Source organism: the organism of the source record quoted next, unplaced genomic scaffold (assembly GCF_019419815.1).
Source record: "Pyrus x bretschneideri cultivar Hongxiangsu unplaced genomic scaffold, Pyrus_bretschneideri_v1 Contig5, whole genome shotgun sequence".
Taxonomy (NCBI): Eukaryota; Viridiplantae; Streptophyta; class Magnoliopsida; order Rosales; family Rosaceae; genus Pyrus; species Pyrus x bretschneideri.
Window position 1 is genome coordinate 5808278 of NW_025999787.1, and position 123313 is coordinate 5931590.

The 123313-nt window shown below is 37.1% G+C and overlaps 9 protein-coding genes and 1 long non-coding RNA gene across 10 annotated transcripts; 6 read left to right on the plus strand and 4 right to left on the minus strand.

Moving 5' to 3' along the window:
- The first annotated feature begins 37627 nt into the window (after window positions 1–37627).
- LOC125470428 lies at window positions 37628–38543 on the plus strand. The gene is made up of 2 exons (XR_007252677.1): window positions 37628–37835; window positions 38133–38543. It is a non-coding gene; the product is annotated as an uncharacterized LOC125470428 (long non-coding RNA).
- Window positions 38544–56496: 17953 nt separating this feature from the next.
- Window positions 56497–59594, plus strand: LOC103948911 (mitogen-activated protein kinase 13). The gene is made up of 6 exons (XM_009359999.3): window positions 56497–56896; window positions 57304–57433; window positions 57542–57679; window positions 58221–58553; window positions 58743–58926; window positions 59019–59594. The coding sequence occupies exons 1-6, from the start codon at window positions 56733–56735 to the stop codon at window positions 59192–59194; spliced, it is 1125 nt and encodes a 374-aa protein (XP_009358274.1). The 5' UTR covers window positions 56497–56732; the 3' UTR covers window positions 59195–59594.
- A 3333-nt stretch (window positions 59595–62927) lies between these two features.
- LOC103948912 (enoyl-[acyl-carrier-protein] reductase, mitochondrial) lies at window positions 62928–66117 on the minus strand. The gene is made up of 10 exons (XM_048568896.1): window positions 65921–66117; window positions 65730–65827; window positions 65154–65285; window positions 64921–65064; window positions 64747–64849; window positions 64511–64610; window positions 64283–64359; window positions 64101–64179; window positions 63263–63381; window positions 62928–63155 (listed from the first exon to the last, which is right to left on the minus strand). The coding sequence occupies exons 1-10, from the start codon at window positions 66100–66102 to the stop codon at window positions 63056–63058; spliced, it is 1134 nt and encodes a 377-aa protein (XP_048424853.1). The 5' UTR covers window positions 66103–66117; the 3' UTR covers window positions 62928–63055.
- A 1516-nt stretch (window positions 66118–67633) lies between these two features.
- On the plus strand, window positions 67634–68784 carry LOC125470356. Its single transcript, XM_048569317.1, has 2 exons — window positions 67634–68435; window positions 68747–68784. The coding sequence occupies exons 1-2, from the start codon at window positions 67634–67636 to the stop codon at window positions 68782–68784; spliced, it is 840 nt and encodes a 279-aa protein (XP_048425274.1).
- An 11629-nt stretch (window positions 68785–80413) lies between these two features.
- On the plus strand, window positions 80414–83852 carry LOC103948913 (probable serine/threonine-protein kinase PBL5). Its single transcript, XM_048569438.1, has 5 exons — window positions 80414–80689; window positions 81496–81779; window positions 82014–82203; window positions 82334–82725; window positions 83268–83852. The coding sequence occupies exons 1-5, from the start codon at window positions 80602–80604 to the stop codon at window positions 83568–83570; spliced, it is 1257 nt and encodes a 418-aa protein (XP_048425395.1). The 5' UTR covers window positions 80414–80601; the 3' UTR covers window positions 83571–83852.
- Window positions 83853–86784: 2932 nt separating this feature from the next.
- LOC103949004 lies at window positions 86785–88990 on the minus strand. The gene is made up of 3 exons (XM_009360098.3): window positions 88058–88990; window positions 87139–87681; window positions 86785–86941 (listed from the first exon to the last, which is right to left on the minus strand). Exons 1-3 carry the CDS (start codon window positions 88988–88990, stop codon window positions 86840–86842), a joined length of 1578 nt encoding a protein of 525 aa, XP_009358373.2. The 3' UTR covers window positions 86785–86839.
- Window positions 88991–90426: 1436 nt separating this feature from the next.
- LOC125470197 (putative pentatricopeptide repeat-containing protein At1g12700, mitochondrial) lies at window positions 90427–92742 on the minus strand. The gene has a single exon (XM_048568870.1). The coding sequence runs from the start codon at window positions 92601–92603 to the stop codon at window positions 90789–90791; it is 1815 nt and encodes a 604-aa protein (XP_048424827.1). The 5' UTR covers window positions 92604–92742; the 3' UTR covers window positions 90427–90788.
- A 6997-nt stretch (window positions 92743–99739) lies between these two features.
- On the plus strand, window positions 99740–103085 carry LOC125470265 (BTB/POZ domain-containing protein At5g60050-like). Its single transcript, XM_048569094.1, has 2 exons — window positions 99740–100846; window positions 101971–103085. The coding sequence occupies exons 1-2, from the start codon at window positions 100217–100219 to the stop codon at window positions 102925–102927; spliced, it is 1587 nt and encodes a 528-aa protein (XP_048425051.1). The 5' UTR covers window positions 99740–100216; the 3' UTR covers window positions 102928–103085.
- A 1016-nt stretch (window positions 103086–104101) lies between these two features.
- Window positions 104102–119039, minus strand: LOC103949005 (DNA-directed RNA polymerase III subunit 1). The gene is given in 28 exon segments (XM_048569318.1): window positions 104102–104308; window positions 104434–104638; window positions 105547–105656; window positions 105760–105876; window positions 105952–106107; window positions 106558–106709; window positions 106817–106964; window positions 107382–107657; window positions 107743–107820; window positions 107822–107950; window positions 108763–108861; window positions 109700–109891; window positions 110181–110415; window positions 111086–111179; window positions 112251–112461; window positions 112597–112785; window positions 113411–113551; window positions 113642–113780; window positions 113883–114031; window positions 114166–114381; window positions 115460–115559; window positions 115712–115821; window positions 115930–116114; window positions 116219–116396; window positions 117861–118013; window positions 118371–118500; window positions 118596–118672; window positions 118868–119039. Coding segments are annotated over 27 exon segments (4173 nt in total). The 5' UTR covers window positions 118670–118672; window positions 118868–119039.
- A 1354-nt stretch (window positions 119040–120393) lies between these two features.
- LOC103948914 (tapetal oleosin GRP-17-like) lies at window positions 120394–121554 on the plus strand. Its single transcript, XM_009360003.3, has one exon. It carries the CDS (start codon window positions 120504–120506, stop codon window positions 121329–121331), a length of 828 nt encoding a protein of 275 aa, XP_009358278.1. The 5' UTR covers window positions 120394–120503; the 3' UTR covers window positions 121332–121554.
- The last annotated feature ends 1759 nt before the right edge of the window (window positions 121555–123313 follow it).

Here is a 123313-nt window from a genome sequence, read left to right on the forward strand (position 1 = left end):
AATGCATTTTTATATAACTATTTTTATTTCTGTGATAGAAAAATAGAGTTAATTAGTTTCAAATTTTATTGGGAGCTTTTAGTCACACCAAACAAATAGGATAATAATTTCATTCACCGTGAGGGAATGCACATGTCGCACCATTGGCGAAATAATTATAATTATTTAATTTCTTAATCTTCATTTGAAAAGTATACGTACAAAAAAACATTTGAATCAAAGTGAGTACTAAATAACATATTCATAATGAACCATTCATTTATTTGATATATTTAGATGACTAAACAATTTTCACTTTGATTTATTTGTACGGATGATCTTGAAATAAGATTAAAAAAATCAAACGGCTTTGATTACAAAATTAAAACAAATAAGTTATCACAAGAGGGAGGACGTGCATCCCCCATGGGGATGCAAGTAAGTATTATCCAACAAATATATCTTCACACTTTACCTCTTGAATGCATCATATTTATTGGATGACTTATTTATTGATATGCCTTTTGAAACTCAAATCTCGTCTCACTTTATTTATCTGTTGAACACTTGAAAGTGAAAAGAAAAAAACAAATAGAGAAGAATACATTTTGTTGTTAGAGTTTGAAGGCCCACTCCTTGTTTGTAATTTCTTGTGCAACCCAACCCAGAAGGCAGCTCCATCCAAGCTGTAGCCTTATGGGCCTACTCATAGTTTAGCCCCACGAAGACTAATTTTCAAGTTTCAAAAGAAAATTGGATTTGTTTACCCAAGAAAAGAAAAGACCAAAAATTGACTTATGATTTCTTGACTCGCTGACATTTACTTTTCGAAAGGTGAACATTTCCGAAATCCTTTTACTTAATATTTTTTATCAAATAATTCGAGTTTTTGAAATTTGATTCGACGGTTAAAAATACGAATTTACTTTAAAAGTTATAATAACTTTAACCGTTTTATCAAATTTTAAGAATCCGATTTGATAATGAGAATTAGGTGAAAATGATTCGAAGATGATACATTTCCTTCTTTTTCCACATTTTTCAAATTTGAAAGCTGAAAAGTTGAAAACCAAAAGAAACAAAAAAAGCAGAAGAGCTTGGTGGCTGTCAGGCGGAGGTGGTGCCAAATAGCCCCTCCATAGCTTTCACTCACCATTTTCAGGCGGTCGGTCACTCGACCTTTTCCCTTTCCATATCTCTCTCTCTCCTGTGTTTGTCGGTGTGAGAACTCCGCAGGGCTTTCTTTTTTCTTGTTTTTATTCCTTTCTATAGGAGAATTAGAAGGAAAGAAAGAAAGAGATGGAGTCTGAGAATATTGAAGCTAATCAAGCAAACAAAGAAGGGATTTCTCTGTACGGATGCAAGTATGTACAGTACAACATTCTGGGTAATCTCTTTGAAGTCTCCGCCAAATATGCCCCTCCTATTCATCCAGTCGGTCGCGGTGCATACGGCATCGTCTGGTACCTATCTGTCTCTCTACACTTTTTTTGGTTTCTGTTTCGACATTGGTTTTTGGCTTAGAACTGGTATCTGTTTGGATTCTGGGAAAAGCAGGGTTGAACTTTTGAGCTTGGATTTGAAAAGTTTGGCTCCAAAATTGAACTGGGTAGGCGTTAGCTTTGTGGGATTTTGCTTTTCTTGGGTCCCAAAAGAATAGATTTTGGATTCAGATTCAATGACCCAGTATTCGATTTTTATCGTTTTGATTTCGGTTGCTTTTGTATTTGAACTGGACCTATTGTTATTTAGTTGTTTGATAAATTCGAGAGATTTTATGGTGAATATATGTTATTGTGTATCTTGATTTTTACCCAATGAGAGCACTCAGCGTAGAGGTGGTTAATGTTTCCCTTATGGCAGCTGTCCAACAAACTCTGAGACAAAAGAAGAGGTTGCAATCAAGAAAATTGGGAATGCATTTGACAATAGGATCGATGCTAAGAGGACGCTTTGAGAGATAAAGCTTCTTTGCCGTATGGATCATGACAATGTAAAACCTCATCTGCTGTTACTTCCTTTTGCAAAGTTGGAAATACCCAAATGTAGCTAAATTAAACATACCCAAATAAGGCATAATTGCATTGTTGTTTTGCAGGTTATCAAAATTAAGGACATCATAAAGCCAGCAGATAGGGAAAAGTTCAATGATGTTTACATTGTATATGAATTGATGGACGCTGACTTGAATCAGATAATACACTCCAGCCAGGCTTTGACAGATGATCACTGTCAGGTAAGTTGAGCATTCTCATATTGTGATAATTGTTTTGAAGGAATGTCGATGGATCAAAATTTCAATGGTAAAACTATTAGGTTTGTGATGTCGATTTAAGTGATCTAAACTTTGATTTCAACATAACTTATTAGGTAATTTACTACACTTTTGAGTATATACCTGTTGCTAATACAACATGACCAATACATAGTCTACATATTACCACGAGAGAGGGAGATGGAGAGATAACCAAACAGAAGCATGAAATTTCAGAATTGCAGCAAAAATACAAAAAACAGATCAAATATTCTTTCTGCATGCCCCTGTGTCCAATGTTTATGTCTGGCTTACCTGGTACCAATTTGCATATCAGACTTTTAGGTCATATTAAAAGGCCTGTGACACAGTGCCGTACATGGCCTCTTACCTTATTGAGCAAACGTACATGTCAAATTGTAAAGATACCAATCATAATTAATAGCGACATTCACTCTATTCAAGAGATTAGTAGCTGTTTTTGAACAACAAAGCATGTAATTTTTCTTGCAGTATTTCCTGTATCAATTACTTCGGGGATTGAAGTATTTACACGCCGCAAATGTTTTGCATCGCGACCTGAAACCAAGTAACCTGCTTCTCAATGCAAATTGTGACCTTAATTTGTGACTTTGGGCTTGCAAGAACTACATCAGAGGCAGATTTCATGACAGAATATGTTGTAACTCGTTGGTATTGAGCCCCAGAGTTACTACTCAACTGTTCAGAATACACTGCAGCAATTGATTGGTTTATATCTATTTGAACTTGGATTAATGGAATTTCCTGATCAATTTTAAACTACTTTTCCTCGTGTCCAATTTTTCCTTCACTGTCCTAATATCTTGGAATATGTGGGCTAATGCTTCAGGTCACGGTTTCAAAAGATGACTATAATTCTTGATGGTGCTGGTGGCAAGAAGGCCATTGACGAAAGATCTGAACAGGTTTGTGTTACTCCCTTGGGATTAGTTTTAGTCCAATTTTGGAACTGTTGACATAAATGGTTTGCATTTTAGTTATGTAACAAAAGATGTAGATAATCCTTTTTGCCTTTTTGAATGGAGTCATCTACAGCTATGGTTCCAGATATGTACTTAACCTTCATTCCCTTCTATTTCGGTGACAGATTAGGTCGGCAATTGAATTAAGCACTTCTGACTATGACAAGGAAAGGTTACAGGAAAGACTCGCAAAGCTTTCTGGTGGTGTTGCCGTTTTGAAGGTATGTGTTTATTAATCTTCATAAACTCGTCTGTATTTCTTCATCCCTCTAGGGTTGTAGCCATCAATTTTTGGGTGTTTCTTATAATTTCTTCCGCATTTTACCCCATTGTAAATTAATTATAATTATTGTAATACTAACAATCATAATAACGATAAAAGTGAATCAACAAACGTCTGTGGCTGAGTTTCCTTGTATTAGTTGTAAGTGTTAGTAAATGATACTGTAGATAAAATCAGTAGTAAATAGTAGTGAGATTTGCTTATATTGCAGATTGGAGGAGCTAGTGAATCGGAAGTTAGTGAGAAGAAGGATAGGGTTACTGATGCCTTAATGCCACTAAGGCAGTCGTTGAAGAGGGTATAGTACCAGGTAATTTATTTTGTCATTTTGGCCACTTTTGTTTGATGTTGCCTATTTGTCTATTCATTTCCTCCTGAATTATCTGGTTGGATCAAAATAAGTCGACAATATTATAACCATCTTCCTTTTATAGGTGGTGGTGTTGCTATTCTTTATGCATCTAAAGAGTTGGAAAAGCTCCGAACTGTTAATTTTGATCAGAAGGTTGGAGTTCAGATTATTCAGAATGCTCTAAAGGTTTGTATTTCTGCTAGTTTTTAAAGTTTGGCCTCAATGATCGCCATCTTATTAAGTAATGGAATTTAGTTTTTGAGTTCTACTTAAAACCCATTGCTGCATTTTGTTCATTGTTTCAAGTCGTCTTGATTATATAGGCACCTGTTCATACAATTGCTTCCAACGCGGGAGTTGAGGGAGCTGTTGTTGTTGGTAAGCTATTGGAGCAAGATCACGCTGATCTTGCTATGATGCAGCCAAAGGTAAGAAATCCTTCGAGAATACTTTTCCGCCAATCAATTGCAGAAACTATTTTATCTTCACTGTTACTCATTTTGGTTGGTTTTGCTTTTCCCATTGCTTAACCAGGTGAATATGTTGATATGATTAAAGCTGGAATAATCGATCCAATGAAAGTAATTAGAACCGCTTTAGTGGATGCTGCAAGGTAAAGCCCTAGTAGACCTGTGTTTAATCTTATTAGCTTAGCTACGAATCCTCATCCATTGATTTTTGTTGCCTTTTGTGTGCAGTGTGTCGTCTTTACTACTGAAGCTGTTGTGAGCATTAAATTGGATTGTATTGCACTTGGTTTGATGTTTTTTTTTGGTTGACAATGCAGGGATAGGAGAAACAAAGAGGATGACACTTATAACTGCCCCTCCCCATCGACCGTCTTCAAATTTGGATCACAAGAAGGGAGCAACATAGGTGTTGTCCTTCTTCATTTATATATGGTTAGTGTAAATAATTGGAAAAAATAGCCAAACAAACCCTTTTCTCTCAAATGGAGGCGATGATGTGGTCAACGGCCACCAGCCCCAACTCAAGAGTTTGGCCTTCATATAATTGGATTAAAGTATAATTTTATTTTGGTTCATTTCTTTTTTCTTTATATAAGTGCAATATGAAAGGGATGGCATATCATGTTGCTGACTTAATTGTTTATGTTTGTCATATTTGCGAGTGGTGTTATGATCAATAAGGTGATTGCAAAAATAGAACTTGAAAACTAACACATGCATATAATTTTTGTGAAGGAACTGCGATCCAGTGGCTGGATAGAAGAAAAGGACAACGCATGCTCTCTCTCTCTCTCTCTTTCTCTCTCTCTCTCTCACAGTGGCTCTATGTTCCTCTCCCCCCAAACCTAATGGCTTTGGCTTTGATCTGATCAAACCCACCTCCAAAACCCTTCCTTGATCACCATCTTCAGCAACCCAATTCGGAGCGTGCTCGGATCGGGACCTCTTGGAGATTCGGAGCTCCAGGTGAGATAATTTTCCCCAAATTGTATTCAATTTATGTTGCTCTGTTTCATTTTCCATTTTAATTTGGAATTGGTTGATATTTTAGGTGAGTATCGTATGTATAACCAGAACAATTTTTTGTGTTGGATTGGGGACAAATTGTCCAGCATTATTAGCTATTTGGTCCCTGTGTATTTGTAATCTGAATAATATGAATTAGGGTTTTTCTATTAGTGTCAGATTAGTGAAGAAAGATAAGCCTCTTTGCCTTTTTTTTCTTTCTGGTTTTCAAGTTTGGGATTTTACTGGGATTTATCATCTGGGTATCCTTTAAATTTGTTGGGTTTTTGAGAAAATTAGTGGGTTTTGTTGATTAAATGGTTTACTTGGTTATAGTTCTAAATTGGTTCGAAGTTTGTTGCTTGCTTGGTTGGTTGTTTGGAAAATGGAGACACTAACTTTTGTTTTATTGCATTTATGGGATACAAGGTTATGTTCATCAAAGGTCATTTGAATTTTATACTTCCCATTTTTTTCTTTTTTTGTTTGCTCTTTTTTAGGCAAGCAGAATGATGTAGATCCATGGCGATTTACAGTGGCTTTGAAGGGGTGGACTTGCTCTTATAAAGTTCTGGAAGACAAACTGTTTTGGAGCCAGCAGCACTCAGCAGCCAGAGCAGCGGCGTCTCTTCCTCATCGCAAAATGGGTGTTTTCAGGGTGAGCCGCAATGCTCTTAATTTCAAGTAATGGGTTTGTGTTACTGTGCAGATCTGCCTAACTTCGCATTTAGTTTCTTGGAATTGTTTTTTTTTTTTGGGCAATTATATATTTTTAATGCTTTTATGTTTGTCGTTCCGTGCTGGGAAATTGGAAAGCTCTGGAAATGATATAGTTCTTGAGCTAATGTGAAGATTTTGTGTTGAATATTTTGATTCCTTTTTTCTATTTGCACTTGGAAAAACAGAGGATTGTGGTTAATTATTGTGCTATGAAGCTTCTTTTTTTTCTTTTTATGCCCAAGATTGAATTTGTTCTCTCTGCTGTTGAAAAGTAGAACTCTCTCTATCTCTAAAAAATATGATCCAGTGTGAAGTTTGGTTGTCTCTCTCTCCAGAAACTTACATTCCATATTGCATCCATCAACTCTGATCATTCCTTGATCCAGGGTAATTTTTACCATATGTTTAACCCTTAGACTTCTTTTCATGCCTGTCCTCCCTCTAAGTCCAGCTCAAGATATAGATAAAACAATCCCAACTCTTAAAAAGGTATAATTTGTTAATCCCCTTTCCTTGGAGTTAATTTTTAGTGATGTGTTTTTAATAGAATTGCAGATTTGAGTGGTGAGTTTTTTCAATGGTGTTATTTTTTTTAACAATTTATAATACTATTTGTAAAATTTAGTCAGAATTTTTTTGAACAACTATAATATTGTTTGATTTCAATTTGTAATTACTTCTTTCGTTAAATTTAAGCTTAATCATGTCCAAATATGTATACAATATAGTATATGATACATATACAGTGGTGTATATTTGTAGTTTTTATAATGTTACTGAGCATTTTCAATTTATGCTATTTTGTGTGTAGGGGGTGAAAGTGCATTCTTCACAAAGGTAAAATAGAGAAGAGATTATACTTCATATGAAAAGAAGAGGTTAGTTTGCTCTGCCTCTTGACAGAACTTGGGTCACAAAACCAAAAGCAAATTACAATGAAATAAAGGGGAAGGGAGAAGGGACTTGATGTGGACAATTGAGCAAGACTTGGATCACCCAGGTGCTTGGGTGGCTGCATCCACTCTGCCCAAACCAATTAGGACAGCAGGGAGAATATGCTTGGGGAATATGCTTTCTACAGTCAACCAGTTCTCACTATACAAATGCATACCTGTAGATGTAGGGTATGGGTCCTATATAATCGGTCCTCTGGGTCCTCAACCTTTCAATACTACAACTACTCATATGTATGCAAGTCCCATTCCCGCCAAATGATAAAGCTAACGCGCCAAACTTTGTGTTAAGAGTGTGGAACATGTCAAATATGCCCAGTGGGCTTTTCCGAGTCCGGATATTTTAGCCCCAATATGTCATAATGCTTTAGGCAAAGTAAGTTTTTCTACGTTGTGGTCTTTAAAATTGCAGACATTCCCTTGATATGCTGTTAACTTATATATCATCGATATTGTTGATATTGCTAATAATATGTTTTGACCAAAAAAAAGTTAATATTGTGACCATACATGTAAAACATGTGGTTGATATGATTGTTGATATTATGTCCGTAAGTTCGAGTTCGATATGGATGATATTTCTATGGAAATATATAAAAAAAATCAGAAAAAGATATGGAAATAGGGGGTGAAGTCTAAATTTCACCTTGATAAACTCTTAAATTTAGGCTAAAATCGACAAATATCATCGCACATTTGTTACATATCGGAGAAATTCTTATATTTGGTTCAAACCAATGTTTGACAATCCCTAGAGTTTCATTTTAAATTTTCATTATTTCCATTGAAAGCAAATATCGGTATCGGTATCGATATTCGATATGTCTGTCGATATTTTCAAAAGGGTTTTTATCACAAATGGTTTTTGAAATTGACTTTCACCATCAAGATGGTCCTTAAAATTGAAAATCAATCAATGTGGTCCGTGAAAATAGGTGTCTTAAATCAAATCAATGTGATACTTTCGTCATGTGAAGGACATAATAAAATTGTGGACTTTATTTGGACATTAAACTAGCTCAAGGAGTCGTTAATTACAAATAAGCATGTACTCATCATTTCATCAAATAAACGAGTACCCGTCTACTCAGATTGATTCTCAAAATATTGGTACCTTAAATTCATCTTTATCTCCAATAGCAAGGCCAACCACAATCATGGTTTTTCTTCTGGTATGCATGAATCAATCCACAGTCGTGTATACATCACATACACTGTCTACATGCACTGAGACAATATGAGTATACGTGATCTGCCATGATTTTCTATGATTTTGATCAGACTTGATTTGGACAAGCAAAGACTTGAGCAAGAATTGTATCACATAGTTGCCATGATGAGTTGTACCTTGTACTAGTGCAAATTGCAGGCCTTCACCAAAGTCAATGGAGCACAAGTGACAAGCTTAACAAAACAAAACCTCAATATTATCGTGCACAAATTGCCTTCCCATGAGCACATGTTTGACAAATTAGGGTTGTGATTAGCTTCCATGAAATTTCCGCGTAATTGCTAGCTACCTTCTTCGTCGATTTCTTGTTCTAAAAGCTTCAAGTTTAGGGAATGAACCAACAATAAACATCAAGTTCGCAAGTTAGATTTTCTTTCACGTGCACCTTGTAACCCTAGAAAAGGGTGGGGAACAAGAATCAAACTCGAACAATTTGTTAAAAAAAAATTATGATACCGTATTAGATCTTCGGTTTTGATGGATGAAGTTTCTAAAAAATATGTCGATAATATATATCAAACTTACAGTTAAATGTAGGTTGTGTCACATTTTGCAGAGACACCTAAATTATTAAGGTTTTTTAGATGTCTTTTTCTTTATTGTCGCTTTTTTATTTAAGAAAATTAAGATACCAATCCATTATATTTATTTTAGGCCGCTTTAAATCCTGATGAGTAGTGTTGTGGAAATTCCATTGGGTTCCAGGTCCTTGGGTGGCTGCATCCACACAGCGCCCAAACCAAGTAGGTCAGCAGGGACTATATGGTCGGGGGATATGCCACTACAGTCAACCAGTTCTCACAACAAAGATACATACCTGTAGATGTAGGGTAGGGGTCCTATATAATTGGTTATCTGGGTCCTCAACCTTTCAATACTACAACAACTACTCAATTGTCGTAACGTGCTTTTGTTATCTGGTGCTCCGACACCAGTTGTATACAATATTGTCTGATGTCGTGCTCACCGGTTGTATTTAAATTTCACTCGTGTTTTAGGTCCCGAGTGCCATTGGGCAAGAACCATGGCTCTTGCTCAATAAGGTAGGGCAGCACCAAAAGGCTTTGTTTCTTTCATTGACATTCTGTCATCTATCTAACTACTGGAACTTCTTTGTCATGTCCTCTATTATCAAACCCTAAATCGTTTTCGTTGACATATCTAATCAAGATTCCACACATGTTTAATTAGTATTATTTTGTGACTCCAAAAGCGATACGTAATTTTTTGGCCTTGCATGCATATTTTCAAACGTCTGGAATTTGTTAAGCCTCCTGCCCTGCCACTTTATGTTGTGGATTGTCAATTGGTGACTTTATCATTTACAAGATTCCAACAAGTTAATTTTCTAATAATTTTTTATTAAAAAATTAGAACTTTGTGTTATTGGATGAGTTTATTTTGATGAATTTTTTTTTTTTTTTAATTTCGGCCGATCTCCCATGATATGATTCATGGCTTCGTCAATGTCTAGCAATCAACGGTACATGGCCAAAACATCCCACTTTTCATAAAAATAAAAAATAAAAATAAAAAGTAAGGCATTTTAGCCAAAATGATCTTTGAAACTGTCGTAACTCCTCACTTCAGTTCTTATGATTTGAAATTGTTAGAAATGATCCTTGAGTTTGTCCACCATCAATCATTTTGATCATTCAGGGAAAAATCTCAATTAAATAAAGATCAAAATGACAAAAATACCCTCAATTTAATAAACAATGGGCCAAAATAATTTGACAAAATTTGTGGGTATTTTTGTCATTTTGGTCTTATTTAACGAATATTTTTCACGGAATGATCAAAATGATTTACAATGAATAAATTTAGGGACCACTTCTATCAATTCTAAATCTCAAGGGCCAAAGTAAAGAGTTTTGTCAATCTCAATAACAATTTTGGCTAAAAAACCAAAAAGTAATATTTTCATGCGTTGAGTATTTTATCCTAATTTTTCTCTTCAAGTAGATACGGAGAAAAGAAATATGTACCCGACGCATGGAAGTTCTACTCTTAGTTTTGATCGTGATGAACTAATTATTCAGAGACAAAAACATGTGAAAAGCAAAATATAATGTTTATAACCACTAATCACATAACAACTACAAATAAAAGCAATAAACGATACAAAGCCAAAGTACCCTCAGAAACAACTCTAAGAAATTGAAATACAAGATAAGACTAAGCAGATTTTGATCCTGCAAAACTGGCCTAAAATATGAGCCATGCAGGAAGATAATGTAACACATGATCAGGTTTGATTTCTACATTTAAACTTGCCGAATTTCTTTTCTTCATGGATAAGTTGGATGGAAAAAGATTCGAGGCACGAACCGGAGAAACAGTGATGAATACAAAGCCCATCTAGCCATCTGATCATTTGCATCAGATGCCAGAATTGGCATCAGAGTTGTAGGCACTTGGTGGTGGTGTTACTGAGGCAGAGTCTCGACCACCTTCTTCTCTGTTTTTTCTCCGAGCTCCCAGTTTTGAGGCCATCTCGACCACCTTCTTCTCTATTTTTTAGCCAAAATAATCCTTGAAATTTGCATCATACATCACTTTGGTCCATGAGATTTGAAATCAATATATAGAAGTGGTTCCTAAGATTGTCCACCATCAATCATTTTAGTCATTCCGTGCAAAATTATGTTAAATAAGGATTACAATAACAAATATACCCTCAATTTAATAAATAATGGGCCAAAATGATTTGACAAAAATTAAGGGTATTTCGGTCATTCTATTCTTATTTAATGGAGATTTTTCAAGGAATGACCAATATAATTGATGGCGGACAATCTCAGGAACCAATTCTACTTATTTCAAATCTCAGGGACCAAAGTAAGGAGTTATGCAAATCTCAGAAACCATTTTGATTAAAAAAAACCTTAAAAATGAAAAATGGGTGTACAAAAAAAATTAATTCAAACAAAGTAAAAGAACGGTATTGGTGGCCACTCAACATTACGGTATGGTGGTATTCCTTTTCACTTGGAAGTGAAAGGTCTTAGGTTCGAATTTTGTGGATAGCGAATTCGATACCAAATTAGGCTGCCCATTGTGTGGCTTAGCCGAACTCCTTCTCCCTTTAATGTAAAAATATTAATGTACTAAAAAAAATATTTGTAAAAGTTTAATAAATTATTTTGAAAATTCAAAAAGTAAATTACATGTCCAGATAAACAAAGATGTCCAAAAATGAAACTTAAAGCATACGTAGAACCACTACTAGAAAAAATGAGATTTTGATTGGTTTGGGGCCTTGGAGATGCCCGTTAGGTCAACTAGTTCTCACTTCGGCGCCCACATACTCGTATAAATTAACAGTGGGGTCATGGGTCTATGGTCGGTGCTCTCGTGGTAGCCTTAGTTTTCAACATTGTTTCATAGTGTCACTTTACCCTAGAGCTATTTTAAAGATCAACTTACATAAAACAGATTTGTCGTCATTATTTTAAAGATCAACGTACATAAAACAGATTTATCGTTATGTGAAGTTTTAGTTTAGGGAGTTTTAACGAAAAACTCACGGTACTGTTCATTTTAACGAAAAACCACATTTTTACACTAAAATGTCAATCTTAGTACTATTCACTTTACCCTTTATTTTATCCTTATCATTAAAATTTAAAATTTTTAAATCATTTTTATTAGTTTTCTTTTTAGTTTAATAATAAATTATCATAATTAAGTCTGTTGACTCATGTCAATGCATTGCATTACCGGATTCGGTAATAATGAACTCATTTCTCATAATTATGGGGCAATGACTTTAATTGGTTTGGTTTAATTTGTAAAGATTGTTTTCAACATGAAGTCTTGTCAATGTACGGAGTGTCCCTACTTCGCTTATGTTATTTTAATATTTTTCTTCGAAATTGACACTTGGAGGAAGTTATTCAGCACTTTTTTTTTATTTGGTCAAAATTCAGCAATTTTTGAAATACAATTTTATATTGTGCTACTCTTTTCTATACAATCGATTAAAGTGGAAGAATTAAATTTAGGAACTAAATGTTATTAATCATTTTAGAAAGAAGTGCAGAGTACCTATTTCTTTTACCTATTTTAAAGTGCAATGCTTTTACCAGTATTTTTTTTGTTTTTTTACGATGTTAAGAAGATCAAATTGTTAAACTAAATTTTCAAATTAAATAATATGTCACTAATAAGAAATAAAGACGTTAATTAACGTTAAGTAATAATCTAATCATCAAAAACATCATACGATTTACAAAATTTAATTTATAAATTTGATCTCTCTAATATTACTCTTTAAATATGAGCATGTAAATAGAGTTGTGCTATTTACACATCTTTTTTTGGCTTTCACACATCATTGCTAAATTTTGTCCATTGATCTTCTTTAATTCATTCGATCTGACAATTGAAAATTAAAAAGTGTATGTGAAAAGTAAAAATGAGTGGTTGGATAGCACGAGTGAGGATCTTCGCTGAATCCTCTTTGTAAGGATTCCGGGGATCCTCAAATCACATCCGTTCATCGTACATCGTGTGGTCAGAAATTATTGTAATTTTTTTATTTAAAATTAAATATAAATAGTACCTGACGAAAACTGACTGTACGATGTACGATGACCGAATGTAATTAGAGGATCTCTGAAATCCTCATAAAGAGAATCCGACGAAGAACCTCTCTCGGATAACACGACCCTATAAATAACCAAAACAATGCACCATGTCAAGATGGTGGCCCTAAAAAGGAAAAACTGAAATCAGCAAATAAGCCCCACTTTGTGTGAGCAATTTCCTGTGCTTGATGTATAATTTGTACCATAAACTAACATTGATAATGAAAAAATTTGTACCATAAACTAACATTGATAATGAAAAAATTAATCATTGGTGGTACTATAAACCAAATTGAAAATCTTTTTTGTTTTTTTGCAATTTTAAACTTTTTTAAACTCTCATTTGTTCTTGTTGACAACACAATTTTAGTAATCGGTATAACAGTTCATTACTAGTTAATATTATTATTGTCTTCAACTTAATTGTGTATGCAATCTAGTTGGTGTGCGGTTTTGAATAAAAAAATATTAATGAAATGAACGGTGAAATCATCGGAGTTAGGCTTCCGCGTAAACATTCTTTTGTTAGTGCTTGAAATTATTGTTGTCTGCCAATCGTCTAACAATCAAAGTTATGCATAATTTACTATCCGGTACTATGGTTTTATGATATTCCTCTTCACTTTAAATGAGAGGTCTTAGTTCAAATCTTGTAGATGACAAATTTGATATCAAATTAGGTTCCTCTTAATGTAAAAATATCAATATACTCAAAAAAAAAGTTATACATGATTTGTTAATGGTTGTACGTATTCAAAGTTTGCTTTTAAATTTTATGTTGATGATAACGAGGGACTTAGATTAAGATAATTAGGTTTTATTTTACTTATTTTTGTTTTTATTTATTTATTTATTTATTTATCATGCATGCATGCATGGTAGATTAGTGGGACGCGCTTTTGCTTGCCCTACAAATTGACACAATTTTGCATCATCACACAATTTCTTGTGCCAAACTCTTTGAAATCGAATATTTTGCGTCATCTCACAATCGTCTCACAACCCCTCCTGCCATTGATGTAGTTTTCTGTCTCAGACCAAATGAAGTGATTTGTCATTGTTTACATCATTTGATTGAATTTTTCAAAAAATGCCAAATGACCCAAACAGTGTTCGCTGACATTTTTCTATCTAGTCCTCCCACACATTCATTAATTTAATTTGGAAATGTTACTAATTCTTTTTATACGTCTCCGATCTTTCCCCTCTCCCATCTTCCACCTCCATGGTTTTCTTCCTTCCTTTTCCTGCCCTTTGAATTTGGCTCTGGTTTTCTTCAACCCCATATATTTTTGGATATGTAACCACAATCTATCAATGCGTTTCGACACGATTCCCTTGGAAAGTGCGTAGAGTTTCGGCTTGGGTGTTCACACCATTACCTCCCATGGATTTTTCTTTGGTGGCTCTGTTGTCTTCGGTGGATTTGATGCTAATGGGTCATTCTCACTAGCTTCCTTTGGTTTGTGGTTGTGGTTCCAATTTGCATGGTGCTTTTTGGAGGATGTTGGAGTGATCCCTTTCATCAATTATGCGAAGTTGGAAGGCTGGACCTATGGAGTCTGTGCGGAGATACGGTTTCCGACGGGATCTCAGAGATACTTCAGCGGCGGCTGTTCTTGCAGGAGTAGGGTTCGTTGTTTGGTTTGTCTGTTTCTGGGCTCAAAACCTTTGTTTGGACTTTGTTTTGGGGGTCCATATCTTATTTCGTATTTCTCTTGTAATTGGCCCTCTTTCTTTGTAACTTTGGTGTGTTGTTGGTAATGTTATTACCTTTCTTCCTAAAAAAAAAAAAAAAAAAAAAAGTGATAGATGAAAGCATGACTTTAGCTTTTGTATGATATGGTGAGGTTAAAAAGTATTTGGAACATGTAGAATATAAGACCCAGCCAAATTATTGGTGTGTCTAAATAGGAATGCATCTACATCTGGATAAAAAGAAATATATAAGTAAAGAACAAATGAAAATTGATCAAAATGATTATTATTATTTCTTTTTAATTTCAATTGTTGAAATGATAGTTTTTTTAGTATGTCGTTGGTAGCTGATCTAGCTTGATTCGATGATGGTTGTGGACTCATGGACATATCTGTTATTGAATCGTCTTTCGCGGCCAAGTATGTAATGGAGACACCTTGATTTGGTTGTGACTGATGCAAATCCGGTTGCAAAGGGGCGAGATTTGTGCACCTTGCTTTGTCGTTGTGGAGATGAACTGACGATGGTTTTCTTCTCAGCTTAGTTGTGTTTTGTGTTTGTGTATGTTTGTGCCACCTAGCGGTTTGTGTGGCCTCACATCTTTGCGATGACTTTGTGTGTTCCTAGGTTTTGGATATGTCACCATTGATTTATCATGTTGTGCATGTTATCGCTATTTTTCTTAAAAGAAAACGTTATAGCCTCCCATAATACTTAAAAATTATTGGTGTTCCTTTTTGTGAACTAAGAAGAAATTAACTAAACCACACTTCTCTTTACACTTTAATGTCTCCTTCATTACTACAATTATAATCCCACATTTCTTTTATGCACCTACGGACCCTTGTTGCTAAATTAAGTTCCTCCCTATTTGTTATTTTGATTAATTAACAAAATCCAAGAACTTTTTTTTTTCTGAATTAATTAGCTCTTAGTTTGTTGGAGGCTTCCCTTAAACCAAACCCTAGCATATACTATATGATGTGGGATTGGGTCAACTTTGGTGGCGGACGTCAGTTTCGATGGTTGCACTTTGAAAGGTGCATCTCTTTCTATCTGAAAAAAGAGGCATTTCATCTCATCAACCTAGCTAATTGGATAACACAAATATATGCAACAAATAACTAATTGGATAACACACAATTATTATTGATAAGATTCGTACTTTTTATATGCAAAACATGTACGTAAGATTCCTACGATATATAAGAAATAATACGAAGTGCTACCAACAATATTACGCGTCATTTGATTTAACGATTTTTTTTATGCCATGTCGATGTAGTGCATAATGATTATGGTATGTATCGATGATAGGACTTAGTTAGCTTGTTTTCTTGTATTTACATAGTTAGTTTATATTTATTATAGTGATTTAAGCTATCTTCATGTGTTTGTAGGTTTAAATGGCAAAAGAGGCAAGAAAGTGCATTTTGGAGCTATTTGGAGCAATTTTAGGCTTGGAATGGATAGCTTGCATATGGAGAAAGGTGGATGAACAAATTTGAAGTCAAAAGAGGCTAGGAACATGCTACAAATCTGGAGAAACAAGTTCAAGACAAAGAAGATAAGGAAAGAGCAAGAAACATGGAACATTATCCAAACAACCTTATCTTAACCAAACCTTATCCAACCTTATCTTATCTTATCATAACCTAATCTTGTTCCACCTTAATTCCAGCTGCAAAGAGGACTTAATTTCATATTAATTCACCTAAATATCAAGTTCTAGAAGCTCTATCCTTCTCCTACATTGGTGTTGCACCCTTAGCCCTTGTTCTTCTAGAAACATGCCATAATACCCTTTCTAGAAGCCCTATTCCTGATCCTAATTGTATGCCGCACCCTCTCCCTATCCCCCTTGGTTTCTACCAAACCCTAACCTTTTTCCCTTAGGATTGAGCAATCCTTTTCCCTTCAGAAATTGTGCAAAACCCTAGCATATAAATACATGTTTCTGCCGCAGAAAATGATCCATCCATTAACTCATTCAAGCATTCATTCATTCAATCATCTCACACCACAATTCACACCACATACACCTAAATCTCTCTAGTGCCGCATCAAGGAAGGAATGAGAAGAAGAGTGTCGTACCTGGCACCATCCAAGGGAGTGTCGTAAGCCTACTTTGGAGTGTTGGAGCGTTTCTGGGTTCTTTCTATCCTTAGTTTTAGTTTGATGTTTATTTTAATTTGGTTTTCAATTATGATGAACATGAGGAACTAATTTCTTTATAGTTGGAGGTGAATTCGAAGCCATGATTATATGTTTTATATGAATTGATTACGTCCAGTTATTGTTTCTTGAGTCTTGAATGTGATTTGCTTATCTGAGTTATCAAAACTTGTTTATGTATGTTGATTGAGGGTCAACACTTAATTTGCATGCATGAATTTGATGCTAGAGTATAAGGAAGTTTCACCTAATCGTTATGAACTTATATTCACAAGTAGTGGAAGTCACTAGTCATGATTGTGTTAAGTAAATTCTTGGCATGAGTATCATGCTTTTCATAGTTACGAATACCTCGTCAATGCTTATGGTTTTCAAAGAACTTAGTGACCTTTGATATGTCTTTCTATCATGCTTTTCATAGTTAGGGAACTTGATAAGGATAATTTGGTTGCGATGTGTATTCCATCCAATTCAATGAGTTAAGGAAAATCTGATGGTTAATTTGTGCTATCACGGTTAACTTGGGGTGTTGTCATTCATAGTCTAAAGGAATAATAACTGGAAATTGGTTTGTATGCATATGTTATGTGTGGAGAAGGACCCTCTAACTAGCCTTTCACCCTTTTCAATTCACCAAATTCGTTTTTATAAAGTGTTTTATGCAAAGTTTCTGTTTTAAGTTTTAAATTCGTCAAAAACAATCCCCCTTCATTGAGTCTTGTTATTTGAGTCAAAATCTGTTTTCTTTTAGTCTCTTGAGTCAAGTTAAGTCTTATTTTCGTAAAAATCACTTGTTAGGTCTAGAATTGAGTCTTTTTTTATTGTTTGTTGTTGTTTTGAGTGTTTTGAGTTAGTTTTGAGTCTATAGAGTCTAATTTAGTGTTTTTAAGTCTTATTTGTGTTGATTAGCATCTCTAGTTAATCCCCAGTCTAGAACGATCCTTACTTACATATATACTACAATTGTTAACATTAGGTTTAATTTGTGTGTCAAGTTAATTTTCACATCAATCGATCTATAACATTTTGCTAGGATTAATAACCTTATTAACTTGAAATATACAAGAATAACTTACACAAGTTTAAATCTATATTCATCTCTTTTCCCAAATCTGATCAGTTGACGAGTTTATAAGAAGGGAGGAGTACAGTAAATCCGAGACATGAAAGTTTTTCTTACGATCAATGGATCAATTTGTTTTCATTTACTACATGTAGCTTGTTTGCAATTTTCTTGATATATCCCTCTCACCTCAACTCTAATTGGTATCATGAATGCTAATTTGTTCTTGGCCTAGACTTGATTTTGTCATCAATGTCAAAACTAGAATACATAGCCATTAATGTTAACTTATTAGGCACTACTTGAGATGTGAGATGTGAGATTTTGTGCCCACAGAATCTAGTATCTCTTGACCTCGTTTACTTTCAAATTCCTCTTTTGAGTGCGTAATGCAGGTTGAAGAGGGAGGGACGCGGTTCTCATATAGGATAATATAATATAAACTAAACGTAGCAAAAAGTTTTTGGCTTTGATCGTTGAGATTTGAAATCGATAGATGTCACGTCATGATCTGCGGATAAGGACCATTCACGAGCTAGGGTGTGAGCCATATCTTAGCTATAGAAATAAATTCTACAACCAAGATATGGTGGAAAATTAAAATAAAATTATTTGGTACTGATTACACAATATATCATATAACAAAATCGTACATAAAATTTATTGAATACGCAGCGGAATAACTATAGTGCACAAATTAATTCATAACAAAAACTACCAACAAAATAATAAGGGTAAATTACATAATACCCCCTCAAGTTTGAGGTCTGTTACAACCCCATACAACATCTTTAAAACATTTCACTTTCATACCTCACCTACTATTTTATTTCAATATAGTACCTCCGTTACATTTTCCATCCATTGATCCGTTAAGAGCTGACGTGATTGCCACATTTGTACCATGTGGCTACCACCTGTGTGCCATATGGCAAAAAAAAATTTAATTTTTTTTTTTTTAAACCTGAATCTTCTCAACCAAAATAAAATAAAAAGAACTCAAAAATGCAGAACTCAGCATCGAACACTCCACCCCGTAAAAATTCCAACATCTTCCTTTTATTCCCCACAACCCTAAATTCCCTCCAAAACCCCTCAACCCAAACCCTAATTCCTCCCCCACATGAAGAAAATCCCAGTCCAATTCAATCCCAATTACCTCAAATCCCACCAGAGAAACCCCAAATTATGGTTCCTCAATCCCTAGATTTCCCACGCCTATGTTGCCTACACCTTATCAATCTTTAGCCTTCTCCCCCATCCCCTCTATGAATGACACTCTCTCTCCTCCGCCATCCCCCGGCGATGGCACCGATACCTACGAGGCATGGTACGACAACATCCAATACCTTTTCAACATCTCCGCCATTGGCTTCTTCTTATGCGTCTTCTTCTTCATCTTCATCAAGCTCCGAATTGACCACCGCCGCATGCCCGCCCTGTACGCCCTCATCACCAAGCTTCTTGCAGTGTAGCACGTTACCTGTCGAGAGATTGTGCGCCACTACGGCGCTGACGCCACCCAATTTCTCTTGATTGAGGGTGGAAGTTGCGGGTTTCTGTTGTCCATGGTGGTTGGGAGGCTTGGCTCGGGAGGGAGAAGAGGGGTTGCAGGGAAGGTGGGGTGGGTTCTGTGTTTTTCTTTTTTTTTTTTTTTTTTTTTTTTTTGTTGAGAAGATTCATGTTTTTTTTTAATTAAAAAATTAATTTTTTTTCCACATGGCACAGAGGTGGCAGCCACGTGGTACAAATGTGGTAGCCACGTCAGCTCTTAACAGATCAATGGATGGAAAATGTAACCAAGATACTATATTGAAATAAAATAGTAGATGAGGTATGAAAATGAAATGTTTTAAAGATGTTGTATGAGGTTGTAATAAACCTCAAACCTGAGAGGGGTATTATGTAATTTACCCAAATAATAATTATATTGTGACAATTCTTTCAAATGCATGAAATATATATATATATATATATATATATATATATATATATATATATATGCTAGTGAGATGCATGGATGTACTCACTCCCTTCTAATCCCATCAACACATACCTAAGGCACCCAAGCCTACACGTCCCATACCATGCTTATACCACTTGGCTCCGAATACCTTATAATATGAGTTAACTCCTATTCATCCCTTAAACCCAATTTTCAGAATTAAATTCTCGATTTCCACTTTATTATACAGGCACTTCCCCCGACGCTTGACATATACAAGGTTCATTATTTTATATTCAAGGCAAACTTCAGCCCTTGAATATCCTCATAACTTAACTCTTTACACAAGTGAGCACTTGACACAACACAACTCTTTTTTTTTCTTGTTTTGCAATGCATATGTGTATGCCATGTAACAAGGATATCATTAATGGTAAATTACATTTTACCCCCTCAGGTTAATATCGATTTCAATTCCTTACAACATCTTTAAAACATTTCAATTTCATACATTTACTTATCATTTTATTTCAATTTCATACATCTGTTAGATTAAGTGATAATGTGGCTGCCAAATTTATGCCACGTGGCAAGAATAATAATTTTTTATGCATTTAAAATATTATAATAATTTATCCTATTAGAAGAAAAAAAAAATCCATGTTTTTCCCCGAGCACACCCCATCCCACCCCACCCCCACCTCCCCCGCAACCCCACACTTCCACCCCACCCAAAACCCACCCTCGGGCACCGGATTATGGACTTCCGAATCCCCGGAAAGGGGATTCGTGACCGACTACTTCTATGATCTCAAGCATGCAGAGAGTGTGACAACACATCCCTAAAATTTCGTTTTTATTTATTTTAATCTAGGAATTGACGAAAATGCCCTAGAGGCAAGGAATTTGACTTCTGTCGACCACCGTCTAGAGGAATGTATGACTTATTCTTTAGGCGTATTTGTGTAATACTCGTTGGTACAAACGCATAAGCGAAAACCGTTCGCTTGTTCGGATTATAACGGTATAGTTACGGACATTTGAAGTTGTTTCACTAAATTATAGATTTAAAGGAAAAAAACTCCCACCATGTGGGAATCATAACCAATCAAAAATCAGGAAGAGAGAAAAAAAATGAAAAGGGGAAGCTCCCCTTGCACCGCACACCCAACCTAACCAATTCTGGCGATTTTTGCCATTTATCCATTAAACCACCACCATCCAAGACCTGCAACCTCTTCCACAACTTCCCATCTACCATCTCCACCTAAATTTGAGGATTTTAAGGTCCAATTTCGTGTAGAACCTCACTGGAGCACCAAAGGTGCTCGATGGTGATTCCTTCAATCCGGTGAGTTTCACTACCCATCACCACCCTTAATCAACTTCCCTTGGGCCCAGAAACAAGACCCAACCAATGGTAGAGAAGTAGGAACACCGAGGGAGGAGAGTCGAAGTTCACCTATTTTAGGGTTCGAGGGAGGAGAATCGAAGTTCACCTATTTTAGGGTTTTAGTGAAATTGGAGCCTTTCTCGACCAAATTGGACTTGGTCAAAGGTATAAAATTTACTCCATTCTTTGAGATCTTCATTTCTGAAAAATTTGAGAATTTTTGGAGATAGTTGAATTTTTCGGCGAATTGGGGCAGCTAACCGCCGTGTGCGGCGGCGCGTGAGCCGAGTCAGCCCCTGACCTTTCTAAGCTAAGTTTGACACCCCAATTCCATAGGTGAAGTCTGATTGATGAAATCTCATCGTTTGAGCATAGTTTTGATAAAGATCGCTACTTGAAAATTATGTGAGTTGACGATCCGACCGTTGGATCGTCACCAAACTTTAATACATTATAGCATGTAATATTTGAGGGTATTCAAAACTTACAGATTGGGAATTTGAAGTACGGATCTTCCCGAATTAGATTTATAAGTGCGTAAAATAAAACGTTGACCGCCACCTGAATTGGCAATTGGCGGATATCCAACCGTTGGATTGTAATGAAACTTTAGTATGATGTTTTAGAAGCAAAATGTGGATCTTTGGAGGTTATGAATAGGAAATCTGAGATGCAGATCTTTCGGATTGAGTTACGTAGGGTTGTGGACCCTACCGTTGATCTTTGATCGACGGTTGACTTTTGGTCAATGAGTCTCAAATCATTCTAGAATGTCATTGGGATGTGTTTTATGTAAGTTATGTGTCCTATTGATAAGAGTTCTGAGACGTGAGTGAATAATTGTTCTAGGTGAGAATCGTTCGTGACGTCTCGATATTCGTGCTAGGAAGTCATAGCGTGGACCTCAGGTGAGTGAACCTTTTCCTTCTATCATATGTATATCATTGATAGTTCCACAAAACGCTTTTCAATTGATTTATGCATTTTATGCCATGTCATATATATTTGTATATTCTAAAATACTATGATATGGTTGAGTTTTAGATTGCATTATGGTATAACCATAAACATATTACCTACATATAATTGTTGTGAATACCTTGAAGTGCTAAGGTGAACGCATGATGTACAGGTAAGTTCAGGTGAGCTTATAGTATTATTTGAAATGATTGAGTTAGGGCATGACTATATTAGTGTTTTGTGCAACTCTGACACTGTCGTATAAGTTGTAATAATAGGCAACTCCGATATTGCCGTACAGGTTGCAATGATAGGCAACTTCGACATTTTCGTACAGGTTGCAATGATAGGCAGCTCCAACCCTGTCGTACAGGTTGCAATGATAGGCAGCTCTGACACTGTCGTACAGGTTGCAATGATAGGCAACTCCGACACTGTCGTACAGGTTGCCTATGAGTCGTACAGGTTGCATTAGGGAACTCCGACTCTGGTGTTATCATGGATTGATTTATGAGTCGTACAAGTTGCATTAGGCAACTCTGACTTAGGTGTTATCATGGATTGACTTATGAGTCATACAGGTTGTTGCGTTCAGCGGCTCTTCGATTTCACTACCACATCGTCGATATATACTTCTATGATCGTACTGATCAAATCATAGAATATCCTATTCATAGCTCGTTGGTATGTGGCACCGGCGTTCTTGAGGCCGAATGGCATGACGACCCATTCGTATGTACCGAGTGCCCCCGGGCAATGGAAAACGGTTTTGTGAACGTCAGCTTTAGCGATAAAGATCTGATTGTAGCCAGGTTGGCCGTCCATGAAGGACAATATTCCATGATTGACTGCAACATCAATTAACAAATCTGAGATCGGCATCGGGTATTCATCCATAGGAGTGGCCATATTCAAATTACGGAAATTGATACAGATGCGTAGAGTGCCATTCTTCTTAAGTACTAAGACGATATTGTCGAAAAGGCTAGCGCTTGTCATAAGGCTGACTTTTAAAAGTCGAACTAGTTCATCTTTCATGTTGAGCTATACTTCAGTCGAGAATCAGCGAGGATGCTGTCGAAAAGGCTTACAACCAGCTTTGATGCATAATTCATGTTCAACGAGGTTCTGATCGAGGTTCGACATCTCATGGTAACTCCAAGCAAAACAATCTTTAAACTCGTGTAACAATTGACAAAGTTCGGTCTTCATGGAGTGAGGTAACAACACACTAATGCATAATGGCCGAGGGTTCTTAGCCATTCCAACAGTTATTTCTTCTAACAGATCCATGACTTAGGGTCGACTATCTTCGAGTTCGGTCGGTACGGCCTGAACTTTATCTAACGATAATACTGCGCCATTGTCTCCCTCAGCCAAAAATTCGATTAAGTTTATGCCCAAGTGTGGATGCTTGGAAATAGCATACCAATAAGCCAGCAGATGTTCCATGGTAGATGAAATCGTGGCCCGACGCCTTTCTTGTTAGGTATCAGTCATTGCTGTTGATAATTAAGTCTACCAAGCCAAGTCTCGCTGAATCCTGGTATACAGTCTCGACACCTACCTTGATAGCTTTCTGAATTGAGATTTGAGTCAGTCGTCCGTCCTCGTTGAAACCCTGTAGGGTAATATAGCCAATGTGATCGTCATAACAGCGGGCCTGAATCATGTTGGTCTCGAACGACTGATTATCGGCTGGGTGAACCACAACCGATTTGCAGTCCTAAAAGATGAGGACCTGGTATAGCGACGAAGGAATGCAACTCGTTTGATGAATCCAGTCACAGCTGGGTGAACCACAACCGATTTCCATGTTTTCAAGAACTGAAAGACCTATTGTGTCCTGATCGTCTTCCTCCGGGTGATCAAGGGCAGTATCATGCTTCTAAGCATTCTTGTCATGGTCGTCTTCTACCTCTTCGGATGCTTGCTCTTAGGGAATGACACCTAAACCTGGTTCATTATGGTTGTCGTCTTCGAGGATGTTCGATGCTGAGGTTTTCCTGCAACGTTTTACGGGCTCATTCTTTATAGGCGACTCAAGCGTTCCTTGTGTCTAGATATGCATCTAAACGCGTCACTTTGAATCTAACCTTCAAATTCTTGCAGCTGATCAAGCTTCCTCTTCATGCTCGTCGAATAATTATTTACAAGCATGTGCAAATCTCTATTCTCGCACTTAAGCTATCTGATCTCTTATCTAAGATTTTCCACCTTGGCCGTCAATGATTCAACTTGACGGGTTCGAGCAAGTAGGCGATGGCCCATGTTGGACACAGAGCCCGCACACTAAACACTGAGAGCTAAGGACTCTTGAACAGCCAACTTATCGGACTGTCTTCAAAGCAGCCTATTATCTTTAGGAGTGAGGAGGTTCTTAGCTACTACCGTAGCCGTTGTTGCATCCCTCATCACGGAGTCTTCACCTGTAAGAGGGCTATTAGAAGATAAGAAAGACGGGCACCATATATTACCCTGATGCGGCGCACCTGTATCACCACTGAGACTCATATCTAAGCAAATGTTAGATGGGTTAGCCATTTTCAAATATGTTAAAAAAAAAGGGTTGGATGGAGTAAAATCTCAAAAAAAAAAAAAAACAAAAAAAATACACCGGAGACGATTTTCACGAACAGGCAATCTTCAAAGTGTGCATGTTGGATGTGATTGATACCTCTATAAAAGGAAAGGCATCACAGCCACCAATTCAAAAAAAATCGAAGAAACACCACTCTTCGAATTTTAAAAGCCGGATTTTCCTACGTAAAGTTCGTCAACACTTTTCAACGCAATCTTAACTTTTCAGATAACGCGTGCAACTTTATCAAAGATCTCTAACAAAGTTGAAAACGCGTGGAGTTCATTATTCCAACTACCACACTTTTGTCAACAAGCGTGGGTGACAAAGCTGCACCCGCACCACTACCTGCTATTAAAATCCTTATATAAATTCAACATTCATGGCAAGGCATACATCCAAAACGCCTGACTCTTCTTCCTTGCCAAGAATGCAGCTGCAACCAAACCTCTCAATATACTCAGTTTTCTTCTTCCCTGAAAACACCTCTTCAACCAAGTCTTCAAAAGTAAACGTATCTCATATCATTAGGGTCGAAAGCAAAAGTATCTCATAGCATGCCTTTTCCATGTCGTTTCCTTTGTTCTTGTTCTTCCCTGCAAGACAAAGAGAAAGAGAGCGATCAGTCGGCACTTGGAATCAAGCTTCCCGTCTGGAACCGACTGCCTAGAACCTTTTCCCTTATTACTTACCCAACATTGCTCTCAAGTACTCATCTTCAACTATTGATGTACCCCCAAAGAAGATACCAGATGCCTAGAGAACGGATGAGGCAGGAGGAAACGGTGGATCGAAGCATGTGGAGACAAGCGCAACAAATATATATGCTGATTCATTCGCTACTTCTTCGAAAGCAAAAGTATCCCATATCATCAGGGGCGAAAGCAAAGGTATCTCATATCATGCTTTTTCCCTGTCTTTTCCCTTGCTCTTGCCTGCAAGACAAGAAGAAAGAAAGCAATCAGTCGGAACCTGAAATCAAACTTCTGATCTGGAACTAATTGCCCATAACCTTTGCCTGGTTGCTTACTTAGCATTGCTCTCGAGTGCTCGTCTTCAATTGTTGGTGAGTCTCGAATTCCCTCAGCGTATACTTCAAGACAGGTGACATGATGTCGACTCTTTACACTGAAACTGCCAAGCATGGATGAATCGCTGAGAAGTGATGCTCTGAAAGACCATTTAAAGGCAAAGGGTTGCACACCACCTTGGCTATGCAAAAAGAAATAAGCAGAGAAGAATGCAATACAAGAAGCTGGAACAAATCACTGTAGCACAACGCCCTCCCCTGCAAAACCGCATAATCCAGATAAAGGAGTTTAAGTCAAATCCAAGTTCGACATCGTTGTTCTAATCAAAGAGCTCGAGAAGCCTCAACAACTTTCCGCTGGCATCGTCGCCAAAGAACAAAGCCTCGTCGCGCAATGCCATCAAATCGCCAGTACTTCTTCAAAAGCAAAAGTATGTCATATCATTAAGGTCAAAAGCAAGAGTATCTCATATCATGTTTTCTCCATGTCCTTTCCTTTGTCATTGTTCTTACCTGCAGGGCAAGGAGAAAGAGAGCAATCAACTGGCACTCGGAATCAGCCTTCCGATCTGGAACCGACTGCCTGGAACCTATTTCCTGATTGCTTACCTAGCGTTGCTCTTGAGTAATCGTCTTCAACGGTTGATACACTTCCAGAGAATATACCACATCTGCCTGGAGAACAGATAAGGCGAGTGACAATGAAACATCAATCTTGTGGATCGTCAGTAAACGCAACAACTGCACGTGCTGATTCATCCCCTAACCCTCTTCAATATGAATTGGAAAGATTGAACAAAGAAACAGGCCATCACCTCCACCTCGTGCTTACCTGTCATGTGTCTGAATCCTGAAACCGTTTATGGTCCTATTTTCATTCAAGATCAAGTCTCGATGGCCCTTGAAGAAATCACAAGTCCGATTCAAAATCAAGTGTTCACCATCCTTGAATCAAATTCAACTCCAGATAAAAGGAGTAAGTTTAGAACTTCGGAGGAGACCAAAAAACCCTCCAACCCAGTTCAAGATTAAGCCTGTGGAAAATCAACGATTGGAGGAAACCAGAAAATCTTCCAGTCGAATTCAAGATCAAGCCCTGACGGGCCTTGAAGAAATTTCCAGCCCAATTCAAGATCAAGCCTCGACAGCCCTTAGATCGACATCTACATTAAGGGACTTCAAAACGCATCTTCTACACATGACAAGCACATGTATACGACGCACCTTGAAGTGGGGGCATTTGTAGACATTGAAATTTCAGTGAAATAAATGTTAACCAATGTATTAAAATTACAACCTTTATTCATTTCACCTACATCACACACTCATTTCACCTACAACTTCCACTTACTTCACCAACCTCACACACTTATTTCACCTACATCACACACTCATTTCACCTACAACTTCCACTTACTTCACCAACCTCACACACTTATTTCACCTACATCACACACTCATTTCACCTACAACTTCCACTTACTTCACCAACCTTACACACTTATTTCACCTACCTCACACACTTATTTCACCTACATCACACACTTACTTCACCTACCAACTCCATTTCTTTCACCTACAACATCCACTCACTTCACCAAAAAAATGGATGGTGGTGATTCACTCTCAAAGCCTATAAATAGGCTTCTCCATCAAGAAAAAAAAAAAAAAAAAAAAAAAAAAAAAAAAAAGGGAATTTACATCACACAAAACCCTTGAAATTTTGAAACTCTAAAGCTCTCAAGCAAATCCCGAAGGATCAATAAAAAACCTCTTTGTTCTTCGTCAAAATCCTCGTTCAAGATCAAGCCCCGATGCCCCTTGAAAAAATTTCCCTTAACCTTCGAGATCAAGCCCTGACGGCCCTTGAAGAAAGTGTTCATCGTTCATCACCTGTTCATCCTAAGATCAAGCCTCGACGGCCCTTGGATCAACAAACAACTGTTCTTCAAGATTAAGCCCCAACGGCCCTTAAAGATCCATTCATCAACTGTTCATCCTTAGATCAAACCCCGACGACCCTTTGGATCAACAACTCATCCACGAACCCACACCTTACGAAGATAGAATCAAAAGACTAAATTACAAAGAGATTGTAACCCCAAAATTATTAATATAAAATATTATTTTTGTACACGTATTCTTGTTTCAGGAATTTTCGTGTTTACAAAACTCACCCTCCTTTTCAGGCCGTATTCATTGTCGCCCGAGAATCCATGTTGCATTAGAACCCCTTATCCTACTAGGACTTCGACCCATCACTCCTTCTTGCAATATGACTCGACCATCTTCACTGAACGACCCAGGATCACCAGGCAGCTCATAGTATATTTGGAAAAGCTTTGGGCCAAACATAAATCTACACTCGGCCCAATAATATTATTTTGGGCCCAAACATATATATATATATATATGTATATTCTAAAATACTATGATATGGTTTTGTTTTAGATTGCATTATGGTATAACCATATGCATATTACACACACATAATTGTTATGAATGTCTTGAAGTGCTAAGGTGAATGCATGACGTACAGGTAAGTTCAGGTGATTTTATAGTATTATTTGAAATGATTGAGTTAGGGCATGACTATATTAGTGTTTTTTGCAACTTCGTCACTATCGTACAGGTTGCAATAATAGGCAACTCCGACACTGCCGTACAGGTTGCAATAATAGGCAACTCCAACATTGTCATACATGTTGCAATGATAGGCAACTCTGACACTATCGTACAGGTTGCAATGATAGGCAGCTCCGACATTATCGTACAGGTTGCAATCATAGGCAGTTCCAACATTGTCGTACAGGTTACAATGATAGGCAACTCCGACCTTGTCGTACAGGTTACAATGATAGGCAACTCTGACACTGTCGTACAGGTTGCCTATGAGTCGTACAGGTTATATTAGGCAACTCCGACTTAAGTGTTATCTTGGATTGATTTATGAGTCGTACAGATTGCATTAGGCAACTCCGACTTAGGTTTTATCATGGATTGACTTATGAGTCGTACAAGTTGCGTTAGGCAACTCTGACTCGTGGGTTACCATAGATTGATGAGCACTTGATTTATATTGTTGTTGCCGATATGTAGTGATTTGGAATATTCTTGGATTTACTATTGATTTACATTTGATTTCATACTTATATGTAGTATGATTTCCTGGAACCTATATAGGTATTATAACGAGGGGTTATATCGTTTAAAAGGTCTCTATTAAAGCTTTATATTCAGGCCTACTTACTCTTGTTTTTATCCCTCCAATTTCTAGTAGCAGAGTTTTCGTATCGACGAGGATTCGTGGCAAGTCTTGGTATTGAACATTACCTTCGACAATATGATTTTCAATCCACTCTACTGTACTTTACTTATGCTCTAATGTCACGTATGAAATGGGGTCATTCCCGCTCACAACGCACTCTCGTGTTTAGGCACTTTTATGTTTAAATTTATTCACATATTCCACATCACCACACTTTATGGCTTCGTCACCTTCCAGGTGTCAGCCATCACATCTCAATTCGGAGTCCTAGTGGACAATCCGGGTCGGATGTGTCAAAGAGGGCGTTGCGCGAGATTCTACAGCAACACATGCAGCAAAAAGACAAGATTTGCAACCATTACGCCGCTTTGTCGTTCACGATGGCCATATCAGCTCCGCCACTTTCTATTTTCCCACTTTCGTTTCTTCTGGGTTGCAAGCTCATCTCCGGATAGGCCGTGTGGGCCTATTCGTCATTCCGGCCTTGAAAGTCGTCCCGGATGGCCACAACCAGGGCAGAATCATCATTTTCAGTTTAGACCTAGTCGTCACCACCTCCTCTCTCAAAGACATATTCCAACCTTTTGGTAACATTCCCACCATTAATTTGTATTTTTTTTTGTCTTTTTTTTTTTTGAGGGGGGAGTGGGGGGGGGATGGGTTGCGGGTCAGGTGGGGTGGGATGTGGTGTGCTCGGGGAAGAAGATGGGTGTTCCTTTTTTTTTTCAAATAGAATAAATTATTATAATATTTTAAATGCATAAAAATTATTATTTTTGCCGCGTGGCACAAATTTGGCAGCCACGTCTTCACCACATCATCACTTAATGGATTTTCTAACGGATGTATGAAATTGAAATGTTTTAAAGATGTTGTAAGGAATTGAAATCGACCTCAAACCTGATGAGGGGAAATATAATTTACCCTATCATTAATCATATGCTCTATAACATATGCAACACTAATCAAATTGTTAGTAGCCAAAATTGTATTATATTACCAATAACAAAGTATTGATAACACACAACAATATAATTGAGAAATATTACTTTACCATTTTACTCCATCTCTCTCTAGGTGAAATTGATGCATAAACCCATTTGAGTTCCATAGAGCAATTCTGTTGGGTAAGCTCTCATGCATTTTCTAGGATTTGTCTCTCTTATTTTACAACATTCTCAAGGAAAGCAAATGGATATTTTTTATGGTTTCGTGGTAGTGCATCTTATGGCAATGATTTCCAAAATATAAATACATAAACAACACAAGATTTAAGTGGTTCGCCAAATCGACTACATCCACTAGGGAGAATGACTTTTTATTGGAATTGTTCTTTCTTCTTTTTTTTCTTCTTCTTCCTCTCTCTTTTCTTCTGGTCTTCCGTTGGTTCTTGCTCCTTCCGTTATAACGATTGCATGACATCTTCTTCCCCAAAGAATCTCCACAAGTGTGCCAATGGAAAGAAAGCAAGTGTTGTGCCAATCATTAAACATAAAATGTGTTCCAATAAAAACACACCAAATGTTAACCTAATAATCACCATGAAATGTGTTCCAATAACAAGGCAACAAATGTTGTCCTAATCCTTAGCAATGAAATGTGGTCCAATAGAAAAACAACAAATGTGAAGTTAATCAATATCATGCAAGGTGCACAAATATTTAAAAGTCACATCCAAAGTCTAAGGGATATGAATCCCACCTCTTCAAATTTTGGAGGGATGAATCGTCACCAAACATTTAACTCTTAGATTCCTAATGAATACAAACTTGCCAACTCAATCTTAAGTAAACTTCCACCTCCACATCTAGAGTGGTGAGTAATCACCAAATCATTAACTCCTAATGTTACAAACTCTCCACCTCATCTTTGAGAGAAAATAACAAGACAAAACTACTCATTTAGTCCAACCTCAAACTCTCGGGCCTTTGTGAGGAAAATCAAACCAAACTCATATAATCACCCTTCTCCACTTCAAACTAAAAATATCTCTAATTACATATGAACATGAAATAGCTAGTTTTTGAAATAGTTTGTAGCAAAAAGGATTTTACATTGAAACTATTTTACATATCGAAAGTAGGTTCTTGTACATAAAAATAATTACCCCACATACATACATATATATATAACCTTTTTTTTTTTTAAATACAGGGTATTAGAATAGAAATGATCTCTGAGTTTATTTACCACCAATCATTTTGGTCATTTAGTGAAAAATTATATTAAATAAGAATAAAATGACAAAAATACCCTCAATTTAATAAACAACAACAACAAAGACTTTTTCCACTAAGTGGGGTCGGCTATATGAATCCTAGAACGTTATTGCGTTCGGTTCTGTGTCATGTCCTCCGTTAGATCCAAGTACTCTAAGTCTTTTCTTAGAGTCTCTTTCAAAGTCTTTCTAGGTCTTCCTCTACCTCTTCGGCCCTAGACCTCTGTCCTGTAGTCGCATCTTCTAACTGGAACGTCAGTAGGCCTTCATTGCACATGTCCAAACCACCGTAACCGATTTTCTCTCATATTTCCTTCAATTTCGGCTACTCTTACTTTACCTCGGATATCCTCATTCCTAATCTTATCTTTTCTCGTGTGCCCACACATCCAACGAAGCATCCTCATCTCCACTGCACCCATTTTATGTACGTGTTGATGCTTCACTGCCCAACATTTCGTGCCATACAGCATCGCCAACCTTATTATTGTCCTATAAAATTTTCCCTTGAGTTTCAATGGCATACAACGGTCACACAACACACCAGATACACTCTTCCACTTCATCCTTCCAGCTTGTATTTTATGGTTAAGGCCTTCATCTAATTCTCCGTTCTTTTGCAAGATAGATCCTAGGTAGCGAAAACGGTCTTTATTTGGTACTTCCTAGTCTCCTATCCTCACCCCTAACTCATTTGAGCCTCCATTTGCAATGAACTTGCACTCCATATATTCTGTCTTTAATCGACGTAGGTGAAGACCTTTAGATTCCAATACTTCTCTCTAAAGGTTAAGCTTTGCATTTACCCCTTCCTGAGTTTCCTCTATCAACACTATATCGTCTGCGAAAAGCATTCACCAAGGAATATCATCCTGAATATGTCCCGTTAATTCATCCATTACCAATGCAAAAAGGTACGGACTTAAAGATGAGCGTTGATGTAACCCTACAGTTATAGGGAAGCTTTCGGTTTGTCCTTCATGAGTTCTTATGGAAGTCTTTGCTCCATCATACATATCCTTTATAGCTTGGATATATGCTACTCGTACTCATTTCTTCTCTAAAATCCTCCAAAGAATGTCTCTTGGGACCCTATCATACGTTTTTTCCAAATCTATAAAGACCATGTGTAAATCCTTTTTCATATCTCTATATCTTTCCATCAATATTCGTAAGAGATAGATTGCCTCCATGGTTGAGTGCCCTAGCATGAACCCGAATTGGTTGGTCGAAACCCGTGTTTCTTGCTCAGTCTATGCTCAATGACTTTCTCCCAGAGCTTCATTGTATGGCTCATTAGCTTAATACCCTTATAGTTCATGCAATTTTGTATGTCACCCTTATTCTTAGATAGGCACCAAAGTGTTCTTTCACCACTCATTTGACATCTTCTTCGTTTTCAAAATCCTATTGCAAAGGTATGTGAGCCATGCTATACTCGTCTCTCCCAAGACTTTCCACACTTCGATCGGTATATCATCTAGGCCCACTGTTTTCTATGCTTCATCTTTTTCAAAGTTACAACCACTTCTTCCTTCCTAATTCGGCGGTAAAATGAGTAGTTTCTACACTCTTCTGAGTTACTCAACTCCCCCAAATAAGTACTCCTTTCATGTCCTTCATTGAAAAGATTATGAAAATAACATCTCCATCTGTCTTTGACCGCGTTCTCTGTAGCAAGAACATTTCCATTCTCATCCTTGATGCACCTCACTTGGTTTAAGTCCCTTGTCTTGTTTTCCCTTACTCTAGCGAGTTTTTAGATATCCAACTCTCCTTCTTTGATTCTAGTCGCTTATACATATCGTCATAAGCCGCTAGCTTAGCTTCTCTCACAACTTTCTTTGCCTCCTGCTTCACCACCTCAATTTAATAAACATTACGCCAAAATGATTTGTCAAAAATTGAGGTTCTTTTTATCGTTTTATCCTTATTTAATAGATAATTTTCATAGAATGACCAAAATGATTGATGGTGGACAAACTCAGGCACCACTTCTATAAATTTCAAATCTCAAAGATTAAAATGAGAAGTTACATAAACCGCATGAGCGATTAAGTTTTTATAAAATCTCCATGATCATCTAATAAATTCATTTTGCCCTTTGTGATTTAGAACCACAAGAGCTGCATGCAAAATTATGATATATAATATATATTATATATATTTGCAACACGCGTTTGATTGTAAATTTTCTTCTTGCCGGCCAATAAATTACTAAAATTGGTTGCCACTGCTTCTCCAAATCTCTAAATTTTCTTGTTACATGGAACAAATTAACATAAAAAATGAAAATAATTAAGAATACAATTGTGACATCCATCCATCTCTTTCTTTCGTAATACATCCCAAATTTCCAATACCGCGTTTTATGACATGCTTTAGAGGCCCACACGTTTAACTTGTTTCCAATGGTTTATTTGTAGATGCTTAATTTTTTTTCATAACTAATAACGAAAGAAAAATGTAAAAAGTTTGGTTTATCTGAGCTGAAAAAAGTGATAGAGAGCTCCTGCTTTTAAAATAGCTAAAGCATTTTTTGTAAAAATATGATTAGAATCAATATTGATAAAAAAATACAAGTTAATTGAGAAAAAATAGTTGAAGTCTACATAACTGGTACTTTTTGTATCAAACACTTTCAAGTGCAATTAGAATTTAAAAAATATTTTCTCTAAAAACGCATTTAGTCATTTTAAAAATACTTCCAAACGAGTTCATAACTAATTTATATGTGATTATATAAAAGTAAACAATGTGTTTATAGAGTTTTATGGTGGAAAATGAACAAAATCAATTTACGTGTTATTACATATATGAATATAAGTATCCATGTGGTGATGTTTCAGTCTAATGTCTCGTTCAAAATGTCATTGCCCCAAAAGATTCATATGGCCATCTTTTGAATCAATAATATTTATGTTAAAAAATAAATTAATAAGAGTGGACCCCGCCCCTTCAATCCTACCATATGATATTTTGGGTCATTATTATCCACGTGGAAAGCTTTTATACTATATGTACCATCTGATTCAAGTGCATTATTATAGTGTAAATAACATTGTTTGTTAAAAAAAAAAAAATCATTTGACAACTAATTGAATCACATTATTATGCGCATGCGAGTGACTTTTTTTATAACTGGCACTACGCACCTCTTAAGTGTTTAAAATTTGAGAAATAATATTTAATAAACAACCGCGTGCAAAAGACATTTTTTGAATCACAACACGCTACGCACGACTTATACATTTTAAATGTATTTATATGCGAGAATTGCTTCAACGTTTTTTTAATTTCTTTATTTTCTTTTTTGTCATTAGCGCTATGTGCCTCTTAAGATGTTTTGAACACAATATTCATGATTTTTCTTATTTTTATTATATTTTTCTTCCCTCATCGGCACCATCAACTTTGTCATTTGTTATTCTTTTCTCTCTTCCCTTTCATTTTTTTTTATTCTTTCCTCTCTTCCCATTTATATTTAAATTATATTTTATGATGACCAAATTACCCTTGCATGATTTGATATATTATTTTGGGTAGGTTTTGAATTTTTTTGGCTAAGGGGTAGTTTCGTCCAATTCTATTATCGAAGCCGGGGACACCAAACTGGCCCTTAGCCAAAAATATTCAAAACCTGCCCAAAATAATATACCAAATCATGCAAGGGTAATTTGGTAATTTGATCATCATAACATATAATATAAATATAAATGGGAAGAGAGAAAAGAATAAAAATAAATAAAAGGGAAGAGAGAAAAGAATAAACAAATGACAAAGTTGATGGTGCCCATGTGATGGGGGAAGAAAAATATAATAAAAATAAGAAAAATTATGAATGTTGTGTTCAAAACATCTTAAGAGGCGCATAGTGTGACATCCCACATCGCCCAGAGAAGTGATCCTTAAATGTATATTCCCATCTCTACATAGCACGAGGCCTTTTGGGAGCTCACTGGCTTCGGGTTCCGTAGGAACTCCGAAGTTAAGCGAGAAGAGGGCTAGAACAATCCCATGATGGGTGACCCACTGGGAAGTTGCTCGTGAGTTCCCAAAAACAAAACCGTGAGGGAATGGTAAGCCCAAAGCGAACAATATCATGCTACGGTGGTGGAGTCGGGCCCGGGAAGTGGTCCGCCCCGGGCCGGGATGTGACAATTTGGTATCAGAGCCTACCCTGGTCGTGGTGTGCCGACGAGAACGTCGAGCCCCTAAGGGGGGTGGATTGTGACATCCCACATCACCCAGAGGAGTGATCCTTAAATATATATTCACATCCCTACCTAGCACAAGGCCTTTTGGGAGCTCACTGGCTTCGGGTTCCGTAGGAACTCCGAAGTTAAGCGAGAAAGGGGTTAGAGCAATCCCATGATGGGTGACCCACTGGGAGATTGCTCGTGAGCTCCCAAAAACAAAACTGTGAGGGAATGGTAAGCCCAAAGCGGACAATATCGTGCTACGGTGGTGGAGCGGGCCCGAGAAGTGATCCGCCCCGGGCCGGGATGTGACAATTTGGTATCAGAGCCTAACCCTGGTCGTGGTGTGCCGACAAGGACGTCGGGCCCCTAAGGGGGGTGGATTGTGACATCCCACATAGCCCAGAGGAGTGATCCTTATATGTATATTTTCATCCTTACCTAGCACGAGGCCTTTTGGGAGCTCACTGGCTTCGGGTTCCGTAGGAACTCCGAAGTTAAGCGAGAAGGAGGCTAGAGCAATCCCATGATGGGTGACCCACTGGGAAGTTGCTCGTGAGTTCCCAAAAACAAAACCGTGAGGGAATGGTAAGCCCAAAGCGGACAATATCATGCTACGGTGGTGGAGTCGGGCCTGGGAAGTGGTCCCGCCCGGGCCGGGATGTGACACATAGCGCCGATGATAAAAAAAGAAAATAACGAAATTAAAAAAACATTGAAGCAATTCACGCATATAAATACATTTAAAATGTATAAGTTACTGGTAGCGCGTTGTGATTCAAAAAATGTCTTTTGCACGTGGGTTAAATATTATTTCTCAATTTTAAACACTTAAGAGGTGCATAGTGTCAGTTATAAAAAAGTCTCTCGCACGCACATAACTATGTGATTTAATTAGTTGTCAAATGATCATTTTTTTTTTTTAACAAACAATGCTATTTACACTAAGAGGAGGGAGTGGGCTTAGCCTCACAATGGGCTAGCAATTAGTTGTTTATTAAATATTATTTTTTCTAATCTTAATGTAAATTCAATAAAATGTAGATGCAAATTGAATGATCGCTTTTATTAACATGGATTCAGCTGCTTTGATTAGTTAAAAGACCACTTTTATTAAATGCATTTATTATTCATTAATATTTTATTATTCATTTCCATCTACATTAATAAATACATTTAAAACATGTAAATCGCGTGTAGAACGCCATGATTTAAAAAATGTCTTCTGCACGCGTGTGAGCTCGTGCATGGAGGCTAATTGTTTCTAATTGAGAAATGATTTCTAAGCTAGAAATGCACCATGACTCCTAAATGCCATAAACTTTCCAAATCCCATCATCTTCAATTTCCTCAACCGAACACACTACAAGATCTTATTATAATTGTGTAACACTACGCTTACAGTTTATTTGTACCATCATTTGTATTATCTATCTAATGAAAATAGGGCCCATTAATACATATAAGTCACATCTATATTAGATATATGATACAAATAAATGGAAAGAATAATATTTTTTATTCTAATTCACTTGACATTTGGGTGACAAAATGATGCTTTGTTAGCGTGGTGCAAAGTTACGACTCCAACGACAAAAGAGAAACGAGGTAATTAGGAAAATTTTCTATTTTTATATTTAAACGCCAACAAATTTAATTACATAAAATATTCATCTTTACAGTTATTTTTTTTTCAAACGATAAAATATTTTATTAAATTCAAAAAGATACGTATCCATCAAATGCCAAAACATTGAACAACCAATCTAGTTCGAAATGACTCCATCTATGAAAGTCATTCTTGCGACCTCATTTGTTTCTTCAAATAGGCTGCCAACATAAAATTTAAAAAGAATATGTTCTTTACGGGCATACGAAAAATAGCATTAATGCGGGAGTTTTGTTTGCGTCCTCCGCAAATGCTTCTGGACGTTCTAGTTCGAGGCACGGCCACTCCAAAGTGCCACGTCATCTTGAAACACGGTAAATCTTAGTGAGGAAGCTAAGTCTTTTGCGCCAAAAATGTGAACCCTAAACAAAATGCAAAACGCCTATAAAACCACCACTCACTCTCTTTCTTTTCCGTCGAAGAAAATTCTCTTTTTTTTCATCCCCTCTCTCTAGACTCTAAAGAGAGAACTCTGTTTTCCTCTGTTCTTCTGCTCTTGTCCTCACCTTCAAATTAATCATGTCGAATTCGAAAAAACTGGAAATCCCAGGTTCCAACTCCGAGCACAACCGAAATCGAAGCCTCCCTCCCAGGAGGGGGCAGATCAAGACCAAGATATTCAAGGAATTGGTCAAGTTCTTGGCTCCCATGGCTGGCGGGGGAGCTCCAAAGCCGAGGGAAGATGGAGGGTTCCTGAGCTCCGGCTCCCAAACCCCAGCTGAAACCCCAAGTGGGTACTGCTCCGATGCTCGGTCTGATGGCCCCTGATCCCTCCTTTTCTGAAAATTGAGGTTCTTGTTAACTGTGTATAGTATAGTATTGTTCATTTTTCAAATTTATTTTGTCTCTGAGTTTTGGGATATGACCGGAGATTCTTGGGTAAGGAATTCTGTTCCGCCTCACCCGTCTACATAAGGGACGAGGATTGTTTGCCCTCTCATTTTTGGTGTTTTCCTATACTCTCTTGTTTTGTGTGATCACAGTTAAATCACATCAACATTTTGTATTATTTATTTATAGAGATAATAAGACAAAAATAAATAGTAATATAAAATGTTGACGTGGCTTAACCGTGATCACATAAACAGGAGGGTACTGAAAATGGGAGGGCAGACAATCCTTGCTCCTACATAAGACACGCTAAGAGGGACCTCATTGCATTCAGGTACCAGTACCACACAGACCCACTTTGGAAGACCTAAATGCATGAATCTTTCTTAATGTGTGTCTTGAGCATACAAGTGACGTGACATGAAATTTATACTTAGAATTTCTCGGACACGAGGGATTGAGGTTCGGGTTAAGAGAGAAATTTGGGGAAATGGGTTTGCTGTGTTGGTGTGTGCCCGTAGGATGCACAAGTGATGTAGGCCTTCAGGCTTTTGTTTAGTATTACAGTGATTTAGAACAAGTGGTTGTTTTTCAGCTTTGTAATTTTATGTGTTTTCAATGTACCATTTTGTTCAAATATAATAATTTACTTTCCAATTTTATTGCCAGATCTGTGTTGCTTGGTGCGTTGGGAGTTGGATTTGAGCATTAATTTTGTGTTTTTTCGTCCCTCTCTTGCCAATCATTTACTTATTCCATCTTATTAATTTCAGTAAAAGAACAGCACGTTTTTGGGTACAAAGTGGTTTTTGGTTACTTTGACTGGTCTCATTAAGACATTTTTCAACGTACACAAAATATAAGACATTACAATATGTGTTATAATAAGTGACGATACGGTACAAAAATATCTTATGTCACCATTTATATTATAATATGTAATCTACCAGCTTGTGTAATGGGTAATTGATGATGCTCTAATTTTCCTTACCCTAAAATTGTTAAAGATATAGTTAATACACCTACCATAATAATTCTGTCTTTTTAGGCTTAAAATAGTGATTATAAATAATTTTTGGTTCATAAATTGAAGGATTATTGTTAAGTGCCCAAACAAATGGGTGGACTAAATATAATATAGGCAAAGTGCCTTCAAGACTCAACTTTTCTCTCATTGCCTGCATTTATTTATTTTCAATGTTAAATTGAATGATCAAGCGTCAAAACTAAACAAGATATGCAGAAAGTGAAAAATGACATGCTGATATCATTTCCTTATAAATGGGGTTCGATTGCGAAAAGTGTTTGCTTTTTGGGGGTTTGATGCTAAAAGCCCCTTGTTTATTTAACTTTCTTAATTTTTCTCTGGGCCAATACTATGAATTTATTAAATTTTAATAAAAACGTTAAAATCTAGACCGAGAAAATTAAAAAGTAACAAAGAAAATTATTGAGTGAGCCACTTCATTACAATTGCACGTAAGGGAACTCGAAACACCCCAATTTTGATGCACATCGTGCAAAGTAACTTCAATACTTACATCCATTTCCAACTCCCACTCAGCACATGGATAAGATTAGAGGAATCTAAGTCTTACGTACTTTGACTAGTTGGTATTTGGTAGTTGCTACTTCTTCTGCTCAATTCAATTTTGATTTGGTCGGAACTTATTTTCCTTTTATTCTATATATACGGGAATTTTAGCGCGTTTTAGGATAAGGTGATTAACAAAACGATTAGTATAATTTGGACACCTTCTAAGTTAATTGAGGAAATCAATGGGATCTTATTGTACACAATTATCCAACTAGTTATGTCTTGGTGGTCGCTTTCTAATCATTTCTTCCAAATTTTTTTGTAGGGAAAGTTGGTTGTAGGCACAAAAAATGTTTGTCAAATTATTAGATACTTGAAAAAGCTCAAAGTTTAACATAGACATGTAAATACTCACCAACACATTAAATTTTGATATTCACGACTTACGTGGCATGCATGCGCCATGTGTCTCACAAATCTTACACATGACATATGACTCATCGAGACCGAACGAGTCATCAAGGGTGTCACCCATCACAGTTTGATGGATTGTAATTAAGGAATTATTTTAGATTATAACATTGTCTTTTTAGGCAACGATTAAGAAGAAATTGTATTCAAGTGGTTGATTAGTCAATGGATTTTCGACTAAAGAACTTGTATTCAATTCGTGATTAGTCAATGGCTTTTGGACTACGCGTCTAATTGTTGTGTGACAAAGATTGAGAAAGTATGAAGACACATTAGGCTGCTAATATAGGCAAAGCTAAAATTTGAAGTCGTTTGGAAATGTTTGCTTCGGTTCAAACTTCACATTAATTGCCCTCCAAATTCCAAGGGGTGCTTAATGATGCTTGGTGATTGATATAAATTAAGGTATATGGATAAAACTCAAGTGTTAACAATTGCTTAGATTGTTTGTTATTTTTTTTCCTAGGCTTATTTACCAAACAAAAAACATACATAAAAACCCTAGACGTCTAAAGCAAAAATCAAAGAAAAATTATCTATCACCGCCTCCTTGTTTTGGCTTTGAAGTTGGTGGAAATCATCTTGACAATTATTTTTGGTATTTTTCCTCTCTCCCTTTCCATTTACTTTGTTTTGGTGTAGAATTGTCATCGTAAACATTATAATCGTCATGATAATCGTTGTCTTCTGGCCCACGCACGTAGTAAACACAAGAGTCTAGATCTAGTTATCACATTCAATATGGGGTTGAAGCTGGAAGCCATGGAAGACTTCGGATTGTGTTGGGATCGAGTTTACCTAGTACGACACTATGGGTTTAGCTGGTACGGTGCTATAGCTCTCAAATGTCCGGAATATGTAGAGCGGCGACATGGTTTTATCCTTTTAATTTGTTTCTATTTAATAATATCCAAGATCTGTCTTGGAGTTTGGTTCGGATTTCTCTCTTTATGGAAGAGTTCGCTAGTTTGATTGCTCTCTATACGAAAATTGCTTCATTTTAATTTTCGTTTTGGTGTACTTTCTAAATCTTTATGCGAATTTCTTAATGAAGAATTTGTCTTATCACCAAGGCTTTAGTTTGTAATACGGTTGAAATTTAATTTAATTTTGAAGGGTCGTCCTCTTAATTAAATAAGCCAATCAAATGATTTATTAGCTAATGCTAACCATCAGATTAGAATAAGCAACTCTCTCTTTAATTATTTGTCACTTTCATTATCCTTCTGGAAGAAAATTAGGGAATGATCGATGCTTATGTGTCGCATATGTCATGCAGTGACCCACTACACTAGTATTGGTTTGTTGCGTTTATCGTTTTTGTGATAAATTTGTATTGGTGCACCTTGCTTGTGGTAGTCGTGTAAAGGTTTTAATTAATCGCTTGTTTGTACAAATTCACTCCAAATCAATGTATTGGTCACTGAAGGAATGTACCCAATTAGCACCCTTGTATTTGTTTATGATGATCAATGAAATAACGCTATTGTTTCTTGTAAAAGAAAAGAAAAAACATCACAGGGAGGAGGCATCACAATATGCTTGCATCACATGAAGTTGAATAGGGATCCCATTCCTCCATATATTAGGAGTTATGGGATCTAGCCATGTTGTTTGGATCTAATCATGTTGTTTTGCTTGTAACGATAATCGATCATGCGCGTATTAGCAACAACTAATTACATTGTGAATGAGCGACAATAATCATGTGACACAATACAAGTCAAAATTACACTGCCAATTGTAATTGTTCCCAAACAAATTAGTCTCCCTCTAAAGGGACTTGTGTACATGGAACGTGCACGTTGCGGTATGTAGGAGTAGAAAATAATGATGTGGGAGGAAGAAATTCAATTAAAGTCCAACGTTATTGTTATCCGAAATTCAATTAAAGCCCAACGTTATATAATAGTGTGAAGGATTGACTAATTAATCCTATGTGTGTATTGACATTTCTTTTATTACAAGTCTCGTATTTTTTTTTCCTTTAAAAATGAAAACAATTGGTGGCAAGTTATGGTTATTCATCATTTTCGGGGGCTAGAAAGACTCACATAGGCATTTCAGCCTCTCCTAACCACAAATTTGGCATCCACACCAGTAACGGGTTTCGAACCCAAGACCTCTAGTTTTTAGTTTTAAGGAAGTCTCGTAATCTGCCATTTACCACTAGTCAGAAATCTCGTACATTGACAAGAGATATTTATCCAACCAAATATGGAACGTCAAAAGAGTTATATAAAAAACAATACTACTCAAAGATGAGTAGGAACTCCTACTCAAAACTCTTAGTGTTTTAATCACAGAGTTTTGTGCTTATGATCAAAATTATTCATGTTTTGAATCAATAATATTTATGTTAAAAATAAATAAATAAATAAATAAGAGTGGGCCCCTTCAATCCTACGATATGATATTTTAATTCGTTTGACATTTAGGTGACAAAATGATGCCTTATTAGTGTGGTGCCTAGTTAAAGACTCCAACAACAAAAGAGAAACTAGGTAATTAGGAAGATTTTCTATCTTCATATTTAAACGCCCAACAAATTCTATTACATAAAATATTCATCTTTTGACTAGCGTCGCAAACTCTATTGATAAAACATGCAACTTTTCCAGTTATTTATTTATTTTTTCAAACGATAGAACTTTTATTAAATTCAAATAAAATGCATACATCATATGTTAAACATTGAACAACCAATCTGGTTCAAAACGGCTCCATCTACAAAAGTCACTCTTGTGACCTCATTTTTTTTCTTCAAATAGGCTGCCAACATAAAATTTAAAAAGAACATGTTCTTTACGGGCATACGAAAAATAACATGATTGCGGAGTTTTATGTACTTGAGCAGTTTTATCTACAGACTCCACATATGCTTCCAGACGTTCTCAGTGAGCAAGCTAAGTCTTTTGCAACAAAATGCAAAATGCCTCTATAAAGTCATCACTCTAATCTCGCATCCGCTCATTATCCTCAGCGCATCCAAAGCACATTCACTTTGTTACAATTCACTCTCTTTCTTTTCCGTCGAAGAAAATTCTCTTTTTGTTCATCCCCTCTCTCTTTTTGTCCTCACCCTTCAAATTCATCATGGCGAATTCGAAAAAACTGGAAATCCCAGCTTCCAAGTCCAAGCACAGTCGAAATCGAAGGCTCCCTCCCAGGAGGGGAGAGATCAAGATCATGATATTTAAGGAATTGGTCAAGTTTTTGGCTCCCATGGCGGGCGGGGGAGCTCGAAAGCCAAGGGAAAATGGAGCAGTACCCACTTGGGGTTTCAGCTGGGGTTGCTGGAGAACAATTTAGAAACAATATAACAGAAATACAGAACTTGAAATTCTTATACTTTATTACTAAAAAAATACTTGCAATACAGAATGAAATTACACAATAAATACAAAAATTATAATGATACTAACTTTAATGAATCAAAGGTAGAGGCTAGCGCAGAAGATATGTCCTTCGAACAGTATTTACATCTCACTCTTATGTTTGTGGTTCTATAACGTCTACTCAACTAAGATATAACTACCTAATTCTACAACTCGCACTGGATTATAGAATTCTAGCGCATTTGCTTTATGTGTTTACTCTCTGGAAAGTTTGTACAGAAGTGAAGGAGGAAGAAAAGATGATTTTCAATGGAATTGAGAACTCCAGTTATATAGGTTCTTTCATACCCCTTCAAATACCTTTTGGAGTTGTGTTTATTAATCAAAACATTTTTAATTAATTTTGATTAATTAATATTAATATTATGATATAATCATCAAGCTTAATCCACACAATTAGTGGTCCAAGCCTCAATCCTCATTCCCAATGATCCAACACCTAATCACTAATGGAGGAGACTAAAGTTCCCTTGAGTTCGCCGATGTGGGACTTAAAGGAGCTCAAAACTCCAACAAGGGTTTCGGTACTGCTCCGATGCTCAGTCTGATCGCTCCTGATCCCTCATTTTCTGAAAATTGAGGTTCTTGTTAACTTTGTATAATATAGTTTTGTTCATTTTTTTAATTTATTTGGTCTTTGAGTTTATTTGGGATGTAACCGGAGACTCTTGGGTAAGGAATACTGTTCCGCATCACCCGTCTACATAGGACATGCGAGAAGGGACATCATTGCATTCAGGTACCAGTGGTCCAATACCACACAGACCCACTTTGGAAGGCCTAAATGCAGGAATCCTTTTTAATGTGTCTTGAGCATACGAGCGACGTGACATAAAATTTATATTCAGAATTTCTCAGACACGAGGGATTGAGGTTGGGGTTAAGAGAGAAGTTTGGGGAAATGGGTTTACTGTGTTGGCGTGTGCCCATAGGCCTTTTTGTTGCAGAAGTGATGTAGGCCTTGAGGGCGTGTTTGTTTGCCCTCGTTAAAGTTCACTGGATTAGACTACTTTACTAAGACTATTAATCCCGTGTTTGGTGCAAGCTGGACTAAACTTAAATGGGATTAAGTCGGACTCGTTCTGACTAAAAGCTTCGCTAAGTCGTCCTAGTGAGACCCCCCCCCCCCAAAAAAAAACCACGAGATTGCTAATTCCGTCTACTACATCGTTTGCACACCTTTGTCGTCTGCAACTCCTACTCCCTTACCCCTGTTGAGATCTAAAACCCACCCTCCCCCCCCCCCAACCCACTACCTAAATCTCAAAATCCAACATCTAAAATTCCCCCAAAACCACATGCAAACGAATCTTCTGAACAAATTCAAAACAAAAACGCAAAATCACCAGAAAATCCTGAGATTTTCTGAGAAAATCAGAGGAGGGGTTGGGTTGTGAGCTCTGATGAATCCTCTGCATAAGGAAAAAAGGGAGAGGTTAGGGAAAGAGTGGACGGTGGAAAAGAGGGGATGGGAGGGAGATGGACGGAGGAAATTATAGAGATGTATACGGAGAGTGGAAGAGAATTCTAGAAAATGGTGAACCAGATGAAAAGAGGGAGAGGGGAGGGACAGAGTAACGGAGGAAAGAGGAATGGGTTAGAGTGACATGCTTGGAAAAAAAAATACTGGCCATTAGATAGATGTCTCTAGAAACAAGTAAAATGATGGATTAATAATAAAATATTAATAAATAGAGATTAAATAATATAGTATCTAAATTTAATAGTTATTTTGCTTCTTAGTCCGACACTGCATCAAACACTTCACTAAGTCAGTCCAGCTTAGTCTCAGAAGCTAGTCTAGTCCGAGATAGTCCGGTGCAACAAACGCACCCTCAGGGTTTTGTTTAGTATTACAGTGATTTAGAACAAGAAGTGGTGGTTTTTCAGCTTGTAATTTGACTGTGTTTTCAATGTACCATTTTGTTCAAATATAATACTTTACCTTCCAATTTTATTGCCAGATCTGTGTTGCTTGGTATGTTGGCAGTTGGATTTGAGCATTTATTTCAGTAAAAGAACAGCCCCTTTTTGGGTACAAAGCAGTTTTTGGTAACTTTGATTGGGACTTTTCAACATATACAAAACACGAGACATTACACTATATATTATAATACAAGTGATGATACAGTGCAAAAATATTTCATATCATTGCTGTATTATAATATGTAATCCATCGGCTTGTGTTTTGGGTGATTGATGTTGCTCTAATTTTCCTTACCCTAAGATTGTTAAGATATAGTTAATACACCTACCATAATAATTTTGTCTTATTAGGCCTAAAAAAGTGATTATAAATAATTTTTTGTTGTTAAATTGAAGGATTATTGTTAAATCCCCAAACAAATGGGGGCGGGGCCCGGGGGGATTGGGGGGCTAAATATATATAATATTAGGGAAAGTGCCTTCAAGACTCGACTTTTCTCTTATTGCCCGTCGTTTTTTATTTTTAGTGTTAAATTGAATGATCAAAGGTCAAAACTAAACAGGATATACATAAAGCCCCTTGTTTATTTAACTTTCTTATTTTTTTTTTTTTTCTCTTTCAAAAGCCCTAACAATCTTATGTATTTTTGTAGGCCAATACTATGAAGGAAAAGGTCGAGGAGGAAACTTTGAACCTCAGGAACTTGGTCTTCTAGGCAGCGAGTCGAGGAGCAAAACCAAGCTTGATAGAACTGAGAGCTAGAGAGGATGAGTTCGAGAGCGACAAAAGAGAGATTTGTGAGAGAGAAGTGAAACGGAAAAAAAAAATCGAGAAGATACAGTTGAAATAGAGGGTCGGTCAATGATCGATCCGTGGAATCGAAAGGGCAAAACCGCGCTTCCACTATACAAAAGCCAAGATAAATCGATCTGAGACAAATATTTGGAGGGCATTTTTGTCACGCTACTGTTAATGAACAGTAACATTTGATTTGGGTTTTAGTATATATAAATATATAACTTACATAAAATAGATTTGTCGTTACATAATGTTTTAATTTAATAATAAATTATCATATTTAAGTTTGTTGTCTTATGTTATTGCTTTGCATTATAAGACCAAAACAATTCGGTAACAGTGAACTCTTTTCGTATAATTGCTCTCACAACTCTGAGGCAAACACTTTTATTGGTTTGGTTTAATTGCCCAATATTGTCTACAAAGTCTTGCCAATGCACGGAGTGTCCTACTTTGCTTATGTTATCTTAATATTTTTCTTGGAAACTGGCAGTTGGAGGAAGTTATTCGGCACTTTTTTTTATTTTATCAAAATTCAGCAATTTTTTAAATACAATTTTTATATTGTGTTGTTCTATTTCAATACAATCGATTAAAGTGAAAGAATTAAATTTAGGACTTCAAGAAGTAAATGTTATTAATCATTTTAGTGGATTACCTATTTCTTTTGGAGTAGGATTCTTTTCATTCATAATCTCTCTTTCCTTTCATCATCTTCTATTTAAACGATTGCAATTACGCCACGTTTACATCTTGTTTTGAATTTTTTATATAAAAAATAAGACAAAATAAGAGTATGAAAAAGAGGATGGAAGGGAATGATAATAGGAGGGGAGAGAATCATACTTCATTTCTTTTACCTATTTTAAAGTGCAATGATATCACCAGCTCCTTTTTGGTTTTTTTACAAAGTGTAATGCTATGAAGATCAAATTGTTAAACTAAATTTTCAAACCAAACAATGTGTCACCAATAAAAAATAAAAACATTAAGTAATAATCTAACCATTAACATCTACATCATTTGGTTTACAAAATTTAGTTTAGAAATTTGATCTTTCTAGCATTACTCTTTCACAAAATAAGACCATGTAAATAGAGTAGTGCTATTTACACATCATTTTTTGGCTCTCACGCACCATTGCTAAATTTTTTCAATTGATCTTCTACAATTCATACGATTTGACAATTAAAAATTAAAAAATGTGTTTAAAAAGTAAAAATAAGTTGTTGGATAACATCATTCTTTAAATAACCAAAACAATGCATCATGTCAAGATGGTGGCCCCGAAAAGGCAAACCTCCCAAAGGAAAAACTGAAATAAGCAAATAAGCCCCACTTTGTTTATGCCAATTCCTGTGCTTGATGTATAATTTGTACCATAAACTAACATTAATAATGGGAAATTAATCATTGGTGGTACTAGAAACCAAAATGAAAATCCCTTTTTTTTTTCTTTTTTTTTTTTTTTGTAATTTTAAAATTTTAAAACTCTCATTTGTTCCTATCAACATCAAAGTTTCAATAATCGGTTCAATAGTTCATTACTAGTTAACATTATTATTGTCTTCAACTTAATTGTGTATGTAATTTAGTAGGTGTGCGGTTTTACGTGAGTAATGATATTCATACCATGTTTTTGTATCACATTTTCATACCATTTTAGGTAGCATTTAATTGTGTATGCAATCTACTAGTTAATTAAATGATGATTGTAGTATACGAGGAGTCTTTCTCCTTCCTTTCCTTGGGTTTTGCAAATTTTTCAAATGATGTGACTGTCTACATCAGATGTCACCTAAGATGGTATAGAAAGTTGGTATAAAAATATGGTATGAATAACATTACTCGGTTTTACATAAAAAGTATTAATGCAATTAATGATGAAATCATCAATCTTTAATTGGGCTAGGTTTCCACGTAAACATTCTTCGACTAGTCCTTGAAATTATTGATGTCTGTCAATCATCTAACCATCAAAGTTATGCATGATTTGCTATTCAGTACTACGGTCTAGTGGTATTCATTTTTACTTGAAAGTGATAAGTCTTAGGCTCTAATTTTATAGATGGCGAATTCGATACCAAATTAAGTTGTTCATTATGTGGTTTAACCCAACTCTCTCTCCTCATAATATAAAAATATGATGTACTCAAAAAAAAAAAAAAAAGTTATGCATGATTTGTTAATGGTTGTATGTATTTAAAGTTTGCTTTTAAATTTTAGGTTGATGATAACGAGGGACTTGGATTAAGATAATTAGTTTTCATTTTACTTATTTTTGCTTTTATTTATTTATTTATTTATCATGCATGCATGCATGCATGGTAGATTAGTGGGACGCGCTTTTGCTTGCCCTACAAATTTACACAATTTTGCATCATCACACAATTTCTTCTGCCAAACTCTTTGAAATCGAATATTTCGCATCATCTCACAATCGTCACAACCCCTCCTTGCATTGATGTAGTTCTCTCTATGTCTATCCAACTTTCCCACGCATTTGCTTTTTTTCTTTCGGCTACTAGCATTTGCACGGCCATCCAACTTTCCCCATTTACTGCCGGCGACTTCTCTTTGATAAGGAGAGAACTACTGGAGAACGCAATCATGATTCATTTTTTTTGTCATACAACGAAACACTAAATACAAAACCAAAAAGGCCCTGCAATTAAAAGACACCAACTATCAACTTTTCCAATAGTAATCAGTTGTAATTTGCTTGTCATGATTCGAAGAATTACAGGAAGATTGTTGTAGCTAATTCACTTTTTCACATTACCAACTTTTTCACCGTAAATTCTAAACTTAAAACATGATAGAAAAATAAACTAAAGAAAAGGAAATTCCAAAATATCTATCAAAACATTTTTAATCATCTTCAAGAGCCACATCTCAATAGATTAGCTTGTTTTTCCTCTATAGCTATTAGGGTTTTAGCCGGAATGAACGTGAAATAAACAAAGGGTGATGCTAGAATTTAATTATAGTGTGTGGGTTTATTGATAAATTTGAGTTTTATTATTAATTTCATTTTGTACTTAATAGTAATTATGCAATATAGTAAAATAAACAATTACCATTTAAAATTTAAGTTAGGTGAAAGTTACACGGGTTTAAACAAAATTTCTTTTTTTGTTTTTATATTTAAACTCCCAACAAATTTAATTACATGAAATATTTATCTTTTGACCGCTATCGCAACCTCTATTGGTAAAACATGTATATTTTACGGTTATTATTTTTATTTTTTCAAACGATAGAATATTTTATTAAATTCAAATAGAGACGCATACATCAAATCCCAAAACATTGACAACCAATCTAGTTCGAAACGATTCCATCTACAAAAGTCACTCTTGCGACTTTATTTGTTTCTTTAAATAGGCTACCAACGTAACATTAAAAAAGAATATGTTCTTTACCGGCATACGCCAAATAGCAAGAAAGTTCAAGCCAACTACAAAGTGCCACGTCTTGAAATACGGCCACTCCAAATAGCATGAAAGTTCCACCAAAAATCTAAACCCAACAAAATGCGAAATGCCTTTAAAACCATCACACTCTCTTTCTTTTCAGTCGAAGAAATTCTCCTTTTTCATCGCCTTCAACTAAAAACTCTGTTTTCCTCTGTTCTTCTGCTCTTGTCCTCACCCTTCAAATTCATCATGTCGAATCTGAAAAAACTGGAAATCCCAGGTTCCAAGTCCAAGCACAGCCGAAATCGAAGGCTCCCTCCCAGGAGGGGACAGATCAAGATCAAGATATTTAAGGAATTGGTCAAGTTCTTGGCTCCCATGGCGGGCGGGGGAGCTCGAAAGCCGAGGGAAAATGGAGGGTTCCTGAGCTCCAGCTCCCAAACAGCAGCTAAAACCCCAAGTGGGTACTGCTCCAATGCTCAGCCTGATCGCTCCTGATCCCTCATTTTCTGAAAATTGAGGTTCTTGTTAACTTTGTATGGTATAGTTTTGTTCATTTTTCTGTTCCGCATCACCCGTCTACATAAGACACGCGAAGAGGTACATCATTGCATTCAGGTACCAAACGAATCTTTCTTAGTATGTGTCTTGAGCATACGAGTGAGTGACGTGATACAAAATTTATATTCAGAATTTCTCGGACACGAGGGATTGAGGTTGGGGTTAAGAGAGAAATTTGGGGAATTGGGTTTGCTGTGTTGGTGTGTGGGCCCGTAGGCGATTTGGTTGCAGAAGTGATGTAGGCCTTCGGCGTTTTGTTTAGTATTACAGTGATTGACAACAAGAAGTGGCTGTTTTTCAGCTGTGTAATTTTACTGTGTTTTCAACGTACCCATTTTGTTCAAATATAATACTTTACTTTCCAATTTTATTGCCAGATCTGTGTTGCTTGGTATGTTGGGAGTTGGATTTGAGCATTAATTTCAGTAAAAGAACGGCCCCGTTTTGGAGAAATTTTTCCAGATTCCGGGCGTATAAGTTAATCTGGAATTCCACCAATCATAATTTGCCACCTGTACACATTTAAACACCACCCTACCATTTAACAATAAAAAAATTAAAAATATCGGGGTTTGGGCCCCACCGGCCTCTCTTTCCTCTCTCCTTCTTTGAAAACTGAAAAGTCTTTTTATTTGTTGACCAAAAAATGAAAGCCTTATATGAGAAATTTTTCTAGGCAATCTCCGACCAAAATGTCCCACAATTTGCATCCAAACGTTCACCATTGCCATAGCTTAGATTGTTTCTTATCTTTTTTTTTTTTTTCTAGGGTTATTTACCAAACAAAAAACATACATAAAAACCCTAGACTTCTCAAGCAAAAATCAAAGAAAAATTATCTGTCACCTTGTTTTGGCTTTGGGGTTGGTGGATATCTTCCTGACAATCATTTTTGGTATATTTCCTCTCTCCCTTTCCATTTACTTTGTTTTGATGTGGAATTGTCACCGTAAATGTTAGAGTTGCCGTGATAATCATTTCTTTTGATCACACACATAGTAAACACAAAGGTCTAGATCTAGTTATCACATTCAATATGGGGTTGAAGCTCGAAGCCATGGAGGACTTCGGATTGTGTTGGGATTTAGTTTACCTAGTACGACACTATGGATTTAGCAGGTTCGGTGCTATGGCTCTCAGATGTCCGGAGGATGTAGAGTGGCAACATGGTTTTATCCTTTTATTTTGTTTCTATTTAATAATATCCAGGATCTGTCTTGGAGTTTGGTTCGGATTTCTCTCTTTATGGAAGAGTTTGCTAGTTTGATTGCTCTCTATATGAGAATTGCTTCGTTTTAATTTTTGTTTTGGTGTGCTACATCTCTTTTGAATCCATGTTTGAATGGTAGAGCTGTTTGATTTGCTGTATCTTCTTCACTTGGTATTCAGGGATCATGGCGGTGATTTGTTGATACTTTATTGCAATATTTTAGATATAGTTTGCAATGACCCTTTTACAGTTGAGTTCTTCATGATATGTATTTGTAACATCATTTTTTTTCAAAGAATGAAATATCCTATCTTCTTTAAGAATTTGATTGAATCCGGCAATGAATCTGGACATGATGTTGTACTGCTTGTACTTTTGGTCTTCGAGTCTCCTTCGACGTGTACTTCCTAAATGTTTGTGCGAATTTCTTGATGAAGAATTTGTCGTAACAACAAGGCTTTAGTTTGTAATACGGTAGAAATTTAATTTAATTTTGAAGGGTCCTCCTCTTTATTAAATAAGCTAATCACCCTCAGATTAGAATAAGCAACTCTCTCTTTAATTATTTGTCACTGTCATTATCCTTCTGGAAGAAAATTAGGGAATGATCGATGCTTATATGTCGCATATGTCATGTAGTGAGCCATTACACTAGTATTGGTTTGTTCACTTGTTGCGTTTATTGTTTTTGTGATAAATATGTATTAGTGCACTTTATTTGTGGTAGCCTTGTAGGTGTTTTAATTAATCGTTTGTGTGTGCAAATTTACTTCAAATCATTGTATTGATCCCTGGAGTAGTGTACCCAATTAGCACCCTTATATTTGTTTGTGATGATCAATGAAATACTGCTACCGTTTCTTGAGAAAAAAAAAAAAAAACATCACAGGGAGGAGGGATCACAATATGCTTCCATCACATGAAGTTGAATAGTGATCCCTTTCTTCCATATATTAGGGAGTTATGGAATCTAACCATGTTGTTTTGCTTGTAACAACAATCGATCATGCGCGTGTTAACGACAACTACTTACGTTGTGAATGAGTGACAATCAATCATGTGACACAATACAAATCAAAATTAGACGACCAATTGTAATTGCTCCCAAACAAATTAGTCTCCCTCTAAAAGGACTTGTGTACATGGAACATGCACGTTGCGATATATGTAGGAGCAGAAAATAATGATGTGGTTGGAAGAAATTCAATTAAAGTCCAACGTTATATAATAGTGTGAACGTTATATAATAGTGTGAAGGATTGACTAATTAATCTCATGTGTGTTGTTGACATTTCTTTTATCACAAGTCTCGTACATTTTTTTTTTCTTTAAAAAGGGGACCAACTAGTGGTAAGTCATGGTTATCCACCTCTTTTAGGGGTCGGGAAGACTTACAGAGGCATTTCAACCTCCCCCTGACTACAAGTCTAGCTTCCACACCAGCAGCGGGTTTCGAACTCAAGACCCCAATTTTTAGTTTTAAGAAAGCCCCGTAATCCGTCTTTTACCACTGGCCACAAGTCTCGTACATTGACAAAAGATATTTATCCAACCAAATATAGAACGTCAAAAGAATTATATAAAGAACAATACTTGGCTACTCAAGGATGAGTAGGAACTCCTACTCAAAACTCTTAGTGTTTTAATCACAGAGCTTTGTGCTTATGATTAGAACCATTCATATTATGAATCACATTGTAAAGATCATCTCTGCAAAAAATAAATTAAAACTAAGGTTGTTTAGTCAATCTATTGTAGTAAATACATAGACAGTTCGTAATGTTTTTACCAATACCGTTTATTTGTTTTTAAACAGTTTGATGACTAAACAACTTTAGTTTTAATTGATTTTTTGCAGATGCGATCTTTATAGGGTAATTTATAATATGAACGGTTTTTATTATAAACATGAAGTTCTATAAATTGACAACGAACAATTTTGAGAAATTTTGAGTAGGAGTCCTACTTATTTTTTAGTAGCCAAGTATTACCTTATATTTTAATGGAAGAGAGCAAGTCTTGGCGCAACAGAAAGGTTGCTCCTTTGTGATCGAAATGTCATGGGTTTGAGTCGTGGAATCAGCCTTTTTGCAAAGTAAGGGTACCGATGTGCACAATAGATGTTCCCTCTCACCTCCAGACCCTTGCAAAGCAGGAAGACTTGTTGGTTTGGAATTACCCTTTTATATATATTGATGAAAAAAATTCAAATAATCTTCACTATTTTTCACTTAAATCAAACTAAACTACGCATTACCTAATAAGTTGTTCGATTGCAATTAATTTGAAGGTGAAATTGGTTGAAACTATATTGTATATGTCGTTAAGTTACGTATCTACATAGTTAATGTGAAGGGAAAATACCTATTTATTTTCTTCTACGTCACATATATTGAACTTTTTTTTATTGATTGCGATATGATTCTGAGTTGAATGGAGAGATGGATACATATCAAGAACAATTCCTCAAACGCCGGACTTGACTCTTTTCAAGTGGTCTAGGTTTACAGACATTGGATATCAACAACTCAACGAGGATAGAAAAATCGGACGGAAAAGGAATAAAATCTTTCACCTTCGAATCTTTAATTCAATCCGTACGGGGCTTTGCCACGTGTTGCAAGACTAGGTGCGTTATGAGCCAATTTTTTCAGGATGCAGATGTATATATAGACCCTAAGTCTCTTTTCCACCAAGCGAAAGTAGTAGGTTTGATGAATGTTCATACTACTGTTCCAACGACAACAAGAATTTCTTAGTACTACTTTTCTACCTTTTTCATTTGTTTTGATTTCAAGATAAGGAAAGAAAGCCCACGACTTGTTGAGATTCCATGATTAGTACGATGCAGATGATACGGACCGATGAATCTCATCGATTGATACACAACTCCTAATTGCAGGCTCTCACTCTACCCTCTCCAACATGAGCCCCAGCACCGCCACATCCCTTAATTGCTGGTCCCTCGATCCTAAAATCTCAGTCGATATTAACAAAACAACAAAGAAAGGGGCGTGTAAAACAATGTCTTTTGGTTGCAAAGATCTTTTTCATAATTGTAGAAGAATTATAGAGAGAAACAAAGACCTACAATTGGATTTGGGGTTTGTTAATAGCAGTGGGTGTGGTGGTGGGGGAGAAAGGAGTTGATGGGGAAGAGAGAAAGGAGAAGATGATTTGGCTGTCAGATTTCTATCAACGGATGAGACCAATTGGTGCCAAGTATTCCCATAAAACTGATCCGAAGAGGATCTAAAATAAAATTATTTTTATTGGAAAAATAAATGGAATTAAATAATAAAACCATAGGTGCCACCAAACTCCAGTACATAACTGAAGTCATGATCTTCGTATAAATACATTTAAATGCAAAAACACAACAAAAATTAAAGCCTAGCGTGATAGGTGGGGCACTTATCCTTAATTGATAAGGGCATGATTTCAGAACCTATTGTTTTATAAGCCAAAAAACCCCCATCTAATTGTATTTATATAAGTTTTTTTTACTGCAATTTTATATTACTAGTTTTATTTTTGTGATAGAAAAATAGAGTTAATTAGTTTCAAATTTTATTGGGAGCTTTTAGTCACACCAAACAAATAGGATAATAATTTCATCCACCGTGAGGGAACGCACATGTTGCACCGGTGCCGAAATAATTGGAACTATTCAATTTCTTAATTTTCATTTGAAAATTATACGTACAACAAAAAACATTTGAATCGAAAATCGTTCATTATGTGAGTACCAAATAACATATTCATAATGAACCACTCATTTATTTGATACATTTGGATGACTAAGCAATTTTTACTTTGATTTATTTGATACGTTTGAATGACTAAATAATTTTCACTTTAATTTATTTGTATAGATGATCTTCAAATAAGATTAAAAAATTAATACAGCTAAGATAAGTTATCACGAGAGGTTGGACGTGCATCCTTTTAAATGCATCATATTTATTGGATGGCTTTATTTATTGGTATGCCTCTTGAAACTCAAATCTTGTTTCACTTGATTTATCTCTTGAAAAAAAAAGAAAAAAAAAAGTTAGAGAAGAAGAATACATTTTGTTGTTAGAGAGATTGAAGGCCCACTCCTAGTTTGTAATTTCCTGTGCAACCCAACCCAGAAGGCAGCTCCATCCAAGCTGCAGCCTTATGGGCCTAATCATAGTTTGGGCCCACGAAGACTAATCTTCTAAGTTTTTTTTTTTTTTGGATCAAAGGTACCATTCATTACCAACAACAAACATTACAACACAAATGTCCAAATTTTACAACACAGAGGCCCAAAAACAAAAAACACAAACAAACAACAGTGGCCCAACCAAAAGAAAACACAGAAACAACCGGATTTGTTGCATTTTCCTTCATAACCGCCGCTGCAACCACCAAAACAGCAGTCATGCATGTCGATCCAGACAAATTTGTTCCCCAAACTAAGCTTCGCCTCATCGATACCAGTAGCCAATCCCAAGCTTCACTCCTAGCATAGCTACATTCAACTGAGAATCTGCAGCCAATTGGAAGAAGCTCATGGTAGTCCACGAGCAACACTGCCAACAAAGGCAGACAACAAAGAGAAGGTGTTGGTGCAAGGAACACCCGACCTAGTGGAAGCACCAGATCAATACACACCAACTCGAAACACCGCAACAAATCGTGGCAAAATGTGACAGAAGATCGGAAATTGGATGGATATGGATGAGAGACAGCAGAGGGGAGAGAAGAAGGCAAATCGGCCAATAAAACCAGGGAAAAAAAACAGCGAATGGAAGAAGAGAAAGAGAAAGAGAGAGAGAAAGAAACAAAAGAAAACCCACCGATCTCAGCCGGAGGTAGGATCGGCGGCACCGGAATTGAACTCGATTGGGGACCACTCACACAGATAGGTGAGAATAACCCTCAAACGGAGGGAAGGTCTCTCTCATAGAGAGTGAGAGAAAGAGATTTTCTAAGTTTCAAGAGAAAGAAAATTGGAATTTTGTTTGACCCAAGAAAAAGAAAGGAGGCAGATTCTTTGCCATCCCACTTTTTGTGTCCTCCTATTTTGTGCGATCACGGTTAAGTCACGCCAACATTTTATATTATATTTTTTTATAGAGATAATAAGATACAAAAAAATAATAATATAACATGTTAACGTAATTTAATCGTGACCACACAAACAAGATGACACGAAAAATGGGAGGGCAGAGAATCTGCCTCCAAAAAGAAAAGATCAAAAATTGACTTATGATTTCTTGACTCACTGCCTTTTACTTTTCCACGTTCAAATTTGAAAGTTCAAAAGTTGGAATCCAAAAGAAACAAAAAAAGCAGAAGATATTGGTGGCTGTAAGGCAGAGGTGGTGCCAAATGGCCCCTCCATAGCTTTCACTCACCATTTTCAGGCGGTCACTCGACCTTTTCCATCTCCATATCTCTCTCTCCCTCTCCTGTGTTTGTCGGTGTGAGAACTCCGCAGGGCTTTCTTTTTTCTTGTTTTTATTCCTTTCTCTCGGAGAATTAGAAGGAAAGAAGGAAAGAGATGGAGTCTGAGAATATTGAAGCTAATCAAGCAAACAAAGAAGGGATTTCTCTGTACGGAGGCAAGTATCTACAGTACAACATTCTGGGTAATCTGTTTGAAGTCTCCGCCAAATATGCCCCTCCTATTCATCCAGTCGGTCGCGGTGCATACGGCATCGTCTGGTACCTATCTCTTTCTCTCTCTCTCTACACCTTTTTTGGTTTCTGTTTTGACATTGGTTTTTGGCTTAGAAATGGTATCTGTTTGGATTCTGGGAATAGCAGGGTTGAACTTTTGAGCTTGGATTTGAAAAGTTTGGTTCCGAAATTGAACTGGGTAGGCTTTAGCTTTGTGGGATTTTGCCTTTCTTGGGTCCCAAAAGGATAGATTTTGGATTCAAATTCAATGACCCAGTATTCGATTTGTTTTTTATATTTCGGTTGCTTTTGTATTTGAACTGGAGATATTGTTAGTTTAGTTGTTTTATAAGTTTGAGAGAGTTTATGGTGAATATGTGTTGATGTGTATCTTGATTTTTACTCAATGAGAGTATTCAGAGTAGAGGTGGTTAATGTTTCCCTTATGGCAGCTGTGCAACAAACTCTGAGACAAAAGAAGAGGTTGCAATCAAGAAAATTGGGAATGCATTTGACAATAGGATCGATGCGAAGAGGACGCTTCGAGAGATAAAGCTCCTTTGTCATATGGATCATGACAATGTAAAGCCTCATCTGCTGTTCCTTCCTTTTGGAAAGTTGGAATTACCCAAATGGAGCTGAATGATAAATATTACCCAAATAAGAAATAATTGGGTTGTTGTTTTGCAGGTTGTCAAAATTAAGGACATCATAAAGCCGGCAGATAGGGAAAAGTTCAATGATGTTTATATTGTATATGAATTGATGGATACTGACTTGAATCAGATAATACACTCTAGCCAGGCTTTGACAGATGACCATTGTCAGGTAAGTTGAGCGTTGTTATATTGTGGACATTGTTTTGAAGGAATGTTGAACCTATTTTCAAAATTTCAAATGGTAAAACTATTAGGTTTATGATATCGATGAATCAAGCTCTTCGTTGTTCAAAAAGAGCTACTGGTCTCTTGAATACAGTGAATGCTGTTGTTAATTATCCAGTATCTTTGCATTTTGACATATACGTTTGCTTGAATAAAGTAAGAGACCATGTACGACACTGTGTCACAGGCTTTTTAGTATAACCTAAAAGTCTGATACCTGGTAACCCAGACATAAACATTATGCACAGGTAGGCACACTGAATATTTGATTTGTATTTTGTTTGTTTTGCTGCAATTCTGAAATTTCATGCTTCTCTGTGGTTGTCTCTCCCTCTCCCTCTCGTGATTATATGTAGACTATGTATTGGCCATGTTGTATTTGCAACATGTATATACTCAAAAGTGTAGTAGATTACCTTGAAAGTTATGTTGAAATCAAGGTTTAAATCACTTAAATTTTAAGCACCATATAATGTTTCTTGCAGTATTTCTTGTATCAATTACTGCGGGGATTGAAGTACATACACTCTGCAAATGTTTTGCACCGTGACCTGAAACCAAGTAACCTGCTTCTCAATGCAAATTGTGACCTTAAGATTTGTGACTTTGGGCTTGCAAGAACTACATCAGAGACAGATTTCATGACAGAATATGTTGTAACTCGTTGGTATCGAGCCCCTGAGTTACTACTCAACTGTTCAGAATACACTGCAGCAATTGATATTTGGTCAGTAGGGTGCATCTTCATGGAGATTCTTAGGAGGGAACCACTGTTTCCTGGTAAAGACTATGTTCAGCAGTTGAGTCTCATAACTGAGGTATATGCACTTTTCGTCATATTCTCTAGCGACTCTTGAACTTGATAGATGTGATTTAGCGTCAGCAGAGTATATTGTTTATTGTTGATATTCTTTACAAGGGATGTCAGAACTAGTTACAGGATTTGGAAGTTTATGCTGTTAATTTTATAGTTTTGATGTTTCAAATTCTTGATTGTTCAAATACAGCTGCTAGGTTCACCAGATGATTCAGATCTTGGCTTTTTAAGAAGTGATAATGCAAGGAAGTATGTTAAGCAGCTCCCACATGTCCCAAAGCAACCCTTTGCCGAGAAAATCCCAAATGTCTCGCCACTGGCAATTGATCTTGCAGAAAGAATGCTAGTTTTTGATCCAAGCAAACGTATTACTGGTAAGCCTCATACCATTAAATAACACTCAATCTTTTCTCATTCACTTTCAAGGTACTCACATTTATCTTTTTGGTTCACTATGTACGAAAAGTGGAGGAAGCACTGAACCATCCATTTTTATCAAGTCTTCACGAGATCAATGAGGAGCCTATCTGCCCATCTCCATTCGTCTTTGACTTTGAGCAGGCATCCCTGGATGAAGAAGATATAAAGGAGCTCATATGGAGGGAGTCTCTACACTTCAATCCAGACAATATATTGGGATAATTTTGTCGACTGCGACCTGTATTCTCTTTCTGTTGTGTTTTCCACCGACCAGCATCGCATTTGAAGGATGCTTTTGGTTGCGGAAGGTTGGTAATGTATCTCATTTGTGAGGAGATTCTATATAAAATCAACTAGGGGAGACGGGGTTCTCCTTTGTGTTGAGAGGATGAAACGGCGGTTTCATAACGAGAGTGATATGGTAATGTGAAGCTTCTGGATTGATTCAATCTGAGAATCTAGTAAGAGGTCAGGGTTGGTGTGGCATAAGAGAAGGCTTGGTTCTCCCGGCCTTCTTTGGATTTGACGTGGTTTGTATATTGTAAATGCAATATGATTCGAAACCAAATAAAAGTAAGAATATAGCGGGGAAGATAGCTCAGCTAGTTTGTTTTCGTCTTTATACTTTTTTGGTTGGAGTTTCTTATGAACCTTTTTGAGTAAATTAGCATTCACATAATATGCATAAATATGTGACAGTTGACAAAGCTAGCATTTCAAACAAGAAAGCTATAGGGTATATGGTCCCTTTGGAATGATTTGCATACAACTAGTACGTTGTAGCGGTAAAACATAGCTCAAAAATGGATTACTCTGTAAATACGGTGACTCTTCGAATAGGAATCGTTTTTCCCAAAAATCTTGGCTTTCGTGCTTTGATGGGTCTTTGAGATCGTTTCAATGACCTATGTTGTGTTGAAGGGATATTTATATGATCCGATCGATTACGAAAGTCCACAGTAGCAATAGAACTGGGGAAAGTATATAAAAGATAGTTTTTCTATCATATTAGCATTTTCATTAGTATTATTAGTTAGTGATCTTGTTCAGTGAGTCTTTTCTTCCGTGAAACTATTGGCACCAATCCTACATTTTGTCTCTGTGGACTGAGAAGAAGGGGGCGCAACAGGAAGAGGATTGTAACACAAAAGAAGCAAGGGGTCACCTTCTGTCAAATATACAACATGAATTTTGGCAATGCAATGTAGTTGGACTTTCACGCAATGTAGTTGGACTTTCACGTCGATCCAAATGAATTATCCTTTCCACAAAGGTAAACTGCTAGGCGCAAGTGATTACTAGCATATGGGCACACACAAAGTGTGTGAGAAAATTTTTTATTTTTGTTTTTGAAATAGAAGAGAGAGGAAGAGAGTGATAGAGAATGTGGGAGTCGGAAGTTTTATTTTTTTATTTTTTAATTAGAGATATGTTAGTATTACATGTAGGTGAGGTTTTAAAAAGAAAAAAAAAAGCAAAATTTGGTTGTGTGAAATTACATTTCTACCCCATATTTCTTATTCATGTTCTGTTTTAATTAAAGGGTTAAACTGGTAATTTCATAAGGTTTTGATTGACAATGAGTGTTTTATTAATTAATAGAGATAAGTTTTTCTATTATGTCTGGTTAATTAGCAATTGTTTACATTTATTTTTGGAGAAGTCATTACATTTACATGGATCCCAACTCCTAAGAAAAATTGGAAACCGCCAAGAGACTATATTTCCAGAAAGAAAAAGATATCCCTTTACGATTTGGAAATCAATTAGAATTAGGAAAGGATTAAGAAACTGGCTCAGTACTATAAATATGCGGTTCCGCCTCACGTTTTGTTTCACCAAACACTCTCTAAATCTCTTGTTGTATGCAATTATATCGCCCTAACACCTAGCTCTCTTGTCCCATGGATCCCAAGTTTGCACTCCGTTTTCTTCTCGTTCTTCTTCTCACTTCACCTCTCTTTGTTACCAACACCATGCAAGCTGAAGCCGTCCAACCCTACGGAGAAACGAACCAACGCGAACCATCCGAGATAATCAACGGCGGTTTGGTATCAGTCATCCTCTCCGACAAAGGGTATCATGCCATGTCACTTACCCTAGACATCCTTCTGAGGCTGTAAACCCTAACAGCACTGTTACCCTCTTTTGCCCACAAGACAAAGCTTTCTTCAACTCCAAGTACCCACAGCCCCCATTGACACTCCTTAAGTACCATGCTGTTCCATTCAAGGTGGACAAGGCTTCCATGGAGGCCTCCTTCCATCGCGGCTTCAAGGTCGACACTCTCCTGCCCGGTCATCCTCTCGTCGTTACTTCCCTACCGGCCGGCACGCATGGATATGCTTCTCTTAACCTAGTCAAAGTCACTGAATGGGATCTCTATAACAATGGACGGCTGATTGTTCACGGGGTTGAAGACTTGTTCGATCCGGCTTTTCAAACCCTAAGGTATCCAGAGTACGACGTGGTTGCGAAAGATGATGTTAGTTCTGGTGGAGTTTCTTGGCTCAAGGAGGCAACAGAGAATTGGTTTCTTATGCTAGGTCTGGCGGCTGCTTCCACTTGTGCACTCGTTCTTGCATTTTTCTTTTGCGCCAAGCCTTCGAAGATGGATGATGTTCACTATTCTCCTTTGTACTATTAGGTTCTTCGTCATGTATTAAATGAGGTTAATTAATAAAGGTTCTTGAACAATGCTTGAATCTTGATGATCTTTTATATATTTTGCTGGTTCTTTCTTTCTTCTTATTATTTGTGGAAGTTTATTGTAAATTTTTCTTTTTTTAAAACTTCGGTGATACGGGGAAATTTTTTATAAAGAAAAAGTGGAAGGTTATTGTATTAATTGGATGGTTTTCTTCATTTTGGCGTGCATATAGAGGTCACTAATTGGAGATAAAAAAAATAAAAAAAATTACACTTTATTAAACTGGTTACAAACTTTTAATAAAAAAAAGAACTGAAACGTGGATATACATATATATATATATATATATTTTTTTTTTTTTTAGTTCAAAAACGTGGACATTTAACAGATAATAAAGGTGCACCACACCACGACATACATGGCTAAAAAACATTTTCCAAGCAGGGAGGAAATGGCAAAATATCACTCTTTTATCCCCTCTAAACCTTCGAAGTCTAATGTTGTTTGTTAAAATATCCCATATTAACCGTATCTCTGAGAAAATAAGAATTTAAATATACTAATCTCACTTCAACTAATAGTAAGGCAAGAGTTTAAATATCTTAATCCCACTCCAACTAGTAATGAGGTTTTTTGTGACAAAATCTCATATGAATTGTGTAGACAATTGTTGGAGGTACGCCTTCAGTCCGTCTCTCTAATAATTTGACATTCATATGTTGTTATCATGGCTATTTGAGTTTCTTGGACTGCAAACGAAATGCGAGGAAGAACCGAAGAAGAATATGAATCGGGCAAATTCTATCAATGTAATTGCATCCTATGTTTAAGTTTTTTCTCTTTTAATTTCGTAAGTTTATACGTTTGATCAATTTCTAGCATTTGGATATATTTTTAACCATAATGCGTTTTTCTCCGGAACTTACTTGTCTCTCACTTACAATTGAATATCGGTGTGTTAAATGGAGCTGGCTTCTCCGCCCACTTCTCATACACTTCCATCCCCTCCTATTTGTGCGGTCACGGTTAAACCACGTCAACATTTTATATTACTGATGTTTTTTGTCTTATTATCTCTATAAAAAAAAAAACCAATATAAAATGTTAACATGGCTTAACCATGACCTTACAAAATAAGAGGGGATAAGAGTGAAAAGTGGGAGGGCAGGGAAGCCAGCTCCGTGTGTGTTAGGAAGGCTAGCTAGGTTTTTAAAGTAGCTAGTCTCAAGGCCTCCCCGCTTGTTTGAATCATCAACTCTGACACTTACATGCATATGTGCATTCATCAATCCAGTAGGAAGTAAATGCCGTAAATGTCGATTTCCATTTATTCTAACAATTACATTATGTACTGGGAGATCCCACATATGACGTAAAATCCACCACCTTACAACAAAACCAAGGATCGCCAAAACAAAAGCCTCACGTCATGCTTAAAGCTGAAAATTGATAACTTGTTTCGCTTGGCTCCCTTGTTTCCCAAGCGCCTTATCGAGTGCAGCACTGAAATTGTCAAAGGGAACCAGCTCCATCCTACAAACAGGGAAAGCCTCTAAATGTTAAAAATACAGCAGTTGAAATTTGAAAAATTGGAGGAAGAAAAGAAGCCGAAAGGGTATAGTGGACGAAAGAGAACTTACTCGTATTTTAACTTCCCTTCCCGTGCTAGGTCCAGGAGGTGATCTATCAAAACTCTACACTCAAATGCCTTTTCTGTACTCATCCATTTCTGCAACCAGAATCCCCTCAAGGAAAGATCCTACACACGGAGATATACGAGACACAGTACACAAGCAAAATGAAACTATCACAAACAGATACATTAATCTGTGGAACTAATGAGAAATTTCTCTACTAACGGAAACTGGTGGGTAAAAAAATCGTGTTGCTTTAAAACTATGAAATCCAAAGGCTCGCCAACCAACATGACAACCCACCATACCCCAACAGATAATTCCTATTTCTCCCTTCATCTCCGCGGCTACGCCACATAAAGAGCTAACCTAATCTGGGTTTTAAATGCCAGAAAGGATTTCTGTAACTGTACAACTTTGAATTTCTAATCAAATTAATCTCCTAGGCTTATAAAATTAACACTCAAGAAAACTTGCCAGAATAGTTCAAGACTAAATATGCCATAAATGCATATATAATGAGACCGGGTCTACTCAATCCTTTTTTTGGAACATGCAACCTTCAATCTTTTGACCTCTAATGGTACGATCTAACTGTTTTCCTTCTTTGTAGTAATCAGCTTTTCTTATGTGCTTTTGTTATTGTTCCTTTCCTATTTCATGGTTTTCCCATGTCCGTTTATTTCTAATGTAGCATCCCTTGCCATTTCCCCATGTTTTCCTTTACTCCTCATTGCACCCACACTAACTCGCAGTTCTCAGCGGAGAAATAAAAATTTTAAGTTTCTGTGTGCAATATACTTTCCTCTAAAAAGTAAAAGCCACAAATGTCGAATTGACTTACCTTAAAAATAAAAGATGAAGTTGATACAGTAACAGGTTTCTTAGACATTCCACCATATGTTACCATAGTTCCACCACGCCTTAAACAGAAAAACATTACATTTTCATAAGAATGTCAAATTTTAATACCACTTGAAAAAACGTTGCACTGTTCAAAGTATATAGTACGGCAAATCATGTTACCCCAAAAATTTAAGAACCAGAGAAGCAGCATTGCCTCCAACACAGTTAAATCCCAATGAAGGTTCAGGTATACCACCCTGGCATATAAATCAGATTAAACGCCAACAGATTAGTGAAACAACTAAGTGGAGGAAGAACCGAACCGCAACATACAAATTAATTAATCGATTCCAGAATTTGTGGAAGACACTTGAGAATATCAACCATAACAAGGAAAAAAGATAATACCAGAAGACCCTTGACATTCTTAACTTCCAGCTGACTCTCTGTAAAAACTTCATCAGCACCAAGGTTTTTGAGTTTTTCTTTTACTTCATCTGACCCAGCCCTGTAGGAAGCATACAATGGTAAGCTAAATAAAGATTCTTTTGACAAAAATGTATATTTCTGGAAGCAGAAATCTAAGAAATATACTTCTATCAGAAAACTGTATTTTTTAATAAACAAATCTTTCGTATTAGCACCTGTCCCTTATTATGTTAATGTTATGGATGCCACGATGCTGTGCAAGCTGAATAATGCACTGCCCCACGATGCTTGTAGCTCCATTTTGAACAATAGCATCTCCTATTCAAACCAAATTAGTCGGTGACAAAACGATTAAGAAAACAGCGTAGAAATTACAGATGTTGCTATACCTTTCTTTAAAGTGGTGAAGTCTTCTAGCATTCTTAGAGCAGTCAAAGGATTAACCGTAACAGTGGCAGCATACTCCAAGGGTGAATCTTTATTGATCTTATGCCATACACTCTGATCTTTCACAATATAAGTCTGCCATGTCCCTAAGCAAACAATTATCCAAATGCATTCAAATATTTTGTTTGCATCACTGTAAATGTAAGGAAATGTGATCTTGAAATGAAGAATTTACCGAAAGAAGGCGGAGATGGGATGACCAAATCGCCAGGCGAGAGACCTTTAACCGCAGACCCGATTGATTGTACCTCTCCTACGCCTTCATATCCTCCAACCGCTGGAACTTGTGGCCTCACAGGGTACACCCCTTTTCATGGTTCAATTCAAGAAAGACCCACTAGTAAGCAACAAATAGTAAATTCAATAAAAATGTCGTCAAAACATGAACTTAAAATTTTTTACAACTTTGTTTACTCATGTTAATTTTTGTTTGAATTTTTCAAAACAAGCTAAAAATAGAGGTAACAAAAGGCAGGTGCTGTCCTATTCCACTTGTTATATTAGAAGTGAACGATGCGATTGATATGTCACACTTCTAAGATGTATTATAAGAAAACAAATTTACGTATTGTAATTTGGGTTAACTTCATGTCGGCGTGTTCCGGATACACCGAAAAATTGCTCCTAAAAATAAAGCAACAAATCGGAGCATATGTTAAAAGTAATAAATTTACCTCCATTTTCTGAGCAAGCAAACAGATAATAAACAACAATGAGAGACTGAACCCAGAAAATAAAATGAGAAATAAACCTTCAATTCGATTAATATCAGAAGGGTTGATAGGAGCAGCCAACATTTTCACACACACATCGTTCTCCTTCACTTCAACCGGCGGTAATTCTATGACTCTTCCAACCAAAAAACCACCACTAATTTAAACATTAAGAATTTAAAATAAAAATGAGTAATAAAAGAGGTGAAATTGTGAGAGAAAGTTAAACCTGGTGACCCTGTCGGGAGGACCGTGTTGCTCGTATACCACCGCCTTAGACGGCGGCGATAAGGTCGTGGAGAAAGCCCGCACGCTGAGGGTTTGGGACCGGCGGAGGACGGCGTCGTTTAGGGTGACATTGCAGAGTGGTTTCAATGCTCTGAGAGTAGCTGATCGAACCAGAGACGCCATTTTTCAATCTCGAGACCGTCCTCTGAGCTCCAACCCAGGGAGCTTCGAGAAGCTTAAGAGAGTTATGGGCATAAGTCAATCATGGCCGTTGGTTGAAACCGACGCCCGAGATTAACTTAAAACTCAAACCGGGTCTAGACCGCAATTACCCGGTTAAGATATTTGACCCGTTTTACCTCTCCTCTATGGAACATATTTTTACATCAAATTTTGGATCCTCTTTCATCCAGTTAATATCTGATTTACTTGGCTTATAAGAAATTCAAGAGGTACATAATTTTATTGTGTATGTATTAAAGGCTTGTCAAATATCACGCTGCTAAAGTTGAATTTCGAATGAATCTCGGTATATGTCATCAAAACCTCGAAAATTTCATTGTGTCTCACTACTGAAGTTCCAAACTTTGACATGATAAACTCCTCCAATATGTATATATATAGTAGAAAATTCCCAAAATTAACATATAAGATAAAACATTTCAAAGTAAATATCAATCATTCTTTATTTTGCACAGGCATTCGAATCATGTTGAGAGTAGCTACTATTCAACACCCATTGTAGGTTAGCTCAAAAGTCAAGCTTAGAGCAGCTAACTGGAATCAAATTGTTAAAAAGACTTTTCTCTCCCCTTGGTAGACTTTTTCTCTGCCTGAAGGTGTTCCTCACCGTTTGTGTGAATGATTACAATTTTTTTCAATTTCGATGGCACCGACCCTAGTTTCGGCCAAGATCAATGGTCGTTCTCTTTTTTCTGTCTTCGTCGCTTCTTTTCCTCCCTTATGTTGTTATTTCCCTTGCTCTCCATCTGATTTGCCCTCTTCTTACTCCACATGTGTCCCTCCTCCTTGTTCATCCAAGCTCCATTTGCAATCATGATTCCCCACTATTTGTTGCAGTATGTCAAGATGGTGCGTAGAGCTCTGGTGCTTACACCGGCTAGGGTGTTTCCAACGCCACCACTGTTAAGGAAAGTATCTCCACAGATTAGTCAATATTATTAATTGATATTGTTGTTATTTACTTACTTGTTTAGTCCTTGACGTTCCTTGTGTCTAGGCTTTAGTTTAGGATCTTGTTTACTGTATTCTTGTATAAAAGGTGTAAACCTAGTTGGAGATACATATAATGAAAACTATATTCCATTATACGTTTTCTATGATGGTACCAGAGTGATTGATATCTGGGCAAACAAAAAGCAAACACACAAACAAACCCTAGCAAAACGCAGCCATGGGTGATAGCGAAAAGAAGTCAACCTCCTCAGGCATGACCTCGCATTCGAAGTGGGAGAATCCTAATCACCCACTTTATCTCCATCATTCGGACCAACCTGGTGCAGTGCTTGTGCCTCAGCCACTGGTGGAAGACAATTACAGTACATGGGTTCAATCCATGACCATGGCTTTAACAGTCAAAAATAAACTAGGGCTTGTCGATGGAACAGTCGAGAAGCCTACTGAAGACAAACATGAAGAATTGTAGCAGTGGAATAGGTGTAATAATCTGGTTAAGACGTGGCTCCTAGGATCTATGTCCAAAGAAATCTCAAGTAGTGTCATCCACTGTAAAGATGCAAGGCAGATGTGGCTTGATTTACAAGAAAGGTTTTCCCATGTGAACATTGTTCAATTGTTTCACATAGAAAATGAGATCCATGGCTGTGTACAAGGCAACATGACGGTGAGTTCGTACTTCACTAAATTAAAAGGGCTTTGGGACGAACGTGATGTACTGTGTTCTATCCCTGCATGTAGTTGCGACACGAAGAAGGAGATTATTTCCTATGTTGAAACCCAGAAAACCATGAAGTTTCTCATGGGTTTAAACGATTCCTATTCCACCGTTCGAAGTAATACTCTCCTCCTTGAGCCTTTACCAACAGTGAACAAGGCCTATTCCCTTGTTCTTCGTCATGAGAGGCAGGCAGAAGTCTCAACTGGAAAGCATCCCTCTCAACCTGAAGCGGCAGTCTTTGCCGTGAAAACTGGTGGCCGAGAAAATGAACAAGAAGACGGAAATCTTCGTTGCGGGAAGTGTAACAAGACGAACCATACTACCAAGCACTGCCGAGCACACATCAAGTGTACTTTTTGTGGATGGAAAGGCCATTCATTTGAATATTGTCGCAAGCGCAAAGCGGCTGCTGAACCTGAACAAAATCGCCCACCTTCTGCTAAGGGTAATCACGTTGCAGTGTATGACAAGAAAGATGGGATGCCCAATTTTCCCTTTTCTCAGGAGGATTGCAAGCAGATACTTGCGATGTTAAACAAGAACAAGTCATCCTTTGCGAATCACGTTGGTAATTCATCAAACAATGAAGAACTCTCAGGTAAAGCTTTTTCATGCATGCATAATGGTATTACAACTGTTTGGATCTTGGATAGTGGTGCAACGGACCACATCGTTTGCAGCCCTAATTCTCTCACATCCTCGAGGCCTGTTTCTAACCATACTGTTGCACTACCCACTGGTTCTCTTGCCACGGTCACCCACATTGGACAAGTCGTTTTCTCACCCACATTGGTGCTTGATCATGTTTTGTGTGTACCATTTTTCACGTTAAACCTAATATCCATTAGTAAGCTCGCCCATGATTCTTTCTATATTACCATTTTTCTCAGACAAATTTGTGTTATACAGGACCTACGCTCGGGGAAGATGATTGGGATGGGATTTGAGCGAGAGGGGCTATACTACCTCGATCCACCACAGAAAAGAACATGCAATGTCATTCAAGCTTCCAACCCTTCTCTTTGGCATCAACGTCTAGGCCATCCATCCCAAACTGTTTCCATGTTATTTCCCTTCTTGAATAATAAATCTTGTGATTCTAATAAGTGCTTTATTTGTCCATTAGCCAAACAAACCAGAGCACCATTTTCATTAAGTTCTATATCCACTAAATCCTGTTTTGAACTGATTCATATTGACATTTGGGGGGGGTATCACGTTCCTTCTCTTTCTGGTGCACGATACTTTCTCACCATTGTTGATGACTACACTCGAAGCACATGGATTTACTTGATGAAACATAAATCTGATACACGGGATCTCCTTGTGCAATTTATTCATTTGGTTGAAACACAATTCACCACCAAGGTCAAAATGATTAGAAGTGATAATGGGCCCGAATTTCGTCTTGACAATTTTTATGCTCAGAATGGCATCGTCCATCAAACGAGTTGCGTCAACACACCACAACAAAATGGTGTTGCTGAACGTAAGCATCGTCACTTATTAAATGTTGCCCGAGCCCTCCTTTTTCAAGCCAAAATGCCAAAACGTTTTTGGGGGGACGCCATCCTTGCCGCAGCCTACCTTATCAATCGCACCCCCACACCAGTTCTTAAAGGCAAGACACCTTATGAAAAACTATTTAACAAAATTCCCCACTATTCACACTTACGCGTCTTTGGTTGTTTGTGTTTTGCTTCCACTCATCCAAATAAACCTTCCAAATTTGATCCCCGTGCCCGTCGCTGTGTTTTTCTGGGATATCCCTATGGGCAAAAAGGCTATCGTTTACTTGATCTTCAACTTAATAAAGTTTTTGTCTCCCGTGATGTCATTTTCTTTGAAGATCAGTTTCCCTTTCCCTTAAACACTTCCGATGCCCATGACAACTCACCCACCACATCCCACCCACTTTTTCATTTTGACATGGCTTCTTTTTCTGACGCATCACCCATGCCTTCCGCACCCTCTGACCCTACCTCACCTCCATTATCCTCATCTGACCCTACACCACTTGCCTTATCTTCACATGACTCTCCTACCAACCCTGCACCGTCCCCCACTACACTCCTCTCTTCCCCATCTTCAGATCCTCCATCTTCCTCACTTCCAGATACTTTACCTTCCCCCATTCAACCTGCTCTGCCCACTCCTCCACCCCGACGTGGAACTCGTCCTACTAAACCTTCCATTTTTTTGCAGGATTTTCATATCGAGGTTCCCCTCCCGTCTCGGCCTGATCCTACGTCTTCTCTGAACGTCGTCCAGTCATCGTCAGGTACTTCTCATCCTCTCTCCCATTACTTAACATATGATCGTCTCTCACCTCACCATAAAGCTTACACTACCACACTCACCCTCATCAAAGAACCCACCAGCTTTTCCCAAGCTGTCCGAGATCCACACTGGCGTGATGCCATGCAGCGTGAAATCGCTGCTCTTCAAGCAAACCATACTTGGACACTTGTGCCTTTGCCGTTGCATAAACGTCCCATTGGCTGTAAATGGGTTTACAAGATTAAGCTCAAACCTGATGGCACAATCGAACGGTACAAGGCGCGCCTCGTTGCCAAGGGCTACAGTCAAATTGAAGGTGTTGATTATCGAGAAACATTTGCTCCAGTTGCTAAATTAACCACAGTTCGCGTGCTTCTTAGTGTTGCGGCTGTGCAAGGTTGGCATCTCCATCAACTAGACGTGAACAATGCGTTCTTACATGGTGATCTCGACGAAGATGTTTACATGCATTTACCTCCTGGTTTCGGACGAAAGGGGGAGAATCGAGTATGTAAGTTGAATAAATCTTTATACGGTTTAAAGCAAGCTTCCAGGCAGTGGTTCATTAAGCTATCCAATGCCCTCAAGGCTGCTGGGTTCCATCAATCACGGTCTGATTATTCACTATTCGTCCGAAGTCGTCATGGTAACTTTGTTGCTTTATTAGTCTATGTTGACGATGTGATATTGGCAGGGAATAATCTGCATGAAATTGAAGAGACTAAGCAGTTCCTCTCTCGACAGTTCAAGCTGAAAGACTTGGGACAACTCAAGTATTTCTTGGGAATAGAAGTTGCACGCTCAAAACGTGGAATCACTCTATGCCAGCGCAAATACGCACTAGAGATATTGGATGATGCTGGTTTTCTAGGAGTTAAGCCTTCCAGGTTTCCTATGGATCAAAATTTGTCTCTCACACAAATGGAAGGAAAGGAGTTAAAAGATCCTTCATCATATAGGCGACTTGTGGGCAGGTTAATTTACTTGACCATAACAAGACCTGATTTAGCATATGTCGTCCACATACTAAGTCAATTCATGGAGAAACCACAGCAACCACATCTTGAGGCAGCACATAAAGTCCTCAAGTACATCAAACAAGCACCAGGACAAGGAATCTTTCTTCCTTCCACAGGCTCACTGGAATTACAAGCATTTTGTGATGCTGATTGGGCTAGATGTAGAGATACTCGAAGGTCGATAACTGGCTACTGTATTTTGCTTGGTCAAGCACCCATTTCCTGGAAGACTAAGAAACAAACAACTATATCTCGTTCTAGTGCAGAGGCTGAATACCGTTCCATGGCCACCACATGTTGTGAAATCATATGGTTGAAGAATATTTTGAAAGATCTGAAAGTGAGTGATTCGCAACCTGCCAAGTTGTTTTGTGACAATCAAGCAGCATTACACATTGCCTCCAATCCCGTTTTCCATGAGCGAACGAAGCATATAGAGATTGATTGTCACCTAGTACGAGAGAAGATTCAGGAAGGGATGATACGTACGGCGTACGTGAGGACAAGTGATCAACCGGCCGATATATTCACCAAGCCATTGAGTTCAACACAGTTTGAAGTATTACTTAGCAAGTTGGGTGTCATTAACATACACTCCAACTTGAGGGGGAGTGTTAAGGAAAGTATCTCCACAGATTAGTCAATATTATTAATTGATATTGTTGTTATTTACTTACTTGTTTAGTCCTTGACGTTCCTTGTGTCTAGGCTTTAGTTTAGGATCTTGTTTACTGTATTCTTGTATAAAAGGTGTAAACCTAGTTGGAGATACATATAATGAAAACTATATTCCATTATACGTTTTCTATGAACCACCTTCTCTCTATCTGCCATTACTGGCAATGTGGCTTGTGGAATCCAACGGGCTTCTTTCACTTGGTCGCTAGCTCTCTTCACTTTATGGTTGTGCTCGAAGAGGTGCTCGGGCTTGGATGTTGCAATCGGCAAGGTCCAATTAGGGGTGTGGAATTGTGCAGGTTGAGATGCACTGGTGCGGTGGCGGTTGCAGCAGAATTCTTGGTTTTCTTTAGCTTTGTTTATGTTTTGCGCCTCAATTATTGGTTAGGCTCTTGTTTGGTTGGTTTGGTTGGACCTTTTTTGCTTGTTTGTGTTTTTCTGTCTTTGGGCCTTTGGTTTGTAGGTTTGTAGTTGCCAATGAATTTTACCTTTGTTCCAAAACAAAAAAAGACAAAAAATCACAGTTAATTGAGACAAAAAATAATTAGAGCAGTTAAACAATTTTTGTTCTTAGTAAAACATTGTTTTGACAGTGTTTAGGTGGAAAAAACATCCGATCACCGACATCTCAATTTTTCCAAATTACCCACTGCACTTTCTTCAATTTCCCACCTAGCAGGCAGATTAGTTCTGTCTTTGGTTTATATCATGATTTCAGAAATCTGTTTGTACTTGACCAATGATTCAAGAAAGGAAAGAATGTACTCCTGCAGGCTGCAAAGCAGCAATGATTAATGAGAGGACGCACAAAACAAAATTAGAATGTGATAAACGAGTGGTAACTGTACAACATACGACACTGGACTGGATCATGTTCATCAATTATTGCTTAACTTTGAACAATATATTTTGGATCTACACATTTATTTTTACTTTTCACATTTTTTTCAATATTCGGCTATCAAATCAAATGAATTAAAAAAATATCACATGACAAAAATTAACAAAGAGTGTGTGAATAGCACACACCAATATTTTCTCTTCCGGCATGCCACAAACCATTATAAATGATCAGTGGCTGATTCAATTATTGTCCAATGGAAATAAGGAGTAGGTAACCACTACGGGATGATTTAGTGATTTTGGATTACTGACGCTAATGAATTGCACGATAATGGTAAGAGGAAGTTGAAACGTCGCTGTAAATCTTTTTGATCTCTAAAAGATGAACTTTTGTGATGAAACTACCAACTGATTTTTTATTTTATTTTTTAAAGAAAATAAAAACGAGTAGGTAGTGCAATCTCCAAATAAAAGTTTTTTTAATTTGTTTTTAGTTTAAATAGAAATTAAAAAGGTTCTTTTGTAGCTATACGTGGAAGGCGGAGCTTTTCTCTACTGAAGCACAAATCCAAGCACGGGATGACTGCCCAATAACCGTCGGCCTAAGGCGCGAGTAATGTAGTATATTTGTGTTTAGATAACTTACTCTATAATCTATATAACTACTCCAAATTATTAGACCATCTCCAACTCTTGGTCTAAAATTTGAACTTTTTAACCCGCAAAATTTAGGTTTTAACTCAGAAATAGTTTTTCTACTCCAACATTTCTTGCATAAAATTTTATTCTCAAATTATTAAAGAATGAATTTAAGCTAATTTTTTTTTTCTTTAACTAACTTTTTTACAAGAAAAAATTATGTAGACTATCCTAATTTAATTTTACGAACATTTTAACCTAAAAATATTTAGATTCTGACAAATCCTGAAAAATCACTAACCGACATCATAAAACTCACTAAACACTATGAAAAAAATATGAAACACATACAAGATTTTTTTTTAATTACTTCAGCAGTTAGATTTAAATTTGGACCTTTAATTTTTTTTTTTTTAACCGTTGAATTTCATCAAATTAGGTCTTAACCGTTGGATTCAATGAATTTATAAATATAAAACTAAATAAAATTTACATATATGATGGGCCAACCCCACTAATCCTGGGCTAAATCCTGGACTAAATCTGGCTTTGGTTTAGGTTATAGATTTTAGGTCCAATTTTAAGCTTGGGTTGGGTTGGATTTGGAGGGGAATAAAAGGGAAAAAATAGGTTATAGGTCAGGGTTGGAAATAGTCTTAGAATGCGTAATATCTTAGTTCATGACACGTGTGGTATAAAAAAATATATATGAAATCATCATTCTGGACTCCTCTATTGTTTTATAACAAGATGTTGGAATGAGACGAGTGTAGAACGATTATTCTAAAGTATCTGCGATACTTCTTTAAGTAAGACTGTTTATAACTTATAACTTGACTACGTGAGATTTCGTATTAGTCTAAACCAATCTCAAAATTGTTTTGGTATACTATAATCACTAGAACCGAACATGTGGTGCATAGAGCTTTGACGCGTAACAAATTGAGTGGCATGCAATCGGTTAAAATGCAAATGTGTTAAAAGATGGATCTAACTTAAAAATTTTAATATGAACATTAATCACCATATATATATATATATATATATATATATATATATATATTTTTTTTTTTTTTATTCTCAAAACCTGTTTAGCTCAGATAAACTACAATATACTATATTTCTAAGTGTATTATTTGAGCTTTTCGTTGTTGTTTAAAAGCAGGGAAATAGCTGGTGGTTTTGTCATGATATTATCATTTCGAAGGCCGAAAAGATTCACAGAAATATTTAAATCTCTCTCTTGATGTGTCCACTGCATGGACAGTTGACTTTTAATTCTTCTTGTTCCCTTCTTTCTCCTATTATGTTGAGGTATTATTTTATAGAAGGATAGTCCTAAGGAGATTAAAATTTTAAACTAAATTTACAAACTAAATAATATGTCACAAATAAAAAATAAGTATGTTAACCACCACTTAACTAATAATCCAATAATCAACATCCACATCATTTGGTTTACAAAATTCAATTTAAAAATTTGCTCTCTCTAGCATTACTCTTTATAAAATATAGGCGTTTGTTACAACGCCTTTTTTATATGTTGTCTTAACTGTTAGAATTCCTCTGTCCCACATTGGCCACAGAGCTTGAGAACAAACCCTTTAAATAGAACTACCCCAATCTAACTAATACCGAGACCTTTTGTATTAAAACCCCACACCTGACGGATTGAGCAGGTGGCCAAGTGGGGACAGTATCGGTGTTGTTGGAGTGGGCCCATGGCCCATCTACCTGAAATTTAAGATGGGATCAAAGCCAGGGGACGGGTCTGTACATCCATGTGAACGGGTGGATCCCCTTTGGCCTCGCGCAAATGGGTGAACTCTGACATGGCTCCATGTAGGCCAAAAAGATGCCACGTGCATTGGCCCAGGGCAAACGGGTGAGCCTTGGCTTGGCTCCACGTGGTTGCCGATGTGTGAAACTCCACGTGTGACCCATAAAATAGGGTCTCATGTGTGGGGGAGTGTTAGAATTCCTCTGTCCCACATCGGGCACAAAGCTTGAGAACAAGCCCTTTAAATAGAATTACCTCACTCTAACTAATACCAATATCTTTTGTATTAAAACCCCACATCTCACGGATTGAGCAGGTGGCTGAGTGAGGACAATATCAGTGTTGTTGGAGTGGGCCCATGGCCCGTCTACCTGAAATTTAAGATTAACCACATTCTAGGCTTTAATTATTGGAAGTAACTTGGATTCTCAAGGATGATGAGAAGTTCATTCTAATTAACTATGTGACCAATTTACAGAATTTCAAGCTTATGATCGGAACGGATCATATTATAAAACACTTTGTACATATCATTTTTTTTGTAAATAATCAATAAAATATGAAATCGTTTAGTCATTGAACTACATAAAGACTTATTGATAAATTCGGTAAAAGCATTAAAAACCATCCATCTATTTGCAATAATTGATTGACTAACCAACCTTAACTTTAATTGATTTTTTGTATAAAAATTATAAAAAAAAGAACAATTCCGATAATAAACACGAAATTCTATAATCGACCTTTAAACGAATTGAGGAGGAACTCCTCTCGATCTTGAGAAGCCAAGTATTGCTCTTAATTATTATTAACTAATATGACCCCAATGATTAGGTTACTCCTCCAAGTGATGCGTAACTTTTCTTGCCTTGGTTCAAGTGCAGTTAGAATAATATTTCTGAAGATATATTATATCAGAGGGACAAGGATTGTCTGCCCTTCCACTTTTGGTGCCCTCCCGTGTTCTTTTATTTTGTGTGGTCACGGTTAAACCACGTCAACATTTTATATTGTTTTTTTTATAAAGATAATAAGATAAAAATAAATAATAATATAAAATATTGACGTGATTTAACCGTGACTACATAAATAAGAGGGCACCGAAGTAGAAAGGCAGAGAATCCTTGTCTAATATGAGACACCAACTTTAATATTGATCAGTGTAGGGTTATGTAGATGTCTATTTATCTTTATCTTTTACCAAAAAAAGAATGATAAAAAATGTGTTTATCATTTATCTTTACTTAAAGATCGCATGGGGTAAAGCTACTTTTATTTTATTTTATTAATGAGTAAAACTATTTTTGATTAAAAAATTGAGTTCGGCTCCTTAAGGTTAAACAAGAGTTTTCCTTAAAATACTTTGTGAGTTATTTACAGAATTTTGTGCTTATAATCAAAATTTTCATATCATAAATCAGTTTATAAAGATCAATTCGACATAATATCAATTAAAACTAAGATTGTTTAGTCAATTAAATGTAGCAAATAGATTGACGGTTCGTAATGTTTTTATCGAGTCCGTCCATATATTTTTATACAGATTGACGATTCGTAATGTTTTTATCGAATCTGTCCATATATTTTTATACAGATTGACGATTCGTAATGTTTTTATCGAATCAGTCTATATATTTTTATACAGCTCGATAACTAAACGATTCTAATTCTAATTGAGTTCTTTTAGATATGAACTTTACAAGAAGTACAACTTCATTAGTTTGCTTCTCGAATAAAACGTGCTTGAGAAAGTGCGTGCTGCATGGCATCACGAGAAGTATTGGTGCGAAGGGCATCATTCGAAACCCCATCTCAAACACTATGTGAAGTATACTGCTCCTAAATGTTAGAGTTAACGTTTACCATGGTACAAACACTTACCATTAGATGTAGATATAAAATATTCCTCCACCTATTTTTTTCTTCAAAGTTTAAAGAGGAGGAAATTGTAATAATGGTATTTCAATTTTAATCCAATTGAAGCAATGATCTCTCAATTAAAAATCCATGACAAATGGTCTCATAACTCCTCAAAACGTGCAATTATGGTAATTCTTTTTCAACTTCGTCAAAACTTCTGTCAAAACAAGTCATGTTGGAAGAATCACCGCTACAATTGGGTTAAAGTTGAGGGATCATTGTTCCAATTGAATTAAAGTTGAGGAATCATTTCTTCAATTGAATTAAAGTTGAGGGACAATTTCTACAATTTTTTCATTTAGTTTTCCATATTTGCTTCTTGATTTTGACCTCATGTGCGTGGTACGAGACTCATTTTGACGGAAGATTTAACGATGTTGATGAAAATGACTATAACTACACGTTTTGATGAGTTAAAGGATCAATGGTCATAAATTTATAGTTGAGAGACTATTGCTCTAGTTAAGTTAAAGTTAAGGAATCATTGCTACAATTTTCTCTTTAAAAAACATAACATAAACTGTCTCACATATTGATAGATTATTACCTATACGTAAGTCCTAGGATCGATTTCACCTCTTCCACTACCGTGTCAAAAAACGAGTTTGATGTCATACATAGAGAGACAGGTGCATGATAACATATTTTGGAACGTTGATAACAACTTCTTATAACTAACAAAACATATAATGCTTCGTAACAAAATCATTGTTTGCAAAAAATTTTTGGTAAATGCAATTTAACTGGAGGAAGTTGACGTATTATGAATGAAATCATAGGGAGACAAATTTTTACATGTGAAGATTCTCAATGCATGAACTTTTTCCCCTAGGGTGGGTTAAAAAAAACCGAAAACCTAAAACCTAAAAAAAAGGGGACCTAACACTGAACCGAAACCAAAAAATCGAAAACTAAAAAGAAATCGAACTGAAAAAAAAAAAGAAAGAACCAAACCGAATCTTATTGGTTTGGTTTCGATTTTGGAGGTTTGGAAATCGAACCGAACCGAATCCCTTTATATTTTATGAATGTATGTCCATGTTGTTTTTTTTTTGTGAAACTTTGTTGCCAAGTTTGAAACTAAGCCTTGAGCTTTTCAAGGAGCATACTATGTTCAAATAGCAGAATATTTCGTGGGTTATAGAGGAAAGTTTTGGAAATCTTTAGAACTTGGATGAGTTTATCTATTTGTTTGTTTTTTCAATGGATACGCTGATAATTTTTCATTGCAATTGAGGTTGTTGAAAGAATATGATTGGTTTCTATGATCTTGTTTATATGTATAACTACCTTCCCACTTTCCCACTTTCTCTATTTTCTTATTATTAGTCTACCAATGCAAGTCTTCTTTTCACTTCTCGTGCCTGTAATGGGGCCGCGGTGGCAGTTTTTGTCACGCTTGTGGGGGGTGTACATGTATGAGATTGTTATGAGTCAGAATGATTGTTTAATGTTCTGTCATCTGATGTAAATATTTCAATTCTAATTTAATGATATCTACCCTTTGAAAAAATAATAATAATAATAATACAGTCAAAGCCAAATGCCAGCTGTGACATCCACATATCAAATTACAATTTGTTCGACACCAAAAACTCGTTTTTTTTGTTTCCAGTTTTATTTTCCCCTGGGAAATACGGAGCAGAGTTATGGCAGGCGAGCGCATCGATCACCGTTGAGACCACCATTTCACACGGCACAGCATTATTAAGGGCAAACGCGTAAAGTCAGAGGGTTCCGTAAAATGCTGATTCAGTGGGACCCACCAGGGGAATATCAACCGTCAACTTTTGTTTCATTACAGATCCGACGGCTGTGGAAAGAGCTGTGACGGATGGCCATCACCTGCCGGTGAATGTTCAGAAAGAAGGGATGTTCGGTTGCTCGCCGGAGGAAAAGGACAAAGATTAGTTGCGAACCAGCTCGCAGCCAAAATCACGCGGACCAATGCTAAACGGCCACGTAACCAGAGCATTTGGGAGATAGGAACACGTAAACGACATTACAAAAATACCGTAAATTTAATGCGAGTTTGACCAAAGAAAGCACAGTGCCGGAACGATAGGCTCGGCTCCGACGGCTCGGATATGGTTGTAAGCGCTAACACATGCAGCAAAATTCCGGCCCCGGTTATCTGTAGCGCACTTTATTATTAGATTACGAAAGTTAAGCGTAAGATTAATTTTCATCCGTGGAGAATCTTTTTCTATAGCTTTGTTTTATTCCTCTTTTAATTGTAATTAAGAAATTTTAAATTCGATATTCGTCAAAGATGAATTTAAAATATATTATTGATAGTCCATTGTAAGATTTAATCTACTTCCCCATCCTTTTAGTGTAGGTATCGTTAAAAAAAAAAAAAAAAAAACCTTGGGTGTAATTATATATTGGGGAAATACTGTAAAGAATGCTTTCTCGAGGCCAAATTGCATACTAGTCGGCCGTTTAGGTTTTCAATTATGTTGTTCTAACTACAAGATATGCAATTAAAAACATCAGATTTCTAATAATATGTTTACCATATAAAAGGGGAATTGTTATTTTCATTCAAAAAATCTCATTCTACACTCCAAACTTTCATATTAGGAAAGAAAAAAAATACACTTGTGAGGAGTGTAGAATGAGATTTTTGAAGTGCTAATAACACTTCCCTATAAATGTTTGGTTCAAGATTTGCTTCCAAATTTCCGATTTACAAATTGAATCTTACATGCAAGAAATTTAATGACAAGTAGAATCCAAATAGCCTTCATACTAAAATGTCAAAAAAAAAAAAAAAAAAAAAACTGTATTATCTTACCAAACACTGAAGAAGGCTAATAGCATTTTGTTGATAGATTTCTGCAACCTTGCATGGAACAGGAGATAGAACATCTATCGTATGCAGTTTTACTATTTTCCAATTACTTAAAATTAATAAAATAATTAAAATATACACATTGTATGCATGTAGAATACAATTTAGATACATACCGTATACATACACACGGTGTTAATCAAATTATAAATATATTTCCAAAATTGAACAATGCTACGTGTATGGTATTGGGCCATCTACTTGTCTAGAAACGTTGAACATGACATGGGGAATGGAATTCATGATGATACACCTCGTATACACATAGTATGTGTATAGCATACATTGTATACAAATCGTAAACACCTCGTATCAGTCGAGTTATGATCATAATTAAAAAAATAGCAACGCCACGCGTATGACATTGTGTAATCTACTTGTCAAAAAACGTCCAATGTAGAATTTCATAAAGGCGTTGTAAGTAAACAGATAAGAAATAATGTTGAAAAGGGGAAGTTGATGACGTGGTGAACTTCAATTTGTCAAAACTGAATTTACTTTTGCGGTTGATTTGCATCACAAACCACTGCCTCCCCATTATATTAAAGAAAAAGTTCACAAAAATGAAAATACAAGAGCCTGTCACTGTGTCCGAGTTTTGCAAACGCTTTCTTCTTTCTTCTCTCGTTCTGCTCTGGTTTCTTGGTTGGTTGGTTGGTTTTCTATGCTTATCTGGTGCTCTGTTCTTGTGCGCCAGTTGAGATAAAAAGGAGTGAGAGGACGAGAAAAAAAGAAAAGGGGAAAAACGATGAGCTGTTTTTGCTGCTCCAAGAAATCAATCAAAGAACCAGAGAAGGAAATTACCAACATCAACACCAACAAACCCAATCATCAAGGTAAAAATTATTTTCCAGAATTGTTTGATTTAAATTTGGGGTCATTGAGATTAAACCCATGAGTTATGTGATCATATTTGATTTTTTTTTGGTATTATTTTGAGAATATTTTTGGAATTTTTTTTTTTTTTTAACTTTAGGCATTGTGGGTTTTATTTTCGGTTGCTATAATTTGTTTTATTTTTTCTAAATCTGTTTGAATCTCGTGGGTAGTAATCTTTACCCTTCCTGGGTTTATGTGTGTCTTTCAATCTGTGAATAAAAGCCATTAAATTTCGTTTCATTGTATGAGTTCTTGACTTTCTTCCTCTTTTTTTTTTTGAAATTTCGATTCAAAAGGTCGGTGCTTTTGACTTTGCCATGAAATTAGTGTGAATGTTTGAAATTTTGCAGTGGATGAGGAAAGACATATGGCTGAGTGGGATTTAATCACATTTGCAAAATTTTAATCCTTTTTGTTTATCTGGGATTATGTTAAATTGTTAATTTTCTCATCTGGTGCTAAATTAATAAATTTAAATTGGTTCCTGTTGGTGTTCAATTCATTGAGACTGTTGCTCATTCATTTTGGTTGGGAAGGTCCAATCCATATTCCACACTCCTTTTAGTTTCGAATTTTGTCAGTTTGTATTCTTTGTTTGCATTTATATATTACATGACTCCGATTTTTCACCCCATATTTGAGAGAACTGATCGATATCGAATTTTGGATTTTGCTTACCATGTGCTGTATTTTGTCTTTTTTCTTGGCATTCTCAAATCTCTCTAACTTGTCTGTATGCATGTATATTTGGCCGTTTTCATAGGTCAAGTGAATACGAATGGTGATGTGAAAAAGGAATTGGGTGTGAAAAAGGAAATGGTTGTGAAAAAGGAGGAGGCCACGAAGGATGACCAGTTGTCGTTGGATGTAAAGGAGTTGAATATAAAAGAGGAGGGTTCCAACGATGGAAAAACCGCTGGCAAGCGGGCACAGACGTTTACATTTGCTGAACTTGCAGCATCAACTGACAATTTCAGGTCTGATTGCTTTGTAGGCGAAGGAGGGTTTGGAAAAGTTTACAAGGGTCAATTGGAGAAAATTAATCAGGTCAGTAGTGTTTATGCGAATGTTAGTTCTATCGTTGAGTGTTTTTAAATCACACTGTTAAAACTGTTTTCTTCAACCGAGCGTTGAACTTGTACGTTGAGTCGAATGCTGCTGGGACATAACCCGTTCCCTTTTATGCCATTGTGTAAAATGTGTTTTGTTCCTTGATTTTCATTTAATAAATGACTTATAAGCACAAGGGCCGACCCAATTTTGCTATTGTTGTTGTTCTAGGTTGTTGCTATCAAGCAGCTTGATCGTAATGGATGCCAAGGAATTAGGGAATTTGTTGTCGAAGTATTGACGCTTAGTTTGGCTGACCACCCTAATCTTGTCAAACTGCTTGGATTCTGTGCCGAGGGAGATCAGAGGCTATTGGTTTATGAATATATGCCATTAGGATCTTTGGAAAACCATTTGCATGGTATGCATCTGAAACAATCCAAAATCCCGTTCTTGTGTTATGATTGAGATTACCTTTTCACTTTCTTTGCATCTGGCCCTTATATCGCTGTGAGTTTGACTTAAGTATCACATTTGTTTTACTTTTACAGTTCTTTCACCCAGCAGGAATGTGCTTGACTGGAATACAAGAATGAAGATAGCAGCTGGTGCCGCTAGGGGTTTAGAGTATCTGCATGAGAAAATGCAGCCCCCTGTTATATACCGTGACCTGAAATGCTCGAACATTTTGCTCGGTGAGGGGTATCATCCAAAGCTATCGGATTTTGGCCTGGCTAAAGTAGGTCCCAGTGGAGATAAAACTCATGTTTCTACTAGGGTTATGGGCACGTATGGGTATTGTGCACCGGATTATGCCATGACAGGTCAGCTGACTTTTAAATCAGATGTTTATAGCTTTGGGGTTGTTCTTTTGGAGCTTATCACAGGAAGGAAAGCTATTGATAATACAAGACCCGTCAGAGAGCAGAACCTGGTAGCATGGGTAAGATAGCTCTAGTTGCACTCTCTTCTTCGATATCTACTATTACACTTCATTCACTGGAACCGGATATGTTGAATTCATGGTAGCTGCTGTTCTTTGAAATATTGTGTGCTACGCAATAATTCTCGGAAATGCTGATGTTTCTGGAAGCCTTTGTTTATCAGATTTGTCGGCATATGTTAGGTCGGGCCCAAGAGGATGGATACAAGTATTATAATCAGATTTTGTTGAAACTTACTTTCCTTACAGATGAAGGAAATAAACAGGGGCATCATTCAGCTGAAAGGGACTATCCTTGGAGGATTTTTCATCTTGCGGTTGATTTGTTGTCCCTTCTTTGATATCCGGAGTAGAAATGTTGAGTATTGCCAACTGAGTTGCCCGCACATGCATAGAAACTAGCCGATGTAGTCCATATAGAATTGGAAATATTGATTGTTATCTTGTCAGTGGAGTAAATAGAAATTTGTTACATGTATATAATTATCAGTAGTTTGGTTTCATAACTGGTTGTGTATCCTTAACCATTATATTGTTTTCAGGCAAGACCCATGTTCAGAGACCGGAAGAAATTCTCAATAATGGTGGATCCGTTGCTTCAAGGTCACTATCCAGTCAGGGGATTATACCAAGCTCTTGCTATTGCTGCGATGTGCGTTCAAGAGCAGCCCAATATGCGGCCTGTCATAACTGACATAGTTACAGCGCTGCATTACCTTGCATCCCAGAAATATGACCCCCAAACCGATCCAGTTCAAACCTCGAGAAAGGGTCCATCTTCTCCAAAAGTGAGGAGAGATGACGATATAACGCAGATTGGAGGTGACAGGCCAGAGAGAGACTAGGCCGGAGGATTACATTAAAGAATAAAGCAGCCAATAACATTTTGCGGTCTTGTAGATGATGTGCCTAGTTATCAATTTTTGCATCATAGAAGATAACAGGTACGACTGCCATTCTCAATGTTCATACACAGAATTTCTGCTCTTTATTTTCTTCTTTTTTTTCTTTTTTTCTTTTTTGCAGTGTACATGAGAGATGGCGTTTAGTGTATGTAAAATGCTTCATTGTAGAAACATTATTGGATTAGTTAGCCTTAATTTCTATAATAGTTCCATTCTTTCGCATATCGCATGGCGTTTAGTGTATACTTCCGCTCTTGTTCCAGTTTCATTTTCTGCAGTACAATATAGCTGCAGAATAATGGATGTTCTCGTGCACGAGCTTTATTGTAAAAACGAAGTGGACATATCTACTTCCTCCTGTCTGCAGGCAGGTGATGCGGGGAACATCGTTGTTGGAGAGCTTAAGATGCCCCTCTTCCGGTTAACCCAATTCAAAGAGGGGCATTGGAGGTTCCGGTGAATAATTTGTTATTGTGTAACCGGGGCTGAGTGTGGTAAGTTTTGAGGGTTTAGGGTTTAGGAGTGTAAATATCGTTTAGGCTGCCGAAAGAGCTTTGAGATCCTTGGCATCGTAATTTATTAAAGTAGCATTGAACAACTTTGTAAAAGGATGTTAACTTGTTACTTTGTTGGCAAATGGATGCTCACAGGTTTGTTTGAAACTACTTTTAAAATGATTGGATGTTCTTTTAGAGAAAATGTTTTTGATTTCCAAAACACTTAAAAGTGCTTTTTACAAGAAGCACTTGTTTTGTGCTTCTTGCATGAAGTAATAAACTACTTTTTCAGGATTCACTTGCCATTGTACTAGGATTACTTCAACCATCGAAATTAGTGTCCTCCCATATTTGAACAAAAAAAAAAAAAAAAAAAGAGGAATTCTTTGGACAGGATTGACACCAATGCTATATGTGTTTTAGCCGTTAGATTTGATTTCCATAATTGTTAAGATCTTTTATTTCAGTCTCATTCACTCATTATCCGTATGGTTTATTTAATGTTACATAATATTGAAGAAAAATAATTTTTTTGGACAAGTCGAGCTATTTTTGCGGTGGGGCGCATTTGCGTGATACAGCCTTGATTCAACAGTCAACGCGAAGAGTTGGGCTAGTGCAGGGACTTACAGTCCGAGTTTAGCATCTAGCACCTGCATTGTGGGTGTCGAAATGATACGGTACTCAATTTGTAAGCGTGGGTAGTTATAACTGGGAGTGCCAAAATCTTTAGAGGATGTTTGTTTTGGGAATATTTTTGCTCATCACTCTATTTATCATTGTTAGATGAATTTAAATTTCGAATTTATGTAGTAGATCTTAAAATTTAAATTCTACTGCCACTTGAGGGTGACAAACTATGCAAAAATGCACCATGTTTGCTTTGGTCAAAACGTGATGCTTGTGCTCTATTTGGTGACAAGACGTGATGAGAGAAAATACCATGCAAAGCTTGACCAATTGGGAAAGTGTTACCACATTCAAAGATTTGTCTAATAAAACCAAGGCATTCATCATCCATTATTATTACATTATTGTTAGAGAGAGAGAGAGAGAGAGAGAGAGAGAGAGAGAGAGAGAGAGAGAGAGAGTCGTACATACACTCTTATGGAAAAGTTGTACCAAAATTGATGCAATTGATATCTTCATTTTTCCCATCAAGTTATCATTGGTTATGAGTTCTACTCGTGGAACGTACGGTTTTCCGTTTGGGAGTGTCTATACAAAACTGAAAACGCATCCAAGTATTTTTGTTTGAAGTGCTTTTATAGAAGTATATTGACATCTATTTGGATATGTTTCTTTAGAAAACCATTTTGGGCTTCTATTAGAAGCACATCCAAAACTTTAATATAAGTGTTTCTTAAAAGATGTATACATCATGTACTTCTTTTTGAAAAATAGTTTTTAAATATTAAAGAAGTTGAGGTTGCACCACACAATTAATTGCTATATAAAAAGGAGCCCAGCTACTTATAAAATATTTTGAACTTTTTTTTGACAAATATGTTATAAGCGCTTTTGGTGTTCTAAAAGCATTTCATAACCTCCCCTCACTATTTTCCAACTTAGTCATCTTCAACACTAGTAAAAATAATACCATTCTAATAATTAGTCATCAAGGATAGCTCTAAATGGTGAAGGAACATGACCGGATTCTTTCTGTGAGAATCTTAAGAATCAATTCAATCTAGCTGTGCATCATGCTGCTAGAAATCATTTTGAATTCTTTTATCCTTTACACGTAGCAAGGCTCGATCCTCTAAGTAGAAAAGTACCCAACAGCCTCATGTAAATCATAAACACAAAAAAATTCAAGCAAAACCCAATTTGAATTTCGTGTTTATATGATCAAATTTGTCAACTTTTTCGATGTGGGATTAGGAACTTTGGTTTACCGGGTAGATATCGCATTTGGGCACTTCGGAGGACAGAGGAACCCTCTGGTGTTTGCTGACGAGCTTGCTCACTTTGTCAACCTTCTCGTTGCACATCTAGCACAGCGCCTCCTCGTCAACGCAACAGAGGACGTTCGCCTCCACCGCCTCGCAAACGTTGCACTGAAATCTCCTTCAGACACCCCTACGCCTGCAAGTCCATCCCCAAGCGCAAGCTCCTATGATGGGAGGATTACGAGGATGTCTAGCGAGAGATTCATATCATGCACCACCTCTCCGAACACCCCCATGTCGTCAGAATCCACGGCATCTACGAGAACGCCACTGCCGTCCATTTGGTCATGGAGCTCTGTCACGACGGCGAGCTTTTCGTTAGGGGCTGTTTGCATTAAAATAAAAATATTGACTCTTGATCTTTTGATGTAGTGAACGGTACAATGAATTGATCCCTAGGATCCTCGCAAAAAGGGTTCGGAGAGGATCCTGGTCCGAAGGAATGGGCGAGAACTTGAACAAAATCCGAATTTAACTCCCTCTAAAGATGAAGTTACAACAGTGAATAGTATACTCAGATCAAATTTACATAAAAAATAAGAGCAATGAATTTCCAACTCGTAGCTGTCTCATTTCATTGATGATATTCTATGAACTTTCTATTGAAGCTAAAGCTAACAGGTGACCTTTCTGTATTCTGTTCCCATCAAAACTTGCCATTTGATTTTATTCCTCTAACCCTCGAGAATCTTGGACCGCGGGAAACAGAACCAGATACAAAAAAATAGATCAAGGAGAGATGTTTCCCAATTCCTATAAGCTATAACTCACTAACCTCACCTAGTCTGCAATTGTCGACCAACAAGTACATGGTCGAGTTCTTCTGCGATGGAAGAATTCTACAACAATCTCTCCTTGGTGACTGCAAAGGGAAGTTTCTTTCAGTTAGTAACGGAATAACGAAAAATATGAGGATTGTATTAGGAATCTAGGATCTGTGAGTGCAGTAAAATCAGTAACCCTAATTCATAATTCTGAAGGCTATATGCTTTTACGTGTTGTAAAAGAAACTATGCATTCAAATTACGAGTCAAATTTCATGTGCTGGAAACACCATACCTTTTCCCAACGAAGAGGATCCGGCCTTTTTAGTACTACGATGGAATCAACTTGTTCTGGTGAGGCCATTTTCCATCGGCAGTGAGGAACGGGAGATTTGTGACGAGTGTAGTAGCCAATGATTTTCTTTCTATCCTCATCATACCAAGTTGAGCTCAAGTAGAAAATGAAGGGTTTCTGACATGGGTGCTTGGAAACAGGCCTAGTGTTGAATGCATATGCTGTGTAATCAGCTCTTCTATACCAATTCAGAAACGTTCTGGAGGGCGTCTCTAGTTCTCTCGGAGACATGATTCCCCTAACAATTTGAACCACATAGCCCCATGATACAGAGATGGACCAGTATCGATCTTTATCATAGCAGATTGATTGCTGCATTATACTAGCTGAGTCAAGCTTGACGGACCAGGATAGATGATGAAGCGCTTTCACTTGACTCATGTGCGGGAAAACTGGTTCAACTACATCCAGGTGGTGAAGCGACACCAATGGAGTCACAGGATGTGCACTCAGAAGGCCTAGTAGGTCTCCATACACATCATACTGCACAAGCACAAGACACAGAGTTCATAGTTTGTATTTGGAAGTTATTTCAACAATTCTTGCGTACCAAGAAATGTAAAATGACACCTGAAAACTCCACCACATAAAATTTCATCCACGAAAAAGCCACGACAATTGAAGCCAGAAAATGGCTGATGCAAAATACTCAATAAGAAGGTAACTCACTAGTACTAAATCACAAAATTCTGGTCACCAAATGAAGTGGCAGATGACAGTGTTGTAAATAAACAAATGAACATTTCCACTTCATTCGGATCCAAAATTTTCGGATTCAATCAAAATACTCAGAAAAAATGGAAAAGAAACAGAAAATCTACCAATTTTCAAACATTTTCATCTTTTGTTTCCCTCATACCTGATGAAATCCAGTTTCCTTGGTAAGTGGCACGCCTAGCTCAGCCATGCAAGCCTGCATTCGATCATCACTGCCGTATAATCCAGGATAGCGCTGAATGCACCGGTCCTGCATCTTTTCCAATTCCACTGCCAAAGGATAACTTATAGCAAAACCTCCTCCGCCATACGCCATAGAATACGAGAAAAATATGTTCTGAATATGACTCTCTGACGAGCTTCCCACATAATAAAATTGCGTGTGGTCATACTTGTTAAGAATCCTCACCACATTTTCCACCATAAAAACCGTGTCATCATCCCCCATCACAAACCATCTCACATCCTTCACTCCAAGCCTCAATGTCTCCGAAACCACCCTTGAAATCCTCAACGCAGATCGCTGTCCCTGGCGATTCGTGTATTTAAATCCTCTGGTGTCACCTGAAATCCGAATCTCGGGTAGTCCCTCATTTCTTCTAGTCCTCACCTTTTTGTCCAACCAAACTACCCCTCTAGTTTCCTTAGGCCTCCACCAAACTTTGATGTATTCCTTCCTCTTCTCCCACAAATTCGACGAAGCAGCTATCCCGAACATAATGTGTTTAAGCTCTGTGTCGAATCTCTGAGGCTTTTGATAAAGTACCGGCACTTGTGGGGATTCTTCGTCGTCTTCTTTGTCGTCCTCCCCGAGTTTGAGATCAGCTGAAGTAGTGACATTGGAGAGGGTTTCCAGATGGCGTTCAGTCGAGGGATCTAAAGTGGTGGTTGGACAATCTTGGCGGTCGTAGAGAAGGCTGTTGGAATAGTAGAGGAGATAGAGAACAGAAATGGTAAGAAAAACCCAAGTGAGGGTGGCTCTTAAGCCTATCATTGGCGGAGCCACTAGTGCAGGTGATGATTTCTTTTCGGAGTCTTGGAGTTTGTGGTTGCTGTTGGTGCTGCTACCTCCCATTTCTGTTGAGTTTGGCTTCGAGAAAGGAGGTGGCAGAAAGATGGTTTCCTTGCAAAATTGTTCGGATCAGAGAGAGAGAGAGAGATGTGTTGTGTCCTAAAGTTTGTTATGGAATGAACGAAGTCGACTGCGAGGAAGTTGGAAGTTAATTGACCTTTCTGCCTAAATGACACATTTTGATCATGTCTAAATTGCTTGGAGAAGGAGAAATTGTATGGTTTGGGGGATAGCAGGCAGTTTTTATGACAAATATTCATGCTCACCAACCTCTTTCTCATGAAGATTTTGGTTTCCCTTCAAGATTTGTAACCGAAAAGAAAAAACATTGATCATATAATTGGCATGTGGAACAATTGAATGTGAGGCAAGAGATTTATACAAGAAGCTGGGGAAAAATTTGGGTGTGTCTTGTTACGTGGCAGGTTGAGTGATAAATATTATTTAGTTAAAAATGTCACGTGTTAAAAGTATTTATTTTTAATAACACTCCAATTTTGTAACTCATGGACGAAATTGGACCTATCACTTAGCATGCTAGGTGAAAATGCACTCTTCACTCGAGTTTTCCTTCCATAGAATTGTGTATATATGTGTGTGTGTGTTTTTTTTTTGTTTTAAGTTTTGGTGCAAGGAGGTACTTTCTTGAGTCTCAACATAGAAAGTTGTTATTCACACTCATATAGTTTTTAATGGTGAGTGTAAGATACTATCTTTGAGTGTCGACACCAATTCGCGGTGGCATAATAGTTGGACAAGATTAAAAAATCATGATAAATCAGTTCAACTAGTTACCTAACCATGGGCGGAGCCAATCAAGGACCAAAGTGGTTCCAGGCCCATCCTGACCACTATATAAGAAATTTCTATGGCCTCAAGCTTAAAGTAGTAGAACTGTGAGACAAGAGAAAAAAAATTGTCGTCATGAAAATGTTAACTTGAATGACGTTGTGCCTTATATTTTTCTAACAGTTTTGTTATTTTGTGTTTGTGGTTTAGTGAAACTCGGGGATGGGGTTTTAAAATCAACAAGTTAAAGTTATTTCTAAAGCAACTTAATCAACTATTATTTGCAGCCCTCCTCCCCTCTTTGCCCTCCCTTTTTTTTTTTTTTTGTCAAAACGATTCAAATTAGATTTCTTTGTATTTTCTTCCTATACTTTGTACCTCCCACTTAGTTGTATTATACACTTCTTTTGATTCTCTCTTTTAAATTTAACGAGTCCGTCGGCTTTGTGAAGATTACTTCGATTGCTCTGTCGGTTTTGTGAAGATTACTTCAGTTGCTCTCTCACAAAGAATTCTGGCTCTGACACTACACCCAACGATGCTTCTAATTAGCAAAGTTGTTAGACCAACAACGACCACGCCATGTTAAAAGATTGAAAACCGGCTTGGTGCGTTGTTTCAGCTGTACTCAATAAAATCTAGCGGTTGGGTAATGGAATTTGATGTAGACTCCATCATCTATATATTACATTGTTTGTTTGGTGCCAAATTCGACTGTTGCTTCACAACATAATTACAAAAAAAAGAAAGCAAATAAAAAAGAATAAATGAATGATCCTGCGGCAGAACATTATCACACAATTGAATGTTAGCAACTGCAGCTCCAAACCATGACATTGCTCAACCAGTTACCACAATATGCTAAAAGTTTCCCTCCCAACCAAAAGGCAACAGTGAGAATTAATCAAATGGTGCACAGATAACATCCATGGTTTTCCAAGGCGAAGCAGCTTCAAAGTTCATGAGTAGGTTCTGTTTCGACATTCAAATACGCAAATTGACTTCATAGTGCTTATTCTATCAACGGCAACAAAGCGGGATCTACTTTATCTTTAGACAATAACTCAAGAACCAATTCGGCTGTTGATGCATCTGCAGAAAAACCATTCTCCACCATTTGTTGAATAAGTCCCATCGCCCTTGATGTCTCATTGTTATTAAAAAGCCCTCGGATAATTGTGTTATAGGTGCAACCATTTGGCGAACAGCCTCTCTCTTTCATTTCTGTAAGTAAATTTTCCGCTTCATCTATTAGACCTGCATTACAAAGTCCACTAATCATTATGGTAAACGTCTTGACATTAGGCTGAACTCCTTTTGATGATAAACCGCTAAAAAGATCCTTTGCGCATTCAACTTTTCCACTTATGCACAAACCTTCGATAAGAATACTGTAAACCACAATATTTGGATCCAATTTCTTGCCTTTCATCTCTTCAAACAATTCAATTGCCTTAGACAATTGTTGGTTTTTACACAGACCATCCATTAATATAGCATAAGTTTGGACATCTGGAAGAAGGCCACAAGCTTGCATCTTGGAAAACAGCTTTTGTGCATCGCGTATTCTGCCTTGCTTGCAGAGACCATCTATTAGTGTGCTATAAGTAACAGCATCTGGAACCAGTCCTCCACCAGACATTTCCTTAAAAAGCAGCATTGCCTCATCTATACTTCTATGCTTACAATAGCCATTTATCAATATGCTATAACTATAAGCATCAACTATGGATCCCTGGCTAAGCATTAGATCAAAGACTTCCTTTGCCTCACTCATTTCTCCTCGCAAGCAATAACCATCCATGAGCGAACTGTAAGTAACCACGTCAGGCTCAATACCTCTTTCGGTCATCATTTTGACCATTCCTTTTGCTTTCCCAACCAAGCCCTCCTTACAAAGGGTGTCTACCAAGACATTGAAGGTCAGCAGATTTGGAAAGATACCTTTGCTCACCATTTCATTAAACAGTCTCGCAGCTTCCTTCCAGTCCCCTAATTTGCATACTCCATGAATCAAAGAAGTATAGGTAATGACGTTGGGGTCAATACCTTTGCTCATCATTTCAGAGAAAATGTTCATTGCATCAACAACCGTAGTGTCCTTACAAAGACTGTCGATGATTGTGCTATAGACAACTATGTCAGGCTTGCAACCTGCTTCTTCCATCTTCTTAAGCAATTGGATAGCTCCAGTGTTGTTACCTTTCATGCAAAGGCCCTTTACTAGTGTGCCGAAAGTAACCACATTGGGCTTACAAGTACCACTCTCCATCATTTTATTCAGAATCCCGACGGCATCAGCCTCTCTATTCTGAAGAAGGAATCCGTTGATTAGAGTGTTGAAGGTCGTGACATCAGGTTCAAAACCAAGTTTGAAGAATTTTCCCAAGACAGACAAACCAAACCCCATTTGGTTCAGATGAGAAAAGCAATTAATGATAATGTTTAGAGTGTAAACACTAGGACCAATTCCCGACAGACCCAATCGGTCATTCAGCACGATGACTGTCGAATAATGTTTCAATTTGGCGACTTGAGTCAAGACTTGAGTGAAACGGACAACGGAAGGCAGAGGACGCAGTTGAAGCATTTCGTCGAACACATGGAGTGCATCCTCAAGATTAGTTACTTTCACAAGGTGTTGCAATTGGGTGTTTTTAGATTTGATCGATTCAGAAGGTTGAGAGCGAGACGGAAAAAGAGTAGAGTTATGAAGAAGACAAGGCACAGGCGGCGTACCTCTCAATTTCACTCTCTGTCTGCTGCCGACGCCATAACCAACCTTCAAACAAGAAGCAATCGTGATCGTCCGCATCACCTTCAGCATGTCTGTCTCTGAGTGTGTGAGTGAGTGGGTCAGCGAACGAGTGAGCGAGCGAGCAAGTCTCAAACCTCCGACCGGATTCGTCGATCTTACGTCTGCATTTTGCCATTTCTATTTTGCAGAACTAGTTACTGATTTTGTCAGTTTCAACAAAAATAATAATAAATAATATAAAAAAAATAAAAAAAACTTATCTTTCTTATTTCTTTTTTTTATTATTGTTTTCTTTTCATAAATATTACCAGCCTGACAATTTGATGATTTGATCTTTTACATATCATTCTTTACATGTAAGTTTTACGGTTAATTTTGTGTAAAATATTCTTTTATTTAAAAAAATTAAAGGAAGAAAAACTACAACGTAGTGGGTAGTTTTGTTCTGTTAATTTGGAATTTTATTGTAATTAAATTGTTTTATTTTAAAATTTTAATCAGACATGGTAATTTTGGATTATCGACGTTTCACCGTTTTTAATATATTTTAATCAGACATGGTAATTCTGACTTTGTATATAGACTAGTGGTAATTTTTCTTATTATTTTCTTTGATAAATTTAATATATTATTATTGTATTTACCATATAATATTTGAAAAGTTTGAGCCACAAAAATATAATAGGCCATGACCCAAGAATTCCATCCAATTTTGTAACTCCAAAAGCTAAAGGAAACTGTTGTTATTAGTACTCTAAAAATCTCATTCTATACTCCTCCTCAGAAGTGTATTTATTTTTTCTAATTATAGAAAGTTTGGAGTGTCAAATAAGATTTTTAAAGTGCTAATAACAATTCCCAAACTAAATTGGGGCTTATATTTTAATAACTCCAATTTTGTAAGGTTACATTTTACTCATTAGGTTTGAGTGTAATTGTCACATCCCGGCCCGAGCTCCCATCACATTCCGGGCTCAACTCCACTATAGCACGATATTGTGTGCTTTGGACCCCGACCATGCCCTCACGGTTTTGTTTCTGGGAACTCACGCGAGCAGAACTTCCTAGTGGGTCGCCCATCTTGAGATTACTTTCGTGCGAACTCGCTTAACTTCGGAGTTCCTACGGAACCCGAAGCTAGTGAACTCCCAAAAGGCCTCATGCTAGGTAAAGATAGGAATATACATATAAGGCTTACATGATCCACTTCCCTGGGCGATGTGGGATGTTACAATCCACCCCTATTAAGGTCTAACGTCCTCGTCGGCACACTTTCATCCAGGGACAAGTAGAACACCAAACATATCTTTATCTTTTTATTTATTTTTCTTATTGTTTTCTTTCATAAATTAATATATTATTATTGTATTGACCATATAATATTTAAAAATTTTGAGCCAAAAAAAATATAATATTTAAAAAGTCTTTTCCTTTTTACTGAGCCCTAAATTTTGCCTAGCCTTCACCTCTTCTGAAATAACCCAATGTCTTGAAAACTAGCCAAGGTTAATTAGTACATTAAGGGGGCGTTTGTTTGCCCTCACTAAGTTGGACTGGACTGGACTGGACTACCTATTAGTCCAATACTGTGTTTGTTCCGTGCTGGGACTAACATTAATGAGACTAAAGGGGACTAGCATGGACAAAACCCTTCACTAAGAGGCCTTAGCGAGACCTCCCAATAACCATGGGACTAGCTAAGACTATCCTCTCTTTCTCGTCCTCGTCATGCTCAACGACCACTCCCGACAGACTCCTCGTCATCTCCGGTCACCTAGATCAATCATTAACTTTCCGACTCTCTTTCAGATCCATTTCACAACCAACTTTCATATAAAATATACCAAATTGAAGCTGGGAGTGACAAGATTACGATTTTACCTGAATCAAGGCCAAAATGTGGTCGAATGTGTCTAGAAAATGGCCTGGAAGTCTCGGCCTATTTGGGCTTCTTCAAATCCATGACAGATTCGAGCATTCAAAGCTAAGATCTCGGTCCAGGGATGGTGATGAATTTTTTGGCGGTGCTAACTTCATCCAATTTAACGAGGGTTGGCCAGAAAACACATCAGGAAACGTGCAACTCGTCGAGAAAATTGGAGCCGTGAGGTTCCGTTCGAACAACGCATAGCTAGAGAGGGATGGAGGACAGAGAAATAGAGACTGGAATCAATAAGGAGTTTGACTAGGAATGAGAAAGAGACATGAATTGAGAGGTCTAAGAGGAAAAAAAGAGGGAGAGGGTGGGACGATGAGAGAAGAGGTAAAGAGTGGGACGGAAATGGTAGGAAAATATGGAGAAAAAGATAAGATCATAATAAAATATTAATAATTTATATATTAAATAATATAATATTAGAATTTGTTATTATCTAGCTTCTTAGTCCAATATTGCACCAAACGCTTCACTAAGTTAGTCCAGTTTAATCTAGTCTAAGCCAATCCAGCTTAGTCCTTAAAGCTAATCCAGTCCGAGATAGTTCGGCGCAACAAACGCCCCCTAATTATTTTTTTCTGAAAAAAGAAAAGAAAAAGAAAAACAATTTAGTATATTATAAAGTAACGAGTGCGTACTCTACCTTGAGTCTAGACCTGTAAACGGGTCAGTTTAATTGAGTTTGGCTCGATTTCAATCCGAGCCCTTACGTATGGGTTATCCAAAATCAATATGTGAATTTAACGGGTTACTCAAATCAAACCCGTTAAGCTAATGGGTCATTGTCACATCCCGCCTCAGGCCCTCACCACATCTCGGGCCCGACTCCACCATAGTATGATATTGTTCGTTTTGGGCCCCAACCACGCCCTTACGGTTTTGTTTTTGGGAACTCGCACGAGAACTTCATAGTAGGTCACCTATCATGGGATTGCTCTCGCGCACTACTCGCTTAACTTCTGAGTTCCAATGAAATCCGAAGCCAATGAGCTCCCAAAATGTCTCGTGCTAGGTAGAGATGAGAATATATATATATATATATATATATATATATATATATATATATATATATATAAGGCTTACATGATCCACTTCCCTAGGCGATGTGAGATCTTACAATCCAATGAAACCCGAAGCCAATGAGCTCCCAAAAGGCCTCGTGCTAGGTAGAGATGAGAATATATACATATCAGGCTTACAGGATCCACTCCTTTGGGCGATGTGGGATCTTACAATCCACCCCTCTTAGGGGGCTGTCGTCTTCGTCGGCACATTTCCGGCCAGGGATTGACTCTGATACCAAATTGTCACATTCCTGCCCGGGCCCCTACCACATATTGGGCCCGACTTAACCATAGCACAATATTGTCCGCTTTGGGCCCCAACCACGCGCTCACGATTTTGTTTCTGGGAACTTACACGAAAACTTCCCAGTGGGTCACCCATCATGGGATTACTCTCGCGCGCTACTCACTTAACTTCAGAGTTCCGATGAAACCCGAAGCCAATGAGTTCCCAAAAGGTCTCGTGCTAGATAGAGATGAGAATATACATATAGGGCTTACAGGATCCACTCCCTTGGATGATGTGGGATCTTACAATCACCGTTTCACCCGTTAACACCAGGTAATAGTTTTTTTTATTTAAATTTTTGCAGAAGTAACCATACATGCTTAAAAGTGAAAGAGTTATAGAGAAGTAGAGTGGATGTGTAATGGGGCAGAAGTTCTTTCATATGTGATGAGTTGTCTTTCAGTCAAACATTGTGAAGCTTCCCAAACAAATGCCAAAATTCAGAATCTTCCCACGCTTTTCATCCCTATAAATCTACACAATTAAAAACCTCCAACCATAAAATAACTCAAAATTTTCAATTTTTATAATATTGAAAAAGAAATATGATATAAAATGGATGAAGAAAATGAAAAATGGGAGTTTTACCGCTTGAGAATGGACTGACTAACTTCTATCGATGGTCAACAGGTGCTTTCTGGCCATTGGTCAAGCGGCGACGCTTCAGCTGCTGGAAGAAAAGAAGAGCCACAAAGGATGAGAATGGTGGTTGGGGTCGTGAGCTAGATTTTTGCATAACCACGCGGAGGTTGCAGTTTGCTCGGAAGAGGACGGGAGGAGTGGCGGTGGGACGAGTATGGATCTGAGAAGAAAATAAGAATCAGCTTTTCTTTTAATGAAATTACATAAATATACTCAATTAAAATTTGAAAAAAAAGCCTATTTTCTAGTTTGCAAGCCATGACCCAAGAATTCCATCCAATTTTGTAACTCATGAACTAAATTGTACCTTATGTTTTAAACTTTTAATAACTCCAATTTTGTAGAGTAAATTTCATTTTACTTTTTCAGGTTTGAATGCAATTACAACTTTATAAATATTTAAAACATTTCAATCTTATACATTTAGTTATTATTTCATTTCAATTTCATATAATTGTTAGAAAAGTTGTTAAGTTGGCAATTAAATAATGACGCAGTAACAGTGGATTTCACATTTCTACTTACGAGGCTGCCAATTTGTGCCACATGGTTTTTTTTTTTTAACAACCGATATTATCTACAATAAGGGGAAGTGGCTTAGCCTCACAATGAGCTAGCAATAATTTGGTTCAAACTCGCATTTGGCAAGAATTGAATTAAGACTTCTCACTTACAAATGAAGAAGAATACCACTAGACCGTAATATTAAGTGACATTTGTGCCACATGGTTAGACAACTAATAAAAAATCTTTAACGGTCTTCCTCAATCCATCCGCACCCCTCCACCACCCCTTGTTGGTGACAACTCCAACACCCCTAGTTGTGTTCTCTGAGTTCTCATCTTCCAAACCCATCTCGTAGCGGTGAAGGGGGTGGATTGCATGGAGTGTGGATCAGATTGAAGGGGTGGGGCCCAATTTTTATTTATAATTTATTTTTTAATCTATGCAGACAAATTTGATTGCCGCATCAACAAAAATATAGACCCTGCATTTGCCAAGTTGTCATTTAACGATCAAATTAACTGTTTGACTGACGAATGTGATTAAAATGTTTTAAAGATATTATATGAGGTTGCAATTATACTCAACCCTGAGATGGTAAAATATAATTAACCCAATTTTGTAACTCATGAACTAAAGTGGACCTGTCACGTAGCGTGCTAGGTGAAAACGCACTCTCCACTCAAGTTTTTCTTCCATAGAATTGTATATATATTTTTGTTTTAAGTAGTGCAAGGAGATACTCTCTCAAGTCTCGACATAGAAAGTTGTTATTCGCACTCTAAAATATTTATTAATTGTGAGAGCAAAATACTAATTTTGAATGTCAACAACAATTCATAGTGGCATAATAGTTGGACACGATTCAAAAAGCATACTAAATCGGTTGAACTAGTCACCTAACGATTCTTCTAGTCAGTAACGTTGTGATGCCCACGCCACGTCAAAGGAATGAAAACCGGCTTGGTGCGTCATTTCAGCTGTACTCATCAAATTCTGGCAGTTGGGTTTAGAAGGAATAAATGGAATTTGGCGTGGACTCCATCGTCTATAACATATTACATTGTTTGTTTGGTGCCAAATTAGACTCTTACCTCACAACATAATTATACAAACAAAATAGAAAAAAGGAATCATCCTGCTGCAGAATATTTGCAATTGCAGTTCCAAACCATGACATTGCTCAAACAGCTATGACATTATGCTAAAAGACGACAATGAGAATTTAATCAAACGGAGTACCGATAACATACATGATCCGTGGTTTTCAAAGGCGAAGCAGCTTCAAAGTTCATGAGCACATTATGTTCCGACTTTCAAATATGCAAATTGACTTCATAATGCTCTTTCTATCAATGACAACAAAGCGGGATCTACTTTATCTTCAGAGCGTAGCTCAAGAACCGATTCTTGTGTTGATTAATCTGCAGAAAAACCTTTCTCCACCATTTGTCGAACAAGTCTTGTTGCCCTTGACGTCTCATTCTTATTGATAATCCCCCGGACAATGGTGTTATAGGTGTAATTGTCTGGAGGACAGCCTCTCTCTTCCATTTCTGTCAGCAACTTCTCTGCTTCGCTTGTTAGCCCTTTCTTTCAAAATTCATGATCATTGTGCTATATGTCCTGACAAGGCACAGGCGGCATACCTCTCAGTCTCAGTCTGCTGCCGATGCCATAACCAACCTTTAAAGAAGAAGCAATTGTGGTCGTCCGCATCATCTTCACCATGTCTATGAGCGAGTAAGTGCCGTCTTTCATAAATATATTAAAAAATATTATTTATTAATGTATTTACCTTATAATATTTATTTATTACTGTAGTTACCTCTTTTTTTTATTTTTTATTTTATCCTTTCATTTTTAATTTTTTTTTATAAAGAGGACAACTAGTGGCAAGTCGAATTTCACCCTGCCTATGTTAGTAAAGCAGACTCACCAGTTCGGAGCATTGAACTCGAGACCTCCCACATGTTTTTGTTTATTTGGAGAGCCGCAGTCTGCACTCTTACTATTGGGCCACTTGCTGTGGATTAGCGTTACCTCTTCTAAATTAGTGTCTAATGTTTGAAAAACTAGCCAAGGTTAATTAAGCATTCATTCATTTATTTATTTTGCTGAACAGACAAAATTATCTACACTAAGTGATGGAGGAGTGGGCTAAGCCTCACAATAGACTAGCAGTAATGTGGGTCAAATTTACTTTTGACGAAATTCGAACCTAAAATCTCTCACTTAGAAATGAAGATAAATATCACTAGATCGTAGTACTAAGTGGCCAAACTCACTCTATTATTGACTTTGCACAAATATTACAAGGGTAATGGAGCAGCATTGCAAAACACAACATTGCCTTAGGGTGCTAGTCTTAAAACATCATTTGGTCCAATCATGTGGCAATTGTTATGAATTACAATGATTCTTGTATAAACATTCACTCAGCCACACTATCTCAAGAGTAATCATCCTTCACAAATCAAATTAATACTTTAAAAACACGCACAGATAATTTAGTTTGGGCAACGTAACGTAACATAACTTCACAGAAAACTTGAAAGAAAAAAAAAAGTTAATTTCCTTGTACCCAAATATCAGTTTCTCATATCGAACACCCCTCAGGATTGCGGGTAGAGAAATTTGAATGTCAAAATAGAAAAGAACATTATCCCATTATTACTATGATTAGATTATCCATCTGGATTAGGGTTAATTAAACCAAAGTTAGATCCATTTTATAGACTAATTAAAAGCTGATTAGTATTATAATTTATACGTAATAATACACAGATGGGTTCCATAAACTCCTTTCCTCCTTCATCCCCTACCCAAAAAAGCACAATTTTACAGCAAACAAAACAATATCGTACGACTGGAGTGAGTGATTGAGTGAGTGGGCAGCTCACCGGTTAATTTAATTACCTTCTTCCTTCCTTAAACAAACCCTTTTTTCTCATGTTCGTTATAATCATTCACATCATTACCTCTGTCTCTCGATTTTCTTGGATTCCTACTTTTTCAATTTTCCCGGAAATTATTTTACTGTCTACTCCCCGAGAAACCATTCTTAATTAATTTCCCTCTCTCTCTCTCTCTCTCTCTCTCTATTTTCCTAGAAAATTTCAGTTCTTTCACTCACTCCATCCTCCAAGAACCCATCTTCCTTTCATCCTTGCATCCCCAGAAAAATCCCACTTCTGGGTTTTCTTGACCACCCACTTAATTCCCCCACCGAGCTATCAGAGCTCCAATGGCGGCCGAGAACGCGCTGAAATCGAGGGAGGTGTCAGCCATGATCAAACAGGGCTTCATCTCCGATCAAACCCTCTCCTTCTCGCCGTCAAGATCCCTCTCCAAGTTATATTCCCCCACCTCCTCGGCCTTCAAACCCCTCTCCTCCCCTCCTTCCCAACCGCCGCCGCCACCGCCGCCACCGCCACCGCAACTCGCCAGGACAACTCAGTCCCTGACTCGGGTGACCCAGTCCCAAACCCTCCACGAGATGATGTCCGACGATCAGCACGGGAACTCCAAGCTCCTCCCGGACCGGAAGGTCCACGAGAAAGTCCACAGGCTCCTCCAAAACGCGCCATTTCGGAACCCCAATTGGGGAGGGCTGGTGTCCGGCGACATCAGGCTGATGGTGGTGGCCAAGGACGGGTTCAGGGTCTCGATGGACGTGCACAAGAGCGTCCTGGAGGCGAAAAGCCGGTTCTTCGCCGAAAAACTCCGAAAAGACCGGGGGGTTTTGCACTGCGTGGAGATTTCGGACTGCGATGATGTGGAGGTGTATGTGGAGGCTGTGGTTCTCATGTATTATGATGATTTGAAGAGGAGGTTGATGGGTGACGAGGTCTCTAGGGTTCTGGGTTTGCTGAAGGTATGTGCTTTTCGCTTTTAGCTTTTGTTGACCGTAGCTTTTAGCGTTGTCCCTGATTTGTTTCTTTGTCTTATATACTCTGTTTGGTTGGTGAGAAAATTTTGGATTAGGACATATGGGTTTTGGAAATCTGTACACTTTTGGATAGGCAGTACACGTTCATGTTATATTGTTGAAGTTGCTAAAGTAGACGCAAACAAAAATTATCGTAATTAGGAAATTTATGTATAGTAGGTTATTGCGTATTTAATTTGATATATTACTGAAAAGATAACGCTAGAGAGATTAAAATTTTAAACTAAAATTGCAAACTAAATGATGTATCACTAATAGAAAATAAGTTTAATTAATACTTAAGTAATAATTCAATCATCAACAACCAAATCATTTGATTTGCAAATTTGGTTAAAAAACGTGATCTCCTAGCATTATCCTTATTGAAAAAGGTCGAGATAATTAGAGTAATATTCTTTCAACTATATTTCAATTCAAGCTTTGGTCCCTAACTTAAAATTTGTGAGTTTTTGTATCTAAATTTGTTATAGTGTGAAGTGAGTATCCTTTTGTTAACTTCGTTAGAGCTTCCATCGATTGTTTTTTCTTCAAAACTCTTTATTTTGGATGGAATGGATAGCTAAAATGATCATTATTTCATATTATAACTTATTAATTTATTAAGGTATTTCTTATTTTCTTAAATATTGTACTTTGTATTTATTTATCGTTTTATGAACTAACAATTCCACGTAATTGTTTAACCAAGTAAGTATTTCGCTAAATTAATGGACTTTCTTGGTCCTAAGGCTATTAATTTATAGAAGTTTAACTGTATTGACAGAATAAAAAATATATCATAAGAATTTAAAACCTAGAAGTTCCATTTTTCATCCGCTGCAAAGCTGCATTTTTGTTTTCCTAATTCATCAAAACTTAAAACAATGACCCGAATCTGTATTATATATATATATATATATATATATATATGAAAATACAAAAGAATTGTTGTAAATCGATTCAAAATTGAAAAAAGACTCGAATATTGGTTGACAAGGATCACGTCTGCGTTAATTTTGTTCATTGAGTTAGTGATGGTGAATATTTGTAAAATTAATGTTTTGTTGTAGGTATTTGCTGCTATCATGTTTGATGAAGGGATTACCGCATGCCTGGAGTATTTGGAAGCTGTTCCATGGTCTGAGGAAGAAGAGGAGAAAGTTGTATCGCAACTTGGTGAGCTCCAGCTTCATGAAGACTTAACCGGTGAAGTTCTTCTGAGAGTGTCATCTGAACCGTCCACTTCTGAGAGAGCCAATGACATCTTCATGAGACTGCTGACCGGAGTTCTTCAAGCGAAGGATGATAGAGCTCGTCGGGAAATGAAGATTCTCATTTCTCGGTTGCTCAGAGAAGATGCAGCCAGTGACGGCAACAGGATTGATGTTTCTAAGGAAACCCTTTACCATCTTTGCCATAGATGTCTGAGTTCTCTTGTCCTGTGCTTATCTGAAGCGACATCCGCGGATGACGGCAGGCGGGATCGCGGGGTTTTGATGGCGGAGATAGCAAGAGAGGCCGATAACATGCAGTGGATTGTTGGTATTCTGGTGGACAAGAAAATGGGCGATGAGTTTGTGAAGTTATGGGCGGATCAGAAGGAGCTTGCTGTCCTGCATTCGAACATTCCAATCATGTACAGGCACGAGATCAGTAGAATCACTGCTCAGCTGTGCGTTGCAATTGGGAGCAGGCATTTGCTTGCGCCTAAAGAAACGAGGTTCTTGCTGCTATCGACATGGCTGGAAGCTCTGTATGAAGACTTCGGATGGATGAGGAGGGCTTCTTCAAGGTCTATTGATAAGCAACTGGTTGAAGTGGGAATAAGCCAGACAATTCTCACGCTGCCATTGCAGCAGCAGCAGACTATTTTGCTTAATTGGTTCGATCGGTTTCTAAACAAGGGAGACGACTGCCCCAACATTCAGAAGGCGTTCGAGGTTTGGTGGAGAAGAGCATTTATCAATCACGTATCGGAGCAGAAAAATACCCAGTTACAAATAACTGTTTGTGACCACGCAAGCTGAATAAAATCGACACAGAAATGTAGTAAATATATTTTGTTTCCTGTACCAGCTTTTGATGAAAACTTTAGGTTTTGAAGATCATCAATGCTGTGAAAATCTTACATAAAAATTATACATGTACTCCTTATGCAATTTTATCTGAGAAAGCTACTTGTCTTTGTACCCGTCTATCGCAGGCAAAGTTAAAGCCGCAAATGAATCAGACGAGTTTACACAAATTGAAATCCGACTGTTACATGGTGCAAAGAGTACAAGCTTCCCAGTTAAGATGAGTTCCATTAGTCGAGCATGTGCATGATCTGGTAACCGAGCCGAATATTGGATTGCTGCGAGGACCAACCCGATGTTCCAGACAATCCTCAGGTAACCGAGGTGAAAGGCGAGCCATCTAGACATGATGGTAGAGCAACCAAAATGATGTAAGCGTCGAGGCTGTGTGACACAGTTTTGGAGAAGTGAGACACTTTACAAATCGTTTTTCTTCAAATCAGGTAAGAATCGGTTGTGGCCCATAATCCAGCTGCACATCTGAACGTGGTAGTCCCAAATCTGTGGGTTGCTCCAGACAAGAAGAAACACTGCTCATGGAAAATGATTCAGTTAAAGCTTCCGGGAGTTTACAAAACAAAACCCGAAACAACAGAAAGTTAGGCCGTAAAACCAACAAAAAATATTAGATATGGCTCATGTTAGATACAGAAGTATATCAAAGTATGCAAACCACTATTGCGATTAGTAATGCAGTTCTTTAAATTGTCCTTCAACCAGCGGTGCACATTTGTCCAAAAAAAAAAAAAAAAACTAGCGGTACACAGAAACTGATGCTGCCGAATGCACGACTCAAGGAAAGAAGGGGAAACAATGATTCATTAACTAAGACAGGATGGAGTTAATCCATTTAATTATAACGACTAGACAGATTGACAGTTTGCCGACTTTAAATTTGATTCGGTGAACCCAGGAGATCGGGCAAGTTTTGTTGAGAAGATTTTCAGTTGATTGTCAAACATATTTAGTGTGGTATTCCTGCTCTAAGAACATAATATAATCAGACTTCCTTATCACTGTCGCATCAAAATTACTGAACGTTCGGAGAGCATACATGCGCAATAGAGTGAACAACCTACGCAACATAAGGACTCAAACTATGAACGCATGTATAAGTACAAAATTCTTACCTTTGCCTAACTTTGAACATTCCAGTGCCTATCTGCATTGGGATACCCATGATGATGCTTTCACTTACGCCTTCAATCTTGTCAACTCTCCCGTTTACACTAGCATTAAATAGGATATCGTCTGTCCGCTCAAATGAAGCAAGCATCAAAACACTCTTGTCCATTTTTGAAACGCCAAATCTTGTGATTCCAAGAACTTCACCCTGTCATGTAGAATAATTTATACATGAATATGCATCCTCACTCTAACTGCATGTCTAATACATCAGTGTACACCAATTTTGCTTTTTAGATTTCCAGTAAAAGATTTGGTATCAAAGGAATTTACCCTGTATGTCATAACATCCGCTAGAAAAATCATATGGCGATCGTCTATGTTCATCCCGTGCGATTTCATTACTTTCTTTATCTCCTCAATGATACAGACTCTAGCAGCTTCAATTCCAAGTGTCCGCTGCACTTCCATAACATCATTACTTGTCGTTTTACAACCATCAATTCCTTCAGTGCCCATTACCGCTAGAAGACCGGTGCTATAAAGTAACACAACCGGCAATAAGATTAACAAAACAGCTGACATTTAGAATCATTTTCTCGGAGCAAAATAACAACCACCACTTGGAAATTAGAAACATAACACGATACGATGAAAACTACAGAAACCACACACACACACACATAACGAAATTCAATTAATGCCCATAATTATATTGCATAACCAATAACTCACTCAGTTTTCTTTCTGTCACAGAGGGAATGAAACGACCCTGTTCTTTCCCCTCTGGTTTCCCACCCACCACATCATTTCTGGGTTGGGTTGTCTTTTCTAATTTGTTTGTCTACGTTCAGGATAATGATATCTTTTCTTCATAAGGCATCTTCACCAATGAAAACTAAAGATTTTGACGATGGAAGCACATAACACGTATCTGCCTATGCCAAGTTTGGCTCCTAAGGTTCATTGGTTATTGAATATTTCATCTTAGTCCTTTTCCAGGACAGAAAAGACGTGGAAGACGCTACTGGGTGAAGCTTTTTTTCCTGTAAATGTTGATCAAAACTAAAAGGTAAAGTTACTGACGCCAAGGTTAAAGTATTCAAGGTACTGTTCCATCTTTCTGGAAGTGACTTTGTAATAAATAAATTAGTTTACCATGAGCAGCAACTGAAAATTCACATGGCATCACAAATAAATCATCCAATTTGGATACACATTACATCATAAACAAAGAACCCAGAAAGACTCCTAACTAAATGTGCACTAAATCATATGCCGATTGCCGATTGAGGAGCAGTACGAGAGATATCAATCACCATTTTGCATGAGAAATATAATCAAACATCAGGCCAAACTCATGCAAATATAATAGTTTGAAGAGATCTAACATGTAAACCGTTCAAACCTTACGTCACGTGAAATTATATTTTATAACAAACTCACCCTTCTGCAAACAACTTGTACTTCTTTTCGTCTCCTTTAACTTCAACATCATTTTTCTCTTTTTTCACCTTTTCTTCATTAATAACAACACGCTGAACTGTGCCTACACCCTGTTATTGAAAGAATTTAATGAATCACATCAGCTTGATATGTTTTAAACTTGGTAAATCGAAACAGGAAAATAAGCATTCAGAAAAAAATTAGAAGTCTCACCCGTACAATAACTTTTGGGAGCATACTCTTTAGATAGTCGAGGTGAAAATAGAGCCTACTCCTATCAGCCTCCTGAGGAAGAATTTCTAACTTTCTGATATCCAAAACCCTAATATGCTGCATATGAGACATGACCATGAGTCATTATTAAGAACATATAAAAGTTAGCTAACTAACATGTCAAATTCTCACCTCGCTCTTCAGTTTGATTCTCGGTGTTCGTAAAATTGATTCTTTTACAACATTAGCATCTATAGACAAGTGTGCATCTTGAATCATGACCATATCAAGTGTGATGACTATAGATGCCGCTCTTGAAGTCATTACAGTTTTTATACTCTTAGCAACCTTCATAATAACAGCCAAACGTGTAAGTAAAATCATACAATGGAGACGAAGAATAGACAACCCTATCCAAGTCACCAGGAAGAAAAGTTTCGGGTTATTAAAGAATATTAGATCCATGCACGTCCAACAATAAGTAAGATAAACTACTAATAGAACATCAACCCTTACCTTAAAACATTCTGAAACAAATCAAACACTAGTTTGACTTTCTAAAAAAACCCGTTCTTGAGCAATCCAACCAACTAAGCCAAAAAACTTATTGACTACCGATCCAAAGTTGTTGAGAAAGGTAACAGGAAAAAAAACAGAAACCTTAATTTGCATTGCCAACTAATCACGTTCAGTTGAAAACTATATATACAACAGTATAAAATATAAACTTCATTGAGTGATCAACGTGGGCTATTGTCAAATTTACAATATTAGTAACAAATTAGTTAAAATACATACCTGCCCTAGATTTGTTTTCTCAATTCGGCCTGCTACCAGCCGTGCGAATTTTGCATTAGTATCCCACTCAAGTACTGCAGTGATGATGGGTGTACTGATCTTTTTTGCTCCGTTTATTATTTCCTTGATACGAGGGACCCCAAGGGTAACGTCTAACAAAGAGTTAAGGATCAAATTTAAAACCAACCAGTAAATAGCCAAAAGTCCATGCAGCTTTTATACATATCTAACTTTATTCATTCTAATGAATCAAGGATACTCATGCTTGCAACTCCGGCAAAGTGAAAAGTTTTTAATGTCATCTGCGTCCCAGGTTCGCCAATACTTTGAGCTCCAATTACTCCAATTGCTGTCCCAGCTTCGACCTTTTTTGAATGATAACGAGAAATGCAAGTATCGAGGAAGACCTACAATTAAATGTAAAGGAAATTCAATAGAGGCACAATCATATGTTCTAACCAACAATCTCCAAAAATGTAAAGGGCTAACTCTAGTTCTCAGAAGAAACATTAGATAACCAGACAATTTCAAAGGATACACAAGGAACATAACACCAAACATTACAAACAGGAAATGGCTCAGCCCAAAATTACGTAATCAATCTCATAATAAAAAATCGTGAATGAAGGTCCAACTTGCACACTGATATAAGATACATCAAACATCCAAACGCCTTATACCAATACATTTTTGGCAAGTACACACGCAGACGCTTGCATTTTAAGTTGCTCACATAATTGATATGTCTTAGACTCTAAAAAGTAAAAACAAAATAGGGAATGCAAAAGGTGACGACTTGCACTAAAACATAGGAAAATAAGTACCTTCAGCTGTTGAGAAGTAACACCAGATATGTTTTGGACAATCTTATCCAGAGTAGCAGACTTTTCCTTCAATGCAGGATTTTGATCCAACACAAAAGTCTCGTGTGTTTCTCTAAATGTTTTTACAAATTTATCCAGGAATTTCTCCAAAGAAGTTTTGAAACCAGCAGCGCAACCGCCATCAGGAGTCATATCGTGTTTTGAAAGCCTGCTACTCACTATTTCAGACACTTCTTCAGGAGACAAGGTATCACTTCCTCCAGCAGGACATGTGGCCTGTAAATGGACCTCATCAACTCAACAATGAAAAGTCCATGATTACTTCTGAGTTCTGAACCAAATGAAAATCCAGGTTTCATACCTTGGCTTTCAAAAACAATCGGTTGAAGTCCAAAGGAGCTCCACTTTCTTTTCCTTCCATCATTGCAGGATCCATACCAGTCATCCCCATAACAAAATTGAACTATAGATCCACTTGAATTCCTTACCGTGTTATCGTACTGGACAGATAGGTCCTCCAAAATTTTTGACAATCTACGAGACATGTATCCAGTATCAGCTGTTTTCACCTGCAAAGGTAAACAAAAATTAAAGGCAAAGTATTTCAAGACCCAAAGACCTCTGTGTTTGGCTGATAGAACTGAACCCCACAAATACATTCAAATGTTATAATAGATTAACAATCTGTCCAGGTTTGACAACGAGGTTACTGCTAATTTTATTGAATCTTCTAATGCATGAAGATGGAGCTAGATTCAACTGAATTCTTATATTTGTGTATAATGTGTAAAGAGAGGGAGTAGACTATCAACCAAATGTTTTAAATTTTCGTGTGCATCAGCTTTTTTGCTATGTCTGTTAAAAGAAATATAGGTGTATTAGGTAATTCAAAGGTGGTGTTTCACATTTCATGCTGAGAAGCCTAAAGTACGGGACAGAGTCAGTTTGGGCTGGAGTAATTACGAGACAAAGTCAGTTTGGGGTCTCAAAACCTTGTCTGTAGTAATAAAACTTATGTTCCTTTTCTTTTTACTTCATTATGTTTTGAGTTAAATTACTGTTAGGAAACTTGAATAGCAAGTTATATCATACAAGCAACAAATACAAACAACAACCAAATAAGGGGCTTGTCCAGTAACATTTTCATGAAATATCAGCTATTCTATGTACATGCTGATCAAGTATTAACTCGTACTATTCACTGTCTATAATTTTCTTGATCCCCCAATATATTTTAGCTATATTAATGATTAGCAAGCAATCTGTAAGTTTGAGAAGTGACGCACAGGCCCAAATCAAGTGGGTCTAGAACAAAAAAAAAAAAACAACACATTAATAATGTGACTTGGAAGATTGATGAAGTTATGACTAGTTAACATACAGCTGTATCCACAAGCCCCTCTCGCCCGCCCATTGTATGGAAAAAGAACTCAGTAGCTGTCAAGCCACTGTAAAAGGAACTAGCAACAAAGCCTTTTGCCTGCATCAATAATAACAGAATGTTCATTAAACACATAAATTCAGACAAAAAGGTTGATAAAAACATTATATAATTCATCAAACTATAAACACAAAGTGAATACCTCCAATGCATACTAGGTTTCACAATGAACTTACAAAAACTTGCATTAAAGTTCAAATAATAAACATTCAGCTGATTTCACAAGAGACATAACTCCTCATTAAGATAAAACTTAAAAAAACAGTACAATGTAAGTGAACACTAGTATACTTCTAAAAGAACAACAGCAACACCTCGGTCCTATGAGAAAACATCAAGACAAAAACAGAATTAACTACAAAACAGAAAATAAATAAATAAAATAAAAGAGAGAGAGAGAGAGAGAGAGAGAGAGAGAGAGAGAGGAAAGCTCCTTACATTCCGAAGCTATAAATTAAAAAAGAAACTTTGTCCCATAAACACTCACCTCCTCACCCGCCACATTCTCAAATATCCTCCTATTTCTTCCGAACAACTTAATCGTTTTTCGGGGAGAAAAACAAAAACCAATGTTCTTGCAATGCATGAATTTTTCTAAACATAGCCAATTATAGAGTTTGTCAAGGGGTTAGCATGCCTCCTTTCTTTTGAAGTATTCTATTATCTTTCTAATCTCTCCCTATTCTCTTCAATTTCAATCATTGTCAAAGCCACAAAGAGCAACCTGCCTTCAATCCATAATGTAGACAATCTTATAGCCGTATATGCCAGACAATTTTTTTTAGAGAATATAAGCATGTCAAATTAGCATATGATATGAGTCACATCACTTCTCACACACACATACAAAATTGACTAAAATCAGCACAGAACTTACAGCAGGCATCTTTGCAAATCTAGGGAAGTGAGGAAGGCTTCGATCTATGAATCCATTAGGTGCACGACGACCCCCAACTGATTGCTGGCCAACACAGGCAACCATCTGGCTGATATTGATAGGAGATCCTTTAGAACCACACTGGGACATGATCAAGGGACTATTTCTCCAATGGAGCTTTTGCATGCACAACTATGGAAACATGGCAAAAGACAATTTCAAAACCATCGTCTTTGAAATATTCTTGCATGACAATAGAAAATAGAAATAATTACTAAACAAACTGTGCTACTCCAACACACATGGCACTAAGTTTTCAAATGAAAGTAATTTTAAACAGACATACTCTAAGAAGTTAAAACTGTAGAATTTTGTCCTTTAAAACTAAGAATTGAGATTGAGACTTAAAAAATACACTAAAAGGAAACCCAAAAGGGAAGTTCAATGCATAAACAAAGGAAACAGTAATTAAAAAACTCACCTTTCCAGTTTGATCTCTAATATTGTTTAGTAAACTAGTTATCCCAGTCTCAAGTGATTGTGCGGCATCAAAACCAGGTACAAGTGGTAGCTGTCCTTCATTATACAACTTTATCTGGCCACCACATTTGTCATAGCCTTCTTTAATTAATTTTTCCTTCTCATCATACAAGCTGTCACTTGGTTGTACATCACTAATCCCAATTGAGAATCCATGATTACCAATCCATCGGGCACTGCCACCCATGCAAATATGACAAAATTAAACACATAATATTGTTGTATGTACCATTTAAATGCACAAAGAACAGTGACATCAAAATATGGATGCATCATTTGATGAGTCATCCAACTAGAAGATTAGATGATGAATATGATTGAAAAAGATAATTTCTAATTTCCAAACGCAAGGTTAGACATTCCTAAAGGGTAGCAAAATAATATACAGCATCAATATCATGGAATGTCAAAACTCGGTGATGGATAATTATCAAAGCTACAACAGGAAGACGATAATAGTCTAAGAAAAATCAATATAGTGATATCCAACCATCAAAACCACAAAAAAAATTTGCAAATAGAAACCTTCTAAGTTTTAAATCTCAACACAATATTTAGACCATTAAAAATGTACCACCTCTAACATGATTTTTATTTTCTGATCACCCATCTCAAATATGTCAGACTAGGATTTTTTTGGGTCAGCACACATGGTATATTATGTTAAAAAATTCAACTTTTTGAGTAACTTTTAGTCATACCTTTTTAGTTAACATTTTTGATAAATGTATGCAATAAAATAAACAATAGGTTAGAAATCTGACAGAAGACAATAAAACTAATTTGAACTGTCAAGATGGGTTTAAAAGAACTAGCATTCAAGAAATAATTGTGCTGCATATATACCTTAACTTTGCCAGGCGATTCATGCAAGAAGCAGCAGCATGAGCTTTATAATCTCTCAATAGAACAGAGTAAAGTCCATCCTTATTGCCGTTCCCTGGAATAATATAAATGCAAAACTGTAAGCCTCAATGGTTCAATATCACTCACTCAGATATCCAAATGCAATATATGATAAAATGAAAATAAAAGTCCAAGAGACTTTCAAGTTTCAAATCAAGAAAATTAACTAGATCAGAAAAAGTTGTACCCAATTCTCAACTAAATTTTTTTGGTAGGGTTACAAGGTTCTAAGGGAAGCCATGACTATCTTAGCTTTGTATAAAGATTCTGAGAGTTTATTATCAGTTATGCTAACCTTTACCTCATCAACTTCTTTTGAGAACAATAGGATTACTTAAAATGGAGCGAAGCTAAGTATTTCCTTTGTTTCCCTCCAAGGAATATTGGAGTCTATGTAACACCAAAAATTTCTTCCATGTAACTTCACTTTGTAGTTAATGCATTTGATTGAATGAATCATCCAAGCCAAACAAATTGAAAAATGGGTTGAGAGACCCAGGACACGGCACACAAGTATGTATGGCTTTGATTTCTAGATGTGAGATTTCTCAACCCACCCCCTCACATATGAGGTGACTTGAGCCAAACATGTAGACAACATATATTGTGTGACATGGAAGCTCAGGTGGTCACTGGGCCTAACAAGCAAAATGAGTAGTTTAGCCCTTGAATCCTTGTAAATCAAAAATAAAAGAATGCTCCCCTTTCCCCTCTCTCTGGTCACATATTCACAATCCAATAAGCCCGAGCCTCAGGAGTTCTGATGAATTTTTACCCCACTACAAATACATATTTCTTGGTTATTAATGCATATGAGGGGGCTGCTTACCTAGAAGGTTTTGTTTACTGTATTGCTTATTGTATGGTTTTCAGGTAGCTGTTAGGTCAGGTTGTCAGAGAAAATCTTATCCTCTATAACTTCATTTGTTTGTAATCATCTATTGTTACAAATTTGTTTCTCGTAAAAAATGCAAAATTATTTTTTATCCTTCCTCTTCTATCAAATGAAATGTAGTGGAAGCAGTCTATCTAGGTATTTTAAACAATGCAGGACATAGACAAACATATACTATCAAAAGACAGAGAATTAATCAAGAAAACTGACCCAAAGTACCCTTCCCAAGTTGCCCAGCTATGAGCTCACTGTTACGAAAATAAACAAATCCGTCGTTTGGGCACATTGCTTCAATTTCTCTTCCATCTCCAGTCTTGGTGTAGGATTTCTCCGTAACTGTAAGATTCAAATAGACTCTAACATTTGAATTTGGGCGCACTAGAACACTAAATAATTGTTTTCCTGTCCATAGCTCTATTGGCTGCAAAACAACAGTTAAGAAGAGAAAAGATAAATACTAGAAACGATATAGACATATAACTAAAATTCTCAAGTGTAAGGGTACAATTGTGTAACAAATTTACAACAGAAATAAATAATGGCTTCAGTAACTCACCTTAATTACAGAAGGCGTTGGCAAGTCAATAGTATCCACTCCATCCCCCATATATGAACACATGAGAGAAAAAGATGCACGGTCATAAAATGTGTCCTTCCTTGTAATAAGGAAAGAGGACGTTAGAAAATCTTGGGTGGAAGCAACCAAAACCTCTCCATTTTTTGGAGTACATAGATTGTTTTGCACCTGACAAACACACTGAAATGTTACACCAAAAACAAATGCAGCGAACAATCAACAAAAGTATAAGCCAAAAGAGACGACGCATGACTTTCCACACCAAGAAAATAGGGAATAGAAACAAAAATAGAATGCATTCACAGTCTATAATGCATCACTGATGTATGACCTCCCAGGACCAAGGAGACAACCACCAAAATTAGGGTTTTACCTAGCTTGACAGGGCAACAACAAAGACAGTAATAGAAATAACCCACCACAACTCATTACCATAGCAGAAAACGAACAAGCTCATTTGGTCAAATTTTTTTTTTTAGAGGGACCAATCTAATTACTGACAAACAATAAAATTACAAGGGAAGTGGACAAGAAGATCAATCCAAAGAAAGCAAAGCACAATGGATTTACAGATGTTAGCGATGCTAGAAAAGACCCAATCAAAGCACAACACCTAGAAAACAGCAGCTTTCCCAACTGGGAGATCAGAATAATAACACCAAGACACTGCAATGCTCAAAATATACCAATGATTGTGAATAATGTAGTGAAAAACTGTATTTTTATGTAGTTTTATGCATAGCCATTAGCCATAGGCATATATCTCAATGAAGTGTGATCCAATCTTATTTACCCCCATCAATGTAAGAGCTTCTGTCCGGGCCTCTTCTGTTTGCGGGACATGCATATTCATTTCATCGCCATCAAAATCAGCATTGTATGGGTTGCAAACAGATTCATTAAACCTCAATGTTCTCCAAGGCATGATCTTAGCCTGCATGTACAAAATGATAACACGTGACTAAATATCAACAAAATCATGAAACAATGCCACATACAAAAATAATTATAAACATTTAATCACCCTATGACACATGAGAGACATCCGATGCAAGCTTGGTTGTCTGTTGAAAAGAACAACGTCCCCGTCTTCTAGGTGGCGTTCAACTATGTCACCATATTTTAGTGAATCAGCAATGCTCTTTCTGTTAACCTTTAAAACCCTTCAGCACAAAACAATAAATTCAACATCAGCAACAAAGCAAGCATTTCCATATAAGAAAAGAACCCAAAGCAAGCAACATTAGCACAAGACTATTACGTACCATTCAGTCCCATCGGAATTTCTAAGCACTCTGGCACCAGGGTACTTATCAGGTCCATTACTGACACACTGCCTCAACTTCTCAATATTATGATGGGAAACACGTTCTGGATAAGTTAATATTGTAGCCATTTTGATAGGGATTCCAACCTAGATTCAATAAAGATTTAGAGGAAACAAACATAACAGGCAAATAAAATTAGCACAATTGTGTCAGAGGTTTTAGCAGAATATGCAAATAAAATTAGCACAATTATGTCAGAGATTTTAGAAGAATATCTAACCTCGGTAATTTTCAGATTAGGGTCTGGTGATATAACAGTTCGGCCAGTATATTCTACACGCTTCCCAGATAAATTCCCACGAAAGCGCCCTCCTTTCCCTTTCAGGCGCTGCACAAAACCAGCCAATGGCTTGGAAGTTTGCATGGAAAAGGGAACACCACGAACATCACTGTTTATGTACTGTGCAACCTCAACTTGAAGTATCTCCCAACTAGCCTGAACACCAGTTCTCAACATTAAGCATTACACATCATACTATAGAACCATAAGCAACATTTACTATCCTATTAAACTTCACCAGCAAACAAGATATTCGAATATGTTTTAAACAGCATTTGCGCAAAAAGCGGCCGCATAATTAGCTCACGATTTCTAAACAATAAATCAGCAATCAACTAATGAATAAACAGATGCGATTCTTTTTCTTTTTATACAAAACAGAACAATTGGGTCAATAAAGGTTAACAGTACAACCAAAGGCGGAGCACCAGTCCACAAAAAGATACTATCCTCAGCCAACGAAAATACGACAATAAACTGAATTACAACTGTACAAGAACAAGCATCCCTCAGCCAAGAAACCCCAGAACCAGCAGCCAAATAACCTACATTCTTGACCAAAAAAATACATAACCTACATTCGAACATAGAAAACAGCTTCCTGAAAAGCTCTTGGTACGACATGCCTCCCAATCCAGAAGAAATGGACGAAACAGAATGTCTTTAAATTTTTTGAACAAAGAAGGCCCTGTTAAAACTAAAGTCTAATTCATTCCCAAATTGAGCTCAGATCCTCCTCATTTCCTTCAAGATTCCATTGTTCCGGTCCAACCATATACACCACAACAAAGCCAAGGCAGCACATCTACAAAGAGACACCAGCATCACCATGAACACCTTTTGAAAACCACTCTGAATCCCTATTGGCTGCAATTATATCTTTCTGAGTGACTTATGCATGTTCCCATCACCAAAATTGACACAACGTATTATTTGGACAAATTTGACATGGTTAGGAACTATAAAGGTGTGTTTGCTAGGTTTTAAACTATTGAGACAAGAGTAGAACGTAGTTTGGCCAAACCAACAGAAAAAGAAGGCACATAATCATGAATGTGACTCAAATCTCAGGAAACCTAAAATATTTGTGTGCACATAGCATTATATACGAATTTCTATACTAGTGCCTGGGTAGGTCTATATCAAGCATGCAGAATCACATGTACAAATGTGAAATAAACAACGAGACACTGGTGATAAACTTTGGAGGACATATATCCTCCATGATTCATACCAAACATTTGGCTGCAGAACTTGCTTCCATTAAATCCTGTCGGAGACTAGAATTTGACTGAATAATTCTCTTCAACCTCTCTGTAATGTCATTTTCATTGCTGTAATAGGAAAAGTAGAACCCTAATAAGTATTATTTACAGCAGTACTACCATAAAAGCACTGAAAAAAGATGTTTATGGCATCTAATTACAAACATGAAAAGAAAAGGGAGCAAAAGCTTCATATTCAGTAAATAAAATATTGAGATGACCTCTGTGATCCATCCACAATAACAGAAGGACGAATAGGTATCGGTGGCACCGCAATGTTTGTCATTATGAGGTTCTCTGGTCTATCTGAAAGATAAAGCAACTCACAATCCTGCAATAACAATAGAAAATACAAATATGCTTCAAGAGGAACAGAATGCAAGAGAATATATAACCATGCACCATTTTCATTGTTTTTTAACTTTTTTATAAGTATTACCTCATCAACCATCCTTTTGAACAGTGAAAAAACTCTAGCAGGGTTTAGATTATGAGTAGCCGGATTAAAGGACGCTTTGGACTCTTTCGTGTGAGATATTGCTGATCTAAAGTCATCCATAACACCAACAAATTTTGAACGATCATGGATAATGCCCAGCACACCCACAGCCTTCTTCACTGAACCTGTAAAGCATAACATATCAAGCCATTACTTTTGAAAGATGATAGAAGATCCAGCCAGAAAAACAAAAACGATAAAGTATCAAGAGGGAATATATGAGCCAAACCATTTATAAATCCACATTTGGAGCACTTCACTGGTCTATTATTGGTTGTCAAGCTATTACACTTCTTGACTATCACTTTCATCAACTCACTTTTCTTCATGGGCTCCATTTTGGGACGTCTCATTTTCTTCAAAAATTCGATGCGCATTCCCTCCTCCAAAAGTATGCCAGAACATAACTGCATATCATGCAATCCCAACTTGAAATTCCAGTAAAAACAGGGTTTACTTGGCTAATAAGATTGCACTGTAAAGAGTTCACTGTCAAAGCAGTTATTATTTTGAGTCATTAGTGCAAGAGTATGAGTCTCTTTTACACAATGGTGAGGTTATTAATTCTAGCAAAACTGAAGTTTCCCTTATTTCCCCCATTAGTTCAAGAATTTTGCAAGAGAAAACAATAAAAGCCTTAATCTAGTACAAAAAAGAAAACATTCTCTAAACCATATGAAGGGAACTATGAATCACTAAAAGAAATTAAGAAACATAAGTCTCAATGATGCAGTTTCAGAAAACATCAAGATTAGTATACATGAAGTTCCAGAGTTTGTGACTGTTATGGTTTGACTGATCCAAAGTGGAATTCAAATCCAAAAATCTAATTGTATCTTTATAAAGGCATCAAACTATAAAAGAATGGTGGAGGTAGTACTGATAAAAGTTTTCCCCATTGTAGTTAATCCTTCCAAGGGCACCCCTCCACACCCCCCCCCCCCCCAAAAAAAACACCTCTCTCCTTTTTTTCTTCTTTTTTGTCTTTCTCCCAGTTTAATGTTTTATCACAACTTGTATATTTATTTGAGTCATTTTGTCTTATTTTATTTAGAAATTTACATAAAGTGTGTGTATATATATATATATTTTTTTATTGATCATATTAGCGAATATCTTTATTTAATAATTTTTTTTAGGAAAACTAATGAAAAGGGCTTGAAAACTTTGAGTTTTAACGATAAGGACAAAATAAAGGGTAAAGTGAATAGTATTAGGTTTGACTTTTTAGTGTAAAAATTTGGTTTTTCGTTAAAGTGAACAATACCGTGGGCTTTTCGTTAAAACTCCCCTTTTTCTGTGAATTATACAAAATAAATTCTTGTGGATGGGATGGGGAACTTGACCCGCATTGCGGAATCTGTTCGCCCAATAGGGATCCCCATACCAACCCAGAATGGGGAGAGGATTGGATCCAACACTTCTGCAAGGATGGATATAAAGTGCGCAAACCCTCCCCTCCCCTCTTGCCAGTCCTAGGTGGTAGCAAGATACATTCAAGGTTTAAGTTCTTGTCCGACCTAAATAAAAGCCAAGCTCATGCATTTAGCCCAGCACATTGTTTAGATGTAAATTTAACCACATTTCATGTATGCTAAATTCTCAAAAGTATTTGAGAATCACTGAATTTCCCTTGACAGTGGCCAAGGTGTAAAATGGAGAGCCTAAATCAATTTTAGGCTCCTGGTGGCCTAAACCTAAGTCTCGTAAAATCAAATATCCCAAAATCTCAACCAATCTCAAACTAAAAAGAAGAAATATATAAATAGTTGTTAAATTTAACTTTTTAATAGAAAAACAAAACATATAAAGGAACATAATTCAAATTCATTAGAAAGTAATTACAAATGGAGTTAATCTATTCTCTGTACCTTACAAATGCACTTCAATATGTCCACAATAGTACTTAAATACCCAACATTGAAAACAGGAAGGGCAAGCACCAAGTATCCAAAGTGCCCCGGGCAGTCCTTCGTTGTCCCACCACAGGTCGCACATGCACCACTACTCCTATTTGCAGGACCCTGAAGCAATACCAGAACATCCAAAGGAAAGAATAATCTACAGTTAGAATACTACTTGGTCATTCTTTGTTCTTTATTTGAATCGTTTCTAATTGCACTCGTCCATGTGAAATGTACTCACGTGAAATGAATTCAAACAAAACTAGAACTTTCAGAAAATGTTATTCTGTCTGTGAGTCAATTATATTGAGTGTATTGGTTAACTTGTTCCCTTAATCCTGTTTAATACTTCTTATGGTCAGTCCTAATGCCTGCACAAATCCATCGATTAGTCTAACATTTCAACAATTTCCATATAATTCAACCGAAATTGCTTCAACAAGAATCGAAAGTAACAATTAAAGGGTGGGAGAGTACCAAGCGGGGGTCCAATAAGCCGCCTTCAATAGGCTTCCGATTGGAATCATAATATTGACCTTTAAAGATTTGAACTTCAGCCATTTTCCCGATCTCCTTGTCGGACATCGCGCTGAATTTCCATTTTTCTCTACAGGCATTGAATTATACAAACCGAAAGCGTCTCACTTTACAAAATTGAACAAATCAAAATTTACTTTTTGAAGAAAAATGAAAAGGGCTTACATTCTAAGGTGTCCTTCGTCTTCGATGAAAGGCTGTTTGGTAAAGATTATGGTCTTGGCTTGCCCTCTATTCATCCTCTACATTGATCATACCCAAAAGAGACGAAAACTAATTAATTAAAGATGAATTAATTAACCACAAAATTGGATTGAAATACTCGAATGCCTGGTTAATTTGATCATAACTATTGAAATTAAAAAGAAAAAAAAATTGTATATTTGTATTTCCATATTACACTGCTGCAAATTTAAAGATATGATAAATAGCAGTACCGAATGGTGGCGGCAGCGCCGACGGTGGAGTCTTCAATGGAGGTGGCGCAGAAGCAACTGCTGCAGTTAGAGAGAGCGAGAGAGAGAACGCTCAGAAAGGTTTTGGGTTGGGTTTTAGGCTAGCGGCACTTGCTTCAGCGACCGGTTCGAACCGCTCAAACCGGCTGAAATGTTAAAACTGAATTTTTGAAGGTTTTTTAGCACCCCACGTTGCAATTATTATTAAATGACCTATATATTCTACATGAAATGACTGTTTAGGCCTTATAAGATTTTATCCATGAAAATAAAAATTACAAATAAAAATTTCAAATGCACTCCCACCGTATATTTTACTTTAAAACAAAACTCTAACTACTAAAAGTACAAACACGTTGATGAGAAAATGTAATTTTTGACGGATGAAACATAAAATTAATGTTTTGGGAGGCTTCACATTTTTCGTATTTGAGTGATTTCAACGCCATCGTTATCAATATAAGCATATACTCGCTTTTGCTTTCCAAATGGTTGGAGAAGAGGCTAGTCTCGACCCCATTTCTAAAAACCAATCCCCAGAGAAAGATAGGATAGTGTTAACAGTGCAAAAGGAAGTATCGTCGCCTTCGGATTTGAAATCAACAGACGAATATGGTATACACAAGGTTGATGTGGAGTGAATGTAGACAGCAGAGAGTGTAGGGTATGTAGAATATACGGGGTCCTCGAACCGTAAGCGGTTTCTTTTCATTCATTCATTCATTGATTCAAGCTAGCTGTAGCTTGCTTCCAAGTTCAAGTGCTAGCGATAGAATAGGTCGAAACAAATTCGTATGCCACCATGATTTAGTTTAGTATCAGATTCTAACCTAGCATTCATCCTCGTTGCGCATGTTGAGCTAGTAACTCGAGCTAGGATGACAGTATGAGCAGTAGCGAAGTTAGGAATTGTCTTGGGGTGTAGAGTACCAAAAGGGCGAAATCATCACCCTCAATGGCGATTTCCAGTGCGATGGAGCGGCAACCCCTCCTTGTTCCCATGTAGCTTCAGCCAAGAGTGTGAGGGTACTATGGAAAATAATGTAGGGTGTATTAAAAATTTAATTGAAAAATTAGATGTGCGTGTATTTAACAATATGTGAGGTGTATTTAACAATATGTGAAGTGTGAATAAAACAACCTTTTTAGAATCAATAGCACTAATAGGTTAAATTGTTCTCTATCATAAAATGGACATCAATAAAGATCGAACGCGAACCAAAAACATTTTCTCATTACTCCGTCACTACAGTAAAACGTTATTAAAAATATTTAGAAATGGAAAGGGAACCTTTCCGAACCCCATCCTCCAAATCCACCCAATCAATCAATTCGGATTCTTGAAATTTGATTCAACGGCTACAAATAAAGGGACTATTTAAAAGTTATAATAGTTTTAACTATTTGATTAAATTTCAAGAATCCAAATTAGATGATTTGATGGATTTTGTGGAAAGATCGTGATCCTTTCCTTTAGAAATAACTTGACCTTTACAGTTGGGAAGCTGAAGGGTGAGACGAATCTAGCTTCAGTTGGCAAAGCAATAAATACGCGTTTTACTTAAGCCCATGTGTCCAATCTCGCCCCCTTTCTCCTAAAACCCTAGAATTCCCAACCATGAAAACGGTATCGGGGATCGTCCTCTCGTCGAAGCCAATCTCTCTCTCCAAAGCGACCTCCACTCTCTCCTCCTTCGTCTCCAGCGACACCGGCGCGTCGCAAGAGTTCAGCGTCTACCTCCGACGCACCTTGGCATCGTTCAAGGAGCTGAAGCAGCTACACAAGGAGCTCAAATCGCCAAGATCGGAAAGGAAGCGGTCGCGGCGGCACAGGTCGGAGACCGAAAACGACGACGCAGAGACCGTCGGAGAGAATCCGGCGCAGAGTACCGGTGTGAGTGAGGTGAGTCATGGGCTTGAGTCCAAGCCGGAAACGCAGCGACAGGTAGTGGATGCCCAGGTGAAGAAGAAGGAGAGGAAGAAGGGTGAAGTTCGTAAATTTGGGGAAGATGGAGGTGGAATTTCAGAGAGGGGAGGGGAGGGTGGTGAAAAGAAAGAGACAGCTGATTCAGTAGAGGTGCTTAGGACGAAGAAGAAGAAGAAGAAGAGGGACAATGTAGGTAATTCTAATGAAGATGGGGATCGAATTGAGAAGGGAGATGGCGGGGTCAAAATTGCAGAGAGGGTGAATGGCGGTGTTGAAAAGAGAGAGCCGGCTGATTCAGTTGACACACAAAATAAGAAGAAGAAAAAGAGGGACAATGTTAGCAATTCCGGTGAAAACGGGGGTCAAATGAAGAAAGGAGATGGCGGGGCTAAAACAAGGAGCGAAGAGGTAAAGAAGGAAGAGAGTAAGAAGAGGAAGAGTGGGGTGTTAGAAGATGGAGGCTCTGGTGCTTTAGGAGGAGAGCAAGGGGATAAGAAAAAGAAGAGGAGGAAAAGTTGAGAACACTACGACACAATTGTTCGTAGTTGTCGGTTTTGAGTTTTCTGGGATTCGGTGGAGATTTGAATTCCATGAGGTCTGCTGCTCAGCACCTTCAGGGTAATTTGTGGGGATACTATTTTCTATGTAATGCTAATTACTAAGCTGAGCTGTAGTTTGTTTTTGGTGATATTATTGATTGCAACGGAAATATGGTTAATGCCATATCGATTTTGGTTCTTAATTTGAGTGTTATTTCAATTTGTGTATTCTGCATTTAGTTTTGTATGTCAAGTGTTATGTTTATTTCAAAGAACAAACCGATTCTATCAATTGCAATTCTGTAGATGGCTAATGAAATAATCATATATGAGAGGGTAAAAAAAGCCTAGAAAGCACCATTAGAGGATGTTTTAAACAATTGAGAAAATTGTAGATACATTTTTAACAAATTAAGGTTGCTTCTTTCAGTTACTGGATCCCAGGCCTTACGTTCTTTGTGTAAGTACATCCTTTTACTTTTAATCTCTGTTCTTTTTTTCTTCGATGGATACTTGGTACTTCCTTTGCTCTTGGATATAATGATCCTAGGCATATGCGTAAGGTTCTCCACCAGCGTATTTTAATTTTTGGCATCTTTTTCTCTTCCTGGATCAGTCCACTTTATATACAGTGAATTGTAGGATAAACATGGTTAAATAGTATGTCACGTTGTTTCCGCAAGGCTTATACCTTTTTGAAGTTGGAACAGAATTTCTCTTGAACCTATCAGATACTTTGGTACACAGTTATATAACAGCACTACCAGGTATGTTATCTCCGTATCAACTCTTGCATGTTCGTGTTTCCTCTTATTTAACAAAATTTTCCAACCATCTTGCTTTCTCTTTTGTCAATTTTTTGTTCTTCCTGTTTGTCTTATCATATCCATGTTTATTTATGTAATTGAAAACACAAAAAAGAAGAGTACGCAAGACCAGTTCAACAACTGAATACTGCAGAAGCTATAGAATCCTTAATTCTCTACAATGATTCTTTAGATATATTATGTATGTTTGGTGTATTTGAATTCCCTCTGTTTTCGATATAAAATAAGGAAAGGTTTAATCGGTTTATGGGAACTCCATGGTTCTCTGTGTTTTCGACCAGAAAAAAAACATGGTTCTCTGTGTCCCAGAAGAAACTAAAGTCTCCATTGGCGGAAGAAGGATTATGGGATTGCGTTTTATAGTCAATAGCAAAGGAGAGGATGAAGTGAAATTCAGCTTTGACATCAACGGATACATCTGCGAAAGCATTGTTCTCATCTCCTATGTACTCTCTGAAGAGTTTGGGTTTGCCGTGACTGTAAGTAGGAATGCGAAAGTTGTGTACTTCTGGGGTCTGTTGTGCAACCTCGGACCTCGTTTGGAGGTACTTGTACAGGTGAGCCACAGATGGAATTTTTTTGATAACAATATATATGTTTTGGTGCTGGTGTCTCATTCTTATTGAAGCATAATGTTACCGCTTTGCAAACCAGATTCATTTGATTCCTCATCAAGTTTGTTGACAAGAATATATTTTTCTTGGCGGATATCACCAACCGATAGATACATAATAGATATCAATTTTGTTTATTAGGAATTCAACTTGTATCATTTGAATACAAAGCATTGAATTGATTAATTAAGTAATTAAGCACCTATGTGGAATGTCGTATTACAACCATACCCAATTCTTTGGATTCTTAGGTATATACTGGTAAGGAATATAGGGACTCTTGTTGCATAGAAAGTAATATCATCTGTATGACGTGAATGCATGTCTACTACTGATTGATCAATCATAGGGCTCCATTAACATGAAACCCTTATGAAAGCTATTTCGACACAATTGCTTGTCTACTACTGATCAATCAATCACAGGGCTCGTTAACTGGAAACCCTTATTAATCAATTATGTGAAACAGTAAATTCTAATTCATTTTTCTTTTGGTTGTGCAATTTTTTCATGGTAGTACT

Excerpts from the sequence above, each read along its gene's own strand:
- LOC103948911 (XM_009359999.3), top strand. The coding sequence starts at position 56,733 with ATGGAGTCTGAGAATATTGAAGCTAATCAAGCAAACAAAGAAGGGATT. Across the intron at positions 57,434-57,541 it reads GTCATATGGATCATGACAAT|GTTGTCAAAATTAAGGACAT; the intron begins GTAAAGCCTCAT and ends GTTGTTTTGCAG. Across the intron at positions 58,927-59,018 it reads TCCAAGCAAACGTATTACTG|TGGAGGAAGCACTGAACCAT; the intron begins GTAAGCCTCATA and ends ATGTACGAAAAG.
- LOC103948912 (XM_048568896.1), bottom strand. The coding sequence starts at position 66,102 with ATGGCGTCTCTGGTTCGATCAGCTACTCTCAGAGCATTGAAACCACTC. Across the intron at positions 65,286-65,729 it reads TGATATTAATCGAATTGAAG|GGGTGTACCCTGTGAGGCCA; the intron begins GTTTATTTCTCA and ends AACCATGAAAAG. Across the intron at positions 64,360-64,510 it reads AGAATGTCAAGGGTCTTCTG|GGTGGTATACCTGAACCTTC; the intron begins GTATTATCTTTT and ends TTTATATGCCAG.
- LOC125470356 (XM_048569317.1), top strand. The coding sequence starts at position 67,634 with ATGTCCAAAGAAATCTCAAGTAGTGTCATCCACTGTAAAGATGCAAGG. Across the intron at positions 68,436-68,746 it reads AAACAATGAAGAACTCTCAG|GACCTACGCTCGGGGAAGAT; the intron begins GTAAAGCTTTTT and ends TGTGTTATACAG.
- LOC103948913 (XM_048569438.1), top strand. The coding sequence starts at position 80,602 with ATGAGCTGTTTTTGCTGCTCCAAGAAATCAATCAAAGAACCAGAGAAG. Across the intron at positions 82,204-82,333 it reads TTTGGAAAACCATTTGCATG|TTCTTTCACCCAGCAGGAAT; the intron begins GTATGCATCTGA and ends TTACTTTTACAG. Across the intron at positions 82,726-83,267 it reads AGCAGAACCTGGTAGCATGG|GCAAGACCCATGTTCAGAGA; the intron begins GTAAGATAGCTC and ends TATTGTTTTCAG.
- LOC103949004 (XM_009360098.3), bottom strand. The coding sequence starts at position 88,990 with ATGGGAGGTAGCAGCACCAACAGCAACCACAAACTCCAAGACTCCGAA. Across the intron at positions 87,682-88,057 it reads AGGAAACTGGATTTCATCAG|TATGATGTGTATGGAGACCT; the intron begins GTATGAGGGAAA and ends GTGCTTGTGCAG. Across the intron at positions 86,942-87,138 it reads ATCCTCTTCGTTGGGAAAAG|TCACCAAGGAGAGATTGTTG; the intron begins GTATGGTGTTTC and ends TTCCCTTTGCAG.
- LOC125470197 (XM_048568870.1), bottom strand. The coding sequence starts at position 92,603 with ATGCTGAAGGTGATGCGGACGATCACGATTGCTTCTTGTTTGAAGGTT.
- LOC125470265 (XM_048569094.1), top strand. The coding sequence starts at position 100,217 with ATGGCGGCCGAGAACGCGCTGAAATCGAGGGAGGTGTCAGCCATGATC. Across the intron at positions 100,847-101,970 it reads GGGTTCTGGGTTTGCTGAAG|GTATTTGCTGCTATCATGTT; the intron begins GTATGTGCTTTT and ends GTTTTGTTGTAG.
- LOC103948914 (XM_009360003.3), top strand. The coding sequence starts at position 120,504 with ATGAAAACGGTATCGGGGATCGTCCTCTCGTCGAAGCCAATCTCTCTC.